The sequence below is a fragment of the Heloderma suspectum genome, chromosome 6 (genome assembly GCF_057233095.1).
Source record: "Heloderma suspectum isolate Gila_16-S chromosome 6, 16-S_ref, whole genome shotgun sequence".
Classification (NCBI taxonomy): domain Eukaryota; kingdom Metazoa; phylum Chordata; class Lepidosauria; order Squamata; family Helodermatidae; genus Heloderma; species Heloderma suspectum.
In genome coordinates this window covers 40,236,301-40,367,712 of record NC_139463.1, presented here as the reverse complement: position 1 = coordinate 40,367,712, position 131,412 = coordinate 40,236,301, and the positions used below count along the sequence as shown (strand labels likewise).

Genomic DNA, 131,412 nt, shown 5'->3' with positions numbered 1-131,412 from the left:
AGAACATAAAAGACACGCAGCAGCGAGCCGGTCCTAATTCCAGATCATTTATGAACAGGTTGAAAAGCATTGGCCCTAATTCAGATCCCTGTGGGACCCTACTGACACTCAGCCTAACCTACCTGACAGGGTTGTTGTGATGGAGGCGAGGAGGACCACATCAGCCGCCTTGGGTTCCTTGCAAGAGGAAAAAAAGGCGGGATATCAATGTAATAATAAATAAAATAAAGTTTAAAAACCACAATAAGATGAGCATCTCTAACCATGTATGTGCTCAGTTGGCTGTTCCCTAACTCTAAAATGTTTTAAAATAAGAAAGGATGCTGTGGTGAGCAGGTAAAGCCTTTGTGGGGCCCATTATGCCCTTGCCAGCCCAGGTTTTGAGCCTGGTAGCTCCATTGCCCTATCACCTGCTGCTCGGGGGGGGGTGAACTTTGGCCCCAAGGTCCAGCCCTAGCTGTATGTTCTGCATCGTTGCTCTTTGTGGCAGGCCAATCCTCACCCAAAAGAAAAGAAAGGGGGACGTCTTTATAAGGACGAAATGAAAACAAATGAGCGGGCTTTTGAGTTCATCAGAATTCTTCATCGGGCTGGATATTAAGCAAAGCAAAACAAACACTTTAAAAATGGTGAGGAGAGAGTGGAGAATGGATGTTGTTATTAGGCAAAGTGAGCCCAACAAAAGCCCTAAGTCTGAAGTTGGCGTGATACTCTTACAAACTCCCCTATCCCATTCAAGAGTATTGCAAACTTCAGACTGGGCCTTTATCATCTTGTTCAGCAACAGAGTCATAGAGTTGGAGGGGTCCTTGTAGATTATCTAGTCCAACCACTTGCTCTTTGTTGGAAAGCCAGAGGTAGAGCATCCTCAACAGCTGGCTGTCCAGCATCTGCTTAAAGACCCCCAGTGAGGGAGAGCCCACCATTCTCTTAGGTAACAGGTTCCATTTGTTGGGAATATTGCAACTTCATCTGCAAGTTACTGGAAGGGGGCAGTGTTGCAATTAGTTAATGCATGGGAATTTAGACCACAGCTCCCCTTAGGATCTCTATAGCCTACAATGTGGTTTCCTGTGATTTCTTGCTTTTTGCTCCTCCCCTTCTTCCCTCTCTCTCCCTGACTTCCACCATTTCTAGGAGCACACATGTGTTTGCTCTCTCGCTTCGGCCTGTGTAATGGAACACAAAATAGACTGAACAAACTCTTTTTGAAACTCTATGCTGTACCTGCATTTTATATGCAACAATATTTTGTGGGTAAAACTATTTTACCTTTTCTTCACCAAAGAAGGGTGTGGTCTCCTTTATTGTGCTAAGATAGCTGGTGTGCATATAGGACTGGTAAACACTCATTCTGTTTTACCTTTTTTCTCTCTCTGCTAATTGACTTTCTAACAGGAGTCATCATTACCAAATAATCCCATCACCATTGTCAAACTGCTCTTACCATTATGAAGTTTCTTGTACCGTTCAACCAAAATCTACGCTCCTGTAACTTAAACCTAGGGTGCTTTCAGAGAGAGGGCTCCTAGCACTACCACTCAGAAGGCATTGCGCTGCTATTCTGTCTTTTGTTCTTTTCTTTAATGGATTTTCTGTAATAAGAAAAAAGATGGAAGACATAGTGGGAAAACGTGGGAGGACTATGAGTGGAAGATGACGACATCTGGACCCCCCCATAAAATTCCATGAGTGAGACAGGGCTATGGCACAAGAAAAGCCTCATCTGGAAGTACCCCTAGTCCTGCCATCTAGGACTGCAAAGAATAACCTTTACTTTCCTGAACGTAAAAAAAAAATTAACATCCAACCTAACGAGAAGTTCTGATTAACTGAAAAGCTTGCCCACTTCTTTGTAATCTTAGTGGGTCTGAATAGAGTTATTATCCTACTGCATTTTCCCTCCTAATGCACCAACAAACCTACCTGCATGTTTTGATCCCAAGCACATTTACTCAAAATGATGCCCCATTAATTTCAGGAGGTCTGCTTAATCTTGCATTAGGAGCTTGAATATCAAAAAAGAATCTAGAGGAAGAGGCTTAAATTTGTTTTGTGTCAAAATTGGTTTAATAATGAGATTGTTAAACCAACCCGCGCCCCACCCTGTACAATGCTCCACAGAAATGTATGTTGGATTTAAAAACGGCTTTCTAATGTCAGGCTTGAACTTGAGTATAAATCAGTGCCCTGTAATACATTTGGTAGAACAAACCTTATGGCCACAATCCAATGCAAAGTTATATATCCTGAAGCCCACTGAAAACAACGGATTTAAGTGTGCCTATACCTCTGACTTGAATTTTAGCTTCAACCAGGGGGAGCTGCAAGAAATGTCACAGACCTGCTGTCAAGGGCTCCTTGGAGGCCTCTCTCAGTCTAATCCAGTAGCCAAGTCCAGACACAGACAAAGGGATTCCTTTCAAAGCTTTATTCTTCTTTTACAACTTAACAACTCTACCGTTTGCAACTAGATCTGAGCAGCACAGTACCTATGCCCTAAGTTGGAACAGTTGGTCCCCGTTTGAAAGGGAATTACTGGCAGACCCCTGAACTTAAGGACTAGGGAGAGGCCCTCCCCTTTTCCCTTGGATCCTCTGGGCGCAGCCGTTGTTTGCGCGCCAACCGGGCACTACGCCTCCTTTCTGCGCCCTCCATTTGGTGCTGCTCTCTGCGTCGACATCACGCGTCCACCAAGTCTGCTATCTGCGCTCTGTCACTCCCTGGACTGCTATCTAAGCTAGGAATGCTGGTGGGAGGAATCTCCGTCAGCTGTTGGCCCTGGGAAAGAGGAGCGCACTCCTCTCCCAGGAGCGACTGCTCTTCCTCAGAATCAGAACTACTCTGGGATTCTATGGGCTCAGTGTCCACCCTGACACCTACTGGTCCTCTTATATTTCATGGCCTTTTGGCCCCATGATTTACCTTTCTCCCTAATGCACCAATGTATATATATAATTTAGTCCATGAAAGCTTATGCCATAATAAATCTGTTAGGTTTTTTTTTAAGTGCCACAAGATTGTTTTACTGCAACAGGTTAAGACAGCTACCCCTCTAAAAAGGGCTGTCTTTGTTACATTAACTGGAAAATTGAGGGGCAATAGTGTGATGCAAAGCTGCCCTTCAGAGTCCATTTCTTTACAGCTGCAAATATCTTTGAGTATTACGTTGGCATCCATAGCCCTTTCAGATAAGTTGTCTTTCCCAAGCTTCCAAACCCACAAAACAGAGGCCTTTTGATATATCTAGTCTACCAAAGCTAGCTAAAGCCATCTCTTTTAATTAACACTTTTCTAGCTTTGTCTTCAAGCCCAAAAGGTTAAGGATGCATGCTCAGACAGATTGCACGCATGTTTAGACAGGAAAAAAGTCCTACAATTCCCAGCATTCCCCAGCCAGCAATGCATAGGATTGCGCCCTAAAATAAGGATTTTCCTGCATATATGTTCTGCACCTGATTTGTGAACTAAGTTGGGCAAACCTAATAAATGTGGAATATGTCTCTGGTCGCACTGGATCCCTATCGCCTCTCCTGACCTCCTGCATTGGAAGTATTTTACCACACAGAGTTTAGCATATTTTAGCAAGCTTTGATTTACTTATTTGTAAATCAAAGGACCTACTATGTTTTCCCTTCTTGTCTCTTATTATATTCCTTTAATAAGCATCTCCTCTTAATTTGGACTGGAGGTTTGGAGTGTGGATTTCTTGACCACATCTAAGAGCTTTTCTCTCCCCATCTGCCTAACCACTTGCTTCACTACCAGGGTTTTGGGATTTATGCCTACAGGGATGTAAAGGAGAACCAGGCCATAAAACCTGCCTCTAGTCAGGACGTTTTAGCTGATCTCTCCCCCGCACCCAGGCAGATAATTGGCTCCTAGCTCTGGGGTTCCCTTACTCAGAGTTAGAGGGGAAAGAGTGGTCATAGACTACTGACTGGAAGAACTGTGTGTAGCTAGCCTGCCTTGCAAGGCAGTTGTGGCACAGGAAAATTATTTGTTACAAATACATCCAAGATGTACACAAATAATTGGTCTGTGATCCGCAGAGAATAGCTTTCACTTTTCCTGGCAACTGCTTCTGCTTCCAAGATGAGGTGCTTCTCACACTTCAGGGACCCTGGAAGTAGAAGTACATAATTTACAGAGCAAGAAGTACATAATTTACAGAGCAACACAATCTGCTTTTGTCCGGAACTGCCCTTTTTCAGCATGTAACTCCTTCGCTGAGGGAACTGCACTGGGTGCCTATTCTCTACTGGGCCAGGTTTAAGGTAGTAATATTGGCGTACAAAGCCCTAAACAACTTGAGACCAGGATACCTGAGAGAGTGCCTTTTCCTTTACCAACCTGCCCAGTCACTGAGGTCATCAGAGGGCGTGTCCTTGGTGGTTCCACATGGCCCATCTGGCATCCACCAGGAAAAGAGCCTTCAGTGTAGTGGCCCCCTTCCTGTAGAACTCCTTGCCTTTGGAGATCAGACAGGAGCCAATGTTGTGTTGCTTTCAGTGCCTCTTGAAGACACTGTTATTTCAAGAGGCCTTCCTTGAGTGACCAGCTGCTGTTTATTATATTCAGAATCTGTTTCATTTAAAATGTTTTAATTGTTTTAATAGGGTGCTTTATTCTTTTATCTTGTTCACTGCTCCGAAATCTTTCATGTGGAGCGGTATATAAATATTGTAAAACAAACAAACAAAAATTTGGAGCTCATTCACATGCTGTCTCTAAGTACTCTATGATGACCCCAAATTCCAGAATTATAAGAGATGGGAAGAACGTCTCTCTAGCCTATCCACTTGATCTGCCATTACTGATCTTATTAAGGAATCTCCAGTAAGCTTTGGAGGAATCCTGATGGCTAATTTCTAAAAAGAGGGCTGCTGAGCCTTAGTCTTGTCTGGAAGATATCTCCTCTGCCCACCTGATCCCAAATGCGTGGCTTTTGGCTGGAAATCTCATGTGACAAAAAGGCAATCTGCAAATATTCCGAAGCATTCTTCCTTATTAGTGGGTTCGCATGATCCATAACTGAGGCCTGACATTAAAAAAGAGGATCACAAGGTTGCACGGCAGACAAACCCTGTCACAAACAGGGGAGGGGGGAGTACTTTCTTCTCCTGCAGCAGCAAAGCACTGTCCCTCACTAAGTGCATTCCTAGTCTGGAGAGTCTGTGTAGTGTCACCTAGTGGTAGCAAAATTTGCAGCATCTCTTCCCCACAGCTGAGGATTTTCACCTTCGCAATTACCTGAACAGCTGGAAGATCTCAGAGAAAACAAAAACCTTTATTTCTTCTCTCCACCTACACAGGAAGGTATTTCTGCTTTTTGTTGCACGGCAACGCTTTCCCTCTCCTTGTCAGCCCATTTTGTTGCATACGTCAGAGTCTCTATGCACAACAGTGTTGGCTTCAGGTTTTTGAGGGCCCCAGGCAAGACACCTTCAATGGCCCTCCTCCCTCCATGAATCTCTCTTCTCACCACCATTGTCACCAGCTGCTATTGCTCCTCATCCTCTTTCTTGTTGCTACCACTTGCTTGAGAGTCAGTGAGCAAGCAGGCAGTGGCATTTACCATTCCTCCCTCTTACTGCCACCATTGTCTGAGCCAGAGCCGGTGAACAAGTAGGTTGCAACAGTGAAGACAAGGAGCAACTCCAAGGTGTACTTGTCAGTGGAACCCTGCTGGAATATGGGCCCTTGACAGGTGCCCAGCCATGCCTACCTTTCGCGCCAGCCCTGATCCACAATGTACTAACTCTAGTAAGGTTCCATTAAGGTTAACAGAATTTTTCAGGAATAGATGGATTATACATTTCAGCTGTAAAGGCTAGCACTGCTGGCCCAAGACATTTTACCGCCTGAGGAAAAGACAAGATTGGCAATTGAATCTTAGTTCAATGATGGCGATGGGACAAAATCTTCCACTGTACCTGAGAGCGGTACACCACATGGCACACACAGCTCTATCCTCCAACAGTTTTCCCTGCCACCCCCACCCCCACCCCCACCCCCACCAGCACCTCCTGGTTGGCTGAGACAGCTGCCTTATTCTGCCTAATGGTTGGGCTGGCCCTAGTAAAGGCAACTTTAACTATTCACTTAGCTCTCAAACACCCCAGGCGAAATACCAACACAACAGCTCCACCTTTCACAGCTGATGGCTAGAAAACCACAGGCATCTAGGATGATACTGCCAAGAGATAGTTTATATAGCCTGGCCTTGGCCATCCATCAGCCACTGATTGCTAGGTGCAGGCCATTGTCAGCAATTGGCAGCTGACTGTAATCACCCATGAATAATACCATATGCACGTGACTGACTGAATGAGTGTTTATATGAGCAATGCTTCATATTCTTGCAAGTATGTATTCAGTTATGTCATTTCATTTCTCCCCAAGAGAAACAACCTCAAGCCACTTGTTGTTATTGTTCAGTCGTTAAGTCGTGTCCGATTCTTCGTGACCCCATGGACCATAGCATGCCAGGCCTTCCTGTCCTCTGCTCTTTCCTGGAGTGTGCTCAAATTCATATTCATTGCATCAGTGATGCTATCTAGCCATCTCATCCTCTGCCATCCCCTTCTCCTTTTGCCTTCAATCTTTCCCAGCATCAGGGTCTTTTCCAGTGACTTTTCTCTTCGCATTAGGTGGCCAAAATATTGGAGCTTCAGCTTCAGTATCTGTCCTTCCAATGAGCAGTCAGGGTTGATTTCCTTTAGGATGGACTGATTTGACCTCCTTCAGTCCAGGGGACTCATAAGAGTCTTCTCCAGCAACACAGTTCGAAAGCATCGATTCTTCGGCACTCAGCCTTCCTTACAGTCCAGCTCTCACAGCCATACGTTGCTACTGGGAAAACCATAGCTTTGATTATACAGACCTTTGTTGGCAAGGTGATGTCTCTGCTTCTTACTGTGCTGTCTAGGTTTGCCATAGCTTTCCTCCCAAGGAGCAAGTGTCTTTTAATTTCATGGCTACAGTCACCGTCTGCGGTGATCTTGGAGCCCAAGAAAATAAAATCTGTCACTGCTTCCATTTCTTCCCCTTCTATATGCCAGGAAGGGATGGGGCCAGATGCCATGATCTTCGTTTTTTTAATGTTGAGTTTCAAACCAGCTTTTGCACTCTCCACTTTCACCCTCAACACGAGGCTCTTGAGATCCTCTTCGCTTTCTGCCATTAGGGTGGTATTGTCTGCGTATCTGAGGTTGTTGATAATTCTCCCGGCAATCTTAATTCCGACCTGTGATTCATCCAACCCGGCGTTTCTCATGATGTACTCTGCATATAAGTTAAATAAGCAGGGCGACAATATATAGCCTTGTCGTACTCCTTTCCCAATTTTGAACCAATCGGTTGTTCCATGTCTGGTTCTGACTGTTGCTTCTTGACCCATGTACAGGTTTCTCAGGAGACAGGTAAGGTGGTCTGATACTCCCAAGCATTTGCCACAGTTTGTTGTGATCCACACAATCAAAGGCTTTAGCATAGTCAATGAAGCAGAAATAGACGTTTTTCTGGAATTCTCTTGCTTTCTCCATGATGCAGCGAATGTTGGCGATTTGATCTCTAGTTCCTCTGCCTCTTCGAAACCCAGCTTGTACTTCTGGTAGTTCTCGGTTCGCATACTGCTGAAGCCTAGCTTGTAGGATTTTGAGCATCACCTTGCTGGCATGTGAAATGAGTGCAATTGTGCGGTAGTTTGAACACTCTTTGGCATTGCCCTTCTTTGGAATTGGAATGTAAACTGACCATTTCCAGTCTTGTGGCCACTGTTGAGTGTTCCAAATTTGTTGGCATATTGAGTGCAGCACTTTAACAGCATCATCTTTTAGGATTTTAAATAGCTCAGCTGGAATACTGTCATCTCCTCTAGCTTTGTTGTTAGCAATGCTTCCTAAGGCCCACTTGACTTCACCCTCTAGGATATCCAGCTCAAGTTCAGTGACCGCACTATCATGGCTATCAGGGACATTAAGACCTTTCCTGTATAGTTCTTCTGTGTATTCTTTCCACCTCTTCTTAATCTCATCTGCTTCTGTTAGGTCCCTGCCTTCTTTGTCCTTTATCATGCCCATCTTTGCACAAAACGTTCCCTTGCTATCTCCGATGTTCTTGAAAAGATCTCTAGTCTTTCCCATTCTATTGTTTTCCTCTATTTCTTTGCATTGTTCATTTAAGAAGGCCTTCTTAAATCTTTACGTAGACTACCGGGACCAAATAAGGAACGCAAATGGCGGGGCCCATAGGGTGCCGCCATTTGCGTGCGCTTCTTTTTTTTTCAAAGTCACCCGTGATAGGCTACATAACAATTTACGTAGCCTATCATGGCTGACTTTGGAAATCTATCACAGCTGACTTTGGAAATCTAGTCGTGATAGGCTACGTTAATCGTTACGTAGCCTACCATGGGGTTTTTTGTGTTGTTTTTTTTTACACTTTTTGTTTCGCGGCCAGGGAGACGGGGCGCTTCTCCCCGGCCTGAATTTTGGCCGGGCGAGGCGGGATGCCTTCCCCCCCCTCGCCTGAACTTCGGGGAGAGAAGCAAAGCGCCTCCCCCCCACCGCGAAGCACCCCTGCGAAAAGGTAAGTGACTTTCGTACATCCCTACTTACATTCCAGGTTCCTAAACAATATCGTTCTTTACAGCATCGGACTTTCTTTTCACCACCAGACACATCCACAGCTGAGTGTCCTTTTGGCTTTGGCCCAGCTGCTTCACTCTTTCTGGCGCTACTTGGAAATTCCCTCTGCTCTTCCCAGTAGTATATTGGACACCTTCCAACCTGAGGGGCTCATCTTCTGGCGTCATATCTTTTAGCCTTGTGATACGTTCCATGGGGTTTTCTTGGCAAGAATACTAGAGTGGGTTGCCATTTCCTTCTCCAGCGGACCACATTTTGTCAGAACTCTCCACCATGACCTGTCCATCTTGGGTGGCCCTGCATGGCATAGCTTATGGCTTCACTGAGTTACGCAAGCCCCTTCGCCACAACAAAGCAATGATCCATGAAGGGGATCAAGCCACTTACTCAGAAGTAATTATTTTTATTTATTTATTTATTGCATTTATATCCCGCCTTTTTTCCTCTTTCAAGGAACCCAAGGCGGCTTACATTTATCCTCCGCCTCTCCATTTTATCCTCACAACAACAAACCTGTGAGGTAGGTTGGGCTGAGAGCGTGTGACTGGCCCAAAGTCACCCAGTGAGCTTCCATGGCCGAGTGGGGACTAGAACCCAGATCTCCCAGCTTGCAGTCCAACACTCTTGCCACTACACCACACTGGCTCTCTTTTTATTTTCCCCCAATTCCCATGCATAAGACTGATGTCATAAAGCTTTCATAGAAGGTCAGTTTATTAGGTTTGTACCTAATTATCTTCAGGAAAAGTCCACTAAATTCTTCTGTGCAGATCCCATGAAATTATTTAGGATTATGAAAGACACCTTCCTGGTGGATTGTGCCCGTGCAGTGCAGCACAGCTTTATGCATCTTCCTCAGAAGTGCTTAATCATCTACCTCGGAATCCCACTCTGTTGGATTTTCAGCTGTGCTGCTTGGTCCTATGTATGTTTACTTGGAAGAAAGACCCAGCAGGTTCAATGGATCTTAGTTCAGGTAAGGATGCATAGAATTTTATTTGTATGCCGCCCCGAGATCTTAATGATATAGGGCAGGATACCAATGTTTTAAATAAATAAACAAAAATTGCAGCATAATCTCTCTTTCTGTTACTTCTCTTTCTCCATAATATTCTATGTATTGCTACCTGTCCTGATGCTTTGGCATGATTGTTCAGCTTTGAACCTACCCGTAATCTATGATTGACATCGAAGGTCCTCCTCTGAGTGAAGCCTCTGAGAGGGATTCAGAGGATGGCAACAAGAGAGAGGGCCTTTTTGGTGCTGGCCCACTGATTGTGGAATGCTCTCCCCAGCTAAGCCTGCCTGGTGCCACCACTGTCATCTTTTCATTGTCAGCTTAAGAGTTCTCTCTATTCCCAGGCATTTGATGGGCTATTTAATGCATTAATTGAGTTGTTTATGGTTGTTACTGATGTTTCTGTTGATTTATGGGATAGTAGTATTTTAGTGGATTTTTTTTGCTGTTTTAAATTTTGTATGTTTTAATTTTGTTGTAAGTTGCCTTGCATCTTTTTTGAGAAAAGGGTCTAAGAAATCTAAATAATAATAATGATGATAATGATGATAATAATAGTTGTTGCTGCTGCTGGGTTTGGGTTTTTTAAAACCTTTTTTATAAGATCATTTTAAGAAAACAAAATATGTAACAAAATAAAATATAACAAATATATGTTTAGCTTGTAGTGACATTTTATTAATTTGGTGGGAAAAAAGAAGAAACAACTCTAAAAAAAATAGCAATGAATAGAGGTCAACTATAATTATATTTTTTATTCCAGCACCCAATAAACAGCACTCAGTTATTTTACACAGTGCAATCCTAGACATGTCTACTCAAAAGTGAGACTCATTGAGTTCAATGAGACTTACTCCCATGTAAGGGCGTATAGGACTGCAGCCTTAGTGGACGTCACTAGGACGTCAGACAAGTCCCAGTTCTCAGCTTCATATTCCTCACCCTGGCTAGAGAAATACCACCAACTTTAAATACAAGACAATAAATAAAAACTGCCCCTGACAAAAATGGCTTCGCTGTCTTCCCTCCTCGGGCGGGGAAAAACAACGCCATACATAAGGATATGTGATGCCCGTGCCAAAAATGGCGGATTCTCTGTCTTCCCTGCTTCAGAAAAAAAACAACAACTCCGCACATAGAGATGTACTATGCCCATGACAAAAATGGCGGATTCGCTCCTTTTTTCGGAATCAGCCTCTCCAGAAACGTGAGGATGGCGTTGGACTAAAGTCAGTGCCATTTCCAAAAATGGCCGATGCCCCCTGCGCGCATGCGTGTTGAGAGGGCCTGAAGTCGCCGTCGCCCCTGAGGCGAGCCGGCTGGAGCTTGGCCTGTTCGTGCTGGAGGCCGAAGGCGGCAGCGGCTTCGGTGGGTCGGGAAATGAGGGGGCGATTCCCACGGGGGCGGGGGCTGCCTGTTCTCCCCTTCTTGTGGGGGCCGAGACCATGGCGGAACGAGGGCCAGTGGCTTTGAAGGGCCCCACCGTGGGGTGTGTGTGTGTGGGGGGGGGTCCCCCAAATATCCCCCAGGTAGGAAGCGGGGATCGGCCGACCGGCGGTTCTCTGCCCTAAATTGTTATTCTCCAGATTATGGGGCCTGGTATCTTCATGTCCCGTGCAGTAACAGGCTAACCAAAATCCTGAAGGGCTTAGAGCATTTCCCCTGCGTGAAGAGGCTGATGGGTTTGGGGCTTCATAGTTGAACAGTTTTTAGTCTTAAAGGGGCAAGGAGGAGGGGGGAAAGGTTATTTATGCGTGGTGTGGAGAAAAGGGATCGAGAGAAATCCCCCCCCCCCGCGCGCGCTGTTATTATTCTATTATTAATTTATATCCTGCATTTTTTCCCCCTTGCAAGGAACCCAAGGTGGCTTACATGGCCCTCTTCCTCTCCATTTTATCCTCACAACAACCTTGTGAGGTAGGTCAGGCTGAGAGTCAGTGACTGGCCCAAAGTCACCCAGTCAGCTTCGTGGCTGAGTGGGGACTAGAACCTGGGTCTCCTGAGTCCCAGCCCAGCGCTCTAACCACTACACCACACTGGCTCTGTCATTGTTGTTATGTATGTATGTATGTATTTATTTATTTCCCACCTTTCAGGCGCTTAAGTTGGCATACAGAGTTCCCCTTTCCCATTTTATCCTCAAAATGACACTGTGAGGTTGGTTAGGCTGAGAAAGAGTGACTGAACGAAAGTCACCTGGTGAACTTCATGTTTGAGTGAATTTGAACCTGGGGTGCTCCCAGATGAAGAGGCCCTAGCGCTAACACTTAGCATTGTGCATCTATTCCATCTTTTCTTCTGTAACAGATTTTCCACGGTAAGAAAAAAAAAAAAGAGGGAAAGTGGTGGGAAAACATGGGAGGGTTATGAGTGGAAGATACATTCTGTGAAGGAGGCAGGGTGATGGCACCACAAAAACTTCATCTGGAAGCTGCCATGGGTTTCTCCTGGTGTGGTTGGACACTCTAACCCAGCCTTCTCCAATCTGGTGCCCTCCAGATGTGTTAGACTACAACTCCCAGCATCCCCCAGCCAGTTTGGGGAAGGTTGCACCATTACATCACACTGGCTTTCTACCAGAATGTATGGTCATCCAATGAAACTGATTGACAAGAGATTTAGGAAAGGGGAAATAGAATACTTCACACAGTGCACAATAAATTTATGGGATTCGGTGCCACAAGATGTAGTATTAGCCACTGGCTTAGATGGCTTTAAAAGGGATTAGACAAATCCATAGAGGATAAGCTTATCAATGGCTTCTACTCATGATGGCTAGACAGAACCTCTGGGTTCAGAAGCAGTGTGTCTCTAAATATCAGTTTCTGGGAAGCAACAAAGCTATTGCCTGCTACTTGTGAGATTCCAGGAATCATCTGGCTGGCCGTGGTAGGAAGCAGGATGCTGGACTAGATGTCCCCAGTTCTGGTGCAGGAGGGCTCTTTATGGAGTATATTTTTAAACCAATGGGATGCAGCTTTTATGAGCTGCTGCTTCAGTTATTTTTATTATTTAATAAGAGGATGCCTTTCATTACAACAGGTGGAGTAGGGTATTATTTCTGCTCATGTTGTATTTTTACCTCTGCTTTGGTACATGGTATAAAACAAGTAATTTTGAGCCAAGGGGTTTAAGTTTTTTTTGTTGACCCCACCCTTTACCTGCCAGGCTCTACCCCTGACCTGCCAGAAACTCTGAAGGCTCTGCTCCTGATCAATTGTGAGACATCTGTCTCTGCCTGCTGGCAGGTGTTTTCAGAAGTAGACAACCCTGTTGGGCCACCCATTTGCACTCATCACAACTTTGTACTCATCTCAACTGTGTCCCCGGGAACAAATATGAATTAATGGCAACTATTTACTTAATGTGGGATAATGTAAAGGAGGAGGGGATGAAATTTGACGATACCTTTGAAATGGGGGTGAAATCTGCCCCCTATCCCTGATGATCCCACCGACTGCAGTGTGCATTCTGTTTACTTGATCCTGTAGAACTCAGTAGGAGCAGGCAGAATACTTAGCAGCTCTCATCTGCACTTCTCCATCCTCTTCTGTTTCATGGCTGCACTAGAATGTGGTAGAACCTTGGAACTAACTGTGTGTGTGTCTGTATATATGTGGTTATATTTATGTGATGCTTTCAATGTACATTTTTTGGTTGCTACATCAAACTCTGTACTCATGCAAGGTCTACATAGGTGCCAGTGTCCACCTTCAGGCTGTGACAAACTTGTTATGTGCATCTTCTACCCCACAGTAGATGCCATTTTTGCACCACAGCACTATAGTTACAATGGCTTGCAGCTTCATGTCAGAAGCTGATGGTAGTGGATATACAAAACTGGTTTGCCACAGATTTAAACAGCTGGAAATCAGTGCAAGCAGGCTTTCCTGGAGGTTCCACAGATTGAAGGGGATGTGAGATTGGGCGCTTGGTGGATATGTGTGAGCTGTAATCTCAGTTCCAGGGCCTTGGCTCTTAGATACAACAAATCAGCCATGAAGGGGTATACCTTAAAAACACAGGACATGTAGCAGTTCTAGCTTTTTACTGCAGCTATTCCAGCTGTTTACTGCATGTTATTGGGGTGGGGGCTCAGAACTGCTCAGAGGCAGTTCAGTATTCTCAAGACTCAGAAACCAAATGGCACCTATGTAGACCTTGCATTGGTCTTCCAGTTTTCGTTATGCCAGACTGAGGGAAACCATGGAGATCCTCAGCAAGGAAAAAGAGTCCCTTTTTCCCCATCCCAGTTGTGCATGCATGTCAAGGCACCAAATTAGGATTATGGAAAAGCCACACAGGGACAAGTTGACCCTCTGCAACATGTAATAATAATAAAAATAACAACAATAATGCTCAAAATACTTCAGATGCGTTCTCTTGGTAATTCTTGTAACAAGCTTCTAAGCCTGGAGTCTCTAACATGGCACCTGTAGGCATCAATGTGCCCACAGATACCTCTCTTGACACCCACCAGGCGTGTTGTCCCTCCTGGTGTTTATTTTATTTCTTAAGATTTTTTCATTTGGTTTTTAAAAACCTTTTTAGCTAGCATGTTGCAAAGCGAGGTGCTGCCCTCCAGTGCCATCTTTATTTGGGTTCAAAGGAGTGGTTTTGTGTTTTGGAGCTCATTTTAGTCTCACTAGTTTGCCTTCTAGAAAATGAGTGTTGTGTGACTGCCATGCCCAGCATGGCAGCCATTTTATGAATGGGTAAGGCACCCCCATGGCAACCAGTTTGTGAAATTGCCTGTGACACTCTCAAAATTCCAAATGTGCCCACCAACCCAAAGAGTTTGGAGACGTCTTCTCTAATGTATTGTTATCCTCATGTTACAGATTGGAGGGCTAAGGCTGAGAGAGAATGATTTGCTTAAATTCCCTTATAAATCCATGACCAAGGTGAGATTTGAACTAGGATCTCCAGCTCATAGCTTTTGTCCAATGTTTTTGGGGGATTTAACATTCTACTGTTTCTCACATAGTCTCTCTACAGTTGATGGCCGTTAGTGATGGCCACCAATTTGGATGGCTTTAGAAAGGGGTTAGACAAATTCCTGGAGGAAAAGGCTATCAATGGCTACTAGTCTTGATGGCTATGTGCTACCTCCAGTACCAGAGGCAGTGAGCCTATGTACACCAGTTGCTGGGGAACATGGGTAGGAGAGTGCTGTTGTGCTCATGCCCTGCTTGAGTGTTCCTGGCCAACAGCTGGTTGGCCACTGTGTGAACAGAATGCTGAACTGGATGGACCCTTGGTCTGATTCAGCCTGGTTCTTCTTATGTTCTTATGTACAGTCGCCATAGAAATGTGCTCTTTGCTTAAGAGCATTGTGAGAAGCTGGTGTGCTTGCAAATAAAAAGCCTAGCCTTATTTTAAAGAGCTTTTGGTTATCCTGTTTTCCTTTCACAGATAATTCAAGATGTCAGAAGGGACTTCAAGCAATGATCCTGGGAACCCGGGGGGCATCCGGCCCACGCTTACTTCTGCGCGAGGCCTACTAGGGCGGAGAACCACTGCCCCAATTACTCCAGGCCGCCTGCCTTCCATCCGCTCTCGAGACTTGACCCTTGGTGGGGTAAAAAAGGTAAGTGTCCAGCTTTGAACAAAGAAGGCTGTAAGATTTTTTGCCCACATTCTTAGGAGGCAATTATTAGAGAAAGATTTGAAGGATGCTCTTCTGATGCTAGTCTGATCTGTAATGGAGGTTCCCGTTGAAAAAGGGTCAGGACAATAGACTGGCAGTTGGAATTCTTCATTCCAGCTCATCGCACCAGTTACCTTTGTGGCCTTGGGCAAGTTCTTGATTTTTGTTGATGTTTTGTTTCCTCATCTAGAAAGTGGGAGTAATACTTATCCTCCTATTTCACCAGTAAGGTTTAATTAGTCCCTAATTTAATATTCAAACTGCTACTTATTATATTCCTACCTTTTCTGGTTGCCAGAAGCTGGAGTTAAACAATAAATGATGTGTGGTTTACTCCATAATCTTTTGGCTTTGAACACTTCCTCTAAACCATCTATTACTAGAGAATGTCAGAAATTGGTTTATGGGCTTACAGCACAATTCTATACATGCCTACTCAAAAGGAAGACTCATTAAATTCAATGGGGCTTACTCCTTGGTATGTGGGTATAGGATTTCAGCCTTAGCAGAACATTAGTATCATATGGCACAATTGCAGCTTGTGTTCTTACATGTCTAAAAGCAGTTGCTTTAAATACAAAGGAAATGTTTGAGAAATTACTATACAGGTTGTACTTAATGCCTAAGATCATATTTACAGACCATCATTGCTGTTGGTAGATGTGTTATAGATTTACAGCAGTGGTTTTTGACCTGTGTTCCAGGAACCCTGAAGTTCCTTAGAACTCCTCAGGGATTTTGGAAGAGACACTTACCCATTGCTGTCTATCTCCTTCTGCAGCACACAGCTTGCCCGGGAATGTTGGGTGTGTTCTAAGCTGCACATTTAATGCATAAGGAGTGATGGTGAGGTCCAGCACTCTGGAACTTGCCTTTGAACACTGCAGAGGATTCCAAGGGTTCTGTGGCAGATGAATTTATGTGGAAAGTTCTTTGAAGGTTGAAAGTTCAAACCCCCCAGAGCTAATTATACAGTCACATTTTTGGAAAGACACTTCCAATGGACCCTAAAACCATCCTCTTTGATTATCTGGAAGATCTAGTTCAGTCTGGTCTAGAACAGCAAACATATTAACAAAAGCAGAGATAGAGATTGCTTCCAGATGGAAGAGTATGAAATGCCAACTAAAACATAACTGTTATGGAAAGTTTGGAAGGCTGTGGAAATGGTTAAACTGACCTGTTTGGCAGGGGTCGGTGAGGGAACCGACATGCTAATAGCTTTCATATGAAAGGTATTATGTTTGTTAACTACTGGAACCAATTTGTTGGATACCAAGAAGTTTTCTTTCCATCTTCCTTTTGGTTTGAATACAATGAAAAGGAGCAGTCCCAAGTGATGGAAGCTGGAATAATTCCTGTGTCATTTTAATGCACTCAGTACTACTATCCTGAGTGTGAAAGACAAGGTGGCTTTTATGCCTCCTTGGAAGTTGTACTAGATTAGGGCCTGTACATGTACTGTATATTTTCTGAGCCTGAAATGTAGTTGGACCAGTCCCATGTCAAGCTTTCCTCACACTTTGTCATTCCTGTTTGTAACATGTTTTTCCAACACAGTGTTTTGGAATGCTTGGTAGTTAATCAGATGTTTTAGTCTTTGTCTAGGATGGCTTGCAAATGCCACGCCCACTAGGGATACCTGTAAGGTTGTGATAACACAAGGAAAGGGTACCAGGAAAGGCTGAAAGAATTCTGGGCACTTGATTATCCAGGAGCCCAATATTTGGAATGTTTGTCCAGATTCCAAGATCTAATGATAACGCTTACACAGGAAACTGGCAAGAACTTGGGCATCTTATTGTAGTTCATACAGTACTCAAGGGCTACCTCTGAGTGCTATAGTGCCAGCAAAAGTGCCTGATAAGAAACAGAACAGAAAGGAACTCATCGTTAGCGAGACACCATATCTGTTTTATCCATGTTACCAACATTTGCTGCTTTTCCCATACTATAGATGGAAAACTGAACACAATATGGTGATTTGCCAGTGACTATGTAGTAAGTGAGTGTATGGTTCAGCAGAAGAGTCCAGATTCTCGTATCCAGCCCTTAGACATTACTGGCTGTCAGTACCTTCAGTCGGCATTCATAATTAAAGTGTATATACTAGTTCGGGAAAAAATTTGAACGCTACAGCAGAGTATTATCATGCCAGTGGAGGGAGTGGGGGGCGGGTATGTGTTGCCCAACACCCAACTCCATGCAGTGTAGGCAGTGGGCAAACAGTTACCCAGTAGACTGCCACCACCCCTTAAAGTCCACCTCAGCCTGAGCCAGGGGACTCTCGACCTTTCAGGACACACTTGGGGTACAGAAATAAGGGTTCAAGCAGATACCTTTTATTTCAAGCCCCAAGCCTAAAACTCTAAACAGTAGCAAGAGCAAACAGAAGGCTCTGAATTTAGTACTGAGGGTTAAGTGGAATAAAGCACACACCAACTTTGAAATAAGTATGAAGTTTATTTACAAAAAGGAAGGGGGGAAAGCTATACAAATGTCAGAGAAAACCAGAGAAACCCCTTGGAACAATGCTGCAGGCAAAAATAACAGCAATACCTAAGCCTCTCCTATACTTTACCTAAGTAAAGGTCTTCCAATAGGACAGGGCCCAATCCAGGGTCCCAGAACGCCACAAACCCAGAGGCAAGTTGGCCCAGCTAGACACAGATGAAAATGAAGACTAAGGGTAACAATAGCCTCCTGGCTTTATACCTCCCAGGCTCTTGACAAATGTGAGGTGAGCATCCATAGCCAATCCTGGTCTGGCTGGGTAGTTTCCTAAGACAAGCCTCCTTAGCCAATCACTGGCAGACTGAATAACTTCCTCAGCTTTCAGGAGGGGTGGGTGTGTGCAAAAAGTTTTCACAGTAGCCCAGCTGAAGTCACTCAGCTTAATTTGGCTAGGTCTCAGCTCTGGCCATGACAAGACCTGAAACTAAAACAGCATGAGATAACTCACACAGGTGGTTTTATTAACGTATGCAGGCCCATCTTCATGAAATGGAGTCACTACAAGCAGCTAGACCTCAGGAAGAAAATGGATTTCTTGACAATACTTATATCTTCCTTCTTTCCTCGCCCCCCCCCCCCAAAATACCCTTATTACCTTGGAGACAGATACATCTGTAACCAAGTTTGCATGCCCAGGAAGAATATAGTCCCAGCTGTTTACCTGTAATCAGTGTGGCATAATTACTTTACAGGAACAGATGAACATTCATCTAGTCCAGCATTCTGTTTCCAGATGACTATGGGCACAACAACTGTTGGTGTTTGTCCCTAGCTTTTGGCATTTATGGGAGGTTCCGTTTAGGCTAATATCAGTTGCTTAGGCCTATCCTCTGTGAATGTGTGCACTCCTGTTTTAAAGCCACATAAGCTAGTGAATATTGTTAGCTAGTAACATCATTACTAGCTAGTAAAGTTACATTAGCTAGTAACTTTATGTTGCACAGTACCTGCATTTGCTTATAGTTTGTCCCTGAACCTCAGGCTCCCTTACTGGGCTTCTTGGTGGGCCAGGCAACCCACATTGGAAACCTTTACTTGGCCACAGAGCCTATGTGGTCATAGTGTTGGTGAGCAACAGGTTCAGATCCTTTTAAGAGAGATGGGCTGTCTCTAAACCGCATTCTCCTTTTTGTAAAAACTGGCAAATAAGGCGCTGTGTACTCTGCTTTTTCTTTTTAAAAAAAATCACAATTCTATGCCAAGAAAAACTGGATCTTATTGTTATAAATCTCTTTAGTTTCCAAAAACTGGTTCTACGTTTGATAATCATGGGGGTTGGGGAGCAAAGAGCTATGAGGAGCCTGAAAGACCTGGCGGCTTGAAATCCTAGTGAGCCCTCTTTTGACTTTAGAGATTTATGTCATCAAACATTGACCCCACACTTCAGAAGCTTATCTTGGCAGTGGTAAGGGCTAGGAATTTGCTTTTAAGAAGAGAACGCAAGCGAAGCTTTGCAGGATTCCAAATGTTAAAGCTTTTCCTTGCTCGTACAGCCATTTTAGTAGTGACCTATCTTGCAGAGCTGTTTTGAGGGTTGTGAAGCATTTTCCACCCGAGAAGTGAAATCAAGCAACTGTCCTGTAGCCAAGGCTGCTCTGTGCCAAGGAAATGTGCATGACACAAATGTATACTTATGCAAAATTTGCTTTTGTTGTATAAAGCATGCAATTTGCATGCTTCCTTCTGAACCTATGCTTAAGTATTTGCAGATTTTGGAGTTTGTTTTGGAAAGAGGAAAAGGAATGTGTCAATAATGGCTGCTAGAGATAAATGGGGTGGAAAGCATTATTGAAAGCCAGAGAGAGTCTGGCAGCCATGCAGAGCTGAGAAGCTCCATCCCTTAAATGTTGGAGCCATTTAAAAGGCACATTCTTTCCCTCCTTTTGAAATATATATCTTACAAATACAAAAGCTAGTATCCTTGAGAATCTCAAGCATACTGTAGTCTTGACTTTACAACACTGTGTTCTGTGAGAAATTTCACAAATGCAATCTTGGAAAATGAACCACCTTTACATATATGTCTGAGTTGATGATTCTCATGCTTGCACTCTTCTTCTTTTTTACAGAAAACCTTTGCCCCTAATATAATTAGCAGGAAAATCAAAGAAGAGTAAGTGGCCTTTTGATACTGTCTCTGAGGAGCGGGATTGTGTGAATGAAGAGTCTGTAAATTCAGAGGTGGGGAGAGCTGCTTAGGGCGGTGGTGTGTAGCATTGTCAACAACAGCTCACACTGTACCCTATCAGCCATGTTTACAGGTGATAGGGTCTATTAAAGATCTCAGCTCATGTAGAAAGGGTTTTAGTTTCGCCATCTCCCTAACATGCTAGCTTTTCACATGCAGGGAATCGGTTACATTGAATGGTATTCCAACATGTGATCTCCCATTTGCCGTATAAAGTAGTACAATCCAGGAAGGGCTGTATGACATGCTGTTTCTGCACATTTGAATTGACTCTTATTCATGAAATAGTACATCTAAAGCCCTTGAAGCTACTGATGGAAATTAGCTTGAAAAGCCCTTGAAGCTACTGATGGAAATTAGCTTGGAAATCTCCTGGATATATTGAAGCACATCTTAAGTAATAAGGGTAGGTAATTTTTACCTCACTGTGCTTTGATTTGGTCTGCTTTTGCTTAGGCCAAAGGAGGATGTTTCCATCAAGAAAGAGAAGAAGGAGCGTGATCGAGACCGGCAGAGAGATGGTCATGGACGAGGCAGAGGGAGGCCAGAGGTCATCCAGTCTCACTCCATCTTTGAGCAAGGTCCAGCAGAAATGATGAAGAAGAAAGGTACATGGAAGAATGATGTGAATAATTAGCAAGCGCAAGTCAGCGTCTAACTTTTACTTCCAAATCTTTGCTCATATGTAGCCTCAGTGAGTTCAATTGGGTGGGCTGCCTGCGGCTCCTGCCGCCCCCGAAATTAACAAAAAAAGTCTGTAGTGGTTAAAGACCACCCAAAGTGCCAATCTTCGCTTGTTTGCAAGTGAAATTTGACCCTTTTGGTGCTCTGTAGCCACTGTGGAGTGCCAAAAGGGATTCAGTTAGCTTGTTAACAAGCTAAATTTAACTATTGTAGTATTCTGTAGTGGTATGGAGTGGTTTCTCCACCCATTTTTTTCCTGGAGTTCCCCATGGGCTGTACTGTATGCCACAGGGTGAGAGGAAATCTCCGGGGCAAAAAAGTTCCCCAGACCTCCCAAAGTTGCCTACCCCTGCTTTCTATCTACATTTCCAGTTGGTAAATTAGGAATATTAATTATCTATCTTACAGGGTTGCTATGAGTGAACTATCATAAAATACTCTGCACATTAAAGAGTATTTCTGTAGAAATTCTTAATGATATTGAAGAATATTGGCAAAAGCAAATATTTTGGTTTCTGCCTTCTGTGTAGTATCCTCTTGGGAGTGATATAAAATTGTAAAACCAGCTGCAGTTGTAAATAGAGCAAAAGCTGAATACACATTGGCAGGCAGAGTGAGCAAGTGCACGTGGCAGCTGGGTGCATAGCAAAGAGGATGCTTGATTCCTGCATGGGAAGTATGGTGTGCAGCAAAGCAATTGGGCCACCTCTTTGTCACACATCAGCTGTGACAGGCATTCTTTTGCCCTGCTTGGTGAACTCAAAGGGTTGTATGAACTGTCCTTCAGGGCAGGTCTAAAGCCCTTTCAGATCCAGGACCCACATTTAATCTTAACCTGCACCATGGTATCCAGTTTTAATTTTTTACCGTATATGTCCATCTTTCTCCCCTTTCCCTGTGCTCCTAGGGTAACAAGATCCAGAGGAGCTCAGGGTTCCTGAATATTTAAGTAGTTGTGTAGAAGAGGGAATTTTGGTAAATGCAATTTGTCATGCAGGGGTAGAAAAGCTGTAGGTGCTGTATTTCTCTCTCTCCAAACCATGTATTAAAAGCAAAGGATTACATTGTCCTCTGCGCCTGGTACCCTTTTTGTGGTTTTCTCTTTAGCTTAAGAATAAACATTGAAAGTAAATAGTGGGGTGTGGCTCTACTTGTCCATCCTGACCTATCAGTTGAAGATTGCCTTGAGGTAGGTACATCCGCAACAAGGATTTGAAAGGCTTCTGAAGTGTCTTAGATGGACTTCTGAACTTTGCAGTACACATGCATAGAGGTTGTGGTACTGCACTGACGCCTTCATATCCCGAGCAGCTGATAGTCCAGGAGAGGTTAGCCCAGTTTCAACACAGGTCATGCAGTCTGTATAACTTGTTTTATAATACCAATAGCTAGGGGGAAATAGAACTTTTTTTTGCCAGGGGACCTTTCCTGTCTGCTTTTCATGCTTTTGCTTTAAGGCAAAATGTTAAAATACTACAGTAGACACCTATTCTGTAGACTTGCCTTTAGTGACAGCCGCACCATGTTTAATTGTTCAATATTTGTGTCGCAGTTCAGAAGGGGCAGCATTTTTCACCAAACCAGTGGTATGTAGTTGAGTTTTATTCTTCTCTGAAAAATTAATGTCCACTTAAAAATAGCACTATATGCTGCTCCCTTTTTACACTTACCATCTCAAAGAATGAGGGTCACAATGAATGTGAGTATATAGGGAAGAGAGCGGCTACTACTGGTGCTACCAAAGTTGATGTTGCTGCTTTGTTTCTGTCTCTGGAAATGACTTCCATAAATAAGGGAGCAATCCTATGGCCACTATATGCTGTCTAGAGATCCCTAGGATTTTTTGATTTCTGGGAACCGAGGTCATAGCCATGGCACTGAACGCGGTTTGTAGAAACCACACTCCCCACCCCCTCCCCCTCGTAACCGTCGCAGTTCTCTCCGTGCTGCCCATGTCTCTGCACTTAAAGTGCAGAGACGGTGAAAAGGGGGTGGTCCCAGGGAAGGGAGGAGACCACAGTGCCGTGTGACCTCCTTCCCTCCCGCCTCACAAAGCTGTGGCTAGACAGCCGGAATCAGCAATCTAGCCAAAAATACAGGGCAACCGGAGCATGGAGGCGAGGATTGCCTCCATGCTCCAGCTGCCCTGTGTCGGATACTTGGCAGCCTTTGATTTCGGAGGCTGCCAACTATCCGAATAGCGTAGCACCCTTAAACTACATGGATTTATACAACCAATTGGATACAGTCACATAGCTGTGCAGCATTGACATTTCTGCACTTCAGGAAATTAAACCGCACGTCAATCAAACGTTTAGTGTTCAACAAGAAATAATCTCAATCATATTAAAATAAAGACCAGAATATAATGAAACTGTATGAATCACACATAGATCAACGTTTGCAGCATCATTACATCAAATTATTGAGTTCTTATTAAAAAGATTCATAACCCTGCCGTCCTATTGAAAAAAAAAACACTCAAGGCACTTCACAGTCTTCACATAAAAACAATCTAAAAACTAAGCCAATTTAAAAGAGACGGGGACAGCAGATAAAAAGGCAGTCCTTTAGATAGCATGGTTCTAATGGTCATAACTAGCTCTTGCCTTGGGCCTAGAAGTGGACGAGAAGCCAGCGAAGCTGTTGCAGAATGGGAGACACATGCTGTGTCTAACCACTCCCTTCAAAACTATAGTACGGCTTTCAGAAAAATACAGTGTTTCCAAACATTCTTCAAATGCAGCAGTCCTACATAGGCCACACTGCAGTAATCCATTTGTGATGTGTCACAGTGGCCAGACTGGTTTCTCTAGGAATGAATGCAGCTGGTGCACCAGTTGAAGCTGGGAAATGGCATTCCTGGCCAAGCTGAATCCAGGGGTGCTGGATCAGTGAGTTGCACTGACAGGTAACAACACATTAATCATTGTGCAGCATGCATGGAATGATGTTGCATCATGTGTCCCAAGATATCGCAGAAGGGCCAGGCAGTGAATGCAATGCGTGGAACTAAAAATATTTTAGAAGGGCTGCTGAACGTCACCTGAAGTAGTGGAGCAATTTCAGGAGGAAAAGTGGGAAGTGTGAGAGCCTTAGTTCTACACTTACCTTTTAATTTTAGTAACCATTATATACTGGGCACTGTGTGGCCTAGAAACCTCTTTTTCTTAACCCATCCTTGCTGTCTCCTCTTTGCTTGTACAGTTGAGGCCCTAGCCACACAAAAGCACACCAGTGTCTTCAGTCAGGCCTCGTTGTCTTCATTTTTAATAAATGCCTTGAGCAGGTGACTTTATCGCACGCGCTCCTTTCTGTTGTGGACATCCAACCTAAGTACCCTATAAAAGCAGAGTTACCATTTGTCTTTAGATTTGTGCTGCTTATAACTGTGCCTTTCTTCCTTTCTGTATAGGCACCTGGGATAAGACTGTGGATGTATCTGACTTTGGTCCATCCCACATCATCAACATAAAGAAAGAGAAAAGGGAAACAGATGAGGAGACCAAGCAGATCCTGCGCATGCTAGAGAAGGATGATGTGAGTTTGAGGGTGGCCACATTTGGGACAACAGTCCATGTTAAACATCCCCCCCCCCCCCCCGATGAAGCTTATAATCTTAGCAACCAAACCCTCTAAGTCTTCTGTATCCCTGTTGGAAATGCTGTTGTTTTCATTTTTGATGCATGCCATCGTGGAATCATCTTTGTGACTCTCTGTCTCTCTCACTCACACACACACACACCCTCCACTCCCCTCACACCATTCTCTTCCCATGCTCAAGAAGCTGCTACGTTCTGCTGCATCTTTTAAAATTGTAGTCACCTCTTGACTACAGCAGACTCTTTGCTGCTTTTCTTCTTTTGTTGTAACTTTGGTCTCTAATAATTTGGAATGCCTCTTCAACATTCACGTTTCACGTCTGTCCCTTAGAAGGTATCATCCCCCTTTGTAATCCCTAAATTGGTTTCCTGTCATGCTTCGTATTGGCATCAAAGTTTTATTTCTGAAATTTCTCTGCCTCAAACAGTATCATTTCTCACCTGTTCTTGTTATCTCTGCTTCTCTCAGAACATCTCCTGTCATCTTCCTTCATTTAATCTTACTCTTTTCTCTGGGCCTTCTGTCACGTTAGCCCTTTTACCTTTTCCATGAGTCTCCTCTTAAATATGGGAATAGTAGCATTGTACCCTATTGCGAAGCTGTTGTAAACAACTCTCCGCTCTAGGCTGCAATGTGGGGATAACTCTGTTGGACTCCAGTGACCCTATCCCCTCTACTGTCAATCCATTACCTCCTTCCCCTTTCCCACTTTGCTTTATTTAGATTATAAATCATCCAGGCAGGGGATGTTTTGCTTCTGCATTTGTTAAATAGTGTAGCACACTATGACTAGTGAATGTGGAGTAGCCACAGTTGTTGTCATTGTAGTAAAATGCTTTGAAAGCATTGGACTCTCAAAGGTATATGATTATTTCACTTTAAGCAGAGGGAGACCCATAAATAATCAAACTGAGCATCAGGAGGAAGAGGCAGTGAGGTGGAGCTTTTGTAGCAACCTGATGAATCCTAGAGGAGCTCAATCACTGTCTTGCCCCTGGAAACTCTTGGAGAGATCAAGAAAGGTCCCAGCAAATTTTAAGGAGCTTTCCCAATCCATCCATCAAGTGATGCACTGCTACTGGTTGGGTCTGAATAGTTATGTACATTGCTTTTTCACTGAGGTGGTAACCCTGTGTCTGGGCTGTACCATTTCAGACTGGAGATGCGGGTTCACATGATTGAATGCTCTTCCATACAAAATTGTTCTCTCTACATAGAAAACAAGCATGTGAGGGAGAAGGCTGGGCTAGAACCCTAGTCTCTGGTCATGCCAGTTTTCTGTTTAGAGGGAATTATTTTATATGGAAAAGCTTTCATTCATGTGAGCCCCCATCTGCAATCTTAAGTGGTACAGCCCAGTCGCAGTAGTAGCTTCCTCTCTGTGGAATTCATTTCTCAGGGAACCCTGCCAGAGTCACATTGTCATGGTGTTTAGAAAGCTTGAGAAAACTATGTTGTTTTGGCAGGTGTTTGTGGCCCTCAGGTGTTGATGCTGCAAGTGTGAACTAGTCTAAGTTGATTAGTTTCATATGCAAGTGCTTCAGCTAACTGAAACTGGATATCCTTGTTTGCAGGGTGATCTTGTTTTCTTCATTTTCTTCCTCCAGGTTAAAGTTGTTCCCTTTCTTGTGTGTCTCTTTGAGACAATGGCTGGGGGCACCAGGGAGTTGGGGGAGGGGTGCTTTAGGAAGCCTGAACTTGAGAAATTACTTCTCTGCACAGATGACATGTTGTTAGCTGTTGATGAACTATTAAGTGAAATCTGAGGCTACAATGAGACGACATCAGGGGGTATGTGTGTCTGCATCCCTCCATATATAATGCTTGAAAAAAAAGAGGAGACAATCATCTTTAGCACTTTCTTTCTCTCCTGTTCTTCTGGTGCCAGTTCCTTGATGACCCAGGCTTGAAAAATGACATCCGGAACAAACCAGTTCAGCTGCCTCTGGCCCATTCAGGCTGGCTGTTCAAGGAGGAAGGTGATGATCAAGAGGATGTCAAGCCTTTGAGCTCCAGCCCTAAGGAGGAGGAGATGGAAGTAGATGCATCTTCAGTGAAAGGTAGATGGTTCAAATCAGCCAGGGGCAGATGGGTCTACAGAGAACCCCTCTTTGGATTATACCATGAGGCATTAATGTCTGAGGTCTTGCTGTGTCCTCTCAGACAGATATTTCCTAGATGCCATGAAATGAACCTGCAGATGCCCACCTCCTCATTAGCCAAGGCTCTAACTGTTTGGGCAGGAGATTCAGGAGACGAAAGAAAGTAGTTCCTATGCAATTTTCTGTCACAAGATGTGGTGATGGCCACTGGCCTAGACAGCTTTAGAAAGGATGACACAAATCCATAGTCGGTCGTAGGTCTGTCAACAGCTGTTGTTGCTGATAATTAGATAGGACCATTAGCGTTGGAGAAAGTATGTCTTTGAGTACCACTTTCTGGGGTCACAAACTGTGTGTGTGCACGTTTGGGCAGGTCAGGGGGAAGTATCTGTTGTCATCTTGCCCATCTTGCGGGCATCCCAGAGGCATCTGGCTGGCCGCTACTAGAAATGGGGTGCTGAACCAGATGGACCCAGCAGGATTGCCCTACATTATTAGCTGAGCTATTTCCTTCTGCATTGAGGTGCAGCTTTGCTGTGTGTGGTCTACTCAGGATACATTTAATCAAAAGCAAATCCTTCTACCCCACAGCACCTCTGGCCCAGTGCATCTTCCTGCTCTTAATACCTGCTCACAGCATGTTATAATGACAGTTTGCTTTTTCTGCAGCTTGGCTATGAAGGATGCAGTATAATGGTTGAAAGTGTGAGCTGGATGCTCACACCTCAGATCTCTGCTTAGCCCTGAACTTGTAGGGTGGCTTTGAGGAAGCTAACAGCCTGGACAAGGGATTGGGAATATATAAGAACATAAGATGAGCCCTGCTGGATCAGACCAAGGGTCCACCTAGTCCAGAATTCTGTTCACACAGTGGCCAACCAGCTGCTGACCAGGAACCCACAAGCAGGACATGAGCACAACAGCACCTTCCCACCCATGTTCCCCAGCAACTGGTGCACATAGGCTCACTGCCTCTGGTACTGGAGGTAGCACATAACCATCAGGACTAGTAGCCAATGACAGCCATTGATGTGACACCTCATCCCTGCCAACTCTATCATCCTGACTCTTGAGTCTTTTCCCAGTGAAAGAGGAGCCCCACGATGAAGAAGAGCCCCCAGTGGCCCTCAAACCAGCTCCTGCAAAGGCACCGCCTCCCTTCCCCCAGGATGTCTCCGTGGCAGAGCTGCTGCAAAGATTGAGCCTCTGCAAGGAGGACGAGTTGCTCTTTCTGCAGCTGCCAGATACACTGCCAGGGCAGCCACCCACCCGGGACACCAAGCCCATCAAAACAGAAGTGCAGAATGAGGACGGGCAGATGATGGTAATAAAGCAAGAGAAGAACCAGGTATGGGAAGACTTACTCCTATTGGAATAAGAAGTAGCATAGAACTGGATAGGATTTCACTGGGCATGTTGCTAAACTAAAGGCCATAGGGAGGGAAGTGGGAATGGAGAAAAACTGCCTAATGTAGTGCTGGACACAGAGCTTTCTTCCTTATATTTAAGAATGTTTCTAGCCCTTATGGTTGCAAAGATATACTTAAAAGTGTGTGGGCAATGTGTGGTGGTACATCAGAAACCAGAGGCCTTGCTGCCTACGTTTTCCAGTGGTGGCGGCTTTGTCACTGCCCTACTTTTAGCTTCCTGCCCCAGCCCATGACCAGAAGAAGCAGAATAAAGTGTATAAACTAAGAAAGAGCTCAAACTTGCGTAATATGCATTACATAATGGTCTCAGGGCTCTGCTTGTCTTGCTGAGGCACAGAATTCTGATTTCATTTTAATTATTTTTGAACACAGAGTACAGACAACTCTGGCAATAGAACAGTAAAGGCATAGAGACCTGACAATCTGTTTACACTGGCTCTCAACTCTTGGGGGCACAAGGCAGTTCCTTATTAGTGCAAGATTGGTTCCCCAAAAGAAGAGGGGCTGCTTGCAACGTTGTCTCACTCTGTTTGTCTTTTCAGGAAGCCAAGGAAGCAGAGAACATCTGTACCCTGGGGGACCTGTCTGAAGGGCAAGTGGGGAAGCTGCTGATCCGCAAATCAGGGAAGGTGCAACTAGTTCTGGGCAGAGTGACTCTTGATGTGACCACAGGGACTCCCTGCTCCTTCCTTCAGGTATAGCTTGCTCAGAAAACATATATTCTGTTTATTATAGCAGTGCATGATCTTCCTTTAAAATGCAAGTTCTCTGCTGGTGAGTTAGTGGAACCTCCATGTTCAGGGACAGTGTACCTCTGAATCCTAGTTGCAGGGGGGCGAGCAATTAGGAAGGGCTATTGTCCTGTTTGTGGGCTTCCCAGAAGCATCTGGCTCACCATGTACTGGCTGTAATAACTGTAATAACTTTTTACACTTATTAATAATAGTAGTAATAACTTCCCTTAAAGGAAGAATCGTCATGACTTGGTCTGGCCCTGGCCTCTGTACTGAGACCAGATGGTTCTGAGCTGTTTCATGTCACATCTTTCGGGCGTGCACCTAATAAATATAGAGTGTGAAAGAGACAACCTAGACATGTTTGCAAATGCACCTATCAAAGAAGTGTGCTCAGTCAGAGAGTCTGCATTGGCTACAGCTCCTTGTCAAGTGTCAACTGGGTGCCAGAGCTGGGTTTGTTGGCTATATAATGCAGGGGTGGGCAGAAAGTAGATCTGGATCTAGTAGTAGATCTCTGGGTGATTTCTAGTAGATCAGCAAGGATTTCTGACTCCCAACTGCTTAACAAATAGCAGCAACAAAATAACTCTCCCCACCCTAAATTAATACTGCTGAAATGAAGACAGATTGGGGTAACCAGGAGTGGATTTTTGTGTAGAAAGATGGAGCTCCTTTCAAGTTCCGGTACTCAAACATTCCTGCCCTCTGCTTCTCTGGCAGCAGGGGAGGGAGAAGAAGAGGAGATGCTGCAGGCAGCAGCACAGGGGAGAGGGAGAGAAGAAGAGGCAGTCCCGCCGCTGCCCAGAAACAGAAGACAGGTGGCAATAAATGCTGCTGTGGTGGGGGCGGGGGGGACAGTGAGTCCCCCGGAAACCCTGGAGTCTCAGTAGTTCCCTGATGCCAACCCCTGATGCAAAATGGTTCCTAAGAAGTGGCCTCTGGGCATCACCCTATTGGTAATTGGGAACAGGTTCAAGCTTCTCAATACAGGAGCCACCAAAAGCTTCCATTAAGGATTTGGCTGCCTGTTTCCCCAGTGAGCCTCCATTGAATATCCTAGATTATTCATAGAATAGAAGGGTTGGAAGGGGCCTACAAGGCCATCGAGTCCAACCCCCATTCCTGGAGGAACCAAAACCGTGAGACCTAAAGAAAAGTCTGTAAGAATCACTACCTTAGGGGCTGCCTGCTTCCCCACATCCCATCATTATCCATACAATTAGCAGAGAGCACCCTCTTGATGCCACTGCCTGTATGGTTAGGAAGTTGGGGAATCTTTGGCAGACTGCCAGGGAATGTAATTTTGATTCACAGAGCCTAGTTGGGGATCTGTTATAAGATTTGGGAGAAGTTAAGCAAGTGGGGGTGGTTATTAACTTTCTCTGTTGTGTTGTATTTTTAATATCATGGTGTTACCAGCCCTGAGCCTGCAGGATAATGCTGGGACACAAGTTCAGATAGTCAGATGTCCCAAGACATTTAGGTGCCTGAGATGGAATGCCCAAATGTCACATCCGCTCCCACTAAATAACATGGCGCATGATCCATCAGGAAGTTCTTCCACGCAAACCTTATTTAAAGGAATGGGAGCTGCCCAGATTTCAATGGAGAACTTGGTAGATTATGCTCCGTGGGTCAGATCTCCCACCCTGTGGTTCTTGATGGCACTTAGAATTCCCGTGAGGCGGCTGCCTCCCCTTGCCTCTTGGGAGGAATGCCTCTTCAGAATTGTGTCCTTGGCCAGCTACAAGTGTTACTTTATTCACAGCAGTGGGGAGGATTTAGTAATAACAACTTTCTCTCTTGATCTTGGAAGGAACTTGTGTCGGTGGGCATCGGAGACAATAGGAGTGGCGAGATGATTGTCCTGGGCCATGTGAAGCACAAGCTAGTCTGTGCTCCAGATTTTGAATCCCTGCTGGAACAGAAGCATCGATAACAAGAGAGAGAATGAACTGTGGCAAAGGCCTGTGCCAAGTTTGCTGGCCCTTCCTGGAAGTTCCTTATAAACAACAGCAACTTGGACTGTCCAGAAGTGCCTTTATCTTAGGCTGATGAACACCAAGCTGTTCCTAAGAAGACTCTCCTAGAAGGATCAGCCACACTGCAGTGGAGTAGAACAGTGTGATATCTTGCTGCGTTAGGATCTATAGAGCTGTAAACCCTCCCATGAGATATGCTCTAATAGCAGCAGAAACCAAGGTGAGGGTGCATCCTTCCTCACCGGTCTAGTTTAGAAGCAACTTCCTTTATAGAGGAAAAGACTTGTACTTGAACATTTGTACTGGCTGTAGTGAATTAACTCAGTGCAGTACCTGCCAGACACTGGAGGGGGGCAGGGGAGGGGTGTCAGGTATGAGAGTTGGAGCAGAAGTTGGCTGTGCCGATGAACAAGGAGGATGCCCCCATTCCAAATCTCTGTAGGAGATCTTATTCCTATTACATGCTGGTAATAGGAGTAAAGGGAGATGAAATGGGGGTGAGTGGATGCATTCCCAGGCAGCAGAAACCTGTCTGTTCTTCAAGGCTGTGGGGTCACCCTGTTGCACCTTCCACACCCGGAGGCCTGATGTCCAGCTCCATCAGGCATTTCATGAAATCGTTCCTATAGTTTTCCCTTATCTTTAAACAGCTACTAAGTGTGTTGCATACATATTGTTAAGATATCTTTAAAAATGTAAGATTTTAAAAGAAAAACAGGGTTTGGTTTTTGTTATGCCTATAATTGCCAGTTCATGTATGCCAAAAGCACACAGGCTTCCTTAGAGATACTATAAAATCATGTACAGGGAGGGAAAGAAGAGTGTTACCCCTTCTCCCCAGTCTTGCTTTTGTTCCTGTCTGCCTGAAATTGACCGCAGTGCCTGTAGTCCTTGATCAAGGATTCATGCAGTGGTGAGAATGATGGTAAAGATGCTGGAAGTGGGCTAAGCTTACTTTCCCTTGTGTCTGCCCTGTTTTGTCCACCAGCATATAAAACAGATTGTGGCTATAACAGTCTTGGATTTGGGAATGAAGACAGTACCAAAGATCGTGCCAAAATAAATGTGCCACTGATACTATTTTGGGGGTTGAATGTTTGCGTTTTAACAAACTTTGGCTTAGAACTGCCACCTTCACCCCCTTGCCCGCTTTTTGTCTGCAGGCACAATGACAAGAAAGTTGTGATTCATTTGTTTATAATGCCTGGGAAAAACAGGACAACGCTTCTTTAGGGATTTCTCCAGAGCAGCAATTGAAGTCTATAGTATTCTGCAAAATTTTATTTATTTTTTAAACCAGAGAGATTGGAAAATTATAGGCGCCTGATAAAACACCTGTCTACAATACGAAGTGTTAGCACTCCTGAAACCAGTTCCCTGTTCAAGCACTGCTCTTCAGTAGGAACGGTCTTTTATTTGATCATTATGAAGCAAAACTTTGGATTGCTGTGGTTTAGTGGCAGAGTTGTTGGACTCCACCTGGTGGCTGTGTATCTGTAAATAAAAATGGACTGAAGTGACTCCTTGGCTTTGCATACCACTCATGAACTCTGTCATGTTTAAAAGCTTATGCATGGTGTGGAGAAAGTGGATAATGAGAAGTATTTCTTCCACTGGGGTCACCCAATGAAGCTGATTGGCAGGCAATTCAGAACAGGCAAAAAGGAAGTACGTAACACAAAGTTCATTTATGGAATTAACTGCCACAAAATGTGGTGACAGCCACTAACTGAGATTACTTTAAAAGGGGGTAACTTATCAATGGCTAGAAGTCAAGATGGCTGTATATGCGGCCTCCAGATTCAGAGACAATGTGCTTCTGAGTACTAGTTGTGGGGGAACTACAATGGGAAAGGGCTGTTGCCGTTATGACCTGCTTGTAGGCTTTCTGGAATCATCCAGTTGGCCACATCTGGTTGGGAAACAGGATGCTGAGCAGAGATACATAATTCAAAACTGCAAACCAAAATTCCATGATAAGATTCTGTAGATTCCTCAGAAGTAGAAACCAATGCAAGTCACAGTGCTTATGCAAATACCTGATTAATAGAAAAAAATGGACACATTAGATTGTGGGGCCATAGTAGTGTAGCATATTTAGGACAGTGCTGCCTGTGCTAGACTTGGGTAGTTGTAATTGGAAAATTAGGTAATAGTGAAGGGCAGGAGTAGTTGAGATTGGTGGTCAGCAAGCAGATAGAAGAAAGAGTAGCAATGGAGGTCCATGGCAAGACCAAGACTCTCCCCACCGTTTTGGCTGACGGTTAAAAGCCACGATCCATACCTTAAGCAGGCATTTTTATTTATTACATTTATATCCCACTTTTTTTTTCCTCCTTAAGGAACCCAAGGTGGCATACATAGTCCTCCTCCTCCATTTTATCCTCACAACAACAACCCTGTGAGGTGGGTTGGGCTGAGAGTCTGTGACTCGCCCAAAGTCACCCAGTGAGCTTCCATGGCCAAGTGGGGACTAGAACCAGGCATTTGGGGGTGGGGTGGGGGAGAGGAGTTAATGGAAGTGCCAAATCTTGCAATTCAAGTAACAATTATGGCTATTAAGAAAACCAGTGTCCCTTAGTCCTGATACCTGTGGGTAGCTGTACAGATAAATATTCTCCACCTGTATCTGGCAATGGGAACTTTGCCTATGTTTCCTTGCGAGAAAGAACCCTGGGTCAAAGCTAAGATTTTGGGTCTGCCCTGCAGTTTTAGGCCAAGGAAAGTCAGATAGTGAGCAGTTTAGGTCAGAATTGAGTGATCATTCCTTGCAAGCATCCTGTAGTGGGTAGGCAGAGTAGGGTTATGCAAATTAGGAGTGGAATAAGACAGGATATTGGAAAGTAAGTGTGTGTGTGTGTGTGTGTGTGTATTTTTTAACTTTGTAAGCCACTTTGAAGGCCTACAGGTGGGAAAGTGGTCTAGAATTACTAAGCTAAATACAAATAAAGATGGGCAGCAGAGAAAATGGAACTGGGGGTGGAACAAACTAGGAAGTTTTTCAGGATGTAGTAGAGGAGAAGCCATACGCAAACAGAGCTTTGGGGAGGAGACAGGCATGGATGGCAGCAAAAGTGGGCCTGAACTGCAGGAGCAGTCGATATGGTAGGGTCAGGGTTGCCCTGGGAAGGTCCAGAGTAGCAACTGGGAAGTAAACAGGGTGGTCGATGAGGGCATACTTGGACAGCAAAGAATGGCGGGTTCAAACTCTTCTTGGGAAAATGCACGTTCTAACTTGTGATTAGCATGGTCTCCTTGGGCTATTTCTATTGAACCATTATCTGGTTTCATTGTCTGCAGACAGCAGTTTAATTCCATCTCCCCAACTTGTCATTCTATACTTATGAAAGTTGACTTTCTCTGATAGGCTGCATGTAGTGTTGACACAGTTGTTGTTATTTACATTTATATCCTGCCTTTTTTCCTCCAACGAACTCAAAGCGGTATACATAATCCTCCTCCTCCATTTTATCCTCACAACGACAACCCTGTGAGGTAGGTTGGGCTGAGAGTTTGTGACTGGCCCAGAGACACCCAGTGAGCTTCCATGGCTGAGTGGGGGCTAGAACCCGGATAGTCTGACTCCCAGTCCAGCACTCTAGCCACTACACCACACTGGCTACACCACAGTTATGAAGAGGAGTCTGTGAGATTTGTCTTGCCCTTCTCACCAAGGCCTGTATGTGTGTGTGTTTTCATCTCCACCTTACCTGGTCCTTTTGTTCTTTGCAGTTAAAAGGCAAAGAGAATACTGTAATAATTTATTAATGGGTTAAACTGAACTTGCAGTGTCTCTTTAATGGTGCTCCACAACAAAACCTAAATGCTTCATCTGATGGCAGCTTTAGCTGCTAATTTGATTTCAGTTCATCATTTTAGTCCAAAGGCATTTCAGGTTTCTCGGTTCTGCTGCAGTTTGGAGGAAGACGCCTGCTTGCAGTGTCCTTCAGCCTGGATGGGCATCAGCCTTATGGGGATGTGCCAGTACTTGCTTTGATTTAAAATAATTATTTCTTGATATAAATAATGTAGAAAGTGCTGAATCGACCCTTCCACCCCATGACAATTTTCTCTCCACTTGTCTGACTGCTGATTTCACCAATGCCCTGTTTATTTCAAGTGTTTGATGGTTCTGCATATCTGGATGGACCAGCAACATCCCTCTAACAGTAGCAAATGGCAAGCAAACGATGCCCTCTAAAGAGGCTTTTTAATAGTGATGTTCCCTTGTCCCAACAACAGTGCTTAATCTCTCTGGTTAATTGCTTTACAGTGTCCTTTACAAGAGAAACTTGTTTCTCTTGCTAAGTATTGGGGCAGTGGGCAGTGAAGTTGGAGGGCATTCTAAACTCTGTTTCTTTAATTATATATATAATATACACGTTTACTGTCGTGATTCTGGTTCCGCTGCTTGCTGTGTTAGATGCTTGGTGACTGCCTGGCATGGCCCACTGAGACGCCACCATTTCACTAACACTCCTATGGGACTTGAGCTCCCCTTCCAGCAGTTAATCAGGATTCTCCTTTCAAGCATGCCTCACAATAGGGGAGGTACAGGAGGGAGAGGAAAATGTCACCATTTGGAAGTTGTACTGGTAAAGGAGGGACATGCAGCCGGTGTAGTGCTCACTTATGTCACATGTTTATTGATGAAAGTTGTCTTTGATGTACCGGGCTGTCTGAAAAGCCTTCATATTCAGTGTCCCTCCCTGAATCCCCTTCTGGCCAATGAGGATTAGGCACACGGGGTTGACTAGGACTACAGCGATGGCACGGGTGCCATTGTCTCCATAGAGCTTGGTCCGCAGATCCATTGTGTGCTGATGGGCATCTGTATAGAGATTGTCACGTATGACGAGGCACTTGAAGCCACCCAGGGTCAGTCCCTGGGTGAGGAGAATATCTCTGTTCCTACCGAGGAGGGCTTGGATCTCTGGCTTGGTCACTCTGGCCAAGATGCCACCTTGGTGGGCACGTAGGAGCTGCTGTTGAGCTATAGAGACAACTGCTGCATCCCAGCACAGACCATCTCTCATGAAGCTGTTGATGTATCCCTGCCAGACAGTCATCTGGTGATTGAGCAGTTGTAGTTTGGGGCACCCTGCAACCAGTTTAGAAGGTGGGGCGAAGAAAGGCTAATGTTAGTCTTTTATAACGTCTTGTTTGGGTGTTGCTCTTCAGATGAGCAGGATCTGTGAAGGGTGCTTTCTGTCCATCACTCAACGTGCCTTGTCCTGGGAAAATGGAGTATTTCAGGTTAGGAGGCGAGGATGCTGATGCTTGCTTAGTGGGTGCGTTTCCTTCCAGCGTTGATGTACATGTCTTTTGGTGACTGGGCCAAGGAGAGCTTGGAGTTGGGTTTTGGACTCCAAAATCCTTCAGCAGGGTCCTCAATACCTCCCCTGGTGGTAGCCACCGCAAATGCTTAACTTCTTTTCATGGCCTTTGTGCGCTTTGTTCTAGAACTCCAGCAGCAGCAGAGCCTTCCTGCTGGCTGTGATGTCATAATGGGTCACTTTCCTGGACAAATCAAGTCGGCCCTCTTTGCTTCATGTGGGTTGGTGTCACCTTCTGTTGGCTTAGCTCTATGCATCCCATCGTATTTTCTTAGTCAGTGAATGGTTACAGATAATCATAATGGTTGCCAGGCATCTGCTTTGTACATGTGTGATAAAATTCTCCTTATCACTTGGCAGGAAGATGTAGTCAAGGGATAGAGTAATTTCCTCAAAATGTAGTGCAAAAGGCCTTTTTTGTTAATGTTGGGGCATCCGGTTGAAAAATCAGCTTGAGAACAATGATTTTCCAATTCAGGATGGTCAAATCAGTTTTGAAAACTAGACTCTCAAAAACACACTAAAAATGCCTTTTTCATCACTTTCTAGACCATTTCTAAGAAATAGTTGCCTAGACTAATACGGATGCCTGGCTTACTGAGTGATCACATGGTAAGCTGCCTCTAGGTAAGGTATGTGTATCTTCCCAGAGTCTCTCCTTAACCTTTCCATTCTTGACTTTCTCTGGTTGCCCAGTCTTCTGGCCAGGATTCACTCTTCTCGATTATCCCAGAGTGCAGGACATGGAATAATGGGCTCAAGTTACAGGAAACCAGATTCTGGCTGAACATCAGGAAAAACTTCCTGTTAGAGCAATACGACAATGGAACCAATTCCCTAGGGAGGTAGTGGGCTCTCCCACACTGGAGGCATTCAAGATGAAGCTGGACACCCATCTGTCAGGGATGCTCTGACTTGGATTCCTGCATTGAGCAGGGGGTTGGACTCGATGGCCTTGTAGGCCCCTTCCAGCCCTACTATTCTATGATTCTATGATTGGCTGGTTACTAAGCTCTTTTCTAACACTTCTTAAAATGCTCAGTTATAAATGTGCTTCCAAGGGATGGACCCAACAACAGAGCAGACAGCACTGAAACAGCCTTTTTTCTGCTTGAAGTGCAACGACAGGAGAAGTGCACCAGAAAGCATGAAGGATGCTACCTTCAACTGCTTACATGTTTTGATAGACATCTCAGGTATCAGGACTTGTGCTCAAGTATAAAAGCTGGAATACTCCGTAATCAAAATCCCCCCTGATTCAGTATGAGGAGGAAACAGCCCATGATTTATTTATTTTTAAAGGACAAAGTATTTCCAGTTTTGTATTTACAGCTCTTGAATGCTTTATTTATAGTCTGATAGTGTTAAAATCTGCAGGGAAGGCGACCCTACAGATTGCTACGGCTCCCTTCCCCAGTCTGGTACTAGCGCCAATGGCCATGCTGGCTGGGGATGATAGGAACTGTAGTCCATATCAGGGGAGCACCAGGTTGGGCAAAGGCTGCACTATGGCTTCTTTATAAGAACTATGCAGGGCGGGGAGATTCAGGGTTGTGAAAAGGCCAAAGAAATGGTAAGCTTGAAATAAAAATAAATACTTGCTTAGTTCCAGCCATTTGTTTTAATGCCCCCTTTTGCAATTAGCAGGACTACTTTATAAGTATGGTTTGCTACTCACTCATACAATAATGCCTCCAAACAGCGTGTTGCTAGTTTTCCTGGTGATTGTCTTTGCTCCTTGTACTATGCACCTCCCTATTCTATAGCCCTGGGGGTGTTGAACTTCTTTCAACCCAAGGGCCAAATACAGTTTTGGAGAAGCTCTCGGGGGGCTGCATTTCTGTGGTAGGGCCAAAATACCAAAAATGCCAGCATATTTTAGCTTAAAGCTCTTACCTTAGAAACATTTCAACCCTTTAGAATGGGGAAAAAATGCACCAAAAACAGGTAAGCACCAAACGATCAGTATTCGGGGAAAGGGGGCATGGGTCTCTGAGTAACCCCAGGGGGCTGAATTCAGCCCGCAGAACTGAGGTTCTGCACCCCTATTATAGCCTGCTGAAAAGCCTCTGAGTGCAGACTTCCTTACCACACATACTCTGTGCCCCACAGTCTAGCCAAAATGCAGCAGTTGATATAACCTTCCTGCGTTATATACTGAGTTGATTATTATCTCCAAACTATGGGCCATCCACTCAGTCCAAAGCTGGTTCCTTTAGTGCTGGCACAGCCGTTGAGGCTGCCTTGGACTCCTTCATCTTTTCCAGAGCAAACAACAGGTCGAGCTGAGTCAGTGGCCGCAACTGATCCTCTTCCAAGTCACTGGACACAAAATAAATACATAAAATGGGAACATGGGCTGCCCTTTGAAATATGCCAACTGCCTACCTGCTCTATTTATTTATTTATTTATTTATTTTTATTGTGGTTTTAACAAAACAAATCATGAAAAGAAAAAAACAAAAATGTACATGCATAAAAATACTAATATTCTATTACGTACAACTTTCTACAGAAGACAGGAGCTTATATATAAGCTTCAACAAAAGCAGACCAAATATCTGTGTTTTTGTCCATTTGCGAGTGGCGTCTATATACCACCCATTCAAATGTTGATAGCATTGTTAGGACTTCAGGCCATTGCAGTATAGGAGGTGAGCATTTTTCCTTCCAATGTTGTACGATCAAGCTTTTGTCCCTTTAGTTAAACTATGGAATTCACTAACACAAGATGTGATGGCCACCAACTTGTATGGCTTTAAAAGGGGATTAGACAAATTCATGGAGGATAAAGTTATCAATAGCCACTAGTCTTGATGGCTATTATTACCTCTGGTATCAGAGGCAGTATGCTTATGTATACCAGTTGCTGGGAGACATGAGTGTGAGAGTGCTATTACTCTCATGTCCTACTTGTGGGCTTCCACTGTGGCCACGTACACACAGAATGCTTGGTCTGATTCAGCATAGCTCCGATTTATTTTGATTTATATGCTGCCTTCCCTCACACACAAAATAGTGCTCAAGGCAGCTAACGGTAATAAAAACCAAGATTAAAATAAACGTAATTAAAACAATTTTACATTTGGTGAAGATAAACCCTTATGTTACCTTTGGTGGGGGTGGAGGTCCTATAGCAGGGGTGCGTAACCTATTTCAGCCTGAGCACTAAATTCCATTTTGGAGAAGCTCTTGTGGGCTGTATTCCAGTGGTGGGCAGGGCCAAAGATGGCAAAACAGAAAACCCCAGCATATTTTAGCTTAAAGCTCTTACTGGCAGTAACTAAGCCTTAGCAGAGCCATTTTAGAATGTGGGGAAGAACTGCCCAAAAACAAGGAAACCACCAAACAATCAGTGGTTGGGGAAAGGAGGTGTGGCCTTCTGGGGAACCCCAGAGGGCTGAATTGGGACCCTCAGAGGGCCAGAGGTTCTGCACCCCTGTGCCATAGTATGGCTCCTCCTGCACTGTGCAATCACATTGGACGGGCTGTAGCTCAACAGAGCACATGCTTTGCATGCAAAAGATCCCTGGTTCAATCCCCAGCCACCAAAGACTCTGTCTGAAACTGCAGAGCTGCTGCCAGTTGATATAAACATGACAGAGCTAAATAGATTAATGATCTGGTGCAGTATAAGGTAGCTTCTGATGATCCTGAGCTCAGTGGCACCTTCCCCACCCCTGGGTTGCTCCGGATCTCAGGAGACGTAACAATGGCCTGGGAAGGAGCAACTGAATGAGCTTTTCCTACGTAACCTCAGATTTCCACCATTTCTAAGAGGTGTAGGAAGCTGCTATTAGCAACCATGCCCATGTTCCTAAAGGTAACACTAAAAGGAGCCCTAACCCGGTTTTCATAAATAAATGTTTTAAATCCCCTTTTGATTGAGTCCTGTAATTTAGCCCTGCTCTGTCAAAGTGACCCACTGCATGGACAACCTTTCTTAGATTTATGGATTTGATCTGGAGAACTGAGGGTGTGACCCATCATTTCATACTTCTGCAAATCATTGGGTGTGCCAAGTAGTTCGAGCCTAGCAACGTCTGGGAATAGGACCGCGAGAAGTTGGAAGGGGAAGGAATAGGAGATGAGCAAAGCCTCACCTTTCCTCATCGCTGTCTCCATCACGGAGCATCCGGGCAATCTGCTTCATTTGTTGCTTTCGGACATAATCGCGCACACGATACAGGGCAGCGTCCCGACACAATTCCCGCAGGTCACTGCCTGAGTAACCAGTTGTTTTCTCAGCCAACTCCTTCAGGCTCACAGCATTACTCATCTGTTCCAAAGGCAAAAATCCCCATCCCCCGGGGTTAAATATGTACGTGTACACATGTTCCCCGGGCTGCTCAGTAGATCTGCTGGAGGCCACACAGCCCTGGATCTGCCTGTCTGTAGCTTCCCGATGCTGACAGCTGGTTATGTATATGAATCTTTGCAAAAGTTCACCAAAGGAGGAGTTGAATCTTTGCAGAAGCTCACTGAAGGCTCTTACTCCACTGATGAAGATTTGGTGGTTCCATATCCCTGTTTACTTTAGATTTTTTGCCCTTTCCTCCTCCTGATAAAACATTGTACCATTGGCAAATACAGATTTCCTTGCATTGATTCCATACCCCTGACTCAACATGATGAAATAGTGGGAACTGGGGCCGGGGCGGGGGGCAGAAAGCTAGGGATTTCTAACAGAATTATCAGCACTCCCAAGTTACAATTCCTAGGATTCTTTGGGAGATGCTATGACCTTTTCAATCTGGTTTAAAATCAGTATATATTTATAGAACATCGACCCGTCAACTGTATTATTTAGTTTGGCCACTACTGTGTTCCCCATGTCTTTCTGCCAACTTGGATGTAGTTCCTCTTAAACACAGGGTATCTCCCTTGCTGGTGATTTTCACTATTTTGGATTAATCAGCTGTGACTTGCTATCAGGCCCAGTGCTGGTATTGAGAGAGCCTGAGTAGGGTGCCCTCCACTCCACCTCAGGGTGACTCCTGTCCAGGCAATCCTGCCCCTACCTCCGTACCAGCTCCTCCCAGCTCAGCAATCCAGCCCCCTCCAGCACCAGCAGACACAACAAGCAGCGCCTGGGCCAGCACAACTTTTTTTTTTCTTTCAAGGACCCGATGCTGAAAGCGTACAGATTCTGAAAAATGTACAGCAGCCACCCTCTTTCCCACAAATGCCTCTGAGAGGCGGTGGCCATTTCTGTGTTGCCAAAAAAGAGGCCCAAAGGGGTCACAGATCTGCACAAAACTTGCATATACTAGTTTATATGTAAAGATGCAAATTTAGAAATAAATACTATAATTAAAAATGCAATACATCTCACCACAGTGGGGAAGATTGTGACCAGGTGGTCTATGTGTCTGCTGTGTCTGCTACTAGGTACTAACTGTAAATCAGCAAATTCAAGGCTCCTGCGCCCTTTTCTTTGGGTTCTTGATCTTTAAAGTGGACTGGAGACTCAACAGCTCTTTGAATAGAGGACTGTCCGCTGTAAAGTAGGACACATGGCCACCCTACACAGCAGTGCTACATTGGGGGCAAGCACAGAGGCATTTTGGGAGGGAAAAATGGCAGCGGCAGAAGAGCTGCCTGGCTCGGCACTGAAAATGCCAAATCCCTGAAATTAAACTTGTGTTTCTTTTAAAATCATGGCTTCAGCCCAAGTTGATCCTCTGGAGCCTGTGTGCCCCAGCATTTGCCCAATCATGCCAGCCCAGCTGCTGGGCCTGCTTGCTATTTAATGCTGCGATTATAGTGTCGTTTGTTCTAGAAGAATGAATTGTTAGGAATTATATATTCTTGTACCAATTATTGAAATTGTTTGGATTATTCATTTTTGGAATGAACTGGATTGTTATGAGATATAATTGTACATTTGTATATCTGCTGTGAACCCCCTTTGAGCACAGTAATTGTGGAAAAGTGTTATGTAAATGAACCAAACTTGACAAATGTCCTAGGACCATAGGAACATGCATTACACCAAGTCAGTCCATTAGTCCATCTACCTGAATATTGTCTAAACTAGTAGTGAATAATACAAATAGTGGCCTTCCAAATGTTTTAGCCTACAACTTACATCAGCCCTAGCCAACATAGCCAATGGTGAGGGATCATGGGAGTTGTAGGCCAAAACATCTGTAGAGCCACAACTTGCCTACCCCTGATATAGAGTGAGTTAATTTTACACTGCTTTGACTGACAGCAGCTCTGCAGGGTTTCAGGCAGGGGTTTTTCCCAGCCCCACCTGGAGATGCCAAGGACTGAAGCTGGGACCTTCTGTATGCAAAGCAAATACTCTGCCACTGAGCTGTGGCCTTTCCCCTAATTAGACTGCAACTGAAAAAACATGGAAGGAAGGTCCAGTGGGAGAAAGAGGGAGACTCACATTTTCTTCAGCAAGGATGAGCTTCAGAATATCCTGCCGTTGCCTTTGTGTCTACCAGAAGAAAGAACAATGAAAGGTATAGTTAGAATTGGAGGTTGAGAGAACTGAGAGTACATGCCACGGCAACCTTACTGCAGCTAAGATGGTCTGGGTCTTGTCAGTCGCTGGATGGGAGACTGCCAAGAAACCATATGCAGACCATCTTGAGTTCCATTGGGCGGGGTGGGAGGTGGTCTATAAACGTATCAATAAATCTAAAAGTAAGAGCGATCATCCATTCACTTTTCAAAAGCCACAGAATTTCATCCAATAGATTATTTTACTGAGGCTTGAACAATTAGTTCAGAATATGTCAAGGAAAATGCTAAATGTAGTAGCTTCCAAGGCTGTTCACAGTTTATTCAATTTGATACAACATAAAAGACATATAAATAACACAATAATATACACAGGTTGAAATACGTAGCATTTTAAATTACCCATCCCTGAAGACCTGTCTAATAAAGAAGATTTTGCACTGTTTCTAAAAGCCTGCAAGCTGGTGGGGCAAGAGGTTCCCAGGGATGGGAATTCCATAGAACTTGGGTCACAACTGAAAAGGCTCCACAATATTCCCCCAAGAGACCTGACTGTTCCTCCAGCAGGACTTTCCTGAAGATCATAAAGGACAAGTTCAAATGGAATTCATTATTTATATGTTATTTTTGTATTTGCTGCAGTTATTGCTTGATATCTGCAGCTGTTCTACAACCATGAGAATGACCTCACTGGATTAGACACTAAAGGTCCACCTAGTCCAGCTATAGTTGTGTGCATGTCCTGCTGGTGGACCTCCCGTGGGCCTCTGGTTGGCCACTGTGTGAAGAGAATGCTAGACTCGATAGGCCTTGGTGTGATCCAGCACAGCTCTTCTTATGAACTTAATATGCAGTCAGGGCCAGAAATATTGGAACAAGGATAACTGTTTTGGCAGTTGACCTCTGTACACCACCACATTGAAGTTGAAAGGAAACACACCCAGATGGGAGTGAAGTCTGGACTTTCAGCTGTAATTCAAGGGGTTTGACAAAAGTGGGGCACTAACCATTCAGGAAGTATAGCCAGTGGCATACACACATCCCCATCGTTGGGGGCTCATAAGTAATGGAACAAATGGCTGACAAGCAGCTGCATGGCCAGGTGTGGCCTGTTTCCTGGGTACCCCATGACCAATCAAGCAGATAAAAGGCCTGGATGTGGTTCTGAGTGTTACATTTGCATTTGGTAGCTGTTCACTGGAACCCCCAACATGAGGTCCAAAGAGGTGTCCATGCGAGTGAAGGAGGCCATCATTAGGCTGAGGAAACAAAATAAACCCATCAGAGAGAGAGCAAAAACATTGGGAGTGACCAATACAACAGTTTGGAACATCCTGAAAAAGAAGGAATTAACTGGCAAGCTCAGCAACAGCAAAAGGCCTGGAAGACCATGGAAGACAACTAAAATGGATGACCGTAGAATTCTGCTCATGGTGAAGAGGAACCCTTTCACAATATCTAGCCAGGTCAAGAACACTCTTGAGGAGGCAGGCATGTTGTTGTCAACATCTACGGTCAAGAGGCTTTATGAATGTAAATACAGAGGCTTCACAACAAGGTGCAAACCACTGGTTATGCTCAAGAACAGACAGGCCAGATTAGCCTTTGCCAGCAAACACCTTAAAAAGCCTGCCCATTTCTGGAATAAGATTCTTTGGACTGATGAAACCAAGATTAACTTGTACCAGAATGATGGGAAGAGAAAAGTATGGAGAAGGAAAGGAACAGCTCATGATCCAAAGCATACCACATCATCTGTCAAACATGGTGGAGGCAGCGTTATGGCATGGGCACGTATGGCTGCCAATGGAACCGGGTCACCGGTGTTTATTGATGACCTGAATGCTGATCAAAGCAGCAGGATGAATTCTGAAGTGTACAGGGCTATACTTTCTGCTCAGATTCAACCCAATGCTGCCAAACTGATAGGACGCCACTTCATATTGCAGATGGATAATGACCCAAAACATACAGCAAAAGCTACCCAGAGTTTCTCAAGGCAAAGAAATGGGATGTTCTTCAATGACCAAGTCAGTCACCTGATCTCAACCCAGTAGAGCATGCTTCTCACTTACTGAAGACAAGACTGAAGGCAGAAAGACCCACAAACAAGCAGCAGCTGAAGGCAGCTGCAGTAAAGGCCTAGCAAAGCATCTCGAGGGAGGAAACTCAGCATTTGGTCATGTCCATGGGTTCCAGACTTCAGGCAGTCATTGACTGCAAAGGATTTTCATCCAGGTATTAAAGGCGATCCCTAAGTTTGAAATGATGTTGGTTTGTTCCATTACTTATGAGCCACCAATGATGGGGGTGTATGCATGCCACTGGCTGTACTTCCTGAATGGTTAGTGCCCCACTTTTGTCAAACCCCTTGAATTACAGCTGAAAGTCCTGACTTCGCTCCCATCTGGGTGTGTTTCCTTTCAACTTCAATGTGGTGGTGTGCAGAGGCCAACTGCCAAACAGTTATCTTTGTTCCAATATTTCTGGCCCTGACTGTATGTACATTCTGGTTGTTCTGCAATTATTTCCTTGGTCTCTCAGGTCCCCTTGCCATAAAATGTCTGTCTACAGATCTGCTAAGGAAACAGACATTTTGGACTGGAGACCATTGTGTGCAATAGTGGAGCTGAACATGGAGCAGGTGTGTCAGCAGGATTTGTGGAAAGAAAGGTAAGGTTGGCTTACAGGTAGACCGATCTGGAAGGTAGTAGGCATCCTCCTCAAGATGGCTGGATCCACATCTTGGGGCCTATTGGTTGCTCCTAGCACCATTACCTGAAATGCAGCAAAAGTGAACCATGATAGCTGATTAATCTTAATTTTTAGCTGACCAGGTAAATCTTTAGTGTCTGCATTTGAATTTTAAAAGATTTTTTATTATGCCTCTTAAAGAATATTTTAAAAGAAAACAGGTTATTTATTTGATTTATATCCTGCCTTTCTACCAAAAGAGAGGCGGCTATTTTTGGATGATTCAGGTGTGTAGCAGGTATCATTTTAGAAGACACATTCTATAAGAACAGATAAATCTATAAGATACGATGTAAATGTGATTCTTTAATTAAATATACATTCCCATCAAAATATACCTCTTATTATATTAGTTCCTTAGTTTATGGATTAATAGTTTTCAGTTCTTTAGATTTTCTAAAATTAATTTGGAGGTTTTGGTGATTTGTTTAAATTGATTTGATTATTTAAATTGGATGCAAGATAAATGTGTAAAGTATTATTTTAAATGAGTAAAAGGCAACATATGGATGTTATCTTCATTTTTTAATAATTTAAAAGATGAGGGATTCCCTCCTCTGTGAGAATGCCTCTCTAAGATGGTATCCGTCATCTGCACTTTGTATAAGTACTTGAATTAAAAAAAAATCTTAACTTTTTTTTGCCCAATTAAAATGGGTCACTTAGGTTACAATCCTATACATACTTTCTTGGGAGTGAGCCCCATTGAATGCAGTGGGTCTTACTTTTGAATATACATGTATAAGATCAAACTCTTTGGCTGTTTAGGAGCCATGGAATAGTTAGGATCTCCCCCTCCAAAAGCGAGGAGAGGTCCGCCTTTGGGGGGAGAGTGCCAACCTTGGATGTCCCCTCCCACCCAGCCCCCACGGGAACCTGCACAGCCCTCTGTAATGTTGGGGCTCCGATGTCAGTAGAGAAAATCGTACACACCCCACATGGGGTGGGAATGTACACTAGCCCTGGAGTTGCTGTACATAGTATCCCTCCCACTGATTCCAATGGGAGGGAAATAATAACAAATAAAGAAAACCTAGGAACAGGAAGAGAAAGGATGACAAATACTGCTACTCCTTCCCTTCTAGCCTATCAGGCAGAGCGTTGGAATTTTTGGAGCCTCTGTTCTTGGAGCTACACACACACACACGATTGCTCTATTAATATGTGTGTGTGTGGGGGGGGCTGTTGGGTTAGGAAGGGAAGGTATCATGCCACCTTCAGGTTTTTGAGTGCTCTTGGGAAAGATACTGTCAATGGTCTCCCCTCCCTTCTCACTGTCATTGTCCCCCACTGCTATTGCTGCGGATCCTTTTCCTCATCATTGGCTTCCGCTTGCTTGCTTGACAGGTGGAGAGCCAGTGAGCAAGCAGGCAGTGGCGTCTCCTGCTCCTCCTCTTCATCACCACCATTATCTTGGCCAGAGCGAGAGGCAGGGGAATGAGCAGGGTGCAATGGTGAAGAGGAGGAACAAGTCCAAGGGGCTCTTGTCAGTGGGTCCCTGCTGGGGTGTGGGCTCTCAGTAGGTGCCCAGCCATGCCTACCTTCCACACCGGCCCTGGAAAGGTACATCTTTTCAAATCAATGTATGCCCAGCTCTGGCTAGCTTTGCATTAACTGTGGCTGTGATTCCTGCTAAGTGGTACCTGGCAAGTGGGCCCAGTCTCCAGCCCATCCCAAAGGCTCATGAACTCCGCTTTCATCATAGCAGTAGCTTCGTGGTCAGCTTCAGAGCGATTCCTCAGGAAGGCATCTGCCAGGAGAGAGAAAAACACTAGTTCTGCAAAAGGGCCTATGCTTCTGCTGCCCTTCTCCATTGGCTCCTGTCTGTCTTGATCCCCAGCTCCGTAACTAATATCTTGGGAACATGTTGTTTTCTTCTGATCTTTTTAAAATAAATGATGAAATGCAATAGGACTCTGATTCTTCCAAAATTGTTAGTGTCTTCTGTAGTGAGGTCCTACATGCCTGCAAATGTTTCCACCTCCTTCTCCTGACCTGCATAGCTGGCATGGGTGGTGGAGGTGCCACTGGTGAACATGACGTGATATCATTAATTTGTAGAGAAACTGCCACCTGGGAAATCTGGGACAGGATCCTCTCTGGAACTGGACAGAAGAATAGCACTGTGTTGCCCTGCTTTGGGGACCCAGTAGTGCCTTTATGACATCAGCGGCCATTGCACCAATCCCCACCTTCTTCACAGACCTATTTGCATTTTTAGCAGCCAACATACTTCAGCCTAAGGAAAGCGGCAAGCTTAAGAGGTGTGCAACTGAGTGGTCAAGAATTGGTAAGGGTATAGAGAGGTGAACAACAAGCAGCATGCGACAGCCCATCTTGATTGCCACAATTCCATAATCATTCCAAGCATTTGGCAGATAGTTTGCTAGTTTTTCAGTAAGATCCCAGTGTCAGGGTGGACACTGAGCCCATAGAATCCCAGAGTAGTTCTGATTCTGAGGAAGAGCAGCCACTCCTGGGAGAGGGGCGTGCTCATCCTTCCCAGGGCCAACAGCTGGCAGAGATTCCTCCCACCGGCATTCCTGGCATAGATAGCAGTCCCGGGAGTGAGAGAGCGCGGGAAGACTTGCTGGATGCGTGACGTCGATGCAGGGAGCAGCGCCAAATGGAGGGCGCGGAAAGGAGGCGTAGTGCCCGGTTGGCGCACAAACAACGTTTGCGCCCAGAGGATCCAAGGGAAAAGGGGAGGGACCCTCCCTAGCCCATAAGTTCAGGGTCTGCCAGTGATTCTCCTTCAAACGGGGACCAACTGTTCCAACTTAGGGCATAGGTACTCTGCTGCTCATAGCTAGAGTTGTTAAGTTGTAAAAGAGGAATAAAGCTTTGAAAATAATCCCTTTGTCTGTGTCTGGACTTGGCTACTGGATTAGACTGAAAGAGGCCGCCAAGGAGCCCTTGACACCCAGGACCTCATGGCTTCTTGCAAAACTTCCCATTCTGATTGAGGAAATGGGGGATGGGGAGGAAATGACTGCACTTCTTCAAACTTCTCAAGCACCAATTAAGGAAAACACAGCCTGCATGTCTCCAACTGTGCAAGCAGGTGTGCTTGGGAAAGGAGAGACAGGAGAACGGGCAAGTGGAAAAACCCAATTCATGGTTCATCATGGCTTCTATCTCACTTCTATGTAGGCCAGCTTCCACAGTTAGGAACATGATTATCAGTCATATTGAAGGAAACTGGCATAGTCAATGCAGCTGTCTACTCTGAATGGTAGTGGGCCAGTGGGTTTGAGTTTTATTTTTTTTTAGTTTCAGCTTTGAACTTGTCCTTAGATTGATGTCTTCCTTCCTCATACCATCCATTTACCCATCTGTATGCACAGGATACTTGCAGATATTTATTGGTTTGCCTACAGTACAACATGAAATCTGATGTTCACCATATTATTATGTTTTCCAAGCAGCATCAAACCTTGGAGTTAAGTACAGGTTTACAATAAATATTTAGAATATTTGTGTGGGGAAAACTACAGATAAAAGTGATCTTTTGGTGACTTTACTACATAATATGTATGTATGGTATTGCTTGATCAGACCAAGCCTTTCTGGTCTGGCATTTTCTTTCTAACAGTGCCCAGTGAGATGCTTCTGAAGAGTTTGCAAGCAAGAGCGGATACAATCTCCCAATGAGATGAGAAAGAGGCCTAGGATATTTTGAGGAGCAAAGCTGTAAGATGCAATAAAAGGACTGAAAAATATCCTATTACCATATTTAACATGAGACTATAACTCAGCTGATATAATAATAAATGCTGCTATAATAATAATAATAATAATTATTATTATTACTATTATTGGCCAAACAGGATGTAATGGAAGCAGACCATTTGTTTAATGGAAGATCTACCTTAATCATGTATAATGCAGAGAGATGGTGGCGGGGGAGCTCCAATTTTTTTTTAGTAAACAGGCTGCATGGGTGGACGTTGCTAAACTGCTTCCTGCGGCTGCCTTCTCTGCAGTCTGTCCATCCAGTTGCTATTCTCCTCTGCTGAATTCCAACACCAGAAATGAGGCTGGCTGGGAGAAGAGTGGTGGTGTGGGAGAGGCTAAAGCAAGGTAAGCAGTGGGCATGGGGAGGGTTCCATTCCCCTCACACGTGGTCCTGCTTTGCTCTTAAAAAGCCGACCCTCAACCCCTCTATTCCCTCCTCCACTTTATATGTGAATAGGGCAGACTCAAATTTAAACAAAGCTGGCTGCCGTTATCCAGTTCGATCCCAATATCTTAGTACTCCCATCTCATGGCAGTGAACTTGACACATAAGCAACTATGGAATTCATTAAAGCAAAATGTGGTGATAGCCATTTGCTTAAATCAGGGGTGGGCAACTTTTTCCTGCCTAGGGCCACATTCCTGCATGGGTAATCTGTCAGGAGTCACACATCGGTGGCAGGCAGGGCCAGAGCCAGAAGTGGGTGGGTCACCCCCTTTCTCTTTCTGCCATCCCCTTTCCTCTCTCTCACTTTCCCTTCCAGGGAAGGGACAAATTGCTCTTGCCAGAGGACTGAACTGATTGCATGTAGAGGGCTTTTGAAACTAGGCTGATAGCCATAGGTTGCCCACCGCAGTGTAGATGACTTTGAAGAAAGGACTTGGCAAATTCATCAGAAGTCTTATCAACAACTATCTAGCTGATAGGTGTGCTAGGTGAATAGAATGTTCATATCCAGAGGCAGTAAATGTCTGAAAATCGGATGCTGCACACTTACAAAGGATGGCCATCACCTTCACATGTCCAGAGAGTTGGCCATGTTCCAGCACAATCTTCTACATACATGCCCACTCAAAAGTAAGTCCCACTGAGTTCAGTAGGGCTTACTCCCAGGAATGTGGGTATAGGATTAGGGAGCAATCCTATGGCTCCTAGATATTGTCTGAGGGTCCAAAGGATATTGGGGATTCCTCCCTCCAAGGTCAGAGATAGCACTCCGACCTTGGAAGAGGGAGTCAAGAGATCTGACTCCCCTCCCTCGGCCCCTCACAGCTGGCACAGAAAGAACCACACCGGCTGCCCTCCAAGGCTGGAAAAGCAATTTCAGAGAGAGAGAGAGAAAAGGGGGCATTTAGATGGGCAGGGAGGGGAGGAGATCAGAGTGGCCAGGATATGAGCTAAGCTGAGCCTCTTCCAGCCTCCTTCCCTCCCCCTCCGAATCACCCTCGCTAGGCAGGCTAAAAAGCCTGTCTAGTGAAAAATGCAGGGTGGGAGGATGGGGTGGTGAATTGTCTCCGCTGCTCTACCTGCCCTGAAATGGATGATTGGAAGCCTTCGAGTTCAGGGACTTCTGATCATCGAGGGTGCAATTGATAGGTTTGTGCCCTTAGTCTGTTTCAACAAAGACAACCAAGATCCTCGTGCCATCTTAAAGACTGACACCTGTATTATGGCATAAGCTTTTGTAGATTAGATGCACTTCACACAATGTTAGGGCATAGAGGCATCTGCTGGCGGTCATTGAAAGAAACAGAACACTGGACTAGATAGCTCTTTGGTCTGACCCCATGTGGTAGGTTGTCTTATTCATGTGTGCAAGAAAGGAGGGGAAAGTGGAATTGGGTGGCAAACTGAAAGAGGGAAAATATCAAGGAAGAACTTGAGAGGAAGGGGGAAGACTACCATTCAGAGTAGACAGCTGCATTGACTATGCCAGTTTCCTTCAGTGTGACTGATAATCATGTTCCTAACTGTGGAAGCTGGCCTACATGGAAGTGAGATAGATGCCATGATGAACCATGAATTGGGTTTTTCCACTTGCCCTTTCTACTGTCTCTCCTTTCCCAAGCACGCCTGCTTGCACAGTTGGAGACATACAGGCTGTATTTTCCTTAATTGGTGCTTGAGAAGTTTGGAGAAGTGCAGTCATAATATAAGCTTTGCTCCCAGGATGGGGAACTAATGCTAGTTGCTAGGAGACCCTGCGGGCACAATAACCGCTGAGACATATGCAAAGAAAAGGAGATTCGGAGAAGGAGAAGGGAACCATTCTAAAACCTGCTTGTTTTAGACAAACTGCCAGTCCATAAGTTTGGAAGCCAGTGAGACTTAAAATTAGAGAGGAAGAATATGGGGTTTTACTGCATGATTCATTTTTTTCCTTTAATATTTACACTACTTTTTATAAGATATGTTATTCTATTTTTGTAAATAATAAAAGGGCTGAAGTAAAAGAATAGAACTCACTCCCTTATTTTAAGTCAATACCTTAGCTTAAGGGCAACTGATTTTGATAGAGGTACTCTAATCTCTCTAAGTCTGGGAAGCAGGGTCACTTAGTTTGCTGATATCTCAACTCAGAATTAATCAGGTACAGGACACAGGCAAAACTGGGTGAGTGAATGACAGCATCTGAGAGAAATTACCTATTTCATCTATGAAAATGATGCAGGGTTGGATCTTGGTTGCCAATGAGAACACTGCAGCCGTGAGCTTTTGGGATTCTCCGTACCATTTGTCCGTCAGGGTAGATGCTTGCAGGTTTATGAATCTGCATCCCGAGGCCTGGGCTGTTGCTTTAGCAAGAAGGGTTTTGCCACAACCCGGAGGACCATAAAGCAAGACACCTGGTGACAAAGGAAACTCGTAAGCTCAGGTTCACATACACTTCTCCCCCCAGGAAGTGCCAGCTCCAGGTTTTTGAGGGCCTTTGGGCAACACACCCGCAATGGGCCCCCTCCTTCAGCAAGTCTGTCTTCTCACCACCATTGTCACCAGTTGCTATTCTCCTCATTCTCTTTCTCATCATTGCCACCACTTGCTTGCTTGGCAGTCAGAGAGCCAGTGAGCAAGTAGGCAGTAGCATCTGCTGCTGCTCTTCACCACCACTACCATTGTTTGGACCAGAGTAAGAGGCAGGTGAAGAACCAAGTTGTATCGGTGAAGAGGAGGAGCAAATCCAGGAGGCTCTTGCCCGTTGGCCCTTGGCAGGTGCCCTACCCTTGATGTAGGCCCTGAGTACAATGTCTCCGCCTGAGGCCTACAGAGGCAAAGGGCAAAAGGAAAAAAGGTCAGTCTTAGAGGCCTGGTTTTATTTGTTGGGAGGGGGTATCCCTGAGAGGAGTGGTATCATTTCCCCAGTTAAGTTTCTTCATGTTTGAAATAGTACTTTTGTTTTTGAGGGAGGAGGGTACAAAAAGAGAAAGAAAGACCAGAGCAGTAAGAGCAGAGCCAGGAAGGGCAGAGCACGAAGAGGGAGCAAGAAGAAGCAGCCTAACGAAGTCTAAGTGCTGCTAAGCTAGAGGTACTTGCATTTTTGCAACTTTTATTTTATCTTAATGCTTTCTGTATCACTCAGCTCTATTGCGTAAATACCTTTAGTTGTGATTTGCTTGCTTTAATTTACCAGTAATTGTTGTAGTTAAACCGTGTGTCTGGAGTGTCAATCATCCCACTCTACAGCCTAAACCCTATGTTATTGGGAAGGGGAACGTAGAAGAAGGAAGGTGAGACTCTTAAGGAGGCAAGAGATCCTTAAGGAGTTGCTCAGGGGGTCCAGATCATAAGGGGAACCCTGACAGTCTGTTTTCTTGTTTCAATCTCACAAGGAGTACAGTGACCATTTTAGGAAAGTGACCATGATTTTACTGTGAACCTGCACAACTTGTGACCAACCAAGGAAAATGCAACCCACCTCCCATGTACTGCAACTTCCCAACCCCCCTGTTTTTGCCATCCCAGGCAGGCAGCAAAAACAGGAGAATTGTGTTGTGGTCATTCTGAGCTTTTTATTGTTGTTGCTACAAGTCTATCATTTGGCTCCAAATGCCCAGAATTTGGCATATTCTTTGGGAGGTGTTTTGGTAACATTTTGACCGTTAGAAATGTGACTCTGATGGGACAAGAAGAGACATTAAAATCTTTGGAAATTTTGACATCGGGGCGGGGGGGGACTGCTGACACTTTGAAGAAAATTGAAATACAGGCTGCTTCAATGCTTACTGCTTCAATGACATAAAATACATCATTTATAACTTAGCATATAGAATTGTAGTAATTGACATATTTATGAAATGTATGGAGCAATCCTATGAATGTCTACTTAGAAGTAAGGCCCACTGTTTAGTGGTGTTTACTCCTGGGTACCCCACATATAGGACTGTAGCCTCGAAATATAAATGTCTTACAGTTCAACCCAATGCGCTTCTACTCGAAAATAAGTGTCATGGATTCAATGGGATTTACTCCCATGAGAATATATGTAGGACTGCAGCCTTAGTTTTGTAGTAGGACCATGTCTGTGTCCTTTGTGTCCATTGTCTGTGATGTCACGCAATCCTTTGAGGGGAGAGGGGAGAAATTTCAGCCACAAAAGAAGGGCCAGGTCAAAAGGACTACAGAGGCAGAATACTTCTATTGAGCTGATGTCTCTGATGTCAGTGGGGCATGGAATCCAGTCCGGGTTTCAGTCAGAACTCTAAAGGAGCTATCCAAGGCACAGAGAACCTTGGGTAGCTCCTTTAGAGCTCTGACTGAAACCTGGAGCGGATTAACTACCCCACTGACATCGGAGCCACCAACCTCCACTGCAACCTGATTCCCTCCAGATATTTTGGACTACAGCTCCCATAATCCCTAAGCATTGGCCATGCTGGCTGGGGCTTATGGGAGTTGTAGGCTGAAAGATCTGAAGGGCAAGAGGTTGGGGAAGGCTACTGTAGATTGTCTTGAAGGAAAATCTTCATACTACACATTTTCAGTGAATAAAACCTTGACTTAAACAGCTATTTCGCTATTTCATATGGATTTATTTTTTAGTGTTCCCCAACATTTCCCATTTTTCCAAAAATGGGGGGGGGTCCTGGGGGGGATGAACCATTCCCCCCTGAATTTTCCCAGTTTTTTCCTGACCTCCTCATCTCTAAAACTGATTATTTGTGTGATACACTTATATCAGCTTTAATTTTGGGGGATTTCTTAGACTTGTTGAGTGGCAGGTTTACCTTAATTCTAGTATAATGACGCTTGGAGAAATATAGCTATTTCCAATATTATCAAGGAAATGCTGCAAACTAAAGTAAGAGTTTGTCTTTCAAACTACAGAATAAATTTCAACTTCTCATCTAATATTTTAAGGGAGCACTTTAGATTTTGTAAATTCCCTCCGCCCCATAGAACTGGTCATTAGTCTAAGTGGAAATAAGAGGACATGTATTCTTTCTTCCTTTTTCACTTTCTGAATTGTTCGTGCTGCTTCTGTCCAACTGGGAGGAATATCATTCTCAAATATTCAGCAATTTTCCAAGTGGTCATTAGGTAAGGAACTGGCCCGCTGACCATAATTACTCCTTTGGGATCTAGACTCAAGCAGTTTTAAAACAAAGAGTAGTGCTTTCCTAAAGTATGAAAAAAACAGAGACGGTGATTTGTGAGTGGAATGGCACCCTTGTTCCGACATATACCTCTTGGGGGCTGGCAGAGCCTGGAGTGCTGAAACAAATGCCTCTGCTGGAATGGCAGGATGACCGTGTCCTGGAGTTCGCTAACCATCTCATCCAGGCCTGCAATGTCCTTCCAAGTGACCTGTGGATGGGACAAGCTTTGAGGACTTCAGGGTTGGCAAAGGAGCTCTGAGCTACCTGGCAAAAGGAGCTGGATTCAAAACATGCATATTTCAAATTCCAGAATTTGCACTTATTGGTTTAGGCTGCAGTCTCCTTGGAGTTAGGGATCTGTACTTTTTTCAGTTATTATTTTTGTACTTACATTACTCTGCAAAGCACTATGTACATTGATGTGCTACAAAATAACACATTTCCAAATTCGAATGTCTGATTCTGATGTGACCCCATGTGATCTCATTCCAAAATGTACGTTTTGCAGTCTTATTTCTGCTGTCTGTTTTCATCAGATGAGATTGCGCGTGGCTTTATCCTAACTAGAAACTCTTTTTCTGTCAAAGGCCACATTCCCTTAGGGATAACCTGTGGGGGGAGGAATACTGATGGTAGGTGGGGCTGAAGTCAGCGGTGAGTGGGGTGAAAAGTGGGCAGGACTACCAGTAGAGACTGGTGGCTCCAATGTCAGTGGGAAGGTAAACCTGCTCCAGGTTTCAGTCAAAACCCATCAGAACTCTGAAGGAGCTATCCAAGGTGCAGAGCATGGTCTGAGGACTACCCCTTTCATCTCTCTTTCCGACATCCCCCTTTCCTCTCTCTCCACCTCCTCTCTCTCCCCTCCCCTCCCCCCCCAACCGGCTGATAACTTTTGTCAGATGTCTAAACTGCTTGCAGGGGGCATTTGAAAAGAAGTGGAGGGGCCGTAGGTTGCCCACTCCTGCTCCACGATTTGTCAAGAGGACTAGTAGCCTTCTCATCTAACCTTGATGTGCCTTGGAACCACCAAGTGAGCAGCAATGTTCATCTCGTGCTCTGTCAACTTCACCCCTTCCACTCCAATCTGCTTCATCAAGCGTTCCACCTGCCAACAGAAAAAGGGGATCAGCGTTCCAGTCCTGCCCATGGTTCAAACTTGAACTTCAGCAGAGGACATGGTTCACCATGACTGACTAGCTGTATATGCTGGCTTGCATCTGGGACTCTGGAACAGCTGCCTAATATCCTCAGATCAGTATAGGCTGGATCTATACTGATATAGTGATCATCCTTTAGGGAAAGAATGGGGAGTGTGTGGCCCTCCAGATGTTGTTGGACTGCAACTCCCATCAGCCCTATGCAGCATAGCCAATTGGGAGGAATGACTGGATTGCAGTCCAGCCACTTCTGGAGGGCCACATGTCCCACATACCTGCTTTAAGGAGAGGTCATAACCATCCCTCTCTCTAATAGTGAACTCAGGTGTGAAATGCTGACAGAAATGGAACCTGAACAAGGCCACTGAGAACCAAGTGGGAGCATTTTGGGGGGAACCCTGAGGTTTGCAGAAGTACAAAAAAAAAAATCATGTGTGCACACTGTGGGGGCAACCCCCCAAATAAGATAAAAAGGGGGGATGGAATGGGTTCCCAAGCCTGGGTTTTCCTAGGCAATCACCAGATTCCGGTCTTGTCTGTGCCTTCCAAGGTTAGATTTTATTCCATATTCCACTGCTTCTCTGCCTTCTTGGCAGTGACAAGACCCCCTCCTAGAAATGTTCAACAAAATTTTTAAAGCCTAACGCTGAAGAGAATTTTTGAAAGCGTCTGGCTTGAGGGTGAAATTTCATCTTGGGCACAGAAAGGTCCCTCATAGTGTCAACACTGGAACAGGCCATTTGAGAAATCAATGCGATTGTTCAAAAACTTCTAGAGAAAAATAAATATGCTGTATCAATGGTGGCTGGTGGCTCTGATTTTGGTGGGGCTGTGAATCAATGCTGGGTTTCAGTCAGAACCAGCCAGAACTCTAAAGGAGCCATCCAAAGCACAGAACCCTACTCCCCAAATGGGTTCAGCACCTTGGACAGTTCCTTTAGAGTTCTGGCTGGTTTCAACTGAAACCTAGGATTCATAGCCCCACCGAAATCAGACCACCAGCCTCTACTGTACTGTATGTATTCCATGCGCCAAGTAGGTTTGATTTATTTGTTTTTCATTGCATCTTGTATAATGGTTTACCTTTTTTTTCGTTACCCTTTCTATTATAATGCAACACACTTTTTTCTCTTTATTTTTTTTGGTATGGGGCCTCTGAATGTTAACATGGCTTAGGGCCTCAGCATGTCTTAGTCCAGCCCTGACATGAATGGCCTTCTTGGGAGTCCATCATTATAATCCAGTAGGTGGCTAGAAAAGGCTGCTGATTACACACACACACACACACACACACCACTTTGTTGGTATGATCCCTATATACCTTTTTCTTTAACTGTATCCTTTGCTTCCGGGTAGGGTCCAAGGCATCTGATACCCACTTTATGCTGAAGTGGGTAGCAGCCCCCAAAATGGTCAAGCGGAAGACGACAGCAAACACTTCCTTCCAGGTCAGTGGCCGGGTCAGGAGGTCCCTGGCCACTTCCCCCAGCAACATCTCTTAAGCGTTTCTATCTCCCAGACTGGAAGCTGAACTATATTTTTAAAAAGTGGGTGAGGGAGAGGGGAGAGATGTTGGAATAAAAAAAATTAAAGAGAAAATACTGCAGCCATTTAGCATAGCTATCAAGGTAACAAGCTAAGGAACAAAGACACAATTCAGCCAGAGTGCCAGAGAGCTGGTGCAATGTAGTGGCTAAAGATAGAGATGTTGGAGAAATCCTCAGTGGAACCAAATGAGTTCAGATTTTCATGCATCTGACTCATGGATTCTGCAGTGGCCCAGTTTCCCCCCTGTTGGATGGATTCTGCAGACTTGTGGACCGATTTTCTAATTTTTCCAAATTTTGCACAAATTTTGTCATAGAAAACTATGCATTAAAAAGTAAACAAAAAGCCAAACATGTGCATTTCCCTCATATGATAAAGTGTGAAAATGGGCATTTTAGGCGGATTTGCACATTTTCACATGCACGCAATTGCACATTTGCATAAAAGCAAATTTGCACAAATTTGGAACAAAAAAAATCCGATTCCGTCGATGGGTGGACGATGGAACAAAAGGCACCTGACAATCCAGGAAACACAGATGGAATGGATTTTACACAATCTGTCCATCCCTGGCTAAAGAGATTTCAAGTCAAGTAGCTTTACAATCGCTAGGGATGTACGAAAGTCACTTACCTTTTCACGGATTGATTCGCGGTGGGAGGGGAGGCGCTCCGTCCCTCCCCCCGGAATCCTCGACGGGGGTGGAGGCGATCTGGTCCTCCCCCCCGAAATCCTGCCCGGCCGGCTCTGCTCCGCAGCGACTCCGTGGAGCTCTCTGTCCCATCCTGGCTGATGGGACAGAGAGAAGGCTATCCGAGGCTGATCTTGTTAAGCGGCCTGTCTGGTACTGCTGGAGGCACTCCTTAAGATAGGCTGGGCCGGAACCATATAGGGTTTTAAAGGTCAAAACCAACACCTTGAATTTGGCCCGGAAAACAACTGGTAACCAGTGCAACTCCTTCAGCACTGGAGTGATGTGATCTCGCCGGCGGCTGCCTTTAATCAGGCGAGCCGCCGCATTCTGTACCAGCTGCAGCTTCCGAACCGTCTTCAAGGGTAACCCCACGTAGAGCGCATTACAGTAGTCTAAACGAGAGGAGACCAGGGCATGTACTACCGATGGGAGCAGATGGTCGGTAAGGAAGGGGCGCAGCCGCCATATCAGATGGAGTTGATACAGCGCTGTCCAGCTCACAGCTGACACCTGAGCCTCCATGGACAGCTGGGAGTCCAAAATGACCCCCAGGCTGCGGACCTGGTCTTTCAAGGGTAGCTGTACCCCATTCAACACCAGGTCAACATCCCCTAGCCTCCAGGATTGGAAAAGGATTGGAAAAGACTCCTCTCTGGTAGGATTGGAAAAGACTCCTCTCTGAAACCCCAGAGTGTCACTGCAATAGACAATACTGCGCTAGATGGAGTAATGGTCAGTATAAAGAAGTTTCCTAATACTGGCCTATCTTGCAGGATTGTTGTAAGAATTACAACACAAAAAATCTAAGTTAAGGGCTATGAACACTAAAGCACTATAGTTGCTTACTATTTTTATTATGTTCTTTCTTTCTTTCTTTCAATACATTTCTATATCACCCAATAGGCAAAGCTGTCTGGGCAGTTCACAATTATCATAATCATTATTTTATTGAGACAGTCTGATATGCTAACCACTACATCACACTAGCTCTGATAAAATCTCCTGTCTTTTTTATACTGTTAGGGAGCAATCCTCTGGCTGCTAGACAGTGGCTAGATGGCCATAGGATATGTTGTTTTCCAGGAACTGACCTCAGAGCCCACGTGTCGAGGTCGGTTCCCAGAGAACTGACCTCCCCCCGATTCTGCGCTGCCTCGGAGGCAGCATGGAACAGCCCCATCCTTCATGCTCGCAAGATGAGCACGGAGCGGCCAGAAAGGGGTGTGGCTGGGGGCGTTCCAGGGCAGGGAGAGTGTAACTGCCTGTACGACACATACTATATGTCATACAGCAGCCTCCATCCCCGCTCCATGCTCCTCTGGCTAGACAGCTGCAATCGCCTGTCTAGCCAAAAAAGCAGGGCAGGAGAAGCACGGAGGGAATGATCCCCTCTGTGCTTCTCCTGCCCTGCTTTGGATAGGCAGTCGCCTCTGAGTTTGGAGGTAGCCACCTATCTAGATAGGATTGCTCCCTTAATAACAGTGTGTGTGCATGTATGCATGGAGTAATTTGGATTAGGACCACAGCACTGGTAGAGGGATATTTAACCCTTTCCCATCCTGCCATTTTCCTGATTAACCCTCCCCCCGAATTATTTTTCCTGCAGCATCTAAAAAGGCAGCTGTATTCCCCCTACACACACACACACACACACACACATCCCTACCTTGTGCCGTTTTGAAGGTAGGAGGCCATTCAGGTCAGGAAATGTGACACGCACACACCCTCCACCAGTGCCCTGACCCTGATCTGAATCTATTGATGTATTATTTATTTAAGCAATTTCTAGACAATCCTTTATCCTGATGGATAGGGTCCCTGCAGCTGCTCTTAACCTTTGCATCATTATTATTATTATTAAAATTAAATTTATTAATCGCCCATCTGGCTGGTCACCCAGCCACTCTGGGCGATGTACAACATACAATAAAACAGTTTAAAACAATAAAATTCTACAATAAAAACATTTTCTAAAATACCCTAACCCACCCCAAATGCCTGCCTGAACAACCACGTTTTTAATGCACGACGGAAGCTCATTAAAGAGAGGGCATGACGGAGTTCCCTAGGGAGGGAGTTCCACAGAGTGGGGGCCACCACAGAAAAGGCCCTCTCCCTCGTCCCCACCAGTCTAGCTGTCCTGGCTGATGGGACAGAGAGAAGGCCATCCGAGGCTGATCTTGTTAAGCGGCCTGTCTGGTGCTGCTGGAGGCGCTCCTTAAGATAGGCTGGGCCGGAACCATATAGGGTTTTAAGGGTCAAAACCAACACCTTGAATTTGGCCCGGAAAACAACTGGTAACCAGTGCAACTCCTTCAGCACTGGAGTGATGTGATCTCGCTGGCGGCTGCCTTTAATCAGGCGAGCCGCTGCGTTCTGTACCAGCTGTGGTTTCCGAACCGTCTTCAAGGTTAACCCCACGTAGAGCGCATTACAGTAGTCTAAATGAGAGGAGTCCAGGGCATGTACTACCGATGGAAGCAGATGGTCGGTAAGGAAGGGGCGCAGCCGCCGTATCAGATGGAGTTGATACAGCGCTGTCCGGCTGTGGGAAATCCATCCATGCATCTCCTTACATCATGTCTGGCCAGGCCCTTTAGGCTACCCTATTCTGTCCGCCTGAGCTCTCCATCTGCAACAAGGGGCCAATCATACAGATCTACCTTACAAGGTTGTTGTTGTTGTTATTTATTGCATTTATAACCTGCCTTTTTCCTCTTGCAAGGAACCCAAGGTGGCTTACATTATCCTCCTCCTCTCCATTTTATCCTCACAACAACAACCCTATGAGGTGGGTTGGGCTGAGAGTCTGTGACTGGCCAAAAGTCACCCAGTGAGCTTCCATGGCCGAGTGGGGACTAGACCCCAAAACTCCTGGCTCCCACTCCAACAATCTCGCCACTACACCACACTGGCTCTCTACACCACTGAATCTCTATACCACTACACCACACTGGTTGTACATTTTCCAATCAGCTTATTTATTTATTTGGAGCATTTTTACCCCACTCCTCAGCCAAAAAAGGCTCCCAAAGTGGCGTACAAAGGCTAATATCAGACCCAGGGAACTGTCAGTTGGAGCTGTATCTACCCAGAGTGCTTTGAACTTTAGAAGAGGGCTATAGAAATGCCACAGAAATGCTAAGCAGTCCATGGCTAAGCCCTAGGTGCTAGCCAAGCCTGTTGTCTCAGGCTGAGGGCCAGATGAACCCTACCTCCAATTCAGACGTGAGCGTCTGCAGTTACCCCTCTGGAGTCTGCCTCTGAATCCACCGCTTTCAGAATAGGAGGCAGATGCCCAGACGTCACCTGCCCAGGCTTGATTTGACCCCATCAAGAGCCAACGTATTTCCCCTGGGGATGCAACAGGATTCTCCCTGCAGCCTCCAAAAATTGGGGTGTCCTCAGAGGCTGTGGGAACCGAATGCAAGGCACCCAATGTGGAATCTCGCCCCGTGAGTTTAGTGCAGGTTTTTCCCATACAAAATCCTGGAGCCCGCGCTGCCCTCCGGAGGTGTTGAACGACAGCTCCCAGCACCGCGCCCCCCCGCTGGCTGGGGATGCTGGGAGTTGTAGTTCAACACCTCTGGCGGGCAGGGCCCGGTTCACCTTCGCTCGCTGGGGAGAAAAAGCCCGCAAGCTGGGCCTGGGCGGTTGCTGATCGTGGTGCTGAACGCCCGGCCGGCCCCAGCGCGCGGCGCCCGGCGAGCGCGGCCTTTCGCAGACAAAGGAAAAGGACGCGACGAAACGCTTCCAGTCCAGACTCACCCCTTCGCCGCCCGCCGCCGCCGCCGCGCCCGTCTCCCGCCGCCAAAGCTCCCCGCGTGGGATCAAGAGCCGCGGCGAAACCTTTCCGGCCTCAGCCCTCCGCCCGGCTTCTTCTGCGCAGGATGAGCCTCCAATCAGCTTGCCGTTATCCACGACTGGAAAGCCGAACCGGGCCAGGGCGGATTTTGGCTTCTGAGTTCTCACAGAAGACATTTTTAAGAGAAGTGAAAAAAGAAAGAAAAAAAGCACGTGTGAAACCACCAACCCAGCCTGCAAGTTGACATGCCCCGCTGTGCATAGGTTCCTGGGGTAAAAGCCGACATAAGTCCTACTTAGAGTAGCCCCATTGAAATGAATGGGACTTAAGTTAGTCATGGCTAAAGTCCCGTTCATTTCAATGGGGCTACTCTAAGACAGACTTATGCTGGATTTTCAGTCAGTCCTAAAGGAAATCAACCCTGAGTGCTCATTGGGAGGACATACTGAAGCTGAAGCTCAAATACTTTGGCCACCTAATGCGAAGAGAAAACTCCCTGGAAAAGACCCTGATGCTGGGAAAGACTGAAGGCAAAAGGAGAAGGGGACGGCAGAGGATGAGATGGCTAGATGGCATCACCGATGCAGTGAATATGGACTTGAGCACGCTCCGGGAGAGAGCGCAGGACAGGAAGGCCTGGCGTGCTATGGTCCATGGGGTCACGAAGAGTCGGACACGACTGAACAACAACATGCTGGATTTTATCCCTGGGTTCCACTCCTAGACATCCAGGTTAGCTTGCTCGTCTGTCTACTCTTGCGTCTTGAGAGAGGGGGGAGGTGCGATCTTACTCTCATGTCTACTCAGAAGGAAGCCCCATTGAGTTCAATTGGATTGAGTCCCAGTTAAGTATGGACAGGATTGCAGCCAAGAGAAATCTTCGTTGGTGAGCAGTGCAATCCCATGCATGTTTACTCAGAAAAAGTAAAGTGTTATTAAGTTCAATGGGACTTACTCCCAGGCAATTAAGTTCCTTGGACTTACTTCTGAGTAGACATGTAGTATAGGATCGCAATGTTACTAGATTATGCCCATTTACCTGGGAATAAGCTCCACTGAACTCTCTCTCTCTCTCTGTATGCAAATTGGAAAGTTTGAAAAACACTGTGAAAAGCCTTCACTTTTTCGTTACACCGGGAAAAAGTACAGATGTGGGAGGTTCATATGAGAGTAGGTGATTTCAAAGGTACCCTGGTCACATGCTGTTTAGATAAAATTTGAAGGATAGGAGCCTGAGGCAGATTTGACACCTGGTGAACAGATGAGGGGAGGGATGTGGGGCACCTGAATGTCTTTTCTTGGTAGTAGGTAAAACATATTTTACCTACTACTAGAGGTTTTCAAGATCTAAACCAGACTTTGCCCAACCTGGCGTCTTCCAGATGAGTTGGTCTATAGCTCTCATCATGTTGATGGGGAATGATGGGAATTGTAGTCCAGTTCATCTGGAAGGTGCCAAGTTGGCTGTCCGCATTATATTAAACATGAAGGGTGGTGTTTAAGCCTGACTGCCTTTCATGTAAGCTGTGGCTATTTGGTAGTAGAGAAAACCACTTTGCATGTGCTGAGAGAGGCACTATTATTATTTTCCGTGTTCCAGGGCTAGCCTGAGTCCTGACAGGAAAATAATAATTGGCTTAGGGTGCAATCCTATGCATGTTTAGACAGAAAAAGTCATACAACTGGCTGGGGTATGCTGGGAGTTGTAGGACTTGTTTCTGTCTAAACGTGCATAGGATTGTGCCTTTAATTGTTTAATTTGCCGTTCAGCTCTTAAGAAGCGCGCGCGCGCACACACACACACACACAAAAGAAACCCCATAATATGATAGGATTGCCACCTTTCTTCACAGGCAGAAGTTCAACAGGGTACCCCACCCACCACTGTGCCTCCAGAAAAGAAGTGACAGCCCTAAATCCTGGTCCTTTCTCCCTAAAGTTTCCTATTCGCAGTCACTGTTGCAAATAAAAGTCACGATTTTGTTCACAAATACGCACTGAGAGTATATGGCACGAATGACAGAGCGAGCTCCTTTTGGCCCTGCGCTTTACGTCTTATTTTCATTTTTAACGTATGTAAGCTGCCTTGGAAATAGAAAGGTTCGGTTCCTGATGGAGCAGACCCATTGAAATCATGATTAGTGGAAGTCCTATTGATTTCAATAGGTCTACTCTTACCTGGAACCACACTAGCGTGTTCCAGGGAGGAATCAGAAACGCTGAAAACATACATAAATAACCCTCCTGGTTCTGCATAATAAAAAGCGGCTGAGGCGGGTTCATGAGGCAAAATAGCGGTGTCGAGCAGTCAGACACGGACTAACCGACTGCTCTAACCGGTGGAGGTTGGTGGCTCCGATTGTGGCGGGGCCGGATTTTGGTCAGAACCAGCCAGAACTCTAAAGGAGCTATCCGAGGTGCCGAACCCTAGCCCCCAAATAGGCTCAGCACCTTGGATAGCTTCTTTAGTGTTCTGGCTGGTTCTGACTGAAATCCAGACTGGATCCGGAGCCCCACCGAAATCAGAGCCATCAGCCTCCACTGGCTCTAAGGCAACTGCCTTGCGAAAGCCGGACTAAGCCTTTCCTCCATGTGTTTTCGAGCCGCCTTAGTGGCGGGGCTCCCCTCTCAAAAGGCAACGATCAACGGCTGCTTTAAGCCTCATAAATAATAACAACCCAGCCTTTAAGCTAGGCCACGGCCTGCGGGCGCACTTCCCAGTTGGCCCTCAGTTATGGAGTGTACCATTAATGTGCGAGTTCGCGTGTGGAAGACTACGCCAAGGCAGTGATCAATCTTAATACTCCTTGATTAAATAATGAGTTCCGTTGAGGTCAGTGGAGCTTACTTCTTAGTGAACTTGCCTAAAGTCGTGATACTCAGCAGCCTCCCCCCTTCCCACCCCAGTAAATAGAACTTGGACGACTCCTAAAGTGAGGGGAGGGAAGGAAGGTGATTCTCTACCAATGGGAGACCACGCTGCGTTAAGTGACTAGGAAACGGGCCAACGTGGGTCGTGGCGCGGCTGCGGCAACGAGGCGGAGGCGCGAGGGTGTGGTGGGCGACGCTGGGCCTGGCAATTTCGGGCGGGGGGGGGGGAAGCGTCGTTCTGAGTAACCGCTTCGCCCTTATGTCCGGTTCCGACGACGCCTCGAGGGGAATCTGGGCCGTGTCGTTCGCGTGTGCATAAGTGACGAACTTCAAGTAATTAAATTGGTCATGGCTTAATTTGGCTAGTTTTAATTAAGCAGCTAACCGCGCGGTTCTCCGCGTGTCTACTCGGGAGTAAGTTCCATTGACTTTAGTGGGGTTTATCCCTAGGTGAGTGGGGATAGGATTGCGGCCTAAGGAAAGAAAGGTGAGCGGGAAGGAGTCGTTAGTTTTCCTGAGGGGAGCGGCTCTCGTTCATGGTGAAAAACGAGGAGTGAGAGGAAGGAAGGAAGGAAGGGATCCGTGAAGGGATTCAGCCGCCTTTATTCCCTTTGGGGGCAGGCAACCTGGTTGCCGCCACATCTTTTGGACTACAATTCCCAGAATCCTTGCCTGTTGGTCGTGCTGGCTGGGGCTGATAGAAGTTGTAGCCACAACACCCGGAGAACACCAGGCTGTTTGCCTGCCAGCCACACCTTTAGAAGGGGTAAATCCACTGAATTTGGAGAGATTTCCTCCTAAGTCTGCAGTCTTGCAGGCAGATTCTTTCTGCATGTGTAATCCCCAGTGATTTCACTGTGCTTAGGTTTGCAGGTTTATTCGGATGTCTAGCCTGGCCCGCCCCTAAGGCAGCCTTCCCAAAACTGGTGCCCTTCATATGGTTGGACAACAAGCCCCATCACCCCCAGCCAGTGGTCATGCTTGCTTTGGGTGATGGGAGTTGTAGTCCAACACATCTGGGGGGGCCAGGTTAAGGAAGGCAGCCCTCAGCACCAACAATGCCCCCCCCCACATTCATTTATCCTGCAGTTGCTGGTTTACACAGGTGTGAGCATTGTGTATGAGCATAGAATCAAATGGCGCCATGTTGGTGTGAATAGGCTGTTGCAGATAAAGCTCCACAGACAAGAGCTTCTGTACTATCTCCCAACATAATAGCTTTGAATGGGGTAACTCATTCCGCTGTTACGTGCACAGTAATCATGTGTGCAGGATATTTCCAAATGAGGAGCTGCCCGTGATTACTGGATACTTAATGACACGCAACTAAATGTGTGAACGGTGGGGTTGTGTTTTTTTAAAGAGTGTTGTGCTTGAGGTGACCCTGGGTGATGGGGATTAGAGTCACTCATACATGTTAAGGCCTTGGTCCCTTGATGTTGCTGTCCCCAAGGCATGAATGTGTTTGTGAACTAGTCCTTAGTACTTTGTTAGATGTCTAGTCTGCTTCACCCCTGAGGGTTTATCTGCACCAGTACTTTTCTTGTTTCTTTACCTTTCAGGGCTCTGTGGTTTCTACATCAGGGTTCAAAGGGGGTGGGGGGAGAGTAGGTTAACAGGGGAAGACTTAATGACCGGGTTCACATGATCATGGAGGGAAAATAAACCATGGTGGCTTATTTTCTGTCCCTAAGTGTGCTAGTTGTGAGCTGCCTAATTAAGGTAATTACCCTTGCCCAGCGCAGGTTGTCATGATGTCTGAACCCGGTGAAGGTGGGTTGCTGGGGTGGTTTGTAAACCACCTGGAAATCCCTGGCTTGTTCTAGGGTTGCTTGGATGGTTTGTAAACCACCCCAGCTACCCACCCTTACTGGGTATGGGTGTCATGACAACCCATGCCTGGGGAGGGTAATTATGCTAATTAGATGGTTTGCTAATTATAAGCTTATTTTCCCTCTGTGATTGTGTGAACTCAAGTCAATGTAGTGATTCAGCATGTTAATTTTTTGCAAGACACCTATGTACAATGCACATAGACTGTAGAGGTGGCTGGCGGGGAATCGCAAGATCAGCATGGGTAGCACAGCCCATATCAGAAAAAAGGGGAACAAAATCTTGCCTGAGATAGTCTGGCTTGTTTTATGAGAAATCTTTTTTTGACTGAATCACTTTTATTTACATTAATTTAGTCTCTGACTAGATAACATAATGGAGGTGTTAAATCTTGGACTGAACCAATAAAGCAATATGGGGATGTTGCTTCATGCCTTTCATGTCTGAAGATGTAAACAGTAGTAATACCACTCCGAGTTATACAGGTTTTGGTGGTTTTTGCAGTTCTATGTGAGCACACATCAGCTCAGTTCACATATCACAAGCTTAACTATGGGTTGGTGGTATGCCTGAATTGTCAGACTCTGTTTTGTAGTTGGTCAGGAAACTGTAGTAAGGCTGCAGCAGAGGAAGATGAGAAGCAGGGCTGTATCATTCCATCATCTCTACTGAAAGACCAGTTTCATCAGGTTCCTTCTTCCCTGAGCTGTTTCTTTACAGCTGATCATTATGCTGTAAATGATACTATTTAACTTTAAGAATGGGTGTATGAGTTTGTTTCCCCCCCCCCCGTTCCATCCCCAGCCCTTTTCCCTTTGTGTTATGTCTTTTAGATTGTAAGCCTGCACTGTCTTGTTTTCTTGATTATCTGTAAGCTGCTCTGGGTGTCTTTTGATATAAAATGCTTTAAAATAACAATAAACCAGTGTAAAGTGGGGTTTGTAAACCATGATTTGTGATGTCAACTGACTTGATGTCTGAAATGATAAACCATAGTCACCTCTGGCCATTGCTTTGCTGAGTGGGCTGAACCGTAGAGCCAGGGATAAACTGCTTTTTAAATAGATCAGATATAAAAGCTTTAACCTGGAAGTCTTGAAACCATAATAGGCTTTCAGCCTCCTATCTATTTTTAATTTCATTATAAGGTAGTGTTCTGTTACAGGGTCTTTTTATGCTATAGCCTTAGGTTTTTTACAAGTTTCATTGTGGTAGCTTCCCCAAAATAATTTTTGGAATTGTAGTTTGATGTCAGAGGGTACAGAGAATTCTCTATTAAGAGATCCTAGCCCCCATTATGGAACTGTATCCCAAAGCTCTCTGGCAAGAAGGAATGACTATTTAACCATTTTTAATCTCTGCTATATCTATACCCTTAGACATCTACTAGTGTTAGAGTTAAGGTGGGGGGTTATGCGGACCTTTGACTTGTGTTATCCTCTGTAAGGAGGCAAGTACTGGGGAGAGAAAGGGGAGAAGAAGGAAGGAAAGAAACAGTGCCTTTGAGGATGATTAGAAATGAAATCCTTATTAAAGTTTGGCTTGCAAATGTCTCCTAATAGATGTCTTCTATTCAAGCTACAGATGATTCCTCAGTATGTGTCTCTGAAATGTGTATTTTCTCTCAAGCAGTATCATGCATCCCACAAGACCCCCATTTCGGGGTGGTGCTTCTTTCCACATGCCTCATGGTGGCTGTGTGCCTGAGGCCCAGCCACAGCTGCCTATGGTTGAAGATATTGCACTCGGTAGGGGAAGGTTCTTTCCTTCAACTGGCAGGATGCAAGGAATACAGGAGATGGTACAGCAGTCACCAGGACGTGGTCAGCTGGTAAATATGCAACTCCTATCATAACAATTTCCAGCACAGATGTTTCTGCTAGAAAGTAGTTGGTCACTACCTGCTGGTTTATTCTGAGACACTATTCCTTGCTCTTTTTGTGTGGCATGCTGTATAGGCAATTGTTTCATGGGATACTTGTGATTATTATAATGGACCAGCAGAGGATTTTTTCCCTATATAGTCAGTAAGTTAGTTATGCTATGTCCTGTTACTCTCAAAGAACATTTATATCCCAGCGGGGGCACAGGGGAGAAAAGACAAAATCCTGAAAATAAATGTGCACAGCCCCAAATAACCATGGGACAAATGTGCTCTTGAGCCTCCCCCAAAATGACAAGTGTGCCATGGACCTGAAAAGGTTGCCCCTGACTTGTAACATAGGAAACAAACAAGAGTGGTAAGGCATTCTAGATAGAAGGCCATGGATAAACTTGGCTAGAAAACTAGCTGTTATCTGGAGTCTGTAAAGTTAATTGCTTGTGGAAGAAATGCTTTGTATTGGGTACAGGGCTAATTGTGCGACTGTTTGGGCCAGATAGGAAACTGCTAGCACAGAAGTACTTTGTAATTCAAGAGAGAGAGAGCACTTCACCTGCTGGGTTTTCTTCTTTTACAGAATTCTATTTCAGTGTTCAGGAATGTATTGCTCTTATTGGCAGTTGCTACAGTTGGCCTTAAGTTGAACCAATGCTTTGAAATTATGGAACTATATCCCAAGTAAATATACCCACTGGGTAAAAGTCTGTCTTATATTCTACTTTAGGAGTCTTCCATATCTGCTCCAACTCTGGCCTCTATGTTCCGGGGACTTGGTTTTGAGACGGCCCCTAGGCCTCCTTTGGGTAAGTTGGCCCTGCCATGTAGAGGCTTCCTTCTCATGCTTCAGTAATATTTTTCTTTGGGTAGTATCTAACCCTCTAAGAACTTCCAACGTTTTATCTGGACTTTTTAAAAGCTCTCTCTTCAGGTCGAGGCATATTGGGCAGAGGGATGGGTGACATGGATGTCAAGCCCAAAGTGGACTTATCAGCACAGCATATACATACAGAGTTGAAAGCAGGGCCAGCTGGAGACAGCAAGGTGGAAAGGACACTTCTGGGACGTGGCAGGTGAGTAAAGCAATCCTAAGATGAACATGATTAGGCAAAAATGACAGGTCGCTTTTACATACTCTGTAATTATTTGGTGATAGTGAGTTAGGCTTGTATATCCATTGGGCTGATGTGAAATGGTATCAGTTTTCAAAGAGAGGTTTAAATCCTAACATGGTTGCTTTTATTTGTTTAAGTAGAAAGGTGCAGTGATAATGATGTGTAGCTAACCACAAATGGACCCCCTGAATCTGTAAAGATGCCACCGATTTTAGTATCTCTTCTGTAAGAATCAGTGGCTGTAAGTTGTGTTGTGCAGTTCTTTTGTCGCCTTCCATCCCAAAAGGCTGCTGCTTTCAGGGACAAATGGGTAAGCTTTATGCAGATGACAACAGTCCATAACACCTCTATTTTTCCTTGCTTTTTCTAAGAAGTAGTAAACTGACTTTTTGAAATTTATCTTATGGTGAAGTTCAGAACTATGTTTTGTATTTCCTTTGCGCTCTGCATTTTTGCTCTGCTTTCTGTAATACTTCAGTGCACGATACGCTTCCCAGTTCCTCCCTCATCCATTTATACATCAGCCCTGTGTGATAGGCTAGGCTGAAGGAATAATGACTTGCCCAAAACAATGCAGTGAGCTTTATGGCTGCTGGGAATTTGAACCTGGGTCTTCTACCTCCAATCAAATAATATATTGCATTAAAAAGTTGCTGTTCAGTACTTCAGGCTCTAAGGTTTGCTTTAAAAGCAAGCTCTCGTGCTGTCTGTAAGTTGGTATGGAAATTATATTCTTGTGTTCTGTGTCCTTTATTTCTTTGAATGTATTCAGAGTACATAGTCATGGGGAAAGTGAAATGCCTCTTTTCGGACTTGGAAGAGCGGCCTTGGGGCTTGGCAGGGTCCATGTAGACCTGTCAGCCTTGAATTCAGGAGTTCTTCAGTCAGCACCATTGGAGCAACCCAGACCAGAGATGACTTCAGCAGTTTCTGATGAGCATATGGAAAAAAAGTAAGTGAAAGCTGATGTTAAAAAAGGGAGTCATGGCTGGTCATATGAGGAGATTCTTAAGTCGTTAATACCATAGCAGTTACATTTGGTATGATGATACAGTATCATTTATTTAAGGGATTTATAAGTTGCTTTTTAAGGCCATGCTTTCCCAAAGTAATGTATATTATAAGAGTAGTAAGATACAAGGCAGCAATGCGTAGGCAATACCAGAGGATGGAAGCTGATACAGATAGTTCATTAGCATATGAGCCTATGGGTCTTTTGCAGGTTAGTCAAAAGCTGCCTTAAAAAGAGCTTTGTAAAGCTCTGTTTAAATGATTGAGTAATGGAGGAGAGGTACAACTCCATCAAGAGGGCATTTTCAAGCTGAGGAGCCACCACAGAGAAGGTGGAATATATTGCTCAGTAATTATTCATAGGATTGGGCTACATGCCTGATTTATCATACTGTGTTTTCCTCCTGAATTGAGCCTTGGTAAATTCTTTCAAGTATGTGTCCATCCTTTTCAGAGAACCACTAATGAAGCAGGGCTCGAAAGGAATATCGATCCCCTTGGCACTGAACTTGATTAAAATACACTGTCAAAATGAAGCTGTGTACCAGTATCATGTGACATTCAGGTAGTAGTTCTTGAATTTTACCATTCCTCTTAGCTGTTGAAGGAATGCAATGTTATCCCAGACAGGTTTTTGGGTTAATAATGGTTTCAGTACTTGAAGGTGAGCATATGCAATTTACATCTCTCTTCTTATGCATAATAAGTCATTGTCCTCAAGTAGTAGTGTATGAGACACTTATTTCTTCCTTCCCAGTATTCTGTGTGCTAGAATTTTAAACAACTTAATTTGAATTAAGAACGTGTCATGCACATCTGGTCTGTAGACTGTGTCTGGGTTCGGACGGTCAGTGGAGGAAACAACACAGCATCAGTTGGTTTCCCCACAAGCGCTGGTCGTGCAGCTGGGATTATCCTAATTACCTGCGCCATGTCACAGGTTGCTGTGCCAGCCAAGTGTGGTGTGAGCATAGTACATTTTCACCCACCCTACAAGCCACAGCTTGCAGAATGGGTTGTAGGGTGGGTGAAAATGCACTACTCTCACGCCGTGTGCTGGGTTCAGATGACACAGCAGCCCGTGGTGCGGATAGTTAGGGTAATCCCAGTGGTGGGGGAAACAATTGATGCTGCGTTGTTTCCCCCACTGATTGTCTGAAGTAGTCCTGAGAATCTCAACTAATATCAGACTCCTTTTTATTGCCAGCAGTGTTATTGCAAATTCTGCTGCTTCTTAACTGAAGTTCTGTGGGAGGTTCAGATTACCTCCTCTGTGAGAGAACTAGCCTGGTTCGCACAACACAAGGGTGATTAATAAGCCGTGATGGCTTGTTAACTACCCCCACACGTGTTGGTCATGTGCTGGCTCATTTCCCTAAGTACCCTTGCTGGGTGCAGCTGTCATTACATGTGAACCCAGCGAGGGTGGGTGGATAGGGTGGTTAACAATAGTAGAGCTTTTCCACATAAATACTGCTTTTTTGAATCTTTTTGCTGGAACCTTTGCTATCATCTTGCGTTTGTTCTGACATTCTCCCAGCTGCTTTGGACGCCGTATGATTTATGGTAATCCATGCTATCATTGGCTACAGTGAATGGAAATGCAAATCCATTTTCTAATGAGAACACATTGCCAGCACCGTATAACATTTCACTTCTTTTCTCTACTTGTATCTTTCAGTCCTAATGTGGAATGTAAGAACATGCGTTTTGGGATGTTAAAGGAACATAAATCAGTGACAGGAGATGTTACTGCTTTTGATGGCTCTATTCTCTACTTGCCTATCAAGTTGCCTCAAGTAAGGCCTGATGAAGCGACTGAAGGATTTGCTGAAACAAATTTTATTGAGATGGCATCTTGTATTCCAACCCTCCCCCCACCCATGTCTGCTTGTATGGAATTTCTTGCATGGAATTATATGTACTAGAAACCTGCTTTGGGTGGAGCATCTCCTGTAATTACTTCCTAATACAAAAATGAGAAAATGGGCAGGCTACACTTGTGTGTAAGAGTTCTAAAGAAAAGGTTTTCTAAAGTACCTGAGTGTTTTGTAAGAGGCACTCTTACAAAAGAGTGCTCACAGGCAGAATATATAGAGAGGATGTTCAGTACATGTGTCCTTCCTAACTTGCTATTGTCTGGATTGCTGGACCTTCTGGAACACCTTCCGTATCTTCTAAGCCATATGAGAGTTTAGAACTGCCCTCCAGATGTTTGGGTCTTCAATTCCCATCATCCCCAGTCAGCACGGTCAATAGTTGGGAATGCTGGGAGTTGTAGTCCAAAATATCTAGTGGGCACCAGGTTGGGGAAAATAAATATATCAATGGCTTTTATTAACAAAGGATATTCTGCTCCAGAACATATTGGAGGTCAGGACCCAATTCGCTCCCCTTTTCTGGGGAGCAAATACTGTATTAAAGAGGCTTGCCATGGTGGTCTCTGTAAAGTTTGTACAGACACTGGAGAGAAAGTTGCCTTTCATCAGGAGAAAAGCTCCTGCACTTTTGAGTAACACCACACAAAAGAATAGGGTGGTGAAGTGATGTGCATTTCCAAAATAAGGTGTGTCAGGACACAATTTTAAATGGTTTAATATGTGTCTCAGTGCTTTTGGAGTTCTCTTTACATCAATATAGAGCAGCATGGAAATGATGAGTGGCTTGGGAGAACAAGGGAAAGAAAAGGGCTCAGGTTAAAACATAAAAATGTTATAAAATGTATCACTTGCTGAAAATACTTTTTAATAAGCAGCTGGAAGTGGCAAGGACTAGAGGTCTTTCGCTGTGTACCATTTATATTTTCATTAGAATTCGGTTCCAACAGACATGATAATAAGCCAAAAAATGTATTGATCTGTATTTGTGTTTTGATTCAATATGCTTCCTTCTACTTTAGAATTTAGATCTGAAGTGTCAAAGGAAGACAGATGGAGTGGAGATCTGTGTAACGATTCAGATGACCAAAAGTCTGGAGCCTAGCTCAGACTTGTGCATTCCATTTTACAACGTTGTTTTCAGGAGGTAAGTGGCTGTTTGAGCTAGAAATCTCATCTCATTGCTGTTTCACACCTTGAGGTTTAGTGTTCTTTAAACTAGCTTAAGAAGATAACTGAATGTGATACAAATATACATCTTAAATCTGTGCTCCTTATCTTTCAAAAGTCTGTTCATGTACCTCTTCTAAATATATTGAGTTGAAGCCTGGTTTTCTAGGTAAAAACAAACCAAGAGCAAAAATATGTGAGGTTGAACTTCATAAATATGACAAAGGTATATTTTGTGTTCATAACTTGTATACTTTAAGAAGGTGGACACTGTTTTCTTTGTCATATTGAAACCTTGATCTAACTAGTATTTACTGTGCATGTTTACTTGGAATTAAGTCCCACCTGAGTTTAGTGGGAGAGCCAGTGTGTGAAGGATTAAAACTTTAAAGTGCAATCCTGTGCATGTTTACTCGGGTAAATCCCACTAATATGGCTTACTCCCAGGTAAGTGTGCATAGGATTGTAGCCCTGAGTTATGCTGGGAGTTGTAGGACTTTTTCTGTCTAAATATGCATAGGATTTCGCCTTCAGTGTCTTTACACGTATAATGAGCAGGGATGGGCAACTTGTAGCCCTCCAGATGCTTTGGCCTACAACATCATCAGCCTTAGTCAGAATAGTCAATGGTGAGGGATGATGAGAGTTCTAGGCCAAAACACCTGGAGAGCCACAGTTACCCATCCCTGATATATAGTGAGTGAGTTAATTTCATAGTTGGTCTATTCAGTTCCACACTTTGGACTGCAAAAAGCGTGTGGGCTGTAACATTAGAGGGCTTGGATTATGCTCAATTTAGTATACAATATTACATAAAGTATATATTGTAACAGCTCTATTTAGTTGCAAATGAAATGGTTTTAGCAACCATGGATACTGGCTCAGATACAGAAATGGGAGAGGTTGACATTTGATTTTAAGGCAGTGATATAAATGGCCCTTTTTCTTGGTGATTAAAATAATGATTTAAATTGTTTGATTTAAACTAGTATTTTCTAGCAACATGCCAACAGTTCAGCAAGTCATACTACAATAGGGTAACCCAAACTGAAAGCAGTCTGGGTCACATGGCACTGTGGGGGCATCTCATTTTGTTGTTTATTGGGTCAGTCGCTTCCGACTCTTCGTGACTTCATGGACCAGCCCACGCCAGAGCTTCCTGTCGGCCGTCGCCATCCCCAGCTCCCCCAAGGTTGAGTCCGTCACCTCCAGAATATTATCCATCCATCTTGCCCTTGGTCGGCCCCTCTTCCTTTTGCCTTCCACTTTCCCTAGCATCAGCATCTTCTCCAGGGTATCCTGTCTTCTCATTATGTGGCCAAAGTACTTCAGTTTTGCCTTTCATATCATTCCCTCAAGTGAGCAGTCTGGCTTGATTTCCTGGAGTATGGACTGGTTTGATCTTCTTGCAGTCCAAGGCACTCTCAGAATTTTCTTCCAGCACCACAGTTCAAAAGCATCTTTCTTCCTTCGCTCAGCCTTTCTTATGGTCCAGCTCTCGCAGCCATAGGTTACTACGGGGAATACCATTTTTTTCACTATGCGGACCTTTGTTGTCAGTGTGATGTCTCTGCTCTTCACTATTTTATCAAGATTTGTCATTGCTCTCCTCCCAAGAAGTAAACGTCTTCTGATATCCTGGCTGCAGTCAGCATCTGGAGTAATCTTTGTGCCTAGAAAGACAAAGTCTGTCACTGCCTCCATGTTTTCTCCCTCTATTTGCCAGTTATCAATCATGCTGGTTGCCATAATCTTGGTTTTTTTGAGGTTTAACTGCAACCTAGCTTTTGCACTTTCTTCTTTCACCTTCGTCATAAGGTTCCTCAGCTCCTCCTTGCTTTCAGCCATCAAAGTGGTATCATCTGCATATCTGAGATAGTTAATGTTTCTTCCAGCGATTTCAACTCCAGCCTTGGCTTCATCAAGCCCAGCACGTCGCATGATGTGTTCTGCATACAGGTTGCATAGGTAGGGTGAGAGTATACAACCCTGCTGTACTTCTTTCCCAATCTTAAACCAGTCCATTGTTCCATGGTCTGTTCTTACCGTTGCTACTTGGTCGTTATACAGATTCCTCAGGAGGCAGACAAGATGACTTGGTATCCCCATACCACCAAGAACTTGCCACAATTTGTTATGATCCACACAGTCAAAGGCTTTAGAAATAGCCTTAGAAATAGAAATAAAACAGAAATAGATGTTTTTCTGAAACTCCCTGGCTTTCTCCATTATCCAGCGGATATTGGCCATTTGGTCTCTAGTTCCTCTGCCTTTTCAAAACCCAGCTTGAACATCTGGCAATTCTAGTTCCATGAATTGCTGGCGTCTACCTTGTAAGATCTTGAGCATTACCTTACTGGCATGTGAAATAAGCGCCACTGTTCGATAGTCTGAACATTCTTTGGTGCTTCCCTTTTTTGGTATGGGGATATAAGTGGATTTTTTCCAATCTGTTGGCCATTCTTGTGTTTTCCAAATTTGCTGGCATATGGCATGCATCACCTTGACAGCATCATCTTGCAAGATTTTAAACAGTTCAGCTGGGATACTGTCGTCTCCTGCTGCCTTGTTACTAGCAATGCTTCTTAAGGCCCATTCAACCACACTCTTCAGGATGTCTGGCTCTAGCTCACTGACCACACTGTCAAATCTATCCCCGATATTATTATCCTTCCTATACAGATCTTCCCTATATTCTTGCCACCTTTTCTTGATCTCTTCTGCTTCTGTTAGGTCCTTGCCATCTTTGTTTTTGATCATACTCATTTTTGCCTGGAATTTACCTCCGATGTTTCTAATTTTCTGGAAGAGGTCTCTTGTCCTTCCTATTCTGTTCTTCCGCTTCTGCGCATTGCTTGTTTAAAAATAATTCCTAATCTCTTCTGGCTAACCTCTGGAATTTTGCATGTAATTGGGCATATCTCCCCCTATCACTGTTGCCTTTTGCTTTCCTTCTTTCTTGGGCTGCTTCCAGTGTCTCAGCAGACAGCCATCTTGCCTTCTTGGTTTTCTTTTTCTTTGGGACGTTGTTTGTTGCCGCCTCCTGAACAATGTTGCCAACTTCTGTCCATAGTTCTTCCGGGACCCTATCTACTAAATCTAGTCCCTTAAATCTATTCTTCACCTCCACTGCATATTCATGAGGAATATTAGTGAGCTCATATCTAACTGATCTGTGGGTCTTCCCTATTCTCTTGAGTCTGATTCTAAATGGTGCAATAAGAAGTTCATGATCTGAACTACAATCAGCTCCAGGTCTTGTTTTTACCGACTGCATAGATGTCCGCCACCTTTGGCTACAAAGGATGTAGTCAATCTGATTTCGGTGTTGACCGTCTGGTGAAGTCCATGTATAAAGTCGTCTCTTGGGTTGTTGGAAGAGAGTGTTTGTTATGCACAGTGAGTTGTCTTGGCAAAATTCTATCAGCCTACGTCCCGCTTCATTTTGTTCTCCCAGACCATGCTTGCCTGTAATTCCAGGTGTTCCAGTCTCCTGTAAGGAAAATAACATCTTTTTTTGGCGTACTATCCAGTAGGTGCTGCGGATCCTCATAGAACTGATCTACTTCTGCTTCTTCAGCATCTGTGGTTGGGGCGTATATTTGGATCACTGTGATGCTAAATGGCTTACCCTGAATGCGAATTGAGATAATTCTGTCATTTTTTGGATTGTATCCAAGCAGTGCTTTAGCCACTTTATTATTAATTATGAAGGCTACTCCATTTCTTCTGTGGTCCTCTTGTCCACAGTAGTAGATCTGGTGGTCATTTGATGTGAAATGGCCCATTCCATTCCATTTCAGTTCACTGACACCCAAAATGTCTATCTTTAATCTTGACATCTCCCCAATAACCACATCCAATTTGCCCTGGCTCATAGATCTTACATTCCAGGTTCCTATGGTGTGTTGATCTTTAGAACATCGGATTCGTCGTTCCCCACCAGCACCATCGGCTGCTAGCCGTCCTTTCGGCTTTGAGCTAGCTGCATCATCACATCTAGGGCTAGTAAGGATGGACGAAAGTCCCTTACCTGGTCCCGCAGCTGTTTTCGGGGGGGGCACTCCGTTTCTCCCCCCAAAATTCTTGGCGGGTGGGGAAGCGCCCCGCCCCTCGCCACCGAAATTCTGCCCGAGGGGGAGCGGCCCGTCTCCCCGGCCGCGAAAGAAAAAAGTTATGTAAAAAAAAAAGTGATAGACGAAACGTGACATAACAATTTACGTAGCCTATCACGGCTGACTTTGAAAATCTAGCCGTTATAGGCTACCTGCATGGTTACGTAGCCTATCACTTTTTTTTTTTGTTTACTTTACTGGGAAATGGCTAGGGATGTCAGAGAATTTCTCCACGAATCTCGGGGAGGCCGAATGCCAGCGCATTCGGCCCGCCGAAATTGGTGGAGAAATGGACTTCCCCCCCCCACCCCCCCCGGGACAGGACTTACTTTGGTTGAATGTCCCTGGCGGCGGCGGCTCCGGCGACAGTTCGGCAGCGGTGCGGCAGCGGTGCGGCGGCGGCGGCCGGTCTTCCGACCGGCTGCCACTGCCGCCATTTCCAAGTAAAAAAGAAAAAACAAACGTGATAGGCTACGTAAATCTTTACGTAGCCTATCACGGCTAGAATTTAAAAAAAACACTGTGATAGGCTACGTAAATGTTTACGTAGCCCATCACGGCTGACTTTAAAAAAAAAAAAGCGTGTACGCAAATGCTGGCACCCATGGGCGCCGCCATTTGCATTCCTTATTTTGGCACGCGTAGTCTATGTAAACCTTTACGTAGACTACGGCAAAAATAAGGGCAACGCTATTTGCATACGCGCTTTTTTTTTTTTTAAAGTCAGCCGTGATAGGCTACGTAGCCGTGATAGGCTATTTACGTAGCCTATCACGGCTGACTGCAGGGATGCAAATGGCGGCGGCTGCGGCCGCTGCCATTTGCGTCCCGGCAGGACTAGATTCACGGCCGGAGGGACGGGGCGCCTCCCCCCCAGCCAGAATTTTGGCGGGGAGGGACGGGGCGCCTCCCCCCCCGGCCAGAATTTCGGGGGGAGGGACGGAGCGCCTCCCCCCCACCGCGAAGCAAGCGTCGGGATCAGGTAAGGCACTTTCGTCCATCCCTAGAAATGGCGGCGGCCGGTCGGAAGACCGGCCGCCGCCACTGTCGAATCGCCGCCGAACCGCCGCCGGGACCCGCCGCCGAGAGAGACATTCGCACGAGGTAAGTCCCATCCCGGGGGGGGGCAGGGGGGTGTCGGAGAATTTCCCCACCAATTTTGGGGGGCCGAATGCGTTGGCATTCGGCCTCCCGGAGATTCGTGGAGAAATTCTCCGACAACCCTAGGGGCTAGTTGAACTTATCCTCTGTTCCTCCCCAGTAGCATTTTGACCATCTTCCTACCTGGGAGTCCCATCTTCCGATGGTATACCGACATATCTCTGGTCGTACTGATCCATTTAGTTTTCATGGCAAGAATACTGGGGTGGGTTGCCGTTTCCTTCCCCAGGGATCGTATTTAGTCTGACCTCTCTGCCATGACCTTCCCGTCTTAGCTCATGACGTCATTGAGGTGCTCAAGCTCCAGCACCACGACAAGGTAACGATCTCCTTTGATGAAGTCTGGTCACATAGAGAAATATAATTTGGGGTTCCCACTCTAATATACTGTTAGAATATATTAGAGCACCAGAAAGGTAATTGTCAATCAAGAGCTTATTTCTGTATTCTGTATCCTGGTTTTAAATGGTAGACTGCATTTCCCATTTTTCAGTCTTTTTACTACCTTGGGTTTCTATTCTAGGGTGATGAGGATTTTAGATATGAAACTTGTTGGGAGAAATTTCTTTGACCCCACCAGTGCTACTGTGCTGCAGCAGTACAGGTTGGTATGCTTCTTGGTGTGTTTCATACTTTTACCTGGGCATCCCATCATTTCAGAAAATCTTCTTAATGCATCATTCAGTTATTGCTATGAAATACATGCTGTACAGTTGTAGCGACAGAAGGGATTTTTTTGCTTGAATTCCTTGTGAGCTTTTATCTTACCTACCTCCAAATGCATGCTATCTTCTCACACATTGTAAGTGATGAGAATATTTTCCCTGTTTTGTTCCCCTATTGTTCCTAAGAGTGTTCCACTCCTCCTGAATTCTAGTTTAACTTGGAGAATTTCTAAAATTAATTCCAGAATTGGAGCACATGCAGCTTGGCACCACTTTCAGCTTCTTTGGTTCATGTATGTCTCTTCACTACGGCCTCAATTACCAATGCATATCGATAACACATTGCAAAAATGTAATCTTAGTGTGATCATAGATATGATGATTGCATCAACATTATTTTGTGCAATGTTCTATTGATGCACAGTAAAACCCACAGAAAAACAATATCGTATAACCGTGTAACTGCATCACATTCGCTTTTTTGCAATGTTTTATCAGTGTGCATGTGCATGCCTGTAATTGGAGAGAGGATATAAAATGTTTACAGAACTATCTGGGCGGGGGGGGGGGGAGGGTAGAGGATGTTGGTGTGTGGCCCTGCCCCTGATGTCAGCTGCCCCTGATGTCAGCTGCCCCTTCTTCTTCATGGTCTATACATCACACATACGGGCTCTGCATCTGCACGGAGCCTTGATTCAAGAAGCTTCTATAGCTGAGGAATTTCGGCAGGAACCCCACCACTCCAGTGCACATGTCTGTAGCAGGTTCCCGCTTATTCCCTCAGTTCCCTTTTTATGCCATTGCGTGTGCCCCTTTAGGGAGTTTCTCTCACGTTCATTCTATCTAAAAGCGTTTTTCTCAAAACCTGAGATTTTATTCGATCTTTCTTTCTCTCAAGTTTTCTAGCTTATCTTGTTATATCTATTATTGCCTTTTATTTTTTGCTACTTTCATGATCACCCTCAGGGTCCTTTCAAAATTTCACCTGTTGCAGGGCAAAATTGGCCCCTTCCAATGGGCATTCTCTCTGCCTGTTCTGCCTCGGAGAGGGGCATGTAGTTGAGGCTTGCCCTCATTGTAAAGCCTTCTTGAAGCAAGCGAAAAAAATCCAGTCAGCTAAAAGCTGCACTTTGGATATGGGCACTGCAATTAGTCGAGGAGCCTAGACATGCTAACCTTGCCCTCTCTCAATCTGCTTGCCGTGCAGGAGCCTGCTCCAGTGTTAGGGTTATCATCTGTTCAGTGTTGTACTCCACTGAGTATACAAGATCCTTCCACCCCGGGCTGATCTTTGACATTTACACTGGAGACAAGACTAACAAAAATGGCTACTGTCTCTAAGCAGGCCAGTCTTTTTCTTCAGAATAAAAAAGAAGAAAAAGACTTCAAAAAAGTGGCATGACTTTGCTCGGGATCGAGCATCAGGCTCTTCAGCCCCTTCTGACTCTGTGGGAGCACCTCATGACTGAGAACAGACCGTACAAGCCACGTCTCCCAGCACCCCAACTTGGGATGAAGCATGCCCTTCCACACCGACCGCTTGGTGCAGACTTCTCAGGTTCGACAGTGACCGTTGGTACTGGCCGCATCTCCCCTGCTCCACCAATGCCTACTGATCGAATGGGATTGCCCATACCAGTGATTTACCTGTGCACGTGGGCGAGTGCCAACCCCTACTGCCTCCCATCCCTGCTGTCATCTCAGATATTGGAGATAGCGGTGGTGATGAGAGGTGTGTGGGTGAGTTCTTACCCCTGCCGCCAGGGGGTTCCAACCCCTGCCGCCTGCGGCTGCCTCTGAGATCCAGAGGTATTCTACAAATGGTGGGACTCGTCCGCATGGGGGGACGAGTGCCCTGTCATTCTTGCACACAGGCGAGTCCTGACAACAACACCTCTCATCCCCGCTGCTACTTCAGAGATAGCAGCAGGGGTGAGAGGCACACGGGTGAGTCCTAACCTCTGCCTCCTGCCCTGCCTGCTGCTGTCTCCAATCTGAGATGGCAGCGGGGATGCCTTCTGACAGGTTTCCTCCAGGGAGTGTGGCTTGGCGCCTAAGTGCCATGTCCTGGAGGAATCCAAAGTGGTGGCATGGGCTGGATTGGGGTACCCTGTGGGCCAGCAGTTCTGCACCCCTAAAGGAATTGAAAGCAGTGGCAAGTTGCACATACTATGCTATGTACAAAATTTGGAATAAGAAAAGGAGCAATGGAGAATTCCTAACGCGTCAGTTCCACTTTTGAAACAAAAAAAGCTTATTTCAAGCTCCCCAATCTGGGGAATAATTCAAATGAGAAATTCTAAAGTATCCCTGATAGGAACATAGGAAGCTGCCATACTCCGAGTCAGATCATTGATCCATCTAACCCAGTGTTAACACTGGCTGTCAGTGGTTCTCCCAAGATTTCGGGCAGGAGTTTTCCCTGCCCTTCCTGGAGATGCTGGGGATTGACCCTGATACCTTCTGCATGCAAAGGTACTCTACCACTGAGCTACAGCCCCTCCCATCTCTACTCCTATGATGATCCTGTGTACATTGCAATGCAGTTTTGAAAGGTTTGGGCCAGGGCTGGGGCTTTCCGTAGCCGCTTATTAGACAAGATAAGGGAGTTGCCATTTAGAACTGGCAAGCTACAGTGTGGCTGGCTTGCATCTTGGTTTTTCATTTCAGAATAATTTTAGTTATGGGGGTGACCTTCTGTCTTGTCCTCTCCCTCTTTTGTGAATTTTTCTTTGTTTTTGAAAGAGGTGCATTTGTCCCTGCTTTGCTGTGTTGTGGAATGGTGGCCAGGGATGCTTCTCCCACCAGATGTTTAAAGCCTTCACTGACATGACCTTGTAACCTATTCCAGCATACTCTCTATCTATTGAGAAGAGTAAACGTTCACAACTCCAGTGTTCCTTTTAACTCTTAAGTTGAGCCTTCTTTTGTCCCTAGATACAAGTCTTGTTCAAGTGGCTGCTTTTGCAGCAGAGCTAAGTATAGTCAAGATGTTCATCACCAGTTTTGATACAGAAGTTTTGTAGTACTTTTGTACTGGAAAACCATATTGCGGTAGTATACTGGTAAATGTTTGTAATAGTGGAAGATTCTGCTAAGTTATTTAACCTTAAAATACCATGAATATGTAATGAAATGCACTTGAAAAAATGTGTTACTAGCTGAAATCAGCCTTTTGTAAATATAGTCTAGTTTTGGCCTTCAATATATTTGCTGCATCTTGTAATACAACAGTTGGTGGCCATAGCATCCCTTGGACTTTGAAAATGAGTCTGATGTTTAGTGTAAAGTTTATTTCTCCCACAGGATGCAAATATGGCCTGGCTATGCAGCCAGTATCCGGAGGACAGACGGGGGATTGTTTCTATTGGCTGATGTTGTTCATAAGGTCATTAGGAATGATTCTGTTCTGGATTTCATGTGAGTAGAAAACTCTGAGTGACATCTTCAATATATTTGGAAAGCACTGCATTAGAGCATATGAGAAGAAATTGATCTGTTTGGATGGAACAAAACCAGCAGCTAACCAAGATCATTCCAGTAACTTTCTCAGTTCTGTTATTCTCCGTGCACTGCCCACTTGAGGCACAAGGTTCTGTACAGTTCTGAAGCTGGAGAGACAGATGGGTCTGTATTGAATGATGCTTAGAAACAGGACACTTCCTCTGTAAAGTGAATGGCAATGAACTAATATCAAGATGGCTTCCCACAAACTACTCAGATATGTTGGGTGAAATGTGCTCCAATCCTGTCAGACAGATGTATTTTTGAAAGAATGCACTTTCAAGCATTCAAACCACTTTACATGCATAATCTAGTTGTAGTTCCTACAGAGTTGTTGCCGGGTAAGTCATATTGCAGATGTGGGGGGACTGAGGCTGAGACAGAGAAGCTTGCCTAAGACCATTTAATGAATTCATGATGGAGGTGAAATTTGAACTGGGGACTTCCTGATTCAGTCTTTTAGCTGCTACACCACCAGTTTTTAATATGTCAGCTTGAAGCGCTTTTGTCCATTTTGTTTCCCCAAAGGCACGCAATTTACCAGCAGAGTCGAGAGAACTTCCAAGATGAGTGTACAAAGCAGCTAATTGGCAACATTATAATTACCCGTTATAACAATAACACTTACCGTATTGATGACATTGACTGGAATAAGACACCAAAGGACAGTTTTACCATGTCTGATGGGAAGGAGATCACTTTCATAGAGTATTACAGGTAAAAGGTGCTGCTTAAACACTTCTTGGTGTTAGGATAACGGTGGAAAGCAAGTATTGAATGAGAGAACATTGTCTTCACTTTGTATAAGACTTCAAGTGTGGTCTTGCTCTGCTTTACTAGAGATAGTTTATTCTCTCAATTTGCAGAATTCACATAACATTCTTTTTTCAGGAAAAACTATGGGATAACAGTCAGGGAGCTCGACCAGCCACTGCTGATTCACAGACCCAATGATAGAAAGAATCCTCCGGAGAAGGTGAGGAGGAGACATTGTACTTGGAACTGAACATTTATTTTAGAACAATTCTATACCACTTCCCATCTTAAAAATCCCAAGGCAGTTCAAAACATATTACTAAACAATCTATAATTAAAAGCATAAGAGCATTTAGATAAGTTAATGTTTCGGAAAAGCCAGGGAGCACAAGTAAGGTTTTAGTAATTGTCGACAACATGTAATCGTCGGTGCCTAATGTATTTCAGAGGGGAGAGCATTAATTGTACTAATTACAGTTCAAGCACCAGTTGGAAGCTGATGACGTTGGGCAGGAAAGTTTACCATTCAGTTTGCAGCAGCAGGTCATGTGTCAGTTTTCTATAGGGCGGGGTGGCCTGCCCTTGGCCCAATTTCATGCTTGTGGGGGAAGCCCAGAGGAAGAGGAGGAGGGCAGGAGATAACTCCCCCAGAAAATGTTGAGATGGAGTGGAGAGCCAAAGTGGAGAGATGGTGGGCAGGGGAAGCTCTCTGCATGTGATCAGTTTAGACCTGTGGCAAGAGCAATCTGCACTTCTCACAGCAGCTTGCTTGGCGAGGAAGGGATGCAAGAAAGGGTGCAACAGGCAGGAGGGAGAGTGGGAGTCCTACCCAGCCTGACATGCGGTTCTTGACAGATTACTGCCCTTAACATTACAAATCTTCCCAGCCCCTGTTATAGGTGAAAAGGACTTCCAGGAGCTTGGAAAGGTATTTGGGCTCTGCCCAGATTGTCAAAGGGAAGCAAACCAAACCCAAGCCTGCTTCACTTGTTGACTGGTTGTTCCTGTTTATATACCACTGTATTAACACATCCTCTAATGCTGGGGTACACAGCCTAGTGCCCTCCAGTTGTTTTGGACTACCCATCACCCCAGCCAGCATGGTCAGTGGTGAAGGATGATGGGAGTTGTAGTCCAAAACAACTGGAAGCCACCATGTTTCCTATTGTGACTTTAATAGATAGGAATAGCTAGTGCAGTACATACCAATTTAATAGTGGATAAGACCCTGCTTCTAGTGCTGTAGCCAGCAGCTTTAATATATTTACTTGTTTGTTTGATGTCCCTTCCTCACAAAGAGCCTGGATGGCTAGCAACCTGTATAAAACAATACACTCCACATAAACAGCATTGAAACCATGAGTCTAAAATCACAAATATATAATAAAATATAAAACAGCAACAGTAAATAGTAAAAAAAAAAAAACCTCACAAAGCACTTGCCTATAACCCAAAAGCCTGCATAAATAAATAGGTCTTTAACTGGTTTTGTATGGTGCACCCCAACTCCAGCTGGCAATAATGAAATCTTTTTCTGTATATGTCTACTAATATCCTTCCATGCAATTTTTCTGCAGCTGCAGAAGGGTGAAATTCTGCTTCTGCCAGAGCTCTCTTTCCTGACTGGAATTCCTGAGATGATGAAGAAAGATTTCAAAGTTATGAAGGTGCCTTGAGATCAGTTGCTGTAGTGTACAAAATTGAGTTCTCTTGCAGAAGTCAAATTGCAAGGCATTGTCTGACACTGCGACTGGTGTCCTTAAATTAAGCATGTTCCTTAGGGCTCCTCCACTGAGAATCAGCTGAAGCCAGAACATTCTCCACCTGCCTTTCCTGGGGCCTGTCTTCATGGGTGATTTGCTGTGGATTGGGACCATTTGGAGGTCCTTTGCAGCACATGACATTGTGGCCAGTCTTCAGGCTCCCTGGAGTTTGTTTACCTGTGGGGAAGCCGCATTTTTGAAAAGTACTTTTACTCTGTTTTTAAAAAATAAAATAAAAAATCAGCTCCCCTGCAGTTCAGCTGCTGTGTGCCCATCCATCCACTTTAAATTCCATATGATTGGGCATTCCTAGGGGGTGTGTCTTTCACCTGGCTGTGACCTCAGTAACCTAGGTAACTAGAGTGACTAGCCTGCCCTTCCAACTCATCAAAGCACCAGAGCGCTCTTCTCTGCCTTCAGAATCGCCGCCAGTGGGAGTAATTAGCCTCCATTTCCCAACCTGTCCCTGTTGAAAGCTGTGATTATGCACTTCTCTGCTTGTGCTACTTTGTGGCTTCTCTGCATGGAGGGAAAGGGCTGCCTGGAGTTGCCTCCCTCTGTTAGTGCTGCTGCCTTTGCTGGCGTCTCCTCTCCTCCCTCTCTTACATCCTTTAGTTTTCACTGTTTCACCATATGGACACAACAGGGCTGCAGGCTCCTGTTCCTGGCCACCTCCTCTCACTAGATAGCTAGTACTTGAAACCGCGCAGCTCCATTTTTTTCAGTGGGAAAAAGATGTTACAGATTCTCCATGGAGGGAAAGCAGGCAACAGAGGCTGCAGACTGAGAATGGGTGAAGCAGCTAGATCACCATATTTACTCCCTGGAAGTGCGCAACTGGGGGTTTATTACTGGGCAACACAGGCTGCAGACTGTCAATGGGTACAGCGGCTAGAACCCTGTATTTATCCCCTGGAAAAGGAGAAAGGGGATGGGAGCTCCAACTCCCTGACTGTTGGCTGGAATGGGGCGAAATGGTGCTGGTGGGGTGTACTCATGGGGAGCCTTCAGATGCTGTTAGTGATAATAATGTGGTAGCAGGGGCGGGGAGCCTGGACAGAGGTGGGAAACAAGCCTTTCTCATTGGTTGAGCAGCACCTGCTGGGTTGATGACATTCAGTTCTACTCCCCCCCCCCCAAAAAAAACAAACACCTGGAAGTATGTTGCTTGCTGTGTGACCTGTGAAAAGCAGATTTTTTAAGGTACGGTACACTCGGCTTTTCTTGCTTTGTGTGTTGCTGATGGACCAAAGCCAATTCCATGTAAATCTGGATAATACTCCAATGCACTTCTCATTCTGTTGTCCTAAAGATCCCCTGGGTAGGAAAGATTCCTTTCCTACGTTGGGCAGAGGTGTTTGCCTCCAAGGAGGGAAGAACCTGGTGGCCAAAATATTTGCCTTGGCAAACACAGCCAGCTAAAAATTGGAGATCACGGATTTTTGGTAAACTTTTCTAAGATTAACAGATGATGGTGATAGTTTCTCTGCAGAAACATTATTGAAACTAGCCATCTTAATGTTGTCTGAAGGCTGAACTTAAGAGTTCAAGAGACTGAATATCTTTGATTTACTTGCTCTGCAAAACCATTTCTCTTTGTGCATTATTTGGGTTTCTTGCTGAATCTGAAAATGTTTAGTGCATAACTGCCAAACCAGATATTATTTTTATTGCATGGGTAGCAACCGTGCTTGGGCTTATAAAAATGTAATACTCAGCTGGGGGTTAATTGGGGCTGCAGGGCATAGCAAATTGTGGGGTAGTTTTTGTTGGGATTACAGCTGAAGAGGGTGGGCTCTTCTGTCCCCATATGCAGCAGTTCCTGTGAAAATTGCCCCTCCCCCTCCCATTGAGTTTTTAAAAAACAGGCATATTTGCTAATCTTGCCCTGCTTTGTTTTGGGATTAGAAATAGGATGTGTCTTCTAGAATAAATATAGTTTCATTAATAGCTAAAAACTGTTTTTTCTGGGTTCTTTCTGATGTGATGAGAAAAAGAAACAGGAGTAGACTCAAGAGTCTTAAGAACTACTGTTGTATGGACAGTCAGTTTATTTATGCCTTTTTAAATGCATGCTGAAACACTCAGATATAATTTTCTCTCTCCCCCTACCCCTGGTCCATATACACTCGTGTTAGGATCTTACCCAGCAGATCAACTTGAGCCCTAAGCAACACCATATATCTCTAGTCCAGCTTCTGAGCAGAATTGAGAAGAATGAGGCTGCCCATAATGAGCTGTCACGGTGGGGACTTTGTTTGGACAATGATGTTTGTAAGGTAATTGAATCAAGAAGGCATCTTTGTCATGAGGCTAACCTTGTCTGTTGCCAGGATCCAGAATTCTTGTTGAATCATGACCTCCATAGCCAAGAAACAAAATATCTCTCTTGGTTCCAGTCCCTTGTAATATAATTGATTGTGGATAATTTATCCTCCATTCTTCTGACATTTGACCACCTTTCAGTGTTGAATAGCTGTTAATGAAATAGAAACTGGAATGTACCTATTTTCATATCAAGTGATCATTTTGATGTTCATATTTCACTCTGCTAACAGCTCTAGGAAATTAAAATCATTGTGTTAATCCACGTTGGGCCACTTGTGATGACTTCATGAGGGAAAGGCTTGCATATAGTACTGAGCTGATTTGGTATGGAGCTCTGGAAAGTAGGCTCTGGGGCTGAGACCTGGCCCAGATTAAGCCCCATACTCTATGACCAGGTTCGCACGAGCAGGGGAGGAAAATAAGCCACTGTAGCTTATTTTCCTGCTCTGCGCATGCTGGTTGCGTACTGCAAATTACCATAATTACCACACCATAACCCAGAGGTGTGTGAGAACTATCGCCCCATCGCTAATATCCCCTTTTGGGGCAAGGTGCTTGAGCATGTGGTAGCTGGGCAGCTTCAGAAGTTCTTGGGAGAAACTGATTATCTGGACACACTTCAGTCTGATTCAGGCCAGGGTATGGCACTGAAATGGCCTTGGTTGCTCTGACTGACAACCTACTCCAGGTGAAAGACATGGGGAGTGCTACTCTGTTGATTTTCCTGGATCTCTCAGCGGCTTTTGATACCGATGATCATGATATCTTACTGGATTGGCTCTGCAGGATGAGAGTTGAAGCATTGTGTTACAGTGGTTCTGCTCCTACCTGCGGGGCTGATTCCAGAGAGTGGTACTGGGGGATTCCTGTTCTACCCCATGGCTATTAAGCTGTGGGGTGCCACAGGGTTCTATTCTATCCCCCATGCTGTTCAACATCTATATGAAGCTGTTGGGTGAGGTCATTAGGAGTTTTGGGGTGGGTTGTCACCAGTATGCTGATAATGCTGAGCTCTACTTCTCGTCATCAGAGTCAGCTGGGGTGGTAAAGGTGCTGGACCAGTGCCTGGAGGATGTAATCGGCTGGATGAGGGCCAATAAACTGAAACTAAATCCTGACAAAACAGGTGCTGTGTGGATTGGTGGTTCCCGAGTCCAGGAATTCGGTAGGCGACTTGTCTTGGATGGGGATGCACTTCCCCTGAAGGAGCAGGTGCGTAGCTTGGGAGTACTCGATCCATTCTTGTCACTGGAGCCCCAGGTGGACTCCGTGGCCCGGAGTACTTGGGCAAGCGTTGGCTGATTGCCAGCTACAGCCTTTCCTGGACAGGGATAACCTAGCCACAGTAGTGCACACATTGATAACTTCCCGATTAGACTACTGCAATGCACTTTACGTAGGGCTGCCCTTGAGGATGACTTGGAAGTTGCTGCTAGTGCAAAATGCAGCAGTTAGACTGGAACATCTCATAAAGATCATATACCAGTTTTAAAAGAATTGCACTGGCTGTCAATACATTTACAGTCAGAATTCAAGGTGCTGGTGATGACATTTAAAGCCCTAAGCAGCTTGGGACCTCGATATGTGAGGGAGCGCCTCCCCCTATATATTCCTGCCCGAGGATTGAGATCTGTTGAAGGAGCCCTCCTCTGCATCCCACCAGTGCGAGACATACACTACGGTGGGACGTGAGAGAGGGTTTTCTCTGCTGTGGCACCTGGTTGTGGAATGCCCTCCCCTTGGAGGACTGTTTGGGGCAGACATTGGTTTCATTTCGGCACCAAGTTAAAACATGGCTTTTCACCAAAGCATTGAAGGGATAATTGAATTTACAAACCACCCTGGGACCCTTGGCTTGTTCTAGGGTTGCGGGGTGGGTTATAAATTGTCCCCACCCTGGCCAGGTTCAGATGACACAACAAACTCTGCCTGGCAAGGGTAAATATGGTAGTTCAGCAGTGCACAACCAGCACATGCGAGGTGGAAAAATAAGCTATGGTGGCTTATTTTCCTTCCCTGATCAGGCGAATCTGCCCTATGAGTGTGTTTTGCTGTCTTCTGTTCTAGACAAAAGGACGTGTTCTCCCCATGGAAAGAATCAACCTGAAGAAGAGTTCTTTCAACACCTCAGAGGACCTAAACTGGACCAAAGAAGTAACCAGAGAAGCCTGCATCTCTGCAGTAAGCTTGATCTCAGACATGGGCACAATTCCCTAGTGCAATAGTTGATCCAACATTTCTGCAATGTACAGTTCAAAAGATGTGAGCAGTGACACCTATTGTGCTTATCTTCCTGACACACAGCCATTCCTGTTGGCAAAATGAATTTGGGCAAAGTTTCAGGGTACTTTTTTTAGCATTGACGGCATTTATATATTCCCCAGACCGGGCAGATCAGAGCACACTTTCCCTCTCTGTCCACCTGGCATGTCTGCCTCACACAGGGATGTACCATTTGAATACAGCCTACTGTGCATAGGCTTGTTTCAGTCAAAATCATCCTGTGCCAGTTTTCATGTGTATATGCCCTATTTGAAAGTTTGTCCTTGTGAGGATGTGTGGAGATGTCAGAAGGCAGAGAGGGGACAGAACTTCCCTATTTTGGGCTGCTATTAAGGAAATGGTTGGACATGTTATAGTTGAGAATTCAGGGTCACCTACTCCAACCATATTTTAAAATTGTCTTTTCAGTTTGACACAACTTTTTCTATAGTCAATAGCGGTCAATAGCGGACAATCTAGGCTGAATGCCAGGGAGTGGCAGAAATTGGCTGCATTATTAATAGGCAGTTCTCTAATTACTGAATCAGGCATGGAGAAATAAAGAAAATGCATAGTAAGGAATGTTCCTGCTTTGCCATTTTATCCACTTACCATTTTGAGCTTGGTCATCCTGACTTTGCTGCCTCAGCAGGTTTCCATAGTTTTGCTTGCCATGGCAAGTACGCTGCCACCCTCTGAGTATAACAAATGATTAGCCTTCCTTACAACCTTTGAAGCTGCAGAGGTGTACTGAGATTGTCCTGGCAGTTGTGTGGCAATTCCAATCCCCTCTCCATCACCAGGGATGGGAGTAATACTGGGGATTGTATGGTTGCTAAGACACCTGGCGAGCTTTTCCTGAGAGCTGCCAAAGGGCAAGCTTCCTACCAGCCTTCTCTGCAAGGAAGGCTGGCATAGTGCTTCCTTGACTACTGGGAACCAAAGCACTTGGCATGTCTTCCCTCTGAGCAGCCAGTCCACCAAATGCCCCACCAGCCTTTCCTGCTCTGAAGCAAGAAAGGTGGATGGTGGGCTTCTTTGGCAGGAGATGTGGAGGGGCAGGAACCTGATTACCGCCATTTGGGGCATAGTTGGCTTGTAGACCCTTGTACAGTGGTGGCAGGGTGGTTACAGGTTTTGCAAATAGTGTGTAAGTTTCATTTTTTATTATATATTTTTAAAAATCTATATCGCCCTTTAGTGTAGCTTTCAGGGCTGTTTAGAAAAACAGTATAAAATACAAATAACAAATGTATGTATGTGTGAAAATAGTGGCTAAGTAGTTTTGGCAGTTGGTGATTTGTGAGAGCAAGGGGCTATGTATGTTGATTTCTGTTCTACTCCCTAGATTCCGCTTCATTACTGGGCACTTTTTTACCCAAAGCGGGCAATGGAACAAGCACATGAACTGGTCAGTATGGTGCAGAAGGTCTCTGGCCCACTTGGTATCCAGTTAACCCCACCTGTTTGGGTAGAATTGAAGGACGACCGAATAGAGACTTATGCCAGGACCATCAAATCATTACTCAGTAGTGAGGTATGTCATTAACAGGGTTTTGAATCTTAAAACCCTTTGGTTTGTATTGTTTATATAGGAACACGGACATTAATTGTGTGGAATAGATGTACCAATGGCTTTAGTCAGAAGAGGCAAATGTAGTTTTGTGCATCTCAGCATTCCTCTACAGCTTTATGGGAAGCAATATTTAAGAGAACCATTAACTTGAACTTTACATTTTTATAGTAAAGCTTACTGTGCTACTCTGTAATACACACTGTATGTCTCCACATGTGGTTTTGTTACCACAAATATTGACTGGGAATTCACCCCAGCCTGCTGATGGTTTGATAATCCTACATAATAAGCTTCCGTATTAGCCCCACTAGGTGTCAGGTAACTGTCCTATCAGGTCACCTGAATATAGCTGGCAAAGGTGTGATCTCATGGTCTAGCCCAGCAGTGGGCAATATGTGGCCCACAAACCTCATGCGGCAACCCTTGTGCAGCCCCTGGCAATCTTTGCTGTTCCTCAAAATGGGAAAAAAACCTTTTTTTTTCTTTTTTACAAACAAAGGCATCCATAGCCACTACAGTGCACCAAAATGCCCAAATTTAGCTTGAAAACAAGCTAAATTGGCCCTTTTGGTAGGTACTCCGTAGCCCCTCTGGAGCACCAAAAGAGTTAAATTTAGTTTGGAAACAAGCTAAATTTAACCATTGTTGTGTTCTGTAGAGCTACACAGGGGTTTGCTGCAACATTTGGTGGCAAACCGGCAATTTCTCCCTTTTCTTATTTACAGGGGCACCCTTTAGATTGGGGCAATGATCTGGGGGGTGAGAGGATGACCTCCCAAAGCTGTCCACCCCTGGTCTAGCCCATATTGTGCAGGAGACAGAGAGAGAGATTCTCCATCAGTGAATACTCTCCACTGGTCTTTGTGGACTGCAGTGAAGTAACCAATGTGAAATTCTGCACAGGCTGAGGAAGAAAAACGTAATAGCAGAGGCACCCTTTTTCTTACCCACATGGTTAAGGATAGAATTATACATTATACCCAAGAGGGGCTGCTGTTGAAATTGGCATCCCCATATCAGGTTCTTTTTCTTCTCCTTGAAATGGGTAGAATAATTTGCCCCATGTTGCAAATCTCCCTGCACATCTCCAGAAGCAAACAGTTATGTGGCATGGAGAAGTCCACAGCCGAATGACATTGTAATACGTTGTGATCCTAATGTTACAGGGGAGAACCCTGTACGAGGAGGCTGGTTGGTAGCAAGGCAGTATTGGATATAATACATAATTTCGTCCTAATTTGCCAGGTAAAAATACTACTGAGCTGTAATGGCTGGGGACCACAATTTTTCAAGGCAGATTGGGGTGACTGCTTCATTCCTTCAGAAAGAGGGAAAGAAGGACTGTCCTCTCTCTGAATTGGCTTTATAATGTCATCACATAGTCAAAACTGGCTATGGCAATGTAATGTCTTAACACTGAGTGTTTCATCTCCAATTGGCTAGGGTCATTAGTCTGGGAGAAGTAGCCCTGGTTGACAAAAAGTGAAGTGGCTGCCTAAAGGATTGGTGAAAAGACAAAAAAAAAAGTTAAACTTTTAGAGCTCCCTGAAAACACACCTTTTGTGCTGTAAATATTCAACTGGGAATACTTTTCATTAATTACATGTCTGTACTGCTCAATAGCCAAAGCTGTCTGGGTGATTCATAACATAATAAAACATAATATTAAACCTTTAACATACAAAACTTTAAAACAGTTTGAAACAGTTAAAAACAATTAGCAATAAAACTACCAGGACTAACAGTAAAAAGCCCCATCATATGCCTGGGAGTAGAGAAATGTCTTAACCAGGTGCTGAAAAGATGACACTGTTGGTGCCAGGCAGACCTCACTAGGGAGAGCATTTCACAATTGGGGCCGCCACCGAGAAGACCCTCTCCATGGTTGCCATCCTCCATACCTCACTTAGAAGAGGGCCTCAGAGGGTCATAGTGTACGGGTAGGTTCATATTCTAGTTAAGTTACTTTAGAGTGTTCTCTATGTCACAAGATGAGACCTGGAGTGAAAATCGTGAATGTTAGTGTTCCTGGATGTAATTTTTTGCATAAACATAGGTTAATATTGCAGTCAGGCTGCTATTCCATAGTTTGTACAGTAATGGCAGCTTTGCAGCTTCAGTACAATTTCAGCTCTAATGCAGTTATCCATAATGGAAGTGTTTAATGCGCTAGTATTAGATGTGTGGTGGTGTTATATTTATTATAAGTCAAACTAGTCACTTACAGCCCCCTCCATTTCTTTAAGGGCGCTGTACAATTGATAGTTTGTATTATCACTGGGACCAGAGACGACTTGTACGGGGCCATTAAAAAACTTTGCTGTGTACAGTCTCCAATCCCCTCTCAGGTGAGTCAAATAAAGTTCTTGTGCTGAGGATGTTTCAGGTTAATTTAAATCTTTAATTCAGGACACTTCAAAAGACATTCCTTGCATAGACTGTTTTGGCTGTGATGCTTCATAGCTGATAGCTTGCAATTGTTATGCAGAGTCAGTATGTCTTGCCTTTTAAAGAATAGGACTCTGGTTCTTCCTGAAGCCCATAGTCATCTATAATAGCAGAGATTTTTTTCTAGGATAACATGTTGTTTGTATATGACAGTTGAACAGTTTTGCTTTTTGTAGCCTTAGAGTGCTGCAGCTTAAGAAGTTTGTCCAATTTTGGTAGTGTAACTGGACAATGTTTATTCTTTTCTCATTGAAGATTTGGAATTTCCTGCATCCGGTCTGTATGTCTGAAGTGGGTGAGATGATGAGCATTTTCTTTAACGGACCTTTAAAAATCAAATCTTTTTAAAAATTTCCTATAATTTTCTCAAAAATCTGATTTAAAATAAGATCTAACATAATGAAAGTATGTATAGTCTTCTAAAACTGAACAAATAAACTTATTAACCCTCTTATGAAAGGCTGCTTTTCTTTGTAAAGAAAGTACTTGTGGGGGAAGCATCTTCCCAGCACAGTTGTTCCTGTAATTATGGTTTGATTATGGTACTCATAAGGCATCACAGGTGCTAGAATCCAGGTGATGCTATCATGTATCTCACCAGGATCATCCGCTGAGCCCATGTAAATGAATTTGTACTCCTGTTCTGTGCCCAGCTACGTGAGCTCCTCATTGTGTTTAGTTTTGAAATTATGAATATTTATGACTGTGCTAATCAAATAGCATACACATTCATACCATTATTTTGCCCGGTAATTACCATCCCTTGCTTCTGGAAAGTGCTGGGCACTTGTAACAAACCATTTTATGTATGTTTACCTGGAAGTAAATTCCATTTTGTCTGGTGGGACAAATAAGGCTGCATATGAGACAAGCCCTAGTCTTCAAGTAAGTCATCTTGCTTACTATTCTTGCTTGTGTGCATGCCTTGTCTATAAGTAGATATAATTTTGCAATACAAAATACATGGGCTGCATGTCCAAAGGTTACATGAACAGAAGGGTTCCGTTGCACTCAGGTACTTGTGGGCTTCCACAGGCAGAGGTGTGTTTAAATCAGTCCACCCTTTCTGAAGAGTTACATTGAATTAAGTTTTACACTTAAAGTGTTCTTCAAAGGAAAATATAAAGCAATTAAAATAGAGCTAAAACTAATAATAAATCATTGCATTGAAAATAAGATAATGTTGAGTACCCATAGCTCAGTAAACATGTTTTATGTGCATACGGTCCCATTTTCAATTTCTGGCATCTCCAATTTAAAAAGATCTTGGGTAGCAGGACTGGAAAATACATTTGCTTGAGATCTTGGGGGGTGCCTCCACGGGTGATTTAGTCTGAGCTGGCTGCGTTTGGCGGTTGTTAGGGATATATGATGCTATGGCCATCCAGCAGCCACCCAGAGCTTATCACGGAAAAAAAACGGATTTCCGGAGACTGCTTAAAGTCCAGTTCTTTCCTTTAAGTTAAGTTCTCTGTGGTATAATTGCTCTGTGCCCCACCCCCCGCATTTACCTCGGGTATGCTAGCCCTTCCCAGGGGTGTGCCTTTCACCATGACCCCAGTGTTTCCTGTCCCTGTACAAACCAGTTAGGGTCTACTCAGAAGTAACTCCCATTGTGGTCAGTGAGGCTTGTCCCATGAATGCGCAGATCAGAATTTAAAGAGGTTCTCCCCCCCCCCCTTGAAATAACACATTTTAAAGCACTACTTTGCTAAAGGCTGTAAAGTGCTTTCTGGAAGCTGTGATTCTCGATTGTTTGGTTTATTGCCATTCGGAAATAACTACTTCCACCTTCGATCATCCAATCCTGTGCAGTATCCAGTTAGAAAGGGGGCTGTTTTCTCATCGTTTGGTTTCCCCTGCCCGTCTTTCCAGCACAAACTTATGTGTGTCTACTCAGAAGTAACTCCCATTATGGTCAATGAGGCTTGTTCCTGAAATGCACACTCCCAAAGTTACTGAGATTCCCATGAATCGAAGTAACACATTTAGAGAGCCTTAATGTTAAAGCTTTGATTGATCTCAGCAGGGCAGCAAGAACAGTGTGTTCCTCTAATGATTGTTTATTTAAGGAAGGAAGTAATGGAGGGAGGGGGAGAGGGAGATGGTTCCTGTCCCCCCTGTGTTTCCCAACACAAGCCAATTAGTGTCTACTCAGAAGTAACTCCCATTGTGGGCAGTGAAGCTTGTCTGCTGAATGTGCACATCAGAATTTACAGAGACCCCTCCTTGAAATAACACATTTCAAAGTACTAATTCCCTGAAGACGGGGGAGGAAACCTCCCAGGATTTTATCAAAGGAAAAAAGCAGGGGGGGGAGGCTGGACAAGGGTGGGGGAGCAGCCCCTGCCAGTCAACTGATGTTCACTGTACACACACACACCCCGGAAGTATGTTCTGTGAAGTGACTTTTACTGGTGCGATACACTAGCTCATGGAGCCCTGCGTGGACCAAACCGGCTCCTTGAAAAATCCAGGTAAGCCACATTTGGCCTCTCCTTCCGTTGGTGTGGAGAAACCCCCTTGGAGAGCTACTGCCAGATAGACTAGAACTAGATACTAGTGGGTTCGATGACCACCTTCTCCCATATTTATTTGTTACATGAATGTATATATTGCTTTCCAGTGAACTACCAAAGTGGTTAACAAAGGCGATAAAAGCATTAAATATAACAATAAAAGTATATAAACTTGCCCTGTTGCTAAAATCCTCCTCCGAGTCAATGTTCAGGTTCCCCTGCCATCTAAGGCAATGTGGGTGGCAGCCTTTTCTACGGGAGTGCTCAGACTTTGGAATTCTGTTCCCAGAACTGTCCATCTGGCTTATTCCCTCTTTTTTCCTTTAGGCAACAATGGGCCTTATTTTTTTCTGCTCTTTCAAGTTGTGTGATTTGATTTCAGAGATAGTATTTGTTATGCTTTTATTGGTTTGCATCATTGTTAGCTCACTTTTAGAGAATGTAGAATGGTGGGAATTATTTATTTATTTAATATTTTTCATCTGCCCAATAACAAAAGTTTTCTGAGCGGATTACAAAGCTAAAAGGATAAAACATAATACAAAGAGCAATTGGAAAACAGGAATATAAATACTTTAATTAAAGCAGATGGACCAGTGGACTGATCACCTTTGTATGTCTCCTGTGAATAGACGCAGGAAAACAATATTTGTTTTAAGAGCTGCTACGTATTTTGCGAATGTACTAACATTGACTGACTCATTAGAATGCAAATAGAGAGTTGTCGAAGGAGGAATAATTAGTATCTTGGCTGACATTAACAGCTGTAAATATTTGCTTCTCTCTAGGTTATTAATGCTCGAACCATTACAACCCAGCCCACCAAACTTAGGAGCATAGCTCAAAAAATACTACTGCAGATCAATTGCAAGCTAGGTGGAGAGCTCTGGGGTGTGGACATCCCTTTGGTAAGTCATATAAAAGCTATTTCTATATGGGGAGACCTAACTATAGCAGCCCTGCAGTGTAGTCCACTGTTAAGATTGCAGGTTAGAGGTGGGGCTGAAACAGGTTTGGATCCCCAGTCAAGAATTCCTCATGCCTTTAAAGTTACAGTGAAGGTCAGTGTAGTTAAACTTGCCACCTTGGGCCTTTTCCCAGGTCAAATCAAATGCATAATTTCATGCAGAAGCCTCGTGCTGCATTGATTTCCATGCAGATTGGTTCCGTCTGTAGATGTGCTATTTTCTAATGATTAAGACCTGAGGTGGATTCTTTCCAGGTGGGAAGGAAGTACTGGAGCCTCCATTCTACTGGAGTCTTGATGGCATCAGAATTGATGGCATCCTCCCTTACTGGCGGGGGGAGGGGTCTTCCTACGGGAAGAATTGGGTTTCTGTTAGGCACATGAAGTAAGGTCAACTTAGAGCAGGAACTTCTGTCTTTAGTTTTTCCAACCCCTCAGCCACAGGCTCAAGTAACAAGTGCCTACCAAGGTTATACTGCAACATTTTGATATAGAGCCCCGCTAGCAAGCCCTGTAATTAGATCTGTAGCTAACCGCTTCACCTTTTTTCAGGCATACTATAGTGCAGGCTTCCCCAACCTGGTGCCTTCCAGACCTCAACTCCTGTCAGCCAGCAAAGCTGATGGTCAGGATTGCTGGGAATTGTAGTCCAACAATATCTGGAGGACACGAGGTTGGGGAAAGCTGCTATAATGAGACGTCAGGAGACTGTACAGTGAGTTTACAACTTAACTTTTTCTAGTTGTCATGCTTTCCCCAGTGTAATGTTGAATTGTGCCTGGGAGTAATACCTGGTGCACTGCAATCTGGTTTGTTTCTGCTTTCCAGAAACAGTTGATGGTGATTGGCATGGATGTGTATCATGACCCCAGCAGGGGAAAGCGCTCTGTGGTTGGCTTTGTGGCAAGCATCAACCAGTAAGTGCATTCTGTTTTGAAAACATTTTGAGCCTTTTAGCATCTAGGTTTGTGGGGCTGTTTCAGCACTTGTGGCCATTGCTGTTCCCAGAATGGCCACTTCTGATGGTCATGGCATGGGGAATGATTGAGTTCTAGGTATTCTTGACCAGTGTTGCAGAATAGTTTTAAGAATTCATTAACTAGTGATGGGTGAGCTCTCCCCCTGCTTTTTTTTTCAGCTGGGTTTGGAAATAAGCCACCGTACTTCCCCCCAAAATCATGAAGTAGCTCAGTTTATTCCAAGCCAACTTGAATGTATACCTTTTGAGTCCCCACTCTCCTCTTCCTCTATCTACTCAGCCCCCTTCTGTCCCGATTGATGCCCCACCCCACTTATTCAACTGGAGTGGCCACAATGCTCTGGCAGTGGCAACAAGCTGCAGGAAGGAAAAAGGAAGTAGATCTCATCCTCTCTGCCTCTCCCTTTCCATTTTTGAACGCAGTGCATCAGGCCAAAGTTAAATGGAATTTTACCAAGGGCTAGTGATATTACATCTGGCAGGGAGGGGGATCTCCTTCCCTCTTTCTGTGGGAGGTCAGAGGACAGGGCATTTAGGAGATCACTGGGGCCCTGGGTGGAAGCAGATGTGGAGGCAGTCTGGGTAGCAGGGGAGTAAGAGGGGAAGTCTTCTCTAACTCAGATTAAAATCTGAGCTGCAGAAGAATCCAGGGGTTGTAATGCTTTTCTCTCTTATTGGAAGAAATCCCCTGAAACTTGAGTTCAAACTACATGTGATATTAACTGCATCTTGGAATCCTATGATCAGGACTGTCCTTTTTTGTGTGTAATTAACAGTCCCTGTGGGGAGCTCAATTCAGATTTGACACTGGGCGGACAAGGGGTTTAATCCTCCCCACTGTTTTCCCACAAAAAATGGTCCCAGCTTTGAGGTGCAATTTCAGCAGAAAAACGGTGTGGGGGAAAGGGGGAAATTCCCCTTCACCCATGCCACAGTCTTGATCAGTGTTCTAAACCTCCCTTTCCCATGGCTGCTGTTAGTATTTTTAAAAAAGAGAATTTCAGTCATCAGTTTCAAAGATAGGTTCAGCATCACAAATTGTTTGTATTTCAAGAGCCTCAGTAGCATCCCTAATTTTAACTGCATATAAAGCATGCCTGGAGACCATCATTAATTCCATGGTAACATCTATCTGGGATTGCTGTAACATACTGTACTTGGAGCCATCTTCAAAGAGTGCTTGGAAATATCAGCTGGTTCAAAATGCAGCAACCAGACTTCTAACTGATCACTTTTACACTGTTCACATTTATTCTAATTGCATTAATTACTGATTTGTTTCCATTTCAAAGTTCTTTTGAGTAGTGTGAAGGCTACAGGGGTGAATTTATATTGGGTTGCTGATTATGAGTTGTCATTACACTTTTGATGCGTTGTTTTGTTGTCAATACTGTTTGACCTAAGATTTGTGTGTGTGTTTATATTATATTGTGCTGGGGGCAGGGGTAGCCTTCGTTTTTTAAAGCCACTTTGGGGGTCCTTTGAGACAGAGCAAGATATTAACGACAAATAATAATTGTCTACCTGTATAGGAGTACTGCAGGGGGAAGCTTGGGCAATTAGTCTGGCAACTCTTTTTCTCCTTCAGGGTAAACTTACTGTGATCTGTTTGTGGAGCGAGATTTACGTGGAACTAAGTCATAAGAGAGACCCAACAGGCATTAGGATAACAAATAAATGGGTTGGATTCAGACTTAGACATGCCCCATGGATTTCAGTGGGTCTACTCTAAGCATGCTAAGTCTTGATCCAACTTGATGAGACTACAGATTTAGGCTGCAGCTTCTTTTTAGATCTATTTCCTGTAGTATTGGATCATATTATTGCAGGAGTATTAAACTGCTAAAAGATAGACAGAGGTGTGATGGATGGCAATTTGATTGGTAGGGCACTGATAATTCTGAGAAATTGCCAACTTCCAAAACTAGAGCTTGGCTTACTTGTGAATAATGAGGCTTTATGTCTTGAAATAACATTGCTAATATTTATTCTTTTTTTCCTGCTACCAGCACTTTGACAAAGTGGTATTCTAGGGTTGTATTCCAGATGCCTCATCAAGAAATTGTAGATAGCCTGAAGGTCTGCCTGGTGGCTGCCTTGCAGAAGTTTCATGAGGTGAGGGAATGAGTTATACTTTTCTCAGAGGGACAAGTGTACAGAGAAAACCATGACCAGCCTAACAACTTCCCATCCTTTACTGAAAAGGCAAATTCATTTCCTTTTGCAGTCCTAAGATGTAAATATTTGGGGGCTTCCTTGAGTGCATTCCAGATGACCCACCAGTTCTCCCTATTTTTTTCCACCTAGTGCCCTAGACACAGGTGCTTTCCTTTCTGTTCAGTAGCAGGCAGGGTCTTTTATAAGAAAGGCTTTGCAGGGAATTGGACTAGGAGGCACTACCTTCCTCTCTAGAGCCAGTCTTTCTCCTGCCTGCACAGGGGATGGTTGCAGGTTCCAGTCATGATCTGAGCAGCTGGCTCTAAGTGGTTTTTATCCTCTGCTACAGATCAGGCCCCTTTCATGGATCACTGCCTTGTTGTGGCGAAGGGGCTTGCGTAACTCAGTGAAGCCATAAGCTATGCCGTACAGGGCCACCCAAGATGGACAGGTCATGGAGAGTTCTGACAAAATGTGGTCCACTGGAGAAGGAAATGGCAACCCACTCCAGTATTCTTGCCAAGAAAACCCCATGGAACGTATCATAAGGCTAAAAGATATGACACCAGAAGATGAGCCCCTCAGGTTGGAAGGTGTCCAATATACTACTGGGGAAGAGCAGAGGGAATTTCCAAGTAGCACCAGAAAGAGTGAAGCGGTTGGGCCAAAGCTGAAAGGACACTCAGCTGTGGATGTATCTGGTAGTGAAAAGAAAGTCCGATGCTGTAAAGAACAATATTGTTTAGGAACCTGGAATGTCAGATCAATGAATCAAGGTAAGCTGGAGGTGGTCAAACATGAGATGGCAAGATTGAACATTGACATCTTGGGAATCGGTCAACTAAAATGGACAAGCATGGGCGAATTTAATTCAGGTGACCATTATATCTACTACTGTGGGCAAGAATCCCTTAGAAGAAATGGAGTAGCACTCATAGTCAACAAAAGGGTGGGGAAAGCAGTACTGAGGTACAATCTAAAAAATGATAGAATGATCTCAGTATGAATCCAAGGCAAACCATTCAACATCACAGTAATTCAAGTCTATGCCCCAACCACTGAGGCCGAAGCAGCTGAGGTTGATCGTTTCTAAGAAGACCTACAACACCTTCTAGAACTAACACCAAAAAAAGATGTCCTCTGCATCATAGGGGATTGTAATGCTAAAGTAGGAAGTCAAGAAATCACCGAGATAACAGGCAAGCATGGCCTTGGTGTACAAAATGAAGCAGGACAAAGGCTAATAGAGTTTTGCCAAGAGAACACGCTGATCATAGCAAACACTCTTTTCCAACAGCACAAGAGGCGACTCTACACATGGACATCACCAGATGGTCAATATCGAAATCAGATTGATTATGTCCTTTGCAGCCAAAGATGGAGAAGCTTTATACAGTCAGTAAAAACAAGACCTGGAGCTGACTGTGGCTCAGATCATGAGCTGCTTCTTGCAAAATTTCGGCTTAAATTGAAGAACGTAGGGAAAACCACTAAACCATTCAGGTATGACCGAAATCATATCCCTGATGAATATACAGTGGAGGTGAGGAATAGATTTCAGGGATTAGACCTGATAGACAGAGTGCCTGAGGAACTCTGGACAGAGGTCCGTAACATTGTTCAGGAGGCAGCAACGAAATCCATCCCAAAGAAAAAGAAATGCAAGAAAGCCAAGTGGCTGTCTGATAAGGCTTTACAAGTAGCTGAGGAAAGAAGGGAAGCGAAAAGGAAGGGAGAAAGGGGAACATATACCCAACTGAATGCAGATTTCCAGAGAATAGCAAGGAGAGACAAGAAGGCCTTCTTAAATGAACAATGCAAAGAAATTGAGGAAAAAAAACAGAATGGGAAAGACTAGAGATCTTTTCAAGAAAATTGGAGATATCAAGGGAACGTTTTGTGCAAAGATGGGCATGATAAAGGACAAAGAAGGCAGGGACCTAACAGATGCAGATGAGATTAAGAAGAGGTGGAAAGAATACACAGAAGAACTATACAGGAAAGATCTTAATGTCCCTGATAGCCATGATAGTGCGATCACTGAACTTGAGCTGGAGATCCTAGAGAGTGAAGTCAAGTGAGCCTTAGGAAGCATTACTAACAAAGCTAGCGGAGATGACAGTATTCCAGCCGAGCTATTTAAAATCCTAAAAGATGATGCTGTTAAAGTGCTGCACTCAATATGCCAACAAATTTGGAACACTCAACAGTGGCCACAAGACTGGAAATGGTCAGTTTACATTCCAATTCCAAAGAAGGGCAATGCCAAAGAGTGTTCAAACTACCGCACAATTGCGCTCATTTCACATGCCAGCAAGGTGATGCTCAAAATCCTACAAGCTAGGCTTCAGCAGCATGTGAACCGAGAACTCACAACAAACTGTGGCAAATTCTTAAAGAGATGGGAGTACCAGACCACCTTACCTGTCTCCTCAGAAACCTGTACGAGGGTCAAGAAGCAACAGTAAGAACCAGACATGGAACAACCGATTGGTTCAAAATTGGGAAAGGAATACGACAAGGCTGTATATTGTCGCCCTGCTTATTTAACTTATATGCAGAGTACATCATGAGAAACGCCGGGTTGGATGAATCACAGGTCGGAATTAAGATTGCTGGGAGAATGATCAACAACCTCAGATACGCAGACGATACCACCCTAATGGCAGAAAGCAAAGAGGATCTAAAGAGCCTCTTGTTGAGGGTGAAAGAGGAGAGTGCAAAAGCTGGTTTGAAACTCAACATTAAAAAAAACGAAGATCATGGCATCTGGCCCCATCACTTCCTGGCATATAGAAGGGGAAGAAATGGAAGCAGTGACAGATTCTACTTTCTTCGGCTCCAAGATCACCGCAGACGGTGACTCTAGCCATGAAATTAAAAGACGCTTGCTCCTTGGGAGGAAAGCTAAGGCACACCTAGACAGCATAGTAAGAATGATTTGCTGTCCTTTATTAAGCCCCAGTGTTGGGACCACTAGATGGTGACAAGTAGAAGAATGGAGAACTAGCTCACCTATGAATTCTTCTTCTGCTTATTCACAGACAGTTGTCCAGTCTGGACAGCTATTCTGTTTCCCTGTTAGAGTAGCTTCTTGGATTAGATTATAGGTTCATTGCTTTGTCAGCAGTGACCAGCTGTAGAGAAATCAACTGCAGACAAGTTTTTCTTTTAAAATAATCTGTCTCTGAATGGATGGAGAGGAGATCACCCCAGTGTCTGAACCACTGTTTAGTGAGCAAGTAAAAGAATGTGTTGGTAAGTTAAGTCTCCATTTAGTATCATCCAATACAGTACAGTTTCCCTCTGTCCTCTATCCACTTGCTTTCCAGTTCAGAATTACATCTCCACAGTGTTAATAGCCAAGCATGCTAGAGTGGTGATTGGTATCTTTGTTGTTGTTGTTCAGTAGCTCAGTCGTGTCCGACTCTTCGTGACCCCATGGACCATAGCACGCCAGGCCTTCCTGTCCTGCGCTCTCTCCCGGAGCGTGCTCAAGTTCATATTCATCGCATCGATGATGCTATCTAGCCATCTCATCCTCTGCCATCCCCTTCTCCTTTTGCCTTCAGTCTTTCCCAGCATCAGGGTCTTTTCCAGAGAGTTTTCTCTTCGCATTAGGTGGCCAAAATATTGGAGCTTCAGCTTCAGTATCTGTCCTTCCAATGAGCACTCAGGGTTGATTTCCTTTAGTATGGACTGGTTTGACCTCCTTGCAGTCCAGGGGACTCGTAAGAGACTTCTCCAGCACCACAGTTCGAAAGCATCAATTCTTCGGCGCTCAGCCTTCCTTATAGTCCAGCTCTCACAGCCATACATTACTACTGGGAAAACCATAGCTTTGATTAGACGGACCTTTGTCGGCAAGGTGATGTCTCTGCTTCTTACTATGCTGTCTAGGTTTGCCATAGCTTTCCTCCCAAGGAGCAAGCGTCTTTTAATTTCATGGCTACAGTCACCGTCTGCGGTGATCTTGGAGCCCAAGAAAGTAAAATCTGTCACTGCTTCCATTTCTTCCCCTTCTATAGGCCAGGAGGTGGTAGGGCCAGATGCCATGATCTTAGTTTTTTTAATGTTGAGTTTCAAACCAGCTTTTGCAATAGTCAAATCCATCTAATCTTGTTTAGGGTGGGGGTGGTATCACTTCAGCCACTTTCAAGTCCTATAGTTGATGCATACACTCTAGTCTTGTTGCGGGGACTATCCCAGCAGCTTAGACATAAGCACTAATTACAAGGCACCTAGGAGGGGAGTGTGGGAGAGTAGGTAGCTTATGCTGGGCAAGAGGGAAAGTGACATAGACCTGACAGTGGTGGAAGTTATTGATTTTATGACATTGGTATGGCACCCTATAACAAAGTTATCTGGGAAGCTTACAATAAACAAACATAAAAACAATTTAAATTCGAAAGAGAATATAAAACCATGCAGTCAAAAGCAAGATAAAACAAAACAACAAAACTCACTGCAACCCAGAATTAAATGCATGCATTTTAAAACTGAGAGGCCCAGGCTACAGGGTTATTTAAAAGGCCTGGGTGAACACCTGCTGCTGGAAAGACTATGATGTTTGGGTGGCTGTTCCATAACTGGGGCGCTCCTACTAGAAAGGCCCTCTCTCTGGTAGTTACCCACCTCAGTTCATTCGATGGGGGCACTCAAGAGTAGGGCCCTGAAGAACATCTTAGGGTTCAGGTAGGAAGATATGGGAGAAGGCAGTCATTTAGGTAACCTGGTGAAAGGTTAAAACCAGCACTTTAAATTGGACCTGGAAACTAACTGTGAGCTGGTGCAGCTGGCAGAGCCCAGGCATAATATGGTCAAAATGCCTAGTTTCAGCTAGTAATCCAGTTGCCTATTTTGGGCCAACTGCAGTTTCCAAACTGTTTTAAAGGGACCCCATGTAAAACACGTTGCCATGGTCCAAATGGGAGGCTTACCAGGGCATAGTTAATTGTGGCTAAGTTTCTCTATCTAGGTAAGGTGGCAGCCGACATATCAACCAAACCTGGTTAAAGGTGCTTCAAGCTGCAGAGGTCACTTGAGTCTCTAATGACAGTGCTGGGTCAATAAGCATCCCAAGGCTGTGAGCCTGATCCTTTAGGGCAGGCTAAGGGAGTGCAATCCTATCTAGAGTAGGCTGGACAAGCCTCGCCCAGTGGACAAACTACCAGCCAATAACACCCTTTCCTGTCTGGATTGAGTACCAGTTCGTTCTTAGCCCTCCTGATAAAGCAAGGATCACATCAACTCCCTGGTTTCTGCCAAGGACGTTGCCTTGTAATAAATCAAAGCTACCCACTGTATCCTCTCTCTCAGTCCTAGCCAGTGGTGAGGGATGATGGGAGTTGTAGGCAAAAACATCTGGAGGACCATACATTGCCCACCCCTGATCTAGACTAAAACTGATCCATGTGCCAGTCACTTCCCATCTCAACTGCTGCAGTCTTTTTCTCTTGCCTTCCTTTGTCACACCTCCGTCTTCTCACTTCTGTCTAGAACTGCCAAAATCCATTTACTTTGTGTCTTATCCAAACCCATGCAATGCCTCTCAAATCCTATTCCCCTCCATGTTGTTACATTAATGCTGTCTGTGGCTTTGTCCCGCCATCTCATTTTGGCTTTACTTTCCAGTATATCCCTGCCTGTGGTCTTTGCTCCTCCACTACCCTCAAGTGACTAAACTTCTCCTGCATTCTTAAGACTCCATTTATTTTCCATTGCTGTTCTTACGTACTCCCATAACACTTCTGTGGTACTAACTCCTCTCTTTTTTTCTGCAAATCCCGCTTAAAAAACCACCTTTTCCCCTAAAGCCTTTGGCTTAAACTTGTAGAGCTTTTCTACACGAGGCATTTATTGTGTGCTGATTCCTCACTCAAGATAGTTAGCAGGTCCTTTATACCAATGGTCTCAAACTTCTTTGATCATGCACCCCTATCAGTAAAAACCTTTTGAGCATGTACCCCCAATATATATATATTTATTTATAAATGATATACATGTACTGCTGTACTAATATATTATGTACATTATGAACCATATCCAAAAATATAAATTAAAAAGGATGAGAAAGATGAAATCAACCATATTTTAAAAATTATTTTATTAACAATACAAAAAATCTTTTTCTTCTCACTAAAAAAATTGTTATTAATATTTTTTAGTGAGAGCAATGTGATTGAACATGCTTCATTATTTTTGACAACCTTGTTTAACATTTTGTGATACAGTGATTCAAAGGTCTGGTTCTAAGTTCAGTTTATTTCGATACTTGGTTTTAATGGCTGTCATAGCTGAAAAAGACACCTCACAAAGATACATAGATCCAAATGGAAGAAGTGCATCTTTGGTTACGCGTACTAAATCATAATACTAATTTTTCATCCCCATCCACCAATTATGCAAAGGTTTTTGTTGAAATTCAGCTACTAAATTTCCATCTTTCCTGATGTCAGTCACTTGTTCTTTCAAACTAATTGGAAGGTGTTGCATTTTTATATTTTTAACAAATGGGTTCAAAACCCACTGAAAGTCTTTGTTTGCAAGATTTTTAAAGAGGTTAGAAAATTCTGTTTCCAGGTTTTTTAAGTGTGCAGATATGAGAGTTTTTATAGGTGATAAAACTCACCTATAACTCATTGTTCTCAACAACAAAATCACATACTGATGGAAACATTTCCAAACATCCATTTTATTTATTTTTTTATTTCATTTCATTTCTATACCGCCCAACAGCCGAAGCTCTCTGGGCAGGTTCACAAAAACTAAAACCAAACAACACACAATAAAACAATTTAAAATATATAGAACATTAAAACCACAATATAACAATACATCCACAATAAAACCTAGCAGCAGTACAGGAGTTTAAAATACAGATTTAAAACAGCAAAGCTAAAAGTTTAGAAAGCTAAAATGCCTGGGAAAATAAAAAGGTCTTCACCTGGCGCTGAAAGGAGTACAATGTAGGCGCCAGGCGAACCTCACTAGGGAGCTCATTCCAGAGCCGGGGTGCCACAACAGAAAAAGCCCTCCTCCTAGTAGCCACCCGCCTCACTTCCTTTGGCAGGGGCTCACGGAGAAGGGCCGCTGATGATGATCTTAAGGTCCGGGCAGGCACATATGGGAGGAGGCGATCCTTCAGGTAACCTGGCCCTAAGCCGTTAAGGGCTTTGAATGTTAACACCAGCACTTTGAATCGGGCCCGGAAATGGACTGGCAGCCAGTGCAGCTGGAAAAGTACTGGCGTAATATGAGCTCGCAGGCCAGTCCCTGTTAACAATCTTGCTGCCCTATTTTGGACCAGCTGAAGTTTCCGGATTTTCAAAATGCTCTCTCCGTAGCACAAATTTCTTTCGAAAAGCAGTTACTTTCTCACTCACTGTTAAAATGTCACCTTTACCTTGAAGGGACAGATTAAGTGTGTTGATTTTTTCAAAAATATCTGCTAGGTAGCATACTACTGACAGCCACTTGTCATCACAGAAAAGGTCAGCAAATTTGTTCCAACTTTGGTCTCCTTCGGCAGGATGGTAGCTGCTCCAGTGCCATGGCCAAGCAAGTAACTGCACCTTCCTCTGCTATGCCTGGCAGAGACAGGCGCAGTTGCTCTCAGTGGCCGTGGCAGAGGCAGGATAGGACTGGAGCCGTGGGAGAAATGCCATGGAGCTTCCCTCTCAGCTCCTGTCCCATCCTGCTGCCTCCACAGCCACATCATTGCACACAGTGGCAGCTCATCGGGGCAGCAGGAGGCTGCTCAATTATCAGGCAGCTCACGCACCCCAGTGAATCATCCTGCACACCCCATTTTGGAGACCACCGCTTTACACAATGTCATCATACTTCAGGGCTTCTCCCATGCTTTGCAACCATTGGGGGGGGGGTTTTTCTAAAGAGGAAAGTCTGGTATATCTTGAATAGCAGCATGAAACCCTCCATGTATTTCTGCAATTCCACTATACCACAGCACCATCTAGTGGTTGTGTAATGGAACGTATAGAAAAGCAAACTCTGAAAACAAACACACACAAAGGAGCCGAACTCCCACAATGAATCTGAAAACAGAAGTCGCAGTTAAGTGGCAGGTTAAAAGCCTCATGTAGAAAAGGTCTTAGTCTTTCCCTCCAACCACAGTAGTGAACATTAAATCCATGTAGCTTCATTTGCTCACATTTATGTTTGATTGCCATTTCTTACTTTGCCTTTCCTTGTTGGATTGCAAACTGGATTCTGTAGAATGCAATATATTTTGATGGTGTAATAATAAAGATGACAATAGATGACAGAATTATTTTCCATTGATAGATCTAGCCACAACTATAATTTTCTTTCCAGAATATGCACACAACTTGTTCCTTTGAGTTTTTTTGGGAGGTCAGCTATAATCTTGAGTATCTTGAATAAAATGAGGGGGCTGGATATAAGTGTTAGTAAATAAATGCAGCATGTGTGTATATGGAAATAGTTTACATGACCCAGAGAAAATGTTGGCTTAAGCTATCCAGGTCTCCTTTCATATGTTACATGCCTGTTTATTTTCCTGAAGGTCAACCACTGCCTCCCTGAGAAGATAGTGGTTTACAGAGATGGAGTGTCAGATAGTCAGCTGAAAATGGTAGAGAGCTACGAAATCCCACAACTGGAGAAATGCTTTGAAGCTTTTAAGAATTATGAGCCTAAAATGGTGGTCTTTGTGGTTCAGAAGAGAATTAGTGCCAACATCTATTCGGCAGCCACTAATCACTTCACAACTCCTTCTCCGGGTACAGTGATAGACCACACAATCACCAGCCGAGACTGGTGAGTAACAGTTAACACTGCCCTTTCTCTGCACCCCTCCATAGGCTGCTCTACTCTTTCCATAGGAAGGCATTGCTGCATACAGTAGAAGGAGCTAGGTCTCTGCATTCTCTCCTCTCCCCTTTCTTTGCCCAAGATAAAAAAATCCACGTCAGGGTAAATCTCAGTTGGTATAAATCCCATTTACTCTGTGTTGTCCTTCACCTTTATTTTCTTCTGTGACCTTTCTTGGCTAGGGAAACCATTTGGGGAGTGGGAGGAGTCAGGGTATTCAGACTGTTTCAAGTGGCAGCAAAGATGTCATAAGGTGGGACGGGACTAATCAGGGTGCAGAAATTCCAAAAACAAGCTTGTGAACCTTCAGTAATCTTACTTGTTTAAAATATTCAAACCATGAGAACTAGAACTGAAGCCTGGGAAATGTAGTGCCTCACTACTCACTCCACTCCCCCCCCCCCCCCGGTAGATAAATGCAGGCTAAAAGTGGCATGCTAGAACTCCGTAGATGACGTTGGGTCATGTAGGCTCATGTAAACCTCACTATCAACTTTGGTTGTGCAAGCCTTTAATCAACACATCCCCTTAAGAATTGGATCCAGAGGTTCCAAGTCTGTGGCAGCGCTCCTTTTGGAGAGCTCCTTGCCTAAGGCAGAGTATCTACTTAGGCAAAGGGTGTCAGTCTTTCTAATGTTGATGGGTGCTTCCAGGGAATTTTATCACACCATTGCCTTGCCTGATTCACAGAATTTTACAGGGCATCCAGACAATAATGTCTTCCACCCTCCCGTGTTTTCCCACAGTTTCTTCCATCTTTTTTTCTTACAGCAAAAAATCTGTTAAGGAGAAAAAGATGGAATAGCTGCACAATGCATGGAATAGCTGCACAAAGATGGAAGGCTCTCTCAGTGCAGAGAGCCTTCCATCTGGAAGCACCCCATGCCTCTCAAGAAAGTGTTCAACTTGCCCTGATGGGAATCAGGCACCCACGTACCTTTATTTCATTTCCCCAATCCTCTAAGAGTCCTTACTGAGAGACAAGGCTAAGGAAATCCTTCTCAACACAAGGAGATAAGAGTATAGCAGACCTAGCCCTAGTGTTTACCATCAAGAAGAGCCTGTTAGGAGGCTGCCTGACTGTTCTGTGTGATTTAAGAAATAGGTGCCCTATTTCCTCCCTGGCTCTTCTCTCCCCAGCTACTCCTCCTCAAAGCTTTAGTTCTGTGGAAAGAGAGAGTCAGTGGGGAAAGAACAGAGGCAAGTAGGCTCTCTGGCCAGCAGTGCCTTTTTTTTACCTTGCTTGCTGTTGCTATTATCAAGTTTCTCTCTCTCTCTCTCTCTCTCTCTCTGTGTGTGTGTGTGTGTGTGTGTGTGTGTGTGTGTGTAGAGAGAGAGAGAGAGAGTTTTCTCTGAGGAGTACAATACTAAATTTTAATTATATAACTGTTGAGTCCGGCTATTCAACAGAGGAGGAAGTCTTCCACCCATAAATCTTAAGCATCAAAGTAGAAGCACTTTTTCCCTTTTGGATTTTCTTTAGGGGGTGCTTTTCTGGATTCTGTTCTACTGTGTCTAGTTTTAAACTATTTAGCTTCTCATAGATCAAGGGCTATTGTGGACTTCTGTCAAGGTTCACCTGGCAGTGATCTGTAATTACCACTAACCTGGGGATAAAGCCTCCCTTCTTCCGTGTGCTGTGTTCTTCGACGTTCAACGTGCCGTCTCTGTTGGCTTTTTTACAAGTCAGAGAACTTGACTGCACTTGACTCAGACTCTCATTAGCTGCAGTTTTTCAGAAACTTGTGCTTTTTCACTAAGGTAGTTTCACAATTCCTCATCTGTTTCAGGTTGTGCTTCTAGGAGTCTTTAACTCTGGATCTGAGAAGGACTTTTTTCTATAGACACAACTTTATAAGTCAACAAATCTGCTTCATGTGTGTGTCTGTTCGTTTGTCTTTGGGAATCTTGCCAAGGGCAACTTTGGCTCTGCTGTACTCAGCGTCTCTCCAGATGGATTGCTCCTCAAAACAAGCAGTGCCCTGGCCCTTCTGCATGCTCCGCTATAACTGTGGTCATGTTTATGGGTTACACTAGATGCATCTCCACATGGGATGTTTCCAGGACTGCAGAATGGCCACTGCCATCAACTTCTATGAAATCGAATGCCCTGGAAGAGATGAGAGCTTTACGAAAACTATTCCCAGTGGTCCCTTCACCTGATTGTCTCTTAACTTACACCTCTTGGTTCTCTAATCTCTTGTATGTTGGACTGCGCAGGGCCCACAAAGGAGAAAACAGAATTGCTTATTGTCCTTTGAGTTGATATTCTGTGCAGCCAGACTTGCGATCAAAGCAAGCCACCATGGCTTGTTTAAATTGCTGGTGCCTGCTGGGCACCATTAATCTAAATACCCACCTGGGCATGGCTTGTCACGTCATACAAACCTGGAAAGCATGGCATGGCTTGTTTGAGGGAGAAACAACCCTTAAATAACCTATAGCCTGTTGGGTTATTTGCGGGTTGTTTACCCCTCAGACAAGCCATGCTGCCTCGATTCAGACAACACAAGAAGCTGCACCCAGGTGGGTGATTAGGCTAACAGCGCCCGGCACACATGACCTATATAAACAAGCCACCATGGGTTATTTAAGCCACCATGACTAGTCTGTCAGTCCAGCCTGTCCTCCATCCCCAGAGTGGGAGACCCTCTAGAGGTCATGTTTTTGATAATGTGGTCAGTGAACTCACTGGGAAGGTGCTGACCCCATGTATGGTGAGGAGAGGGGTAAGTCACCACTCATAATCTTCCAGAGCTTTCCAGGAGTTCCTGAATAGTCTGCACTGCATAGGTGCATTCCTACATCTGTGATTTCACAAAATATGAACTGTGGTACTGGAGGAAAATTCTGAGAGTGCCTTGGGCTGCAAGAAGATCAAACCAGTCCATACTCCAGGAAATAAAGCCAGACTGCTCACTTTAGGGAATGATATTAAAGGCAAAACTGAAGTACTTTGGCCACATAATGAGAAGACAGGAGACCCTGGAGAAGATGCTGATGCTGGGGAAAGTGGAAGGCAAAAGGAAGAGGGGCTGACCAAGGGCAAGGTGGATGGATGATATTCTGGAGGTGATGGGCTCAACCTTGAGGGAGCTGGGGGTGGCGACAGCCAACAGGAAGCTCTGGTGTGTGCTGGTCAATGAAGTCACGAAGAGTCGGAAGCGACTGAACGAATAAACAACAAACACTTAAAGAATAACAGTTGCAAGTCAGTGACTCTATTTTCCAGTATCCTTTCTGAAGGAATTGAAGAACTAAGCCCCCGCTTCTCTCTAAGTAAAAATGGTGTTAACAGCAGTTTGTGATCTCTCTTCTTTTCTTTTTTTAAATTAATTCTTAGGGTGGATTTTTACTTGATAGCTCACTGCGCACGACAAGGCTGTGGTATCCCTACTCACTATGTATGTGTAAGGAATGCTGCCAATCTCAGTCCTGATCACATGCAGAGGTGAGTGTATTTTATGTTTTATGTATAATTACTGTTTTTAGGATTTTGTTTTATGATTTTTATGTTTGCATGTAAACCAATTTGAACGTGAGGAGTATATAATTTTAAAGAGGGTTGGAAATAGGGTGTTTTCTTGTATCATGCCGTTAAAAATAATACACAGCCCCTCCAGTAGTGGGATGGTCCTCTGATGAGGGTTTGCAGTTGTTGAGAGTATCAGAGAACAGCCCTAGGAATATCCTCTCTGAAGAATTGCATTACCTAGCTCACTGGGGCTTCTTTGCAACACTGTGGGCCATGTCATCTGCCAAGTACTCAAAACAGGAGGAGGGTGTTTATATAGCTGTATATGTTATACATAGTGGAAGCTAGGAGAAAAAAAGGAAAGGTAGGCTATGCTTTGCAAGAGTGTAAGCTCAAGGGGAGTATTTGAAAATAAAAGACAACCAGTCAGAGAGATTGGTAAGAAATAGCAGGATCGACTGGCCTTGGTCTGGATTTTTGTTTCCCTCAAGCTATCATTAAGCAAAGGACTATCAATAAAATAAGAATGGTGACTCAATAATGGGTTAACAGCACTGAGTCTCATGCATTAAACTTTCTATTTTAAGCTCAGGTACCTTGCTCGTCCCTGCATTTTGTTCTTACAAATTCCTATCACACTTGGAAGGGATTTTGTTTTCCCCTCTGGAGCTACATTTTAAAATGTCCAGTGGTTTACACTGAGCATGTGTTGCACATCCATGCACAAGCATGTACAGAGGTTTGAGTGGGCAAGCACACAGTCATTTCCCTCCTCTCTTGTGTACCTTTTTTCTTACCATATCCATCTGTCTTTGTTTGGCTAAAAGTCTTGTAGAACCATTTCCAGCAGTGCCTTAGTAAGCTGCCATACGTTGAGCCAGACCATCAGTCCATCTAGCTCAGTACTGCTTCCACTGACTGGCCGTGGCTCTCAAGGGTTTCAGATGGGTCTTTTCCAGCCTTGCCTGGAGATGCCAAGGACTGAACGTGGGATCTTCTCCATGCAAAGCATGTGCTCTACCACTGAGCTACAGCACCTTTCTTCCTTGGAATTGAACAGGAAATTGGCACTTTAACTGCACATGTGATGCTTACCTTGTTTGCTAAACTATGGGTAATAGAGAACACATTTGACAGTGGAGCAGTGTTTTCATGGAGCTTGCTGTGGTCGTGAGCCTGAGGTTCTTTACCTCATGATAAACTCAGCTGGTGTTGCCCAGGACTGTTGAAGTACTAGTCACTTCCAACTTGAAAGGTCTCCAAAATACTGTGAGTAATTACAATGTTCTATAAAGAGATCGCCAGCAAAGGAGATTGTTACCTTGTTGTGGTGCTGGAGCTTGAGCACCTCAATGACGTCATGAGCTAAACCGTGAAGGGACACCCAAGACGGGAAGGTCATGGCAGAGAGGTCAGACTAAATACAATCCCTGGGGAAGGAAATGGCAACCTACCCCAGTATTCTTGCCATGAAAACTAAATGGATCAGTACAACCAGAGATATGTCGGTATACCATCGGAGGATGGGACTCCCAGGTCGGAAGTTGGTCAAAATGCTACTGGGGAGGAACAGAGGATAAGTTCAACTAGCCCCAGATGTGATGACGCAGCTAGCTCAAAGCCGAAAGGACGGCTAGCAGCCGATGGTGCTGGTGGTGAACGACGAATCCGATGTTCTAAAGATCAACACACCATAGGAACCTGGAATGTAAGATCTATGAGCCAGGGCAAATTGGATGTGGTTATTGGGGAGATGTCAAGATTAAAGATAGACATTTTGGGTGTCAGTGAACTGAAATGGAATGGAATGGGCCATTTCACATCAAATGACCACCAGATCTACTACTGTGGACAAGAGGACCACAGAAGAAATGGAGTAGCCTTCATAATTAATAATAAAGTGGCTAAAGCACTGCTTGGATACAATCCAAAAAATGACAGAATTATCTCAATTCGCATTCAGGGTAAGCCATTTAGCATCACAGTGATCCAAATATACGCCCCAACCACAGATGCTGAAGAAGCAGAAGTAGATCAGTACTATGAGGATCTGCAGCACCTACTGGATAGTACGCCAAAAAAAGATGTTATTTTCCTTACAGGAGACTGGAACACCTGGAATTACAGGCAAGCATGGTCTGGGAGAACAAAATGAAGCGGGACGTAGGCTGATAGAATTTTGCCAAGACAACTCACTGTGCATAACAAACACTCTCTTCCAACAACCCAAGAGACGACTTTATACATGGACTTCACCAGACGGTCAACACCGAAATCAGATTGACTACATCCTTTGTAGCCAAAGGTGGCGGACATCTATGCAGTCGGTAAAAACAAGACCTGGAGCTGATTGTAGTTCAGATCATGAACTTCTTATTGCACCATTTAGAATCAGACTCAAGAGAATAGGGAAGACCCACAGATCAGTTAGATATGAGCTCACTAATATTCCTCATGAATATGCAGTGGAGGTGAAGAATAGATTTAAGGGACTAGATTTAGTAGATAGGGTCCCGGAAGAACTATGGACAGAAGTTGGCAACATTGTTCAGGAGGCGGCAACAAACAACGTCCCAAAGAAAAAGAAAACCAAGAAGGCAAGATGGCTGTCTGCTGAGACACTGGAAGCAGCCCAAGAAAGAAGGAAAGCAAAAGGCAACAGTGATAGGGGGAGATATGCCCAATTACGTGCAAAATTCCAGAGGTTAGCCAGAAGAGATCAGGAATTATTTTTAAACAAGCAATGCGCGGAAGCGGAAGAAGATAATAGAATAGGAAGGACAAGAGACCTCTTCCAGAAAATTAGAAACATCGGAGGTAAATTCCAGGCAAAAATGGGTATGATCAAAAACAAAGATGGCAAGGACCTAACAGAAGCAGAAGAGATCAAGAAAAGGTGGCAAGGATATACGGAAGATCTGTATAGGAAGGATAACAATATCGGGGATAGATTGGACGGTGTGGTCAGTGAGCTAGAGCCAGACATCCTGAAGAGTGAGGTTGAATGGCCCTTAAGAAGCATTGCTAATAACATGGCAGCAGGAGATGACAGTATCCCAGCTGAACTGTTTAAAATCTTGCAAGATGATGCTGTCAAGGTGATGCATGCCATATGCCAGCAAATTTGGAAAACACAAGAATGGCCAACAGATTGGAAGAAATCCGCTTATATCCCCATACCAAAAAAGGGAAGCACCAAAGAATGTTCAGACTATCGAACAGTGGCACTTATTTCACATGCCAGTAAGGTAATGCTCAAGATGTTGCAAGGTAGACTCCAGCAATTCATGGAACGAGAATTGCCAGATGTACAAGCTGGGTTTAGAAAAGGCAGAGGAACTAGAGACCAAATGGCCAATATCCGCTGGATAATGGAGAAAGCCAGGGTGTTTCAGAAAAACATCTATTTCTGTTTTATTGACTAATCTAAAGCCTTTGACTGTGTGGATCATAACAAATTGTGGCAAGTTCTTGGTGGTATGGGGATACCAAGTCATCTTGTCTGCCTCCTGAGGAATCTGTATAATGACCAAGTAGCAACAGTAAGAACAGACCATGGAACAACGGACTGGTTTAAGATTGGGAAAGGAGTACGGCAGGGCTGTATACTCTCACCCTACCTATGCAACCTGTACACAGAACACATCATGCGACTTGCTGGGCTTGATGAATCCAAGGCTGGAGTTAAAATCTCTGGAAGAAACATTAACAATCTCCGATATGCAGATGATACCACTTTGATGGCTGAAAGCGAGGAGGAACCTTATGACGAAGGTGAAAGAAGAAAGTGCAAAAGCTAGGTTGCAGTTAAACCTCAAAAAAACCAAGATTATGGCAACCAGCTTGATTGATCACTGGCAAATAGAGGGAGAAAACGTGGAGGCAGTGACAGACTTTGTCTTTCTAGGCACAAAGATTACTCCAGATGCAGACTGCAGCCAGGAAATCAGAAGACGTTTACTTCTTGGGAGGAGAGCAATGACAAATCTTGATAAAATAGTGAAGAGCAGAGACATCACACTGACAACAAAGGTCCGCATAGTGAAAGCAATGGTATTCCCCATAGTAACCTATGGCTGCGAGAGCTGGACCATAAGGAAGGCTGAGCGAAGGAAGATAGTTGCTTTTGAACTGTGGTGCTGGAGGAAAATTCTGAGAGTGCCTTGGACTGCAAGAAGATCAAACCAGTCCATACTCCAGGAAATCAAGCCAGACTGCTCACTTGAGGGAAGGATATTAAAGGCAAAACTGAAGTACTTTGGCCACATAATGAGAAGACAGGAGACCTTGGAGAAGATGCTAGGGAAAGTGGAAGGCAAAAGGAAGAGGGGCCGACCAAGGGCAAGATGGATGGATGATATTCTGGAGGTGACGGACTCGACCTTGGGGGAGTTGGGGGTGGTGACAGCCAACAGGAAGCTCTGGCGTGGGCTGGTCCATGAAGTCACGAAGAGTCGGAAGCGACTGACCAAATAAACAACAACAACAATAAAGAGATGGTAGAGAGGCTTGAGAATATAATGCCTGTCTCTGGTGAACTGGTGAAAAGGAAGTTAAAAGGGGGAGTCAAGAGGATTAAATGCTTGTAGATTACTCAAAACCACAATAATAGAAGCCTCACTAAAATGTATACCACAGGTTAGGAAAGGTAGCACCAAGTCCAAGAGGTCGCCACCATGGTTAATGAGCAGTGTTAAGTGAGCTATTGGAGAAGAGAGAGTTTCCTTTAGAAAATGGAAGTCTGGCCCAAGTGAGGAAAATAAAAGGGAGCACAAGCTTGCACAAAGGTGATGCGAGCAGACAGAGATGCAAAAAAGCAGTTTGAAGAGCATATTGCTAACAGTATCAAGTCCAACAATAAAGAATTCCTTAAATATATCAGAAGCAGAAAACCAGCTAGGGAGGCAATTGGACCATTGGATGACAATGGAGTTAAAGGAGTACTGAAGAAGGACAAGGAGATTGCAGAGAAGCTAAATGAATTCTTTTCATCCATCGTCACTGCAGAAGATATAGGACAGATACCTGATGTTTTCAGGAAGGGAGTCTGAGGAACTGAGGCCAATACTGGCAACAAAAGATGAAGTTGTCAACCTTATGACAAATTGAAAGCAAATAAATCACCAGGCCCAGCTGGTATCCATCCTAGAGTTCTCAAAGAACTCAAACATGAAATTGCCCGTCTTCTAACCAAAACATGCAGCATGTCCCTAAGATCAGCCTCTACACCAGAGGACTGGAAGATGGCCAATGTAGCACCAGTTTTCAAAAAGGGATCTGGGGGGTCCTGGGCAATTACAGGTTGGTTAGCTTAACATCTGTTCTGGGTAAATTGGTTGAAGGCATTATTAAAGATAGAATTAGTAAGCATATAGAAGGACAAGCCCTGCTGAAAAAGAATCAACACGGCTTCCGCAAAGCTTAGTCCTGTCTCATTAAAATTGTAGAGTTTTTTGAGAGTGCCAATAAACATGTAGACAGGGGTGATCTGGTAGACATTGTTTACTTGGACTTCCAAAAGGCTTTTGACAAAGTCCCTCACCAAAGACTCCTGAGCAAATTTAGCAGTCATGGAATAAGAGGACAGATCCTCTTATGTACTGGTAACTGGTTAAAGAACAGAAAGCAGAGAGTAGGAATAAAAGGTAAATTCTCCCAATGGAGGGAAGTAAATAATGAGGTCCCAAGGGATCTGTATTAGGGCCAATGCTTTTCCACCTGTTCATAAATTATCTGGAATTAGGATTGAGCAGTGTCGTTGCCAAGTTTGCAGATGACACCAAATTATTTAGGGTGGTTAAAACAGAAAGGGATCGCGAAGAGCTCCAAAAGGATCTCTCCAAACTGGGAGAATGGGCATCTAAATGGCAAATGCGGTTCAGTGTAAGCAAGTGCGAAGTGATGCACGTTGGGGCAAAAAATCCCAACTTCAGGTATAAGCTGATGGGATCTGAGCTAGCAGTGACTGACCAAGGAAGAGATCTTGGGGTTGTGGTGGACAGCTCAATGAAAATGTCAACCCAATGTGCAGCCGCTGTCAAAAAGGCAAACTCCATGTAACGCATAATTAGAAAAGGAATTGAGAATAAAACTGCCAATATCATACTGCCCTTATACAAATCTATGGTGTGACCACACTTGGAACACTGTGTACAGTTCTGGTCACCACACGTAAAAAAAGATACTATAGAGCTGGAAAAAGTGCAGAAAAGGGCAAGTAAAGTGATCAAGGGGTTGGAGCATCACCCCTATGAGAGAAAGTTACAATAGCTGGGATTGTTTAGCTTGGCAAAAAGGAGGGTATGGGGAGACATGATAGAGGTCTACAAAATTATGCATGGTGTGGAGAATGTGGATACGGAGACATTTTCCTTTCTCTCTCAAAATACTAGAACCCGGGGTCATCCCATGAAGCTTATTGGTGGGAGATTTAGGACAGATAAAAGGAAGGACTTCTTTATACAGTGCATAGTTAAACTATGGAATTCGCTACCACAGGATGTAGTGACGGCCACCAATTTATTTATTACATTTCTATACCGCCCCATAGCCAAAGCTCTCTGGGTGGTTTACAGCAGTTAAAACATTAAATACAATATAAAAAATTTAAAAGCCATTTACATAAAATGCACAGACAATATGCACAAACATATAACTGAAAACAACTTTGAGCAGTCAGTCATAATTAAAGACACATCCAGGACTGATTAAAACTCATCATGTGCTGCCAAATGCCTGAGAAGATGATAATGTTGGTGTCAGGCAGACCACACTGGGGATGCTCATTCCACAGATGGGGGGCCACCACTGAGAAGCTTCCCTCGGAAGAGGCACTCAGAGGAGGACCTTAGATGTTGAATGTAGAGTATGGGAAGTTTCTTTTTGGGAGATGCGTGCCGTCAGGTATTGTGGTCCGAAGCCGTGTAGGGCTTTATAGGTTAAAACCAGCACGTTGAGTTGAGCTCAGTTGCATATAGGCAGCCAGTTCAAGTGGGCCAGGGTTGGTCTTATATGTGCGGACCTTCCAGTTACCAATCTGGCCGTGGCATTTTGCACAAGCTGCAGCTTCTGAACTGTCTTCAAAAGCAGCCCCACATAGAGCGCATTGCAGTAATCTAACTTGGAGCTTACCAGAGCATAGACAACTGAAGCCAGGTTATCCCTATCCAGATAGGGGCATAGCTGGGCCACCAACCAAAGTTGGTAGAAGGCATTCCATGTCACTGAGGCCACCTGAGCCTCAAGTGACAAGAATGGTTCCAGGAGGACCCCCAAGATACAGACTTGCTCCTTCAGGGGGAGTGCAACCCTAACCAGAACAGGTTGAACACCCACCATCTGGTCAGCAGAACCACCCATTAACAACATCTCAGTCTTGTCTGGATTGAGCTTCAGTTCATTGGCATTGTCACAGCCAGGCACTGATTCAGCACATCGACAGCCTCACCTGAAGAAGATGAAAAGGAAAAATAGAGCTTCGTGTCATCAGCATACTGATGACAGCGCACTCCAAAACTCTGGATGACCGCACTCAACCATTTCATGTAGATGTTGAACAGCATAGGGGACAAAACTAACCCCTGTGGAACCCCATATTGAAGAATCCACGGGGCCGAGCAATGTTCCCCAAGCACCACCTTCTGGAGCCGACCCTCCAAGTAGGAGCGAAACCACTGCAATGCAGTGTCTCCCACTCCCAACTGAGAGAGCCGTCCCAGAAGGATACCATGGTTGATGGTATCAAAAGCCTCCGAGAGATCAAGGAGAATCAACAGGGTCACACTCCCCCTGTCTTTCTCCCAACATAGGTCATCATATAGGGCAACCAAGGCTGTTTCTGTGCCAAAACCAAGCCTGAACCCAATTGAAATGGGTGGCCAATTTGGATTTTTAAAGCCAATTTGGATGGCTTTTGAAGGGGGTTAGACAAATCCTTGGAGGAAAAGGTTATCAGTGGCTACTAGTCTTGATGGCTATGTGCTGCCTCCAGTACCAGAGGCAGTGACCCTTTGTACACCAGTTGCTGGGGAACATGGGTGAGAGGATGCTGTTGTGCTCATGCCCTGCTTGTGGGTTCCTGGTTGACAGCTGATTGGCCACTCTATGAACAGAATGCTGGACTAGATGGACCCTTAGTCTGATGCAGCATGGCTCTTCTTATGTTCTTTAAAAATTCCCTATCTTTGGATCAGTGAACTAGAATCACCATTCCATAGTTCTCCTCCTATCATGTACCAAGCATCACAGGATAGAATTCCTTCTCCTCTAGCAAGTCCTGTCTACCAGGAATCAAGAGGAAACATATCCCCTTCATACATCTTACTTCTGCTTAGCTAGCTTGTTGTTGGGAAGTGTTGATAACTCATTTCCACAGGGCCTTTGTGCCTATGTGCTGAAACGCACCATATTTCCAAAAGTGCAAGAAAATCCCCTCAATTAGATAATGGGCTGTATCTGATTGGTGAATTTTTTGCCACCTTGGAACATCATGGCTGATCCTTGCTTCAAGAAAGTAAGTTCTGGAATCTCTTTAGGACTGTATAGCATCAAGTATTTAGAAAGTAAACTGTTCTGTTCATATACTTCCTACTAATTTCTCCCTCATCCTTTAATCTTAATAAAGCTTCTAAATTGGAGCCTGGGGTTTGACTGCATGCCTTGATAGCCCAAGGATCTGTCCCTGTGTTAAAGCATGCAACATGGACAAGTGATCTGGCACAAAGGGAGACAAAGGGGTAGCAGGCTTTCTTGCTCGGCACTGGCTGGGGAGTCTAGCTGGGAGCTGATCCCTTCCCAACTAAAATTAATCTCAGCTTTTGGAGTTCCTCTCACTCGTTGAGAGGTGGTGGCAGACTTGAGTGGAAAACACTGCGGCCTGGCACACCCCATGGGGCAAATGGGTACATTGTCACCCCAGTTAAAGCTGTACAGATTAAAACAAAAGACAAACTCTTGTGCATAGGTGCTCAACATAGCACATAAAGCAGTACCTCTGATATAATATATGAATGAGATCTCTTCCTCTGTGTGTTTGTCTTCATCTCCTGCTACGTCTTTAAAAGCCCTTATTTTTTCTCTTTCTCTATCTTGCATTCCCATCTGGCTCTTCGGTGTGTGTTTTTCTGCCACCTTTTTCTCCTCATTTTGATTTTCTCCATTATACCCAATATTCAACATTATCTCTTCCTTTCCATTTCCCCTTGTGTTTCTTGTCACAAATTTAAATGGTAAGCCTGCAGGCAGGGCCTTGTGGCTTTTAACTAATGTACAGTACTTAGAACATATGAGAGGCTTTATCAGAAGGATCATAAGAACATAAGTAGAGCCCTGCTGGATCAGACCAAGTATCCATCTAGTCCAGCATTCTGTTCACACAGTGGCCAACTGACTGTCAACAAGCAGGACATGAGCACAGCAGCACCCTCCCGCCCATGTTCCCCAGCAACTAGTGTACATAGGCTCACTGCCTCTGGTACTGGAGGTAGCATAGGGATGTACGAAAGTCACTTACCTGTTAGTGGATTATGCTGATGCTGGGGGGGAGGCGCTCCGTCCCTCCCCCCGAAATTCTGGCCGGGGGGAAGGCGCTCCGTCCCCCCCGCCCCCCGAATCCTGGCCGGCCGGCTCCACTCCGCAGGGATTCTCCTGAGCCGCTGGCTAGCAGGATCGCAAATGGTGGCGGCCGTAGCCGCCGCCGTTTGCGTCCCTGCAGTCAGCCATGGTAGGCTACGTAAATGTTTACGTAGCCTATCACAGCTGATTAAAACCCCCCAAAAAACAACGTGCATACGCAAATGGCGGCGCCCATGGGCACCGCCATTTGCGTACGCACGTTTTTTTTTGGTTTTTGTTTTAGTCAGCTGTGATAGGCTACGTAAAGATTTATGTAGCCTATCACGGTGTTTTTTAAAATTTAGCCGTGATAGGCTACGTAAATCTTTACGTAGCCTATCACGGTTTTTTGTTTTTTTTTAAACTTGGAAATGGCAGCGGCAGTGGCCGGTCAAAAGACCGGCCACAGCTGCCGCCGCCGCCAAAAAAAACTACCCCAGGTAAGTCCCATCCCAGGGGGGGCAGGGGGCCGTTCCGCCACCGATTTCGGGGGGCCGAATGCGCTGGCATTCAGCCTCCCTGAGATCCGTGGTGGAACTTTCGTACATCCCTAAGGTAGCACATAGCCATCAAGACTAATAGCCATCACGATGATTCAGAGCCAAGCAACAACAGAGAGGGTCCCCAAAATTCCTTGTGGGACAGTAAAAAGAGCATGAGACCAGGAATTCTAATCAGGATTTTTCTTTTCTCCTTCTCCCTTTCTCCCACCCGTTATTAATAGGCTGACCTTCAAGCTTTGCCACATGTACTGGAATTGGCCAGGAACTATCAGAGTGCCAGCCCCCTGCAAGTATGCTCACAAGTTGGCCTTTCTCTCAGGGCAGGTTCTGCATCATGAACCAGCACTTGAGCTCTGCGAGCAACTCTTCTTCCTGTAGCTCCTCCAGCCAGCCGTCTTCAAGAGAGCGTGGAGAATGCAGTCCCAGAAGGTCAAGATGAGAAGGAATCGCCCTGTGCTTACTGTTGATGGGTAGCACGTGCCAGCCTTGGAGTGCCACCATAAACGTTGGCTCCGGAAGAGCTCTTGCAGCCCCCAATCCTAAGCATGTTTATTTGGAAGCAAATACTTAAGTGTTTTTTTGGATTTCAACATCTTGTAATAAGGAAGAAATACCTCACTTTGCCAGAGCAGCTAACTGCTGGCAACTTCTTGATCTTGTGAAAACGGAAAATTCCAGGCAGTGCCACAATGAATATTGTGCATGTTCAGTTGTTGCATGTCGTTTTCTCTCTCCCCACCCCTCACACTCTCCAAATTCAGAATCAAACAAGAGTAATATTTTCAGTTTTAGTTGGTAGTTAGAAACTAAGCACACACACACAGGTGTGCGCACACACCAAATATTCCCCAAGTGCTTAAAAATCTTCTATTTAGGGTTATTTAAGGGATTTTATGGTTATGCACTTTTAGTTTTTGTACTATCATGCTCTTTAAAGCAAACCTTTATATTTTTCCTCTTTTCGTTAAAGGTAGTATTTATTGTTAGGCTGGAATAAAAATGAAAGAACTTATTTTTCTGTGGCTGAAATAACTTTATGGTGCATGGTTACATAGTACGTGGTCATTTAAACATGGCAATTGCATCTCGTTTTTATGAAATGTTCTGCATTGATCATGTAGATTGTGTGTTTAGCAGATAGTTAAAATATCTGAAATAAGGAAGATTTTTTTTCACCGCATTTAATTTGCATTGCCAAAGACCCTGAATATCCACATCTTCTGTCTGTGACCAGCATAGCTACAGCAAGCCTTTGGTGCTGAAGCACAATAAATATTCACATAAATTAAGTACAAATTTGCATTGGCTGCCTAGAGTTTTCAGCAGCTGTTAAATGCAGTTGTTACAGCAGGGGGCAATATACTGCCAAAAATGTTGGGTAAGTCAGGGGTGCACGAAAGTCACTTACCTGGTCTCGCAGCTTTTCGCGGTGGGGGGGAGGCGCTTCGCTGCTCCCCCCGCAATGTTCAGGCCAGGGAGGGGAGGCTTCCCGCCTTGCCCGGCCGAAATTCAGGCCGGGGAGGAGGCGCCTCGCCTGGCTGTGAAATTAAAAGTAAAAAAAAAAAAAACGCCCCGTGATAGGCTACGTGACGATTAACGTAGCCTATCCCAGCTAGATCTGTAAAGTCAGCTGAGATAGGGTACGTAAATCGTCACATAGCCTATCACGGGTGACTTTAAAAAAAAAAAAAGCGTGTACGCAAATGGCAGCCCCCATAGGGAGCCGCCATTCGCGTTCTTTATTTGGTCGCTGTAGTCTACGTAAATCTTTACGTAGACTACGGCGACCAAATAAGGAACGGGAATGGCAGCTCCCTATGGGGGCCGCCATTATCCATACGCACTTTTTTTTTTTTTTTAAGTCACCCGTGATAGGCTACGTGACGATTTATGTAGCCTATCGCGGCTGACTTTGCAAATCTAGCCGTGATAGGCTACGTTAATCGTCACGTAGCCTATCACGGGGGCGGTTTTTTTTTTTCTTTTATTGGAATGACAGCGGCGGCAGCCGGTCAAAAGACCGGCTGCCGCTCCCACCCCGGACGAAGACCCGCCAAACCGCCGGCTGGACCCGCCGCCGGGAGGGACATTCGCCAAAGGTAAGTCCCATCCCGGGGGGGGGGTGCGGTGTGCAGGGGGGGTGCGGAGAATTTCTCCCTGAAACATGTTCGGGGGGCCGAACATGTTGGCGCTCGGCCCCCCGAAGTTTCGGGGAGAAATTCTCCGCCAACCCTACTATAAACCCATCTGTTTCTGTACTTCACACGTGTGTGTGTGTATATACACACACATGCACACATATATTTTTTTCGGGAACAGAGCTTGACTATGGGTTGGCTTCCTTCCATCCCTAGGATTGGGAAAAGAATTGGCAGCAAAGAAGGGCCCTAGATATGGCTTGCACATTTTCTCCATTGCATTATTATAACCCATGACTGCAGTCTGGTGTTTGAAGGAGCAGTCTGCTGTTGTGAACCCTTTCAGATAATGTAGAGAGAATGGTAATTTCCCCAGTACTTGCAGTGTGTGTTTGTGTTTGCCTTATTTGTAGAGATGTTTTTGGTGTTCAAGCTGAAGCAGTCTCCTTCTCTGCCCCTTCTGTTTTTCTATCCCCTTCTCTGGCATTGCATTCCCATGCTCCGATTCCGAGGATATTCAGGCACCCTGGATATTTGCATCCCATTGTTCCCCCAGTCCTATTTGTCATAGCAGTGGGAGTAGGGACATGTAGACACTCCTTGAGAAATGTTCTTAGTCTAATTGAATACCTCCTGGCTTCCTCGAAAGTTTCTCAAGGTGTATCAACTGAGAGGGAATCTCAAGAATCACTTCAAACTTCGGCCAAAATGTTGGTGACCATCTAAGGATTTTGACACCCCCCCCCCCATCCCCACAGTATGTTGCTAGTCTTATCAAACTCTTTTTGGCTTTGAAATTCTTCAGATGTTTAATCAGAGCAGAAGTGGAAAGATGTCTAGAATGTCCTTGTGCTATTGAACAGTTTGCGTAGCCAAAGCCTATAAAACATACACTTAAAGAGATACTGTCCTATTTCTTTTTTTGCATTTTTTATTTTCACAAATCACAAGATATAAAAAAGGCAGTTACAACATTTCAAACATAACATAAGGACTCAAACCATCCATGAACTTAGAATTCCAGCACATACAAAAAGTGACCAAATCTGAAAAAACTTGTTTACAAAACCTTGTTCTTTATATCTTAAATAAGTCAATTTTATCATGTAGACCATTTCCCAGACCTTCTGGAACCTTCCTTAGACAGAATCCTGGTCTTCCAGAAAGCAGAGATCAGTATTTTACTAACTGTTAAAAGGTTAACAATAAGCTCCAAGTCGCAAGTTAAATTTAAGTCTTTAAGGGCGCAATCCTATGCATGTTTAGACAGAAAAAAAAGTCCTACAACTCCCACGCTGGGGCATGCTGGGAGTTGTAGGACTTTTTTCTGTCTAAACATGCATAGGATTGCGTCCTAAGATAGCCAAGTAAAACACACAATGGGGCCATTGGTATTATATATTTCGTCATTTCATAAATGTTTTACAAAACCATTTCCCAGTATTTTTTATATTCGGACATGACCAAAATATATGAATAAAGTCAGCCTTCTTCCCCCATGTCTCCAGCACTTCTCTGAATAATTCTTACATATTCTGTTAAATTTATATGGGGTGAAGTACCAGTGATACATAATCTTAACGTAGTCCTCTTTTAACAAAGTTGCCATTAACAGCTTAGGAATGTTCCTCCAGATCTACTCCCATTGTTCTAATTTAATGGATCTCTGTAGGTCGTTTTCCCATTTCTCCATGTAACTCTTTCTTGCATCTTTGTTCAATATCATTAAGAATTAAGAGGTATTGTCCTATTTCACTGGGAGATGTATTTGGGTGGGTAATGGCGGATAACCATTTCCTTTCCAAAGCCTTGCATGTGAAGGTAGGTAGTGGTATTATGTGGTACTCCCTTATGTATTTTCTCAAAACTTCTAAAAAGACAGCTGGATTTTGGCAGAAGCCAAATTTGATAGGGGCTTTGAGGTGTGGGCTTCAGTGGAGAGAAAATTTGATTTTCCCCATGTGGATATCTCTGTTGGACAGCTCCTTTGCTATATGTGGTATATTGCTTAAAATACATTCCTGCAAAGGGACTGCTGCCTAGAATGGAAACTATACATTACTCTAATCTTTTCCATCTGCTTATTTGAAGATCCAATTCTTTAGGTGTCATTTTAAAAGTGGCAGATGTACTGAAAAAGCAGACAGGTAGTGTTGTTACCAAAGGTAAGAAATCAAGCAAATTTATAGCCTTTCCTGAACCTCCATTTTCCTCAATGCTGGTGACAAGAACACAAGAATTCATCATACAGTTTCATAGGTTAATAATTTACCCTCTCTACCGGCATTAATCTTTTAATATGCTACTGATAGCGCCTTATCCAGTTTTATTTCCCAATTGCAACTTGTCTGGACTTTGACCGAGCTTACCAAAATATAGTAAACAGCAGATGTTTTTAGTGGTGTTTTTTTTTTACAGGAGATGCCTAACAGAATTCGGAGGTGACTCCCCCAGCTAAGGGAAGGAAGCAGTTATAAGCGTGGGTGGGTAAGGGTGAAGAGCAGTTTGCTTTTTTGGAGAACGTGCAGAGAGCTGTGAGTTGGCTTGGCTGAAGGTCTGCTGGGAGGTGCAGAGCATCTCTGGAAGTCCGATGCGGATTTACTGTCTTGGAATAGGAATACCTAGGAATACCTGCTTATCTCTACTTATGCTGTTCTTATATATTTGTTAATAAAGCAGATATTACAAAGTTGCCTTAGTCTCCAGTGAACTCTCATCCAAAAGAAATGAAACCCAACATCATTGCCCCTAGAACTTACCATGGCTTGAGGAAGTTGGGAGCATGTAACACTGGTGTGCTTGACAGACCTATATGGAAGACTGTACCTGTAGGAAGTTTTAGGATGAAGTTCTTCACAAACTCCATTGAAATGGACAGAAGCTGAACAAGAGCACTGCTGTTTTTGTGTGAATTGTGCAAGGGATCTTCCTGACGAGTTACTTGTTTATCTCCCACTCTGCTGCCCCTTAATGGGATCCAAAATCTCCCATACGAAACAGCGGTTTCACCTTATTTCATGGGACATAGCTGAATGGTAGAGCATGTACTTTGCAGGCAAAAAAGACTGGGTTCAATCCGCAATATCTCCAGTTAAAACAGCGTCGTAGCAGGGCTAGGGAAGGAAAACTTTCACCCAAGCTCTTGCAGAATCGCTATGCAGAGTAGATCATGTACTAGGTGGACCAGTGGTGTGTGGCAACTTCATAGAATGGCTGCCTCTGCCAGCGCGAGACCTCAGATGCTGCACTTCCAGTGCCTTTTTAGAAACTCAAATGTTATCTTTTAAATGCTTAAATGGGTTTTAAACACTTCCCAACTTTGCTGAGCTGCATTCCTATCACAAAGAAACAATCTGACCTCTCTGATATTCGTCTTACATTGTACAGCAGAGCTGCTGCTTTTTGTCGCGGGGGCATCAGGAGAGACCCTTCAGTTTTCAGTGGGCTGAAACCAGGCTTCGTCATGCTTAGAGAAGAACCGTTGAAATCAATGGGACATATCCAACAAATTGTTCTTGGAGCTTGTGTTTTCCACACGCCCACAAGTGAAAACTGAATATTCACACATAAATAGGCTTGAATCCTTCGCTATTTGTATTTAGTCAAGCACATGAAGATTTTTTGCATAACTTTCCTGCTCAACGAGTGAAGGTCTGAGGCTGCAGATGGTGCGGAAGGGGGAACTTCGGGGTGGGGCTAGTGTGCACAGCCCCACTCCTCCCGCCATGTGTTCTGACGTGACTGGACAGGTGTTCTGTTTTAAAACAAAAACGCCTCTAGCAGTCATGATACCAGAGTGCCTACTTGACCTTGATTTGGGATGGCCAAAAAGTAGATAATGGGTTGGATCCAGTCTCTAAAGCAGCTTGTATCTGGTTGTTTAACCCTCGCATAACCCATGTTTGCTGGGTTCACATGGCATGACAACCCCCAAGCGGAGGTTGGATATGAAACATGGCACCCACGGGTGCTGCAGCTTGTCATGGTTAACTCAATGATCCATAGTATGTTGTCTGAACCCTACCACCCCTCTCTTTTGCTATTTTTGTTTAACATGGCATCCAGCCTGAAAATGAGTCCTACAAAGCTGGGTGACGTGTTTTCTCATTTTTGTTTGGTTCTAATAAAGGTATCCTGTTAATGTTTTCATTCACACACGAACCAACATGCCTTGTGTCAGGGTGGACACTGAGCCCATAGAATCCCAGAGTAGTTCTGATTCTGAGGAAGAGCAGTCGCTCCTGGGAGGGGAGCGCGCTCCTCTTTCCCAGGGCCAACAGCTGACGGAGATTCCTCCCACCAGCATTCCTAGCTTAGATAGCAGTCCTGGGAGTGACAGAGCGCGGATAGCAGACTTGGTGGACGCGCGATGCCAACGCAGAGGGCGGCGCCAGATGGAGGGCGCGGAAAGGAGGCGGAGTGCCCGGTTGGCGCGCAAACAACAGCTGCGCCCAGAGGATCCAAGGGAAAAGGGGAGGGACTCTCCCTAGTCCTTAAGTTCAGGGGTCTGCCAGTAATTCCCTTTCAAACGGGGACCAACAGTTCCAACTTAGGGCATAGGTTCGGTGCTGCTCAGATCTAGTTGCAAACGGTATAGTTGTTAAGTTGTAAAAGAAGAATAAAGCTTTTAACAGAATCCCTTTGTCTGTGTCTGGACTTGGCTACTGGATTAGACTGAGAGAGGCCTCCAAGGAGCCCGTGACACCTTGAAACTAGGGATGTCAGAGAATTCCACCACGGATCTCGGTGAGGCCGAATGCCAGTGCATTCGGCCCCCAAAATCTGTGGCGGAACGAAGACCCCCACCCCACCACCCCGCGAAAGGCGTGCAAAACGGGACACTTACCTGGTGTCGTTCGCACTGCTTCGCGAATGGCAACCGCGTCTGTGGTCGCCATTTGCTTCCCTATTTTTGCTGTGATATTTACATAGCCTATCACGGTGAAAGACGGGCGCAAATGGTGGCTGCTACGCCATTTGCGCCCCTGGTTTTTTTTTGCTGTGATAGGCTACGTAAATATTTACGTAGCCTATCACGGCCAAAAAACAGGAACGCAAATGGTGGCCGCCGTAGCCACTGCCATTTGCATCCACAAGCTCCACACAGCGCCTGCGAATGCACCCAGCTGGCAGCTCCGCGGAGTTGCCGCGGAGTGCAGCCGGCTAAGTTAGGATTTTGGGGGGAGGTGCGGAGCGCCTCCCCCACACCGCAAATCACCCTGTCGAAAAGGTAAGTGACTTTCGTACATCCCTACTTGAAACATGTTGTACCATAGATTAACTCACTTCAAAGCTTTACTTCTCTTGCCTTTTTAATTGCAAAATCATGAATTATCTCCCCTTCTTGCCAGACATGATACATGCACGTGAAGTAGACTTTCATTTGCATATTTTGCTTCTGTAAATCATAGCAGCAGCACTGGCTCCCACTGTCATCCCGATGCTTTGTCTCTCACTTCTACCTATCTGTTAGGAACTCTTGTAGTTCTTGAGAGAGCATCACACAGGAAAGCACAAATCTTGTCTTTCAAACTGCAAGTCCTGGTTTAACTGCCCAAGCATATTCTCTCTGTCCTAGAGAAGGGCTTTGGCAACAGGCTCCGACGATTCAGAATGTGTTTGTTCTGCGCTGACGCCATTTCTCATTGACTCCAGGAAATCTCACAAGATACGAATAGGTTGACAGATATAGGGAAATGAGTTTCCATAAATATCTTTATACATGGATCTACAGTCTAGCTTCAATTCCACCCCACTCCCTAATCCTAACAGAATTGCAGCCTGGGCCAGGACCCCTGGATCTCCAGGCCCTGGTAAACAGTACCTTCCCCTCACCACCTGCCCCAAGCTTGGGCTCTGCTCCTGAGCTTCCCAGAAGCCTTTGGCTGGTCACTGCAGAACAGGATGCTAAGGCAAATGGGCCTTTGGTGTGATCCAGAAGGGCTCTTCTAGTGACTTCACACTCCTGAAGCACATGAGTGCCATACCTAGCTTACATCCAGGTGATGCCAACTTTATTAATTATAGAACCTGACCAGGCTTGAAGGGATCAGATCTTGTCCCTCAAACTAGTGTCTGGACCAGTGTTTCCTAACCTTCTGTTTCCTGGGATGCTCACTCTTTTCTGAAAAAATCTAGGCATGCTTAATACAAGAGCCCTGCTGGATCAGATTAAAGGCCCATCTTGTCTAGATCCTCTTTCCCACATT

General features: G+C 44.6%; 3 protein-coding genes and 1 pseudogene across 8 annotated transcripts; 2 read left to right on the top strand and 2 right to left on the bottom strand.

Annotated features, from left to right (window-relative positions):
- Positions 1-10,976: 10,976 nt before the first annotated feature.
- On the top strand, positions 10,977-32,079 carry POLR3D (RNA polymerase III subunit D). 2 transcript variants are annotated; one of them, XM_084804036.1, is made up of 10 exons: positions 10,977-11,037; positions 14,511-14,573; positions 15,085-15,259; positions 19,903-19,946; positions 20,478-20,629; positions 24,121-24,245; positions 26,197-26,368; positions 27,496-27,758; positions 28,383-28,535; positions 30,394-32,079. In XM_084804036.1, exons 3-10 carry the CDS (start codon positions 15,095-15,097, stop codon positions 30,514-30,516), a joined length of 1,197 nt encoding a protein of 398 aa, XP_084660162.1. In that variant the 5' UTR covers positions 10,977-11,037; positions 14,511-14,573; positions 15,085-15,094; the 3' UTR covers positions 30,517-32,079. The 2 variants fall into 2 exon arrangements, with proteins under 2 accessions (XP_084660162.1, XP_084660161.1); XM_084804035.1 differs by lacking the exon at positions 14,511-14,573.
- Positions 32,080-35,202: 3,123 nt separating this feature from the next.
- Positions 35,203-35,628, bottom strand: LOC146340677 (profilin-2 pseudogene; annotated as a pseudogene).
- A 1,595-nt stretch (positions 35,629-37,223) lies between these two features.
- LOC146340676 (outer mitochondrial transmembrane helix translocase-like) lies at positions 37,224-57,148 on the bottom strand. Its single transcript, XM_084804037.1, has 9 exons — positions 56,938-57,148; positions 55,466-55,564; positions 54,547-54,667; positions 51,511-51,711; positions 46,770-46,876; positions 45,061-45,150; positions 42,296-42,346; positions 39,999-40,174; positions 37,224-38,217 (listed from the first exon to the last, which is right to left on the bottom strand). The coding sequence occupies exons 1-9, from the start codon at positions 57,109-57,111 to the stop codon at positions 38,091-38,093; spliced, it is 1,146 nt and encodes a 381-aa protein (XP_084660163.1). The 5' UTR covers positions 57,112-57,148; the 3' UTR covers positions 37,224-38,090.
- Positions 57,149-64,751: 7,603 nt separating this feature from the next.
- On the top strand, positions 64,752-124,218 carry PIWIL2 (piwi like RNA-mediated gene silencing 2). Of its 5 annotated transcripts, none has more exons than XM_084804029.1 (23): positions 64,752-64,867; positions 68,000-68,198; positions 68,974-69,052; positions 69,166-69,319; positions 70,134-70,313; positions 70,827-70,937; positions 72,054-72,171; positions 73,272-73,396; positions 79,219-79,299; positions 82,667-82,780; positions 83,393-83,581; positions 83,756-83,840; positions 85,198-85,287; positions 87,522-87,662; positions 89,779-89,892; positions 91,322-91,510; positions 93,796-93,897; positions 97,305-97,424; positions 98,312-98,400; positions 100,472-100,577; positions 109,168-109,421; positions 112,819-112,926; positions 123,287-124,218. In XM_084804029.1, the coding sequence occupies exons 2-23, from the start codon at positions 68,004-68,006 to the stop codon at positions 123,441-123,443; spliced, it is 2,901 nt and encodes a 966-aa protein (XP_084660155.1). In that variant the 5' UTR covers positions 64,752-64,867; positions 68,000-68,003; the 3' UTR covers positions 123,444-124,218. The 5 variants fall into 5 exon arrangements, with proteins under 5 accessions (XP_084660155.1, XP_084660156.1, XP_084660158.1 ...); XM_084804030.1 differs by having other exon boundaries at positions 67,997-68,198; XM_084804032.1 differs by having other exon boundaries at positions 64,752-64,948.
- The last annotated feature ends 7,194 nt before the right edge of the window (positions 124,219-131,412 follow it).

Bases quoted from the DNA above. Each gene is read 5' to 3' on its own strand.
- PIWIL2 (XM_084804029.1), top strand. From the start codon at position 68,004: ATGCATCCCACAAGACCCCCATTTCGGGGTGGTGCTTCTTTCCACATG. The intron at 73,397-79,218 runs GTAAGTGGCTGT...TTTCTATTCTAG, and splicing joins TACAACGTTGTTTTCAGGAG to GGTGATGAGGATTTTAGATA. The intron at 97,425-98,311 runs GTAAGTCATATA...TCTGCTTTCCAG, and splicing joins GGGGTGTGGACATCCCTTTG to AAACAGTTGATGGTGATTGG.
- LOC146340676 (XM_084804037.1), bottom strand. From the start codon at position 57,111: ATGTTGCTGGGGGAAGTGGCCAGGGACCTCCTGACCCGGCCACTGACC. The intron at 54,668-55,465 runs GTTAGATGAGAA...TCCCATCCACAG, and splicing joins TGGTTCCAAGGCACATCAAG to GTCACTTGGAAGGACATTGC. The intron at 38,218-39,998 runs GTGAGGCTTTGC...TTTTGTGTCCAG, and splicing joins GGAGACAGCGATGAGGAAAG to TGACTTGGAAGAGGATCAGT.
- POLR3D (XM_084804035.1), top strand. From the start codon at position 15,095: ATGTCAGAAGGGACTTCAAGCAATGATCCTGGGAACCCGGGGGGCATC. The intron at 26,369-27,495 runs GTAGATGGTTCA...GTCTTTTCCCAG, and splicing joins AGATGCATCTTCAGTGAAAG to TGAAAGAGGAGCCCCACGAT. The intron at 27,759-28,382 runs GTATGGGAAGAC...TTGTCTTTTCAG, and splicing joins TAAAGCAAGAGAAGAACCAG to GAAGCCAAGGAAGCAGAGAA.